The sequence below is a fragment of the Pongo abelii genome, chromosome 3, assembly GCF_028885655.2.
Source record: "Pongo abelii isolate AG06213 chromosome 3, NHGRI_mPonAbe1-v2.0_pri, whole genome shotgun sequence".
Classification (NCBI taxonomy): domain Eukaryota; kingdom Metazoa; phylum Chordata; class Mammalia; order Primates; family Hominidae; genus Pongo; species Pongo abelii.
In genome coordinates, this window is record NC_071988.2 from 27,026,635 (window position 1) to 27,170,813 (window position 144,179).

Here is a 144,179-nt window from a genome sequence, read left to right on the forward strand (position 1 = left end):
TTTCCTTACAGCTATTTTCTTCTTCTAACCCTCACCAGAATTACCCTTAATTCTCCATTGATAGCAATACAGGCTTTTTCCAGAATTCACTTCAAAAGTACTCCAGCCTTTACCATTTACCCAGCTCCAAAGCCACTTTCACATTTTCAGGTGTTATAATAACATCCCGCTCTCTGGTACCAGTTTCCTATCTGATTCTTTTTTCTTTTCTTTTTTTTTTTTTTTTTTGCTACTGATAACATAGTACTCATGACTAAGTAATTTGTAATGAACAGAAATTTATTTCGTTCATAGTTCTGGAGAATTCCAAGTCTGAGATTAAGAGATCATATCTGCTGAAGGCCTTCTTGCAGCCTCATAATATGGCAGAAGGCATCACATGCGTGGGAGAGAGAGAGGCAGGCACTGACTCATCATTTATAAGAACCTCTTGAGATAACAAATGGATTCCCACAATAATGGCATTAATTCATTCACGGGGGCAGAACTTTTATGATCAAATCACTTCTTAAATATCCCACCTCCTAATACTGCTGCAATGGGAATTAATTTTCTAACACATGAATTTTGGGGGACTCATGCAAACCATAGCACTATGAATAGGCTTCCTGGATTTTTATTTGTAAATTTAATCAATAAAAGTACTTACAGTAAACCAAATGTTATCCTAGATACTTGGCCTACCAAATGAACAAGAAATAGTTCTTTCTGTCAAATAATTTACCATGTTGTATACAGACAATATAGACAATCTAGGAATAAGTATGTGTTGAACTAAAATGCACTATAATAAATCAAATTGATGAAGCATATGAACCAAAAATTATTTACACCTCTTAAAGCAATTGAAGGGTTAAAAGTCATAATGCGTGATCTGATTCTCAAAGGGTAAGTAAAATTCCATTGGGCATAACAATGACAGCTGAGGGACAAGTGCATGTAGATGCGTATGTAATTGATGGGACTTAGCATTTCAGAAAAAAATTAATATGATAAAGTATAAGGTACTTGGAAAAATATTGAAAAGATAAATTCAGGACACACTATGAAGGGTCTTGCATGGCTTCATAAAGGAGCTTGATATTTATTCTGAAAGTAATGAAGACTACATGGGTAAGTTTAGGATTGAAGAGAGAGTAATAGTAATAACTATATCTCTATATCTGGAAAACCACCTACATCTGGAAATGTTATCCATTGACATGTTCTAGAAAGGAGATAAAGACAGAGTTTAACCGCAGCAGAATTGTTGTATTGGATAAGGCAAGAAATAATGAGACTTAGAACGAAGTTTAAAAGGCCTGTTACAGACCAGATGAGGGCTAGAATAGGCAAAGCTAAGAAAGTTATGTCTTCTTTATTTCTCAATCATGTTATATTCAGTCTGGCCCAGGTTAGCAGAGTGGCTCTGATCTATGAAGTCTTTTAGGGACCTGGGTGTCTTACGTATTGTTGTTCCACTATTCTTTACAGTGTAGTAATCATTGTTTGCATATTTGAAGCTGATTACATAAACAAAAGAAAAGTAGAATTTAAAGATTTGGAAAATTATCACCCTGGCCATATTGTAAAGAATGAGAAAATGTTTTCAGAAAAGAACATCAAGGCTATGGCCGAGTGTTTGGTGAGATTAGTACGGATAGAAGGAAGACGGATGTTATTCATCAAGAAAATAAAAGAATGACACTGGAGGCATTTGGGATCTCTCTGGGGCTGCCCCACCCATCACCATCCAGAATGCCAAGGGTTTGCTAGCAACACAATTTCAAGGCACTGCTCCTGTACTTTGGTACGAGACTTTTTGGTTGCCACAATTGTGGCTCAGATGAGCCCATGTGCTACTCAGGCCACTGCTCTGGAAGGCACAGGTGGTAAACCATGGCAGCATCAGGTATTGCCATCTCTAAGGTGAACAAACTGTAGGGAAATGAGTAACTTCATGCTGATTTAAAAGGATGTATTGGACAGTTGGGAGGTCCAGGCAGAGACTTACCCACTGGGGCACAGCCACCACTGAGACCACCCATTATGGCAATGCCTAGTGGAGCTGTGGGAGCAGAACCATCACAGCAAGTCCAGACCAGAAGGTCCACCAGTGTGCAACTCCAGCTTGAAGAGTCACAGGCATGACTGCCATGCCTGAGAATTGCTGTGTGGGCTACACTCAACAAAGCAATGAGAGTGAGTCTGTCCAGAGCCATGGGGGCCTAATCCTCACCCCAGTGTTTCCAGAAGGTGGTACATTGAGTCAAAGAGAATTGTTCTTAAGCTTTAAGATTTATTGTTGTTTGCCTTGTTGGGTTTTGGAATTACGTGAGATCTTTTACTTTTTTTTTTTTTTTTTTTACTTCTTTCCTATTTCTCCCTCTTGAAATGGAAATGTCTATATTATACCTATTCTGCCATTGTGTTTTAGAAACACATAACTTGTTTGATTTCACAGACTCACAGCCAGAGAGAAAGCTGTCTCAAGATGAATCACACCTCGAGTTTTTCATCTCTGAATTCGATGATATTTAGACAAGTCTTTGGACTTTAAACTTAAAAGTTGATGCTGGAATGGGTTAAGAATTTGGAAGCTATTGGGATGGAATAATTGTATTTTGCATGTGAGAAGAATATGAATTTGGGGAACCTGGGGGCAGAATGCTGTGCTATTAAGCATTCCGCTTATGATGATATTAAGAGATGGGGCTTTTAGAGGGTGATTAGGTCATGGGAGAATCGGCCCCCATGAATAGGATTAGTATGACTTGCAAAAGCAGCTTGAGGGAGGCCAGCTTGTCATTCACCATGTGACAACGTATAGAAATGCCACCTATGAGAAACAGGCCCTCACTAAGAACCAAATCTGTTGGTACCTTGATTTTGACGTTTAGCCTCCAGAACTGTGAAAAATAAGTTTCTATTAGGTATAAGTTACCCATCTAAGGTATTTTGGTAAAGTAGACCTGATAGACTTAGACAGCTTTTATATTTCAAACCAGCTAATTTCTATGTTTTTGTAGATAGTCCCCAAACTATTTCTACCTTTATACTCCTACAATGTCTTAAAACTTTTTTATGACTCATTTTGGAATTTGTGTAAAATGATGCATATATTGACTTCTGGTTTGTTAGCTTTTTGTTAGCATTTAATCTAGGAAAGAGTTCATCTGGTGTCTTTTCTATTTTTTTACTGCATAAGCTAATATTTATATTAGCTTATAAAGATTATTATTGTCTTATAACTGTGTACATATATACCTTTCAGGCTCTAACACATTCTAGTTCTTCCATCTGTGTCAGTGTCCTCATTCAGCTTGTAAAAGGGGAGTTCAGATCCTTAAGCAAGCACTTATGCTTGAAATTAAAAAAAAAAAACACTTTTTTTTCTTTTTTTTTTTTTGAGACAGAGTCTCACTCTGCCACCCAGACTGGAGTGTAGTGGTGTGATCTCGGCTTACTGCAACTTCCGCCTCCTGGGTTCAAGTGATTCTCCTGCCTCAGCCTCCCCAGTAGCTGGAATTACAGGCACACACCACCATGCCCGGCTAATTTTTTGTATTTTTAGTAGAGAGGGGTTTCACCATGTTGGCCAGGTTTGTGTTGAACTCCTGACCTCATGATCTGCCCACCTCAGCCTCCCAAAGTGCTGGGATTACAGGCTTGAGCCACTGTGCCAGGCCAAAAACCCCCCAATTTTTAATTACAATTAACTGTTTCAAATCTTCCCTGGATTTCTTTTAAATAGTCTTTGTTTCTTTTCTTTTGAGGCTGGTTATTAGGAAAGAGTTTTATTTGGATAACCGAATTAATGAGAGAGTTGGAATATATTTTTATTAGAAATGTATACAAAAGCTGGAATAAATAAGAAATGGGTGTAAAGTCTAGATTAGCAAAATGCTGATTACTGATAAATACATGCACAAGAAAAGAAATTCCTCTTAGGGCCAACATTCTTGCACTGGTAAAGACAAAACAAATTTAGAAGCCTAATAAACTATAGATAACACATTATAAAGTTGCATTTTCCACACAACAAACACTTAAAAATAATTGCACACACAAACACACCCATTAAATCACATGGCAGATGATTTGATAAGATTAATACCCCAGTGATTGCATTATCCATTTAGGTAACATAAATTATTGTTTATCATTTTTCTAGAACCAGTTAGATTACAATCTCTTTCAGATTAGTAATCTTTTGGGCTTAAATTGTATAACTTTAAAGAAGACCATATTTAGGGTGCTTTCCTAAATATGAATGCTGTGGTTAATATAAGACACAAGTTATGGTGGAAAAAAAAGTTTTAAAGGTACGCATTTTACCTCCACTTCTTGCCTTTTAGGATGGTTATGATTAAAAAAAAAAAGAAGAAGGAATATAACAAGTGTTGGTGAATTACTGGCGGAATGTAAAATGGTACAGCTGCTGGGGGAAAGCTTGGTGTTCTTCAAAATGTTAGAGAATTACCACATAATTTAGCAATTTTCTGCACATACCCCAAATAAAAATATATATACACGTACACAGAACTGAAAGCAGGGAGTAAAACAGATCCTTTGTATACTACTGTTCATATAAACTTTATTCAAATAGACAAATGATGAAAATAACAAAGTGTCCACCACAGATGACTGGATAGACAAAATGTGGTATATACATACAATTATATGTTATTCAGCCTTAAGATAGAATGACATTCTGATACAGGCTACAACATGGATGAACCTTGACATCATCAGACAAAGTGAAATAGATTAGTTGCAAAAGAGCTAATATGTATATTTCTACTTATATGAGGTACCTGAAATTGACAAATTCATAGAAACATAAAATATAATAGCAGTTACCAGGGGCTAGAGGAAAGGGAATACGGAGTTATTATTTAATGGATACAGGGTTTCTATTTGGGTTGATAAAAAGTTCTAAAAATGGATATTGGCGATGGTTGTACAACATCGTGAATGTAAATAATGGAGCTGAATTATACACTTAAAGCTGTTTAAAATGGAATTGTCCATATAACAATAAAATGATAAAAGTTCATATTTCTTTTTCAAAAGAATATTTCTATAGTATGCAAATACAATTAAGAATGTAGTGATTATCTGTCATTATACAGCAGTTTAAAAATCTGAAGGGTACCTACTATATAAAATGTTACTTAAGGGCTGGGCGCAGTGGCTCACGCCTGTAATCCCAGCACTTTGGGAGGCTGAGGCAGGTGGATCACAAAGTCAGGAGTTCGAGACCATCCTGGCCAATATGGTGAAACCCCGTCTCTACTAAAAATACAAAATAAATTAGCTGGGCGTAGTGGTATGTGCCTCTAGTCCCAGCTACTCAGGAGGCTGAGGCAGGAGAATCACTTGAACCTGGGAGGCCTGAGTGACAGAGTGAGATTCCCTCTCCAAAAAAAAAAAAAGAAGTTGCTTAAAATTCTATTTAGTCACAAAAATCCATTGTAAACCTTTTATTTATACATACTTGCATAAAAATTGGTATTCTAAACGCATATCCATTTCCTTACAACCCATCCAAAAATATATTTAAAAATTTTCCTATTTTTCATGAAAGCTTTATTAATTTATTTGAGATGAAAACATTAAGATATTTTAATATCTTATTATACTTATTTTGAAGTTTACTTCCTGGATTGTAGTATTTCTTTCTTAGTATTATTTATCTTAGTTTAATGGAATGTCAAGAGATTTTTAACACCATGAAATAACTTTCTGTGGAGTCCTGTTGATACATTGTTATAATTTGCCTCACCCTGTCTATTCTGGGTCACATCATCAACTGGTCATTGAGAGCAGAAGAATACATCATCATCATTATTTTATTGCCTGGATAGATCAGTTTATTACTGTCCCAGATAAACCATTTTCTGCTTTTTTTTTCTTTTTATTATTATTATTATTATTATTATTATTATACTTTAGGCTCTATGGTACATGTGCGCAACGTGCAGGTAAGTTACATATGTATACATGTGCCATGCTGGTGAGCTGCACCCACCAACTCATCATCTAGCATTAGGTATATCTCCCAATGCTATCCCTCCCCCCTCCCCCCACCCCACAACAGTCCCCGAAGTGTGATGTTCCCCTTCCTGTGTCCATGTGTTCTCATTGTTCAATTCTGCTTTTTAAGCGTTGTCCACATAAAGGATTATAACCATGGAGAGGGGCAAAGAACATGATAAGAGTCCCATAATTAAAGGGCTTCTGACGGGGAGCCCTGGGGTATTCTGTTACCAGGATCAATTAGAATAACAAGTGATGCACAAAACTAGATCAGAAAAAAAAAAAATGGCCAAGAATGTAATAAGACAGAGAAACTTACCTATGAGAGTACCCAACTAGAAGGTCTGTAGCAGGAAGGACAGAGCTGTCGGAAATGGTCATCAATTGTCAGTATGAATTAGATAGCAATGGTAGTGATGTGAGGCTGGATGAAGCAACAGCTTAAGTCTCTTCAAGACCAGGCAGTGATAGATCCTTGAATGACCTATTAACTATGGTGGTGGCAAAGCCAAATTTATAACTACAGAAAGCAATATGGTTATACATAGCAAGAGTTATACATTTAGACCTAGGAATTCTATCTTAAGGGATTTATTCTGGGAAAGTAATTTGAGACAAGGAAACCAAATTTTCTTTTTAAATTATGTTAATGTCAGCACCATTAATTACAGTGAAACAAAATGAGAAATAGAAAAACATTTTGGTGGATTTTGGAACCTCAAAAAAATTGGGATATTATTTAGGACATAAATTCATAAAAGCAAAAGTTCAAAATTATTATTGTGGAAACCATATAGACATGTACAAAATGGTTAGCATAATATTAAGTGAATACAAGTATATTAAATGTTATTTTTGAGGCATTTTCTGCCACTTAACATGAGATGTTCTTACAAGGAACTAAAAACTTTAAAGCTGTGTTATAATATTGGCATATCTTTACAAATGTCTTTCATCTCACCTTGTAAATATGTGTGTGGATATAAGTATTTATTTTATGTGTATATATAAGTGTAAATAGTTTAACATATAAAATAATGTATAAAACATAAAATAGTCTTAATCATTTTATACATATGATAATCAAACCTATTTTCTTATAAAGTTTACACTCACAATTACAATGGATAACTTTTTCTAATTATAACAATGTATGATTTAGAATTAAGATTCCTTGTTACCGTATCTACAAGAAACTTCCAACCTAATTACAATTGCAACAAAAAAAAAAGATTCCTTGAAAATACATGGATAGTTTTCAGCAGTCATTGCTGACATAAAACAAATGGAACAGAGCACGTCATGTTATGGCCTTGGAGAAAACAACATAGGTTCACTTGCTTGACCCAGGAGCCTAGATTCCCTTGTTCTAGCCAGGCTCATCTGATATGTTCTAGGCAATTTTCTTACCTAGTATGTATAAGAGTATCTGAGGAACAAAGCCATCTATGGTTTTCAGTGATCTGTCTTCCAAATAGGTTGTGAAATAAAAGAAAGTTTGCACCTAAATTGCTTGAATCACCTGAAAATGTCATTTTTAATTGGATAGGAATTATGCAGTCAGGTGTGACAAGAAGGAAGGGGTTATCATGAGCTAATAAATGGACAGAAATGCAGCCTCATGCTTCTAATCCCTCCAGAGTGTTATCTCATGATTACCAAACACCCTACTTAGATATGCCTTATTAGTTTCTCTTTTGGATATCTTTATTCTTAGAAAACCATACTGTAGTGTGCTAGAATGTGATGATGTTAGCACTTTAAAATACGAGCAGCTGCTTCAGCTGAACTAGTCGTTCACAAAAATTAATCTGCCCTTTACATTAATCTGTGGACCAATCAAAATGTTTTCTTAATCCTAGGAGTTTAATAATGTAGTCTAAATCAGTCTGGTCCAGGTGCCTTGTGCTGCTTAAAGGAAAAGTAACAAGCAAATTTAATCTGAAGATTATTAAGTATTTTTGGCTGGTACTGGCTGGTATCACCTAGCAACTATAGAACATACTGAATAAATCTAACAAATAGCAACTCATCCTTCCTGTTACTGCAGATCAAATAATTTGGAGAAAGTAAGTATGCATACTAATAGCAGTAAAGAAGATAATGATAAGACACAAGAATTTTAGGAAAACAAAACCTTTGCAATAACAACTTGTGGCGACTGCTATTACTAGGATGATAGCTGGCTGAATAACGTTTATAAAAGCAGAAGTTCAAAAGACGGCTTGGAGGTTATACTCTATGATACAGATGCACGGTTTCAAAAACTGAAGAAATACTGTCTAGGCCAGAAGTAAATGAACTCGGTTAAGTAATCTACTGTCCAGGCATTGTAATTGGTCAGGTTTGCAGAGAGGGACAAAGCAAACAGCTTAAAATTTTGTCACGTAATTGGGTAAGTTATGGGCACATCATTTACATATCTTATCTTCATAACATTTTGCTAGATAGCAGTTTGTGCAAGTTCAAATTTCTAAGACTAATGAGAACGTTCCCTTTTGTAAGGTGAATGAGGAAAATGAGCGGGGTCTGGAAGGAAATCAATTACATTGGATACTCAGAACCAATTCTCCAGCATTATTCTGAATAGTAAAAGTTTAAAAGGAAGTTTATCTTTGAAAATAAAAATTGAGTCCCCTCTGCTTCCAGCCATGAAAGATTAACTGGTAACAAACCTGCCTCCCAATTGTAAACTTTTTAAAACTGGGGAAAAAAATGTTAAGAAATAATGTCGAGGTGTTGAACAGTAGATGGTAAAGAATTGTGATCTTTGGGAGAAGGACAATACAAAAAGTGAGCCCTATGATCAAACCCACAAGATGCCCAAGTTTCTATTTTGGAGAACTTTTCTGACAAAGAACAAGGAAGTGACACATTGGTCTCAACACGTTGAGAGAGTAGAGTTCAGAATTCTGCACGGAAGTGGCCAGAATTTGTGGGAGGAGATAACTGAAAAGAAGGGGCTGCAGGGAGGATACATCACAGAAGTTTGTGTGGACATTCAGCAAGGGTTCTTGGATAAGGGTCAAGGGGCATATGCACAGAGTAAAGTGTTAAGGGCTTAACAGAGATCACCTGTTGCAGAAAATGTGCAAAACTGGGAGACACTGAAGTGGTTATGATACAACCAGAAAGGAGAAATCTAGCAACCCCAGGTATTCAGCTGAGACCTTCAAAGAGCCATAATCTAGAGGTAAAGAAAATAACCAAGGGTAAGGACACACTCTAGTACTCAGTTCAAACTCTAAGTGGATATGAACTGACAGAGAACAAAACCAAGCCTGGTTACATCAGAAGATACCACCTCTAATTTAACTGCGCGCCGGAACAAAGTTGAATACCTCTTAAAACAAGAGGTCATAACTAATCCATGATGAACAGCATGCAATAGAAAACTAGTAGACATGGTCAAAATATTACCCATCACTAAAAGAGAAAACATTTAATAAAAGTGACATTACGATATCTGAGATTTTATAATTACCAGTGCCATGCTGGATCCCTATTAACCTCAAAGGGATAGCACCAATTTCAAGAGGCCAAAGAATAGATCCAGAGCTGGTAAATGAAACATAGGGTTTATTCAAGGGAACTTACTTACAAGCCTGTCTGGTAGCGGTAGGCTGGACAGGAGAATTGCCACTGCTTGCAAAAAGCCTGCAGTTTACATAGCGCCCTCACTTAACATACTACCTACTAGCAACCTCCACGTGACAATCCTCCTTTCTTAAGTTATTGCTGTCAATCACATCTGCCATATAGGGTATGCTTAGGTTATTGCTGTCAGGAGTATCCTCCACATAGGGTCATTCTCAGGGTATGCTTAAGTTTTTGCTGTCAGGTGGTTCTACCATACGACAATCTTTTTAGATTTTTAAAATCTAAAAAGGATTTTAAAGCAGATGTTATAAACTTGTTCAAGGACATAAAGAAAAATATGATAGAAATAAATAACACATGGAAAATTTCAAGTAAATAAATTCTACCTTTTGATGGGAAAATAGGAATTAATTTGCAAACACCTTAATCCAACATAGTCTACGTATAGTATGTCATTTTCTTTCTGTCTGCTTTTATTATTCTTTCCTTAACTTTGATTTTCAATAGTTTGACAATGATGTGCTTTGGTGTAGTTTCCTTTGTATTTATCCTGCCATGCTTATTCTTAACCCCAAGTTTGTAATCTGATTTTGTTCTTATTTCCACCCTGTTTTTTTAAAATCTCTCTATGAACACTTTTAGGATATTCTTTTTTAACTGCCTATTCTAAAATTTTATGATAGTATGTCCTTTAGCTATCATCCTGAGCATTTGTTGGAACCTTTTAATCTATAAATGCACAGTTCTGTGTTCTGAAAAAAAAAACATTGAATTGTTTATTCCTCCTCCATCTTTCATACGCTCATTCTGTAATTCCTGTTTTTCAGTTTCTATAACATCTGGGCACAGTCTGTACTTTTAAATAATTTTTGTTTTCTATTAATATGTTTGGTGTTTCTAATCTACTTTCTGAGAAAAGTCTTCAATTTTAACTTCAACCCTCAGTATTCTGATTTTTCAATTGATGTTAATACATATTAATTTCAAGGCACAGTTTTGTTCTCTTAATTTTTCTTTTAGAGATAACTCTTTGTTTTATGGATACAAACTATTGAAAAGCATGATTGACTATGCTTTAAAATGACTGTACCATAAGTTGCAGATCCCCACTTTTCTTCAAGATATTCTTTGGGGCTGGTTTTACTGGCTAGATAAAATTCTTCCAATGTCCTCCCTGGAAGACAAACTAGGCTGCCAGCCTGCTAAAATCAATAGGGAAATGGAAGAGGTAGGGGCTCTTACCATTTTCTGCTTTCAGAAAATTATCACTGATTCTAACTATTCCTGTTGTTTTCTAGTCCAGATTCCTGATGGTCCAAGATCTTCTCAGAATTGTAACTTCCAGGTTTCTTTCAGGGCAGCAAGAAAACAGTTTCATGGCTGCATTTGATGTTGTATTAGTTCAGGCTGCTGTAACAAAGTGGTATAGACTAGGTGACTTATAAACAACAGAAATTTATTTTTCACAGTTTTGGAGGCTGGAAATCTGAGATTAGAGTGCCATGTGGTTTGTTCTGCTGAGAGCCCTCTTCTGGGTAGCAGACTGCTGACATCTTATATCTTTACCTGGTAGAAAGGGCAAGCAAACTCCTTGAGACCTCATTTATAAGCTCACTAATTCCACCCATAAGTACTCTAAACTTATGACCTAATAACCTCTCAGAGACTCCACCACCTAATACCGTCTCATTGAAGGTTAGGATTTCAAGATATGAATTTTGGCAAGATACAAGCAATCAGTCGGTAACAGGTGACATAGTGCAACTTCAGGTCTAATTGCCTCTTGCCTGAATTGACAAACAGTGCTCCTAAATGCTTCAAGTGCATACCACATTTTAGAATTCCTGAACCTTTGTGCCGTTCTCAGGTCTACAGTGGGCTAGTCTGAGCTTCTTCCACTCTAAGCTTAAGTTCAGTTTTGCAAGTCTATGGATTTATATCAGCAGATGGCAAACCATGACATGACTGTTACCTATCTCTTTTGGTAAATAAAGTTATTAGAACATAGATGTGCTCTTTCATTGTTGTGTTGCCTATGGCTGCTTTCACACTACAATGACAAAACTGAGTAGTTATGACAGAGACTGTGTGGGCCACAGGCCAAATTATCTGAATCTTTACAGAAAGTATTTGCCAACCCCTGGTCTAGAGTGCTATTTACTTATGCATCCATATCATAGCCTCCAAAACTTCATTCCTAATGGTTCTTCTTACCTGCTATTTTTGATCTTGTGGATTCATTTTGTTAACCCTTTAATATTGTTTGTGCAGATTTCAGATTGGAGCAGAGTTAAGCGTGAGGGTCCAGTTCACCAATTGTAACTGAAGGCTCCAACCACTCTTCTTTGTCATCAACACCTAAATCACTTTATCAGGACAATTTGTTTTAGTGAACAGCAAAAGCAGGTCTGTCTCAATGCCAAACCACAAAGGATTTCCACATCCTTTTATCATTTTTGTTTCTATTAATGGGTATTAGATATTGATTAATATCTATTGATATCTCCTGGGCATTAAAGTTTTCCATGCTACTATAGATTTCACCATTTATAAAGGAAAGCAACATGAAACATTATAAGATGCTGATGCTAATTTTATATGCTCTCATCTAGCAATCATTTATGGAACATCATATATGCAGTTGCCATTGTGTTCAGTCTTATAACACTAAGAATAGCAGTATCAATAATAATTGTTATTATATAAAAGATACGTTCACTGCCCTTACAAAATGTAGCGTGGTAAGGAATATTGAAATTTTAAAAATATTTCAAATCACTGTGACACGATCTATTATAGAAGTAAGAACAGCTCAAATGTAGAGGATACTTGTCTGTGATCATCATACAAAGCTTCATATTGAATGATAAAATTTTGACACTCAGAGAAGAAAGAATATTCTTGCCAAGAGGCAAATATAAAACATAAGCATATTTTCTAGGACAAATATAAAATATAACAAATATAAAGAATAAGGTAAGTTTCAAAGTATTGGAACATACATTTCCACCATTATCTGTGCAATGTTTGGTAAGTTATTTAACCTCTTTAAGCTTTCGTTTTCAGAATTTAGTTTTTAGCTTTAAGAATTATGTGAAATAATGCACTTGATAGATTTAACAGAATTCCTGGCACATAACAAATGTTTAGCAAAGGTTAGTTGTTTAAGTTGTTGTTACAAATTATCCTGGGGCAGTAATATTTTAGCAATAATTAATATATAACAATATTTCAAGCACAATGGCACTGTTGGTGAGAGATGTTTTGGAAAGGAGTTTCTAATCATCCTGCAAATCACAGAATATAGAAAACGAATTACGTTTTTTTCAAACAAATCCAGCTGTGACTAATAAAGGATGACTCATAATTGGATTTTCTTGGATTTGAATTAGGATCACTGAATTCATGCTCATCCAAATTATTTCTACAATTTTTCTTAAAGATCAATAATCCAACATGCATACACACACACATGCATGCACACATACACGCGTGCACACACACACACACACACATACTAGATATATCTTGGCTAGCAACTTGGGTAGCATTACTTGAAGGGAATATATCAACATATTTTCCCCAACTGCTATGATAACTTATGTTTTCTTTCACTTCACTTGTATTTTTTATGAGAGAAAAAATTTTACAATATCACTTAGAATTGATTGTTAAAAAAGCAACATTGCAACATTTATTGATGTACAAGTAGGTGAAAATAAAAAATAATATGTGACATAATTTAGTATACCGTTACTTCAAATATTTTGTCTCCTATCTTATTATTCATTAATAGTGACTGCAGATCTGGCATACTTCTAGAATTTTGATTAGTATGATGTTTAGAGCTACGGTGTGCCTAGTTAAAAACAGTAAGTGAATGGTTCTTTTTTGATCGCTTTAATGCTTTAATAATCTACTGGAAGCATGCAGAATTTTGTTGTTGTTGTTGTTGTTTTTTCAGGACCGATGGAAACAATCACAGGCCCTTGAGATTGGAGCGTCTTTAATCTTGCACATTAGGTGCCCATGTTTTATATAGGCTCAATTATCCTTTGCAGTATAACCCTTGACCTAAATAGTCATTTACAGAAATGTTTTAAAGGATCCTCTCTGCAAGGTATTGGAATTATACATACTGATAATTTCCTTTGCAGAATTATTGTGACAAACACTTTTCTAAGCTTCCACTAATCTCTCTGAACATAGCACAGCATTTTACTCATATTTAAGATGAAATCTTGAACACATTCCATTTTATATAGGAGAAGTTTTAAGCCAATAGAAGGGCTCCAAACTGAGTAGATATTTAAAGATACTTAGTGTCAGTCATTGGAATGTAAACCACTGTAAGGAAAAGTTCTTTTGGCTGCGGTGAATGTCATATTGGAAGCAGACTCTGGGGCAAAGAATGCAGGACCTGTAGTGGCACCAGGCTTTCAGGATAGAAAGGGTCCAGGAATGCATAGGATTGGGCTGGGGAGACAAATAATTTCAATGTCTAGTCCCCCAAGAATAACTTAGAATCCTTGAGCAGGGGACTCATGAACTTGACAAGCTCATGCTCTGCAGACGCACGGGGAGGAGGTCATGTCCATTCGGCATTTGTGACACAGCTTTAGGGAAGTGCTCATAGTGATCAAAACAATGTAATGTCATAAAATTACTTGTTCAAAAAATTCACTTTATTTATCTTTGGAGGCCCTATTTCTGCTTAGTGTTGGAAAAATTGATCTTGCTAATTCAAGGTAGCTTATTCTAACCCAGGAATTTTTTTTCCACTCAAATGTGTAATTTATGTTTAGTCCTACCCAATTTAAATTTCCACCATCGAGCTTTCTCCACCTTTCTGATCTCTGAACAGCTCTATTGCAACAAAAACTTTCCCAGCTACTGTCAATCTAGTAGGATAGTGTTTGTGTGCGTGTGCATGTGTGGGTTTGTGTATGTGTGTGCACACATGTGTGCCTTAAAGGTATTCTTGACCTTGATCTCAGCTGATCATCAATCTTGTGATAACATTGAATAGAGCTGATTTTGAAATAACTGACTCTTTCACTTTGTCCTGTTCTTTTTGATGGCTCTCAGGTAATTGGCTTCCATCTGTATCATGGTGTCAGGAAACCCATGAAATTGCAGCTAACCAGTCCCTTACTCAAAGGCAGATGCCACTCACATCTCTGTACTGTGATGTTGTTATTCTACCAGTGAGTGTTGGCTTGGAAAGGTAGGCTGTGCTGCGTGGCCTTTGTTATGCCTGGAACTGCCTGTACCAGATCCCCTCCCTCTTTGCTGTCAGATTAACGTTGGCCACAGGAAAAACATAGGCACAGTTTGAAAGATAGAAGTGAATCAGCAACCATTTCTTCTGAAGCTGTTTTTGCAGCTAGATGCAGTAAAAGAGAGATAGGCCAAAAGACCGCTGCACAAGGTCCCCTTTTCTTGTTCTGAAAGTACATGGTTTCTCAGATTTACTAGTCTCCTTCCCTATCCTCCAACCCCCACCTCTCCTACACGTTTCAACCAGTCCTATAATAACTCAATATCCTATAGCACGGATAGTGACTCTACTCCATAACAAAGTCCTGACTGAGATAGGTTTTTGTTCACTGTTTTTCCTAAATGCCACCACTATGCCTGAGTTCAAGGAAAACATGAAGATTTTTCTACACTGTTGTTTGATTCCACACTCCCACATCTAGAAGCAGCAATCATAGGCAGATTGGCCAAATCCTGGATTTCTGGATGGATTGGATGTCGGTGATGGTCTGGACTTTTTCCCATCTCAACCTCAATGTCAGAAGGATGCCCTGCTAACCCTAGCATACTCATGGTTTTTGTGGGGGAGATTCAGGGAGCAGAAGCACTTCCAGTTCACTATCTCTACATTTCATATCATCTATAAAGGTTAATAATATTCATGCTATTCTTCTGGTACATAAACAATTCCCATTACCTTTGTATCACACCTGTTGTGATATCTTTTGAATTCTGAGACAAGATTTAGCATCTTTCTTCTGGCTGTCTTTCTGAAGATCACTGGGAAAATAAAATAAAATTAACCCCTGATGTGATGTCTTAATGCATTTCATATTTAGTCTGCACAAATTATGCCTTCACCTGTTCTAACTCAGGTGGTGAGTGTTGCTTAGTATAGGCTCTGGCTGTGATTTTAGTCACTCAAAGGCTGCGATAGTTTTCTCAGTGTAGGGGAAGCAGATTCTAAGAAGGTAGTGATAAATTGGCAAGGTGCCAGAGTACCAGATTAGTAGGTTGGGATCCAGGTTCAGATTTTACTCTGATATAACGGGGTCAACATCATTTCTGTGTAATAGGTTGAGATGAGAATATAGGGATTCCGAGTCTCTGAGACTGCAGGGATGCCAAGATGTCATCCATAATAAGCTTGACATAATGTGTGAGAAGAGCAACTTCTCAGTGTTCCACCGGATGCAGTTACAGCTTTTTATATATGTGCTCCCTCCCACCTCTTAGGTGGGAGACATACGTATATCCCTTCTGCATCAGGACAGACTGATGAAGGAAATGACATGAGTCTTGGACTGCAGGGTTGCTTTTCAAAGAGTAAAGCAAAGAAGCTGAGAAATGAGGCAGGGGCAGTACCTGCTCACTGGCCTGCTTTCACTTTGGTATTGTCAGTTATTCAACAGTAATGAATACTAAATGTTGGAAAGTATCATTTTTTTGTTCCACATTTTGTATACTCCTAAAATATCTCTCTTGTTTGTATTTCACTATCTTAACCCTTTGAAATAATTTAGGAATTGAGTATCTCCTCTTTATCTTTTACATTTAAATATCTTCATACTTTTTAAAACAATTTTTTACATGTTTTGAAATGTTAATCATCAGAATTCCTCATACTGTGCTCCAGAAATAGTTCAGACCTACCTGGCATCCCATCTATACCTGAGTCCTAAACTAAAAACTGAGGTAAACACCCTTCCCCAGCCACACCGAATCGTAAGAAAAGAATATTCTACATAGATAACTTCCCTTCTTTGTCCAAGAAACTTTATTTGCATGGCCAGTCCAGGAGAGGTGTTTTGTGGATACCTTGGCACTTTCTAGGGAAGATACTCATGATCTCTGTGTTGCTTATTCTGTACCCACTTGGACTGTCATCAACTTAAAATAATATAGAAAAAAATTGGCTACTGAATCCCTTTATTTGGGTCATTCCAAATTCAGCCACATCAATCCAGACAGGATGATTGCATCATAAGCAAACCTACCTGTTCAACAATCTATGATGTGAGTTTTGGATCTCTAGTAAAAATACATTTACAGATGCTCCTTGACTTATGATAGGGTTATGTCTGGGTAAACCCATCGTAACCTGAAAATATCATAAGTTGAACATGCATTTAATATACCTGACATACAGATCATCATAGCTTAGCTAAGCCTACCTTACACATGCTCAGAACACGTCCATTAGCTTATATTTGAGCAAAAGTATCTAACATAAAGCCTATTTTATAACAAAGTGTTGAATATCTCATATAATTTATTGAATACTGTACTGAATGTCTATAACTTTTGCACCATTATAAAGACAAAAATCATATGTCAAAACATTTAAGTTAGGAACCGTCTATATAAAGATGTCATAAGGAATAAAAATGGTTAACAGTAATTGTCAGACACTTTACATATGTTATCTCGGTATTCTAAGTGATTTTACAGAGGTGAATTACACACATATGAGTAAATTTACTGCCCATAAGTTTCACTAAAAGGCTAATGGCTATGTGAAGGTGTTTCACGATGTATCCAGGATTAGAAGCCTAAGCTATATGACTCCAGGTTTTGGCTCCTAACTCTGAACTTCACCGCATTTCTACATTGCTCGTTTCTGTTAGCTCCCACCTGGACAACCCATTATTGGTTTGTTAAGGCAAATACTTTTCATAAAACACTCAATAAAGAATCATAATGGTCCCTAGACCCCTGCTTTCTATGAGGACTTAGGTTTGCAACATCCATATACTGACTTTCTAGGGGTGGGAAGCCTTGTAACACATCTAGTTTGCTGCCTCACCCCAGTAAGAATGCAGCAAATGGGACTTTTTGAAGAAAGAGATAAGATCTTTGAAAATATAAAACGGTGGTTGCAAACAATTGATTTTTTGAAGCTCTGCATTTTGTGTTTCTACTAAATTTTTCGCTTAGGATAAAGAGAAGTGAATACTCTATGATGTGAGAAAATCACTGCCTAGTAGACCTGAGAAAAGGCATGGGAAATATCACTTGTAATTCGCTTCCATCCTGTGATATCAGTCTCCATCAAAACCAGCTCATGCCCTTGTGCTATAAAACCTTCTATGACACTATCAGACCAAAGTGGCTATTTTAATTTTCAATGTAATAGGGGGATTACTTACCCCACACGATCAGATACATAATAAAAGCTGCGAGAATCAGTGAAGCTTTGCAGCAATATGTACTGTTTTGGTGATATTTGTTTGTTGTATACTATCGACTTCAACAAAAATGTACAATTTCTAAAATGAGAAAAATATGGAGCAAATCCTTTAAAATGAAAGTAAGTCTAGTAGTGAGAAGGTGTTTGATGAAGTGAATTTCTATTTCATTCTAGGCTTCTCTAAGAGATTCAATCTGCTCATACAAATAAGGATATTGATACAAATGTTAACAATATCTGAAAGTTTATTTTTCATATTTAAGTGTCAATGTGCTAAATGTTTTACATATATTATATTTATTCTAACAACCTAATTAGGCCAATATTATACTTCTCATTTTATACATAAGGAAATCGTGGTTCAGAGTGGTTTACTAAATGCTCAATGTCGTAATGCTATTATAGGTCTGGTACCATTTAAAATCGCATCTATCTGATCCCAAAGATTATACTTTTAAATACTGTTTCTGTACTCTAAACTGAAAACAAGTAAAAGCTGCACTCTTAGTATTGGTTCTTGTTTTCCCTGAATTTATTTGAACTAACTCTTTCTACCCTATTTCCATTCCTTGTCTTAGCTGTTTTCCAACATCCCCATATTAATTTTATGTGTCAACTTGGCTAGGCCATGGGGTGCCCATATATTTCATCAAACATTATTCTAGGTTTTTCCATGAGGTTGTTTTTGGATGAAAATAACATTTAAGTTGTAGACAGAATAAAGCTGATTTCTCTTGCTAATGTAGATGGACCTCACTTAACCATTTGAAGGCCTGAATAAATAAAAGGTCTGCTTCAGTAGGAGGGAAGTTCTCCTGCTCGATTTCCTTTGAACTGAGACTTCAGTTTTATTGTTGTTTTTTCCCTGCCTTAAGACTCAAACTGCAACATTGGCTTCTCCTGGTCTTGAGCCCCCTGGCCTTCAAACTAGAACACCAACATTGAATTTCTTGGCTCTCAGGCCTTCAGACTCAGACTGACACCTAATCATCTGCTCTCCTGGGTCTCCAGCTTGCCAACTCACCCTGCCTCAATAATCATGTGAACCAATTCCTTATAGTATCATATGTCACAAAAGAAGTTTCGGTCCACAATGAACTGCATGTGTATCAGTGGTTCCGTAAGATTATATCATATTTTGACTCTATCTTTTCTATGTTTAGATATGTTTAGTATACAAATGCTTACTATTGTGTTACAGTTGCCTAAAGTATTCAGTACAGTCACATGCTGTACAGGTTTGTGGCATAGGAGCAATAGGCTGTACTATATTAGCCTAGGTGGATAGAAGGCTATACCATCTAAGTTTGGGGAAGTACACTCTAGGATGTTTGCACAATGACAAAATCATCTAACAACACATTTCTCAGAATGTATCCCTGTGGTTAAGTGACACATGACTATAATAAATCTTTCTCTCTCTTGTCCCTCTCTTCCTTTCTCTTTTTCTCTCTCTCTCTCAATAGGTAGATAGATAGTATTGGCTATTTTTCTCTGGGGAAATCTGACTGATACACCATGTGACCCAGAATCTCAATTCATAGAAATATTGTTGATGCTTGTATCCTATTTGGACACATTGCTCTGGCTCTGTGTTGGCACTTCTATTCAAAGGAATCTTGTAAACACTTTAAGAAGTTGAAATAAATAGGGAGGGGATAAAATTAGGCTGTGTTTCAAAAGGCAGAGTGTCATGTTCAGAAACTCAGAGGCAGTCATAGAACTCAAGAACACAGTAACAGGATAAAACCTTTGCCAAAATAGGTTGTTGGGAATATAAGACCTCATGCCCAAAATAGGAACAGTTTTACACTGTTGGTGGGAGTGTAAATTTGTTCAACCATTGTGGAAGACAGTGTGGTGATTCCTCAAGGATCTAAAACCAGAAATACCATTTGGCCCAGCAATCCCATTACTGGGTATATACCCAAAGAATTATAAATCGTTCTACTATAAAGACACATGCACATGTATGTTTATTGCAGCACTATTCACAATAGCAAAGACTTGGGACAAACCCAAATGCCCATCAATGATAGACTGGATAAAGAAAATGTGGCACATATACATAAAACGGAATATTATGCAGCCATACAAAAGAATGAACTCATGTCCTTTGCAGCAAACTAACATGGGAACAGAAAACCAAACACCAAATGCTCTCATTCATAAGTGGTAGTTGAACAATGACAACACATGGACACAGGTAGGGGAACATCACACACCGGGGCCTGTGGGGGGTTGGGGGCAAGGGGAGGGAGAGCATTAGGACAAATAGGTAATGCATGTGGGGCTTAAAACCTAGATGATGGGTTGATGGATGCAGCAAAGCACCATGGGACATGTATACCTAAGTAACAAGCCTGCACATTCTGCACATGTATCCCAGAACTTAAAGTAGAATAAAAAAATGGAAAAATCTAAAGATTGTTCATCTTCTATTTTTTTATCATTTTGTTGTTTCTATTTTACCATGCAGCAGATGTTCTTAACATCAAGGAGCTTGGAAGTCATAGTACAATGTTTTGGGAAATATCTCTATGACCTATTCATTATATTTATATCCAGATCTTTAATTCTCTATGTCTATTTCATTGCCTACTTCTTGAGTTTTAATCTGCTTAAGTTCTTTGAATCAATGCATTGCATGAATTCCTCGGTCTTCTAGTACACGATCTCTGGTTTCGTATAATGCATCCCTTCCAAATTTCTCTATGTTCACCTTCATCCTAGACTTCTAGATCTGCAGTGAGAATATTAAGTCTTTTTGTTTAGAACCAGGATTAAGATCATGCCTTCTCCAAGATTTTTAACCTAATTTTACCCTCAGAGTCGTGGCATTACCCTTAGGAAAGAAAAACAAAAGCTTAAATATATATCCTATTTGACCTATCAGTTTTAATCTTTGCATATGCCAATAGAAGAAGAGATATATTAATAGATACTAGTGAACTTAAAAAAATACTATGGAAAAGGCTTTTTATTCACAGGCTTGGAAAACCCAGACCAGTCATATACATTAATCCTATCCTGTGGTTCCACTAAATGAAGGTATGGTATACTCAGGAATCCAAAAGTATCTCAACTCATTTATGAGTTGGATTCTCAACAGAATTATGAACAGATTATGAATAAATCTGTTGGATTCTCAACAGAATCCAACTCATAAATCTCCCATGAGTGATTTAATTCAGAAGAATGACACCAAGGTATCTTTATGAAGATTTCTTACATACTTCTTTTTATTGCTCTAATCGCTCTCTTTAATTCAACATTTGCATATTTGCAATACAGATGGCAATGCTGATACATCTAAAAGAGTACTACTTTATTCAGCTAAAGTCTTTATCTTTAGTGTTGATTCAGCAAAAAATACCCCCATTTCCCCAAATGTTTCATCCAGAAGTCTAGGGTTGATTTTCTCTATTTTTCCCACTGAACTCTAATTCCTCCAAAAGTAATGGGCTACTTTTTATTTCAAAAATCGATCTGAAGTTTATTTACTCTTTCTCCAGGAAATCTACTCCATTATAATTTTATTATGTTACATCTGGTCTAGTGCAGTAGCCGTCTAATTATTCTTTCTACTTTTGTATTCTTATAATTTATTCTTCAAGGACAAACTAGAATATATTAACATTTAAGTAAAATTAAGCTACTCCTTGGCTTACAACATTCCACTGGATTTGTATTAGAGTCTTATTGCTACTGTAATGATGTACCACAAAATCATTGATTTAAAACAAAACAAATTCATTATCTAACAGTTCTGGAGATCTGAATTCCAAAATAAATCTCACTGGGCTAGAATTTAGGTGTCAGCTAAGCTGCATTGCTTCTGGAGACTCTAGGGAGAATATGTTCTTGCTTTTTCCAGCTTTTAGAGGCTGCTTGGACCGTTTCCATCTTCAAAGCCAACAGTGGAACAGCAAGTCTTTCGCCGTCTACATCATCTGACACTCACTCTTCTGCCTTCTGCTTCCGTTATTGAGGAACCCTATGATTATGCTGAGCTTATTCCTATTTTAAGGTTAGCTGGTTGGCAACCTTAATTCCACTTGATCATGTAAAATAACACATTCACAGGTTGCAGATTAGGATGTAAACATTTTTGGGCTGTTATACTGCCTCCCACAGGCTTTTCAAAAAAATAAAAAATCCAAAAGACTTTTCAAGTTCCAAATTTCCCTACTGCTTGGCCCCTACCCAACTCTCGATCTCCATCACAGACAGCCCTCTCCCTTTGCTCACTGGGCTCTGGTCACACTAACCTTTAGTGACATTCTGATCCAAACAAGTGTCATCTGGCAGAGGAACTTTGCCCTTGCTGTTCCTTTGTGTGAAAGGTTCTGTCACCAGACACTCACAGGCCTGGCTTATTCTTGTCATTTAGTCCATTTCCCCAAGAGAGGCTTGGGAGGCTTTTCTGCCCACTCCAGATAAAACAGTTCCAACTACTACACTCTTAAGTTACTATGGTTTATTCCCTTCATAGAACTTATCACCAGCCGAATTGCCTTATTTGTTTTCTTGTTTAATGTCTTTTCAACCCACTAGAAAGACACATGTGAATATGCATCTCATCTGCTGTTTTAACAACTTTTACCTCCAGAGTTTACAACAGTGCCTTGCTTGTAAATTTTCAAGGCATGTTTGATGAATGGATGATTGAATAATTTTATGAATAAATTTTAAATGAATCTCCAAAATAATCATGCACTATTTTTTTTCTATGAGGAGAAGGATTTACCAGTCTATTTTCCTTCTCCACAGAGCTAGCCATTATTTTAAAAGGAAGAAACCTTCAATTCTTTGCTCCCTCTGGGGTACCATGCATCAATCCTCTGAGGGTATTTTTAGCCCACAACAAAGTTGTCTTTATTCTGCAGTTCCTTAATCCCTTTTTCTTCTGATACTCTGGGAAACAAAAAAGTAGCTGCTCTCAGAGGAATGGGCTAGAGAATTACATTAATTCAGAAAGCAAGAGATTTACCATGTGGTTCTGTGATCTAAATGGAATGAGAAGGTCACACTGTACCTATTCTTAAATTGCATCATTTGCTTCTCCCATTGTTACTTGCATTTTATGCATACTCTTACTTGTGCCAGTTAGCTACAAATTTGGGATTGTAGTCAGTCCACTGCTGCTCCAGATAAATCTGAGGCAAAATCTACTGCATTAGCTCTAATAGAGTCCTTTGCAAGCTTGACCTAACCTGGTCAGGATCTGTTCTGATTGAATTGTAAAGCCTGTTATGTCTCTTGCTGTACATTTCTCTTTTTGCTAAAGTCTTCATGTTTAGTCGGATATACTCATTCCTTCCAAGATCCTGGCCATCTCAGCCCTACCATCTGCCTACCCTTTGAGGTGTTTGGGATTTAACAAAAAATGAACTACTTCTCTTGCCCATGTGAGTAAATGTTTTATGTGATTGAAGAATTTGATGTGGGCAAAGGCCATCTATTTTGTTGTTGTTGTTGTTCAGCAGTACATATTTTGTATATAGCAGGTACTTGTGCTCAATTAATGTTAACTTAATTAATTTATTTATGTCTTTAACACTTAGGGTCTTGCCAGACTTTAGAAGGGATAAAAATAATTCATGTTTATATGTTTAAAAGGAGAAAACCCACTTGAATTGGTTACTAACCAGATATTTTACTCCAAACTGTACATAAGGTACCGACTTTTAATTTTGTTCATATTGTTAAAAATAAATATCCTACTTGCTGCCATGTTTGTCATAAGGCAAACATCCTACAGGAATTTCCATTTACTTCTTTACTTGTAAGAAGAGTATGAATATGAAAGCTATATTTTATTGTTTCAGGTAGAACCCTGGCAAGACATACTACAAGCTTGCCTACAGTACTCATTTTTGCATTAATCTCAATTTTACTGGGACAGATTCCATTGTATTGGAAACTCTCTAAGGAATTTGAAGTCTGGGTCAATTCTCTGTTATATACTTGAGTGCAGTATATGATATTATATAGTCCTACTGTCCAAGGAGCTCAAAGCACTGGATAAATATCATCCTGTTGATCGTATTCACTTTCCTGAACAGTACCTGGCAAGCAGTGGTATCACCATTTAGCAGTGAGATGAAGCTATGGGAACTAAAACACAGAGGGATTTGAAAGACCAGTAAGAAGGACAAAAATACCTCAGTCACAGAGTTTAGGTAAAAGCTTTCCTGAGTCCTTGAAATATACCTTTTCTCTCAATTATGTTATTTCTTTAGCTCTAATTCTTAAAGACTCAGTTCTTTTGAAACTTATTTATTTTGATTTTTTAAAAATATAAACATTTATTTTAAGTAATGTTTTTGATTACAAGCCTGGAAAATATATCATTATTCCTCTTGACATACAACTTCTCTGTGAAATTCATCTAGTTTTGCCCTTTCTTCTTATGATTCATTAAGAATCAGAGTAATGTCTCTTAAAATAACTTCAGAAATCATTGCATCAACTCCTGATGCTACTGAAAAGAAAGGTAAAGTCCAAGGTAAGTATGAGATTTGCCCACAGTCACATTGTTTGATAAAAGCAAGGAAAATGCTGGATTCAAGGCTTTCTGCCTTGAATGATTGTATCACTATAAAATACTCCAGAAACAGCAGGAAGGAATTATATGTAAAGGCCATCATCAACTGTAGGGCAGGGGGAAGATATTTCTGACTACCTCTTTTTTTTTTTTTTCAGTGTGGGTTTTGTTGTTGCTATTATGTTCTTTTTCCACCTTTGTATTCTTATTATCTAGCATAAGTCTTGAATGAATGAATGATACATTATTCTTATGACAAAAGATGCTAATGTAGATATATTAACATCATTAATGGCTTCAGACATCTTAAAATAGACACTGTATGACTGCGGTTTAGGTTATTCAAAACTACTTTAATTATTGCAAAGTGTTTCATTGAAATATGCTATCTCTTAACTTCTTGGTATTATCTCAATCAATCATGGGTCATTCCATGGAATTAATAGGGGAATACTTAAGACTTTAACAGAGCAAATAATGCTTTAACTACCTTATCCAAATGTCTTAATACAGATAAAAGCAGATTATGAAATGCATCTGTAGCATCTTTGAAGATTTTTAAATAATAGGCATAGAATAATGAGTGTTTTTTTTTTGTTTTCACCAATATTATGTTTAATCAATTCCTTACTACCCGAGGGACAGATGATTCAAACAACTTTTTCTGTATATTGCCATTGAAACTGAGAGTACAGATCATTGATATTCTTGTGAATGACACAAATATTGCCAAATTTCTGACCATAGACAGAACCTAATGTTAAAACAATGACATGAACATGCCTATTTCAATAATTCTTACAGCAACATTCACAATTTCCTTATCTCTTTTTATTTTTTAAAATATTTAATTACTTGAAGGATAAGAGAGGGTCTCTTCCAAAAATTTCAATACCTGTGAGCTTAACATTATAGAAAATAGTAATGTGAGTATATGTATTGATGGTACTAAATCTAGTTAGGTAACAAATATATTTGTGGTAGTAGATCTAGTGAATTAATAAGTCTAATACATTTCACCTTTACCTTCATTTGTATTGTGTCACTTTAAGCTGTTACATCTAGGCTCAACTTCTGGAACAGGTTTGTTTATATTTCTGCTTATGTTCTCTCACTTTATCACACAATTCTCTATATAGTGGTTAAATAATTTCTCTCCAATACAAATATAAACATGTCATTTTCATGCTTAACATTTTTAGTAGCATTCCTGTTGTTAAATGATTTTTAACATGGATATGGGATAAAATGACTGCCCATCACCACATAGGGTTAAAATTAATGCCAAATATTTTATCATGGTGTGAAATTACACTTTCATCTGTCCTCTGCCTCACACTCAGTCTCTAGTCTCACCACTCTACTTTATATGTTTTTCTCCAGAAATAAAAACATCTTTACAGTTCTCTAAAAACAAAAATCACATTGTCTATGACTCCCTACTAGAAAATTCTCTCTGCTTGGAATGTTCTTTCCAGTAATGTCTAGTGGGATGAATTATCCATTTTCCCCTCAAGCACTGTGACTCAGTGAAGGCTTTATCTACCTCTGAGGCTTCAATACTTTCATCAGATATGCACTTTAAAAATTTTTTCCTGTTTATTTAGTAAGAATTCAGAAAAGGCTGATTATGTACTTTAATCGCTGTGCTTGCACACCATGCTGAAGTTGTTTGTATACATAACATTCTCCTTCATTAGCATGTGAGATTCTGGAACAGAATCCGTCTCATATCAACTTCTGACATTCTGGGACATAGCTCAGTGCTTGGCAACTAAAAGGATCCTCAGATATAGATACTAAGTAAACCAAATTAATACATGTCGAATATGTGAAATTAGTACATATGACAAGAATTTCATGGACATGGTAATTTTAATTTCAAGACATTTCTAGATGTGGTGATTGTTAGGTTTTGAAGGGAAGGCGAGGGTTAAAGAAAGACACAAAGAAAAAGACAGAGAGAGAGAGAGAAACAGCAATTGCAGGCGTTTATGTCCAGCATAAACCTACAGAGGTGGGGGACCAGCTTAAAGCCAGTGCCTACTGCTGCTTACAGGCTGGTGTGCTTAATAGGTATGAGCAGGAGGGGTCTGGGCAGTATGTCTTGCTGCCCGGCAGGATATTGATAAGATGTCCCTATGATCAGGCAGTTTGGCCCTTTTTTCGGTGGGATGTGATAGGATGTTCTTTGAATCTTTGCCCAACAGGATATGATAGGGACGTTCCTTTGGTTGGACCATTGCCCAGCAGAGTATGATGAGAAAGTCAGCTGGTTGGGCAGGATATTTCTTGATGGCCCAAAACCCCGTGGAATGTTTCACTTTGACCAAGGTCTGCGAAATGCTCGGGGGCTTACAAAATGGTAAAGTTTGGACTAACAGTAATAAGGGTTTACTGTCATTTTATTATTAAATCAAAATAAATGCAAAGTTCACAACTCACTAGGAAATGCCTTCATAGTGGATTGTTGCTGCTGAGTGATCCCTAACCAGTGACGGATTACGCAAATCTCAAATGAGGCTTTGCCCTGGGTTTTAGAGGAATTAGATACTTTTTACACTATGCTATAAATGCCTACCTTCATTTTATGTCTCCAGAGGGCATTTGTGTAAAACATGCTGGTTAGTTGCCCTTACCAAAAAGTGAGTATGTATGTGTATATATATATACATATATATATATATATTTGAGCCTGGATTGTATTCAAACGTGATAAATGAAAAAAGCAACTTTCTCTTATTACTATTTTTGTCAGTATCAATAAATTTTCTAACTACTGTCATACATTCTAATTTAAAAGCACGTGTTCCTCCCAAAGAGGAGAACTGAGAATGAAAGGCAAGCTTTAAATGTAGACAGGTTTACTCTTAGAATTACTGCTGAGTATATAGAAAAATGAAATGCCTTTAAAAAGTTCAGCAAACGTCTGATAAGAAATAAAGAGGTCAGAAAATAGTTTCTCCTGATAAGCTTACATTTTATACATATTTCATAGGGAAATAAATTCCCTGGATATTTTTAAAAAATAACCAACATGCATTACTTAAAATTAGTTTCCCATAATTGATGACTTTTCAAAATGTAACTGATGGACTTCCCTATTACTGAATAAAATTAGCAAAATCCCTAAAATAAAAACTGCAAAAACAAATAAAAATGATGATCTCTTCCTATCCCCATCTCTGTCTCTCTCTCTTCATATATACAGATGGGTGTCAGTGTGTGTGTGTGTGTGTGTGTGTGAGAGAGAGAGAGAGAGAGAGAGAGAGAGAGAAGAGATAATATTTTTGAAGATGAGCTTGCATGGAAGACAGCTTGCAAAATTCAGATTCTTCTAATATTGTCTTTGCTGTGAAAGAAGATGGAAAGCACATGAGTATCTTACATTCTTGCAAGGAAGATACAAATTTGGCACTTCATGTCTCTTTCTGTTTTCAGAGATTTATCTGGAAAGGAATGGAAGATGTGTGCATAAGAGATGATGGATTGAGTTATTGTATGTAAAAGGTCACATTTAGGTTCCTCTAGGCTCAAGTACAGGTTTCTGTTACATATGTATGTTCCGTTTTCCTATATCTTCGAAACACACTTATTGAGTCATTTATATGGACCAGACACCGTTGAAACAAATATAAGTAAAAATCAGCCTCATCCAAAACAGCCTCTTAGTTTATTGGAGGAGAGAATGAGTACCTTATACATTTGAAGTGTTATGGTGAAAATTTGAACAAGTTCACTTGGAACACAGAAAAAAGGTACCTAATGATGCTCTCAGATGCTGTAATCAAGAGAAGAGGATCAAAAAACTGATGTTGGGTGCTTGATTTAGGCTACTGAAGCAATGGAACACCATTGTAGAAAAAGTCAATGTAGTATGCAAAGAGATGGAATAGAGTAAGAGTGGCATATTCAGAAAAATACTCTTTTATTTGAAGTGACAGAAGACTCTTATATCTTTAGGATGATGGTAGAAGGCAGAACTAGAATTAAAGACAATTAGGTAAAGATAGTTCCTTGGATAGACAGCATGGCAGGAACTGTGAAGAATAATGACTGAAACAGTCATGAGACAGAGGCCTGGCCATGCAAGACTGTGTGCCATGATAAATTACTTCAGATTATCCTGTAGGTGAACACAACCATGAACGAATAACTAGCAAAGGAACACCATAATCAGGTTTATATTTTGGCATATTAACCATACTGAGATTGGACTAACATACTGAGATTGGACTCATAACCATACTGCATACTGAGACGGGACTAACAGAGAATATCAGAGTCATGAAACCAATTTGGAAGCTACTGCACTGGTTGCAGCAGGAGATTATCAAGATTTGGATTAAAGAAGTGAGGGTGACAATAAATAAAAAGGGGTTAATTTGACATGCATGTAGAAATTCATTGTACATAGAACTCAATGCATGTATGCAGGGAGTAGGTGAAGAGAAAGGAGTTGTATCTACTTTTTTTTGTTTTTATTTTAGTAACTGGGTAGAAGATGTGGTAGAAAGTGTAGTAGAGATAGTAAGTTTAAGATAATTATCAATGCTCCCAGTGCTGCCATTTCTGAGTCTATAGAACTGTTATTTAGGTTAGAGTGCTGTCAATTAGTACATATTTGTAAGTATTAAGCATATTTATTAACACTACAGAGGTACTTACATTGTTCCAGAGGAGGGTTTAGAACAGTTAATTAATTTTTTATTATTGTTGCAAATAACAGCTTTGAGAATCAAATAAATCTATGACTCTTACATCCAAAATTTTGCATTCAATATCAGGAGAGTCACATACTTCTGAGAATATTTGTTGGCCCTAGGTTAAGAATCTCTTGAGTTTCACGAAGAGGAGAAACATTAATGAAGCTCTTAGGGAAATACTCAGTAAGCCATTAAAAACATTGATTTTAGTGTTGGCTGTAAATGTTTTCTGTGATAAGTTCATCTCTGTTGGATATTTCTTTTAAGGAATAAATCAATCATTAACTTCATGAATTAATGAATTAGTATATATATCCTAATCTCTCAATGTATAAAATATAACTTTTTAAAGAGAAAACCATGAAAAATTATTCTCTAAGTCAGGAGATTGTTTTTATTTTGTCACAAATTATAAGATCTTCAAGAAAATTTAGAGTGTTACTTGCCTGAAGCCTAAACTATGTTTTTAAAAAGCCCATATAAATAGTACTACTATCTGATGCTTAATTAAGCCCTTTGGCATGACCACCGCCAAGCTCCATGCCAATATAAAACAATTTATTCCCAAGCTAAAAATAGCTCTGACTAAATTGAAATTGACAGACAATGAACCAGTGGTTAGGCAAGTTTAGTGAATACCATGCCCCAATTTTGTTAATGAAGGTATACATCATGCACCAGTTTGTACATTATTTGTTAAGCCAGGAATGATGCCAATTTATATAGCCTGTGCCAAGATCTATAATTTAGTCACTAAAGAGCCGACACATGCTGGAGACATCATAATGTGGGGAATCCTGAGCCTTGGAATAGAACTGGTCCAAGAAGAATTCCCACCAGTTTCTGAGTTTTCTCATCCCCTTCACCCCCCTTAATTAGACCATTAAAGTCTAATTATCTTAATTAAAATAACGTTTCCAAAATACCACATATTGAACACACACTAGGCGAGGGACAAGATAGGAACTGGGAGTAGAAATCACTAGGTGAAATTCTTCCTACTATTTGGTTTATTTCAAACTGAGAGTTGTCTCTTTCCACAGTTACATTTTTCTCTTTTTTTTTTGATAAAATATCTCTTCCAATAAAAATGCAAAGATCAATAAGTAAGAGAAGACATGATTAACAGTTAAAAAAAAAGCACTTTTAATTTTACATAGTAAAAGTCCAGAGGAATGTAGTTTCTTTTTTTTATTATTTATTTATTTTATTATTATTATACTTTAAGTTTTAGGGTACATGTGCACAATGTGCAGGTTGGTTACATACGTATACATGTGCCATGTTGGTGCGCTGCACCCATTAACTCGTCATTTAGCATTAGGTATATCTCCTAAAGCTATCCCTCCCCCCTCCCCCCGCCCCACAACAGTCCCCAGAGTGTGATGTTCCCCTTCCTGTGTCCATGTGTTCTCATTGTTCAATTCCCACCTATGAGTGAGAATATGCGGTGTTTGGTTTTTTGTTCTTGCGATAGTTTACTGAGAATGATGATTTCCAATTTCATCCATGTCCCTACAAAGGACATGAACTCATCATTTTTTATGGCTGCATAGTATTCCATGGTGTATATGTGCCACATTTTCTTAATCCAGTCTATCATTGTTCAACATTTGGATTGGTTCCAAGTCTTTGCTATTGTGAATAGTACTGCAATAAACATACATGTGCATGTGTCTTTATAGCAGCATGATTTATAGTCCTTTGGGTATAGACCCAGTAATGGGATGGCTGGGTCAAATGGAATTTCTAGTTCTAGATCCCTGAGGAATCGCCACACTGACTTCCACAAGGGTTGAACTAGTTTACAGTCCCACCAACAGTGTCAAAGTGTTTCTCCACATCCTCTCCAGCACCTGTTGTTTCCTGACTTTTTAATGATTGCCATTCTAACTGGTGTGAGATGGTATCTCATTGTGGTTTTGATTTGCATTTCTCTGATGGCCAGTGATGGTGAGCATTTTTTCTTGTGTCTTTTGGCTGCATAAATGTCTTCTTTTGAGAAGTGTCTGTTCATGTCCTTCGCCCACTTTTTGATGGGGTTGTTTTTTTCTTGTAAATTTGTTGGAGTTCATTGTAGATTCTGGATATTAGCCCTTTGTCAGATGAGTAGGTTGCGAAAATTTTCTCCCATTTTGTAGGTTGCCTGTTCACTCTGATGGTAGTTTCTTTTGCTGTGCAGAAGCTCTTTAGTTTAATTAGATCCCATTTGTCAATTTTGGCTTTTGTTGCCATTGCTTTTGGTGTTTTATACACGAAGTCCTTGCCCATGCCTGTGTCCTGAATGCTAATGCCTAGGTTTTCTTCTAGGGTTTTTATGGTTTTAGGTCTAACGTTTAAGTCTTTAATCCATCTTGAATTGATTTTTGTATAAGGTGTAAGGAAGGTAGTTTCAAAGGTAGTTCAAGAGCTCAAAGACATCATCAAGCTGGGGGTTCTCACATTACTGCTGTACCATATTCATTATGTTGATTTCCCTTTCTTAGATTACTTGTCCCCTGATCAAAGGATGGCTATACCAGATCCAGGAGTGGTCATGACTTTCAAAAGTAGGAGGCACTAACACCTGTTGCAAATCAAATATTCTTGACATGAATAAAATATAACATTTTAAACTAATTTTATTTAAGCTTAAAAGTACATACTTTTCATAGCATTTATTGCTCTGTTATATTTTAATCCAATTCATGCATTCAATTATATGATACAGTATGAGCTGAAGCAATAATTTGTAGATCTACATCATTATTTTTAATTAGGGAGCATTCATCTAGCAGAAAGAGAATATTCACATGTATAGGCAAGCAACCCACAGCATATGCAAATTCAAGCTAAAAAATACTGAGACGTGTAGCTACATAATACATACTTATTCTGAAAATAATGTAATACATACTTAAGCTTGATTCCCTTGCTTTTACTCCTAGGGACTTTAGTGGGGATATTTACACTTAACCTACCAATTGCGTTCAAGGACCCTTTGGGTATTTTGTGTTATTCTCAGAAATAACATTATGCTACTTTGTCATCACTACAAATGTTCATTTATTATTTGTGATAAAAATCAGTAAAATTTGAATAAGAATTTCACTCATACTACTTAATCATCCTATTCCTAGTAAGATTTAGTAAGTCCATCTAATGTTGGTTGCTGTAAACATTAATCATAAACCTCATATCATATTATTACACAAGGGAGAATAAAGCTTGCCAGTCACATTTACATAGACAAGAAGAACTGATACAAATTTTTAATTGCTGAGAAAAAAATGATTTGATATAGAAGCTTAATCCAGAAAGCAGGAGTGATCATTATTTTAAGCTGTATAATCAAATAGCTTTGAACTGTTCTAGTTGGGTGAATTTGGGAAAGTTACTTAAGTTTTCTATGTCCCAACTTTCCTGTCAGATAATGGGGAATATATCCTAATAATATTTTTGTAATTATTACAGTAGTTAATAGTCATGAGATGCTGAGAACAGAAGCTGGAACTGGGCAGGCCCATGGCAACTCTTAGGCATTACTCACTGGCTCTTTAGCCATATCATTTTGCTACTAGAGGTAAGAAGACCTTGGTCTTGCATACATTTTTTTTGATCCCAGGTCCAATATGTGTAAAATGTGAGTAATAATTCCTGCACTTTCCACTCCAGTGAGTTATGTTGAAAAGCAAATACAATAATGGATCCGGGAGTCAAGTGTCATCAAAAGAGTAGCTTTATAGCAAGACAGAGCTGGTGTCAAATCCTTGTTATGGGATTATTTCTTCAAGGAGCGTCTTGAATGAGATTGTTAACATACGAATCTAATCTTACAATTTTGCCTATAGAACCTTTTAATTTCCTTTCCATTATCCTTGGAATGAAATCAATAATTCTCTAATTGATAGGTAAGGCCCATATAATGTGACCCCTTTCAATATTTTATTACATGTCATGCCATTTCCTATCACCTGCTAGACTCCAGCCCCATCCACTGCCTTTCTTTGATTTCCTTCTCCTTGCCAGAAATGTCTCCACATTGAGGTTTTTACACTAGTTTCCTCACTTGAATTGTAATTTTTCTTCCATATAGTTCAGCTTTTTGACTTTTATTTACATTCAAGGTCTCTTCTTAATTGTCACTTTCTCAGTTATTCCTTCTTTAATCTCCTAAACTGAATTAGTTACTGTTTTGATTTCTCATAGTACAATTTATTTTGCTTCATAACATATCACAGTATGTAATTCCATATTGTTTGAATGAATATTTGCTTGTCGCTCTCTTCTGCTCACTCACCATGCTTATTTAGACAGCAGCTCTATCCCCAGGTTCCAACACAATAGACTCCTAATAAATAGTATAGTACTGAAAGAATTTGCATTATCCCTTGAACCTTATTGTCCTCATTGGAAAAGATGAATATTAGTAATACTTACCTTGAAAACAATGTGTTTTTATATTGAAGATAATGTGTGTGCAATACATTTCCTTTAAGCTATCAAAAAAATAAATATCATTAAGAAGCAATTGTATAAGATACAATGCATTTTAAAATAATGTGGTTCTTTGTTGTTGTTGCTGTTGTTCTTTTGAAATGGGTGAGATCAACAAAGGAAACAGAAACATGACTATTCCCCCATGGTACAGATTTAAAATAGATTTTATTGCGGTGGGGGTGAATTTACAAGCAGTGACGTCATAGCACGCATATGATCCCCTAAGTTATTATTGACACAAAGAGGGGTGCTCAGGCCACACTGGATACAACATGGAGAGAGTTTCAGTTGTGAATAAAATTCTACATATTCATGGGAGGTCAGGGATAATCTAGGCAACCGGGCATTGTGGGAATTCTTTGGTGAAGGAAGTGGCCTTGTTAGAATGAGGAACCTTCAGAGCCCAGTGGCTGGTATCAGTCTCTTTTTCTTTTGAGTTAATTCAGCTGAGCTAGTTTTTGCAAAGTGAGATGGTTAATATTAGGTGTCAACTGGGTTGGACTGAAGGATGCCTAGATGGCTGGTAAAGTATTGTTTCTGAGAGTGTCCGTGAGGGTGTTGCCAGAGGAGACTGATATTTGAGTCAGTGGACAAGGAGAGGAAGACCCACCCTCAATGGGTGTGGGCACTATCCAATCAGCATAAGAAAGTGGGATAACCTTGCTTGCTGAGTCTTCTGGCTGGCTCCTTCCTCCCATGCTGCGTGCTTCCCTCCACTCCTCTTGCCCTTGTACATTAGACTCCAGGTTCGTAGGCTTTTGAACTCTGGGACTTGCACCAGTGGCTTCCTGGGAACTCTTGGGCCTTTGGCCACAGACTGATGGCTAGACTGTTGGCTTCCCTGGTTTGAGGCTATCAGACTCAAACTGAGCCACTACCATCTTCTCTCTTCCCCAGCTTGCAGTCTGCCTATTGTGAGACTTCACCTTGTGATCCTGTGAGCCAATTCTGCCTAATAAAGATATCTGCATCTAGCCTACTTGTTCTGTCCCTCTGGAAAACCCTGACGAATACCCGAAGGTACCAAAAGTGTGGAGAAAATGAACTATCAGTGGCCTTCAGATTTGACTCTCATCATTGAGAACATAATTCCGAATTCTCTGTGGCTAAGATTCTGGATTATTATTCGTGGTGCTGAACATATCTTCAGTGCTTCCCCTTTGTCTCTACTACCTGGTCATCCAGAGATCTTTCTGCAAATCACTTTGTTTTATTTCTTTTTTCCATTGCTAATATCAAATGCCATATTTAGCCTGAGAAAGATGATGCTCAATAAATGTTTACTCAGTAAAACAATTATGACTCATTCAGGGAGGAAGTAAATTCTAATGATTGCGTTCTGGAGTGAGTGGGACAGCTCAGAGTTCTGATGCCAGCCATGTGTTTTCTGGCTGTTTGACCGTGGACAATTAAGTTTCATTTTCTTCATTGAAAAGCATCATAATGGTGCCCAATTCTTAGAATGGAAGGGGAAATCAATAGAAAAATAGATTTTTTTAAATGCCTAATCATATTCCTGACATATAAGTAAAAATAAATTAAAGCCCTCACTGTTAGAATTTACTCTTCTATTAACAATTCTTAGGTATTAGTCTAGTTGAAAGATGTGTGTATGGTTTGAGATATGAGAGAGATGGTGTGTGGCAAAGATAAAGGGGTTCTGGGAATGTTGATGAGGAAGGGGAGCACATTGGAAAGGAAAGAACAGAGAGAGCCCAGACACTGAGACTACAAGGACAGAATTTTTGGAATTGACTCAGTAATTAGTACTGTGGATTCTGAAAATATGTCACCAAATGGATGTGCTTTGTATTTAATAAGCCAGAAATGTCTCTTCTCTGCTATTAATGCCAAGCTACTCTGGTGGAAAGATTGTGAAATTGGATGATTTTTAATAACTTTACACACAAATCCTGATTACATTTCTCAGATCATTTTACCAATTCCTTCCTCTCCTTGATGTGTGCTAAGAAAATGTTTATTGCTTATGTTAAACTTATAAAAAAAGGAACAGCCCCAAGTGATAAGTAAAGCAGTTTAGTCACACAGGTCTGTAGTTTTCCAGTCTCATAATTATTTTACCTGTGTCAGTATTCCTTGTTTTTGTATTATGGTGGTTAAAAACATAGTTTCTGGAGTTAGTCACTTTTTGGGCTGTTAGGCAAAGCCTGACCTCTCTAAACATGTGTTCGCTCCATAGTAAAATATGAATGATAAAAGCACGATCACATTGGTTTGTAGTGAGGCTCAAACTAGATAATGTCTGTGAAGAGACTGGCACTCAGCACATAAATAATTTTGGCTTTATGATTATCACTAGAGTAACAACCTGTGAAATTCTTTCATATTTATCATTTGATTGATTGTTAAGAAAATACTTTGAGGTAAATGTAACTCATATTACTTATAGAAATATGAATTATATATTTATAGAGAAAGAAACTGAGGCTTATGAAAATTTATCTTACTCTTACCCTTGTTTGCAGGAGATGGCAGAACTGAGAATTGGCCAGGCATAAATATCAAGAATCTATGCTTTTTCTACTTTAATATTAAGTGTGTGCGTATGTGTGCACATGCGCATGTGTGTTTTACATGCTTTATATACCTGAAACATTGAGTTAGTCATTGGCAAGTCTGTTAGTGGAAAGTATGAAGTATAACATGTTAATGATTTGGTTCAGTTCCATCAACCTTTATTGAGCATCTAGTGTAAGTAATGGAAGAAATATCTGAATAATAAAATCTTTGACCAAAAAATTCATATTCTATGTTGGGAGACAATCATTTATAACCTAGACTGATAAGCACAATATGAGTACATCAGACAAATTGGCAAATGGAAAAAAGATGTTGACTCTGCCAGGGATGGGGTAAGATGAAATGAATGATTTCTGAGAACAGTTATGGAGAAGGTGACCTGAGGCAATGCTTTAAAGACGGGCAGAGTTTCTTACATGGGAGGTCATCCAAGAAAATGAGAAATATTGCTAAGAAATGGAAGTGAAAGGAACATTATTTTGAAAACATTAAGAAACTCAGTATTACCAGAATTGATACGTAGACATTTGGCAGGATGGTAAGTAGGAGTTAGATAAGTATGAGACCAAAATATACAAAGATTTTTTTTTTTACTGAAATGCAAGTAAGATCCACTAAGAAATTCTGGATATTCCCAGTGCAGAAGGGATACATTTTCTCCTCTCTGTCTCAGAAATTATCAAATTAGAAATCCTGATTATAATCTCAAGGCACTAGGTCGCTGATGTTGGGTAATTCCAAGAGCAGAAGGTCAGAGATCATGCCTTATGATCAGAAAGTCTGTCTCTGATTTACTACACAAGGATAATCCACCTTGTTTTACTTCTTCAGGATCATTTAGGGAACTAATGGTGCAATGTCAAGCATATAGATGTGGTTGATAGAAAAATACGCAACTGGTTAGTGAGCTCTCACAGAGAGAGTTAAATGGAATGTTTATGATTTCATTTGTAGCTAGCAGAATCTTGGGAGTTTGTGAAATCCCTTTCAGAGCCTCAATTTAATAAAAGTCATCTAATTAAAAACCTACTAAACAATACTTTTTAAAGCTATTTCTTGAGCTTAATTGAATGTATGCCTTTACTTTTCAAAGTTTTCCCAGTTGACTTAAAATGCAGAGAAAACAGCTTTTATTGTGACAAAATCTAATAAGAAGTCAGGTATGTTTCAGTTTATTGAGAAAATTAAACATATAGGCAACTTGAAAATACAAGCTTATAACCATACTGAAACTAATCATCAATAAATATTTCATAACAGCCTTTCAAATTAAGCAATGTTGAGACTCAGAGACTCAGTCTCTTGGGATTTTGAATTTGATAGAGTCATTTTTGGACCATAAAAATTTCAGTTCTATACCTACAAGGACTTCACATATACATCTGCTCTTACATACTGCTTACTGAATATATCTGACTTCTTCAGTAGATAATTCTGAGACAAAGCATCCCTTGTCTGACAAACAGTGCTGCAACTCTATTCATTAATACTTTTTTATGTTTACAAAGGGATTACTGGCATGACAATAAGGCTCATTATTTTCAGAAGCTTGTGACTATGCGGGAGAATTTATATGTACTTCTGTGTGATGAAGAATTGGACGCAGTCTCCTTGGAAGCTGTGCACCAACAAAAGATGAAGAATAGACAAGCCCTCTCTTCATCAGGTAACAAATCTGGCATCTGATCACAATTGATGGCTTATCATCTACAAGGAACCATGCCAATACTGTGTTAAAAGTTTTAACAAAATTAACTTAAAATCACTCTCAATATGTATTTTTTCATAATACTGAGCATATACAGTTTATTCACAGCCATACAAGATGAAATTGTTGCATGGAGACAGGACTATGCTCTAAGACCATTTTTGCTCCATGGCAAGTTTCTGGAAAATGGTTGAGACTACAATCACATTGTATATTTGATTGATTTGGAAATCTTCCCTGGAAATAACAATCATTTATTGAAAAATAATAATGCCCATACAGGAACTTATTTTGTGAGTCTTACCTCTCAGGCTTTTTGGCTCATCATCAAACCATTCTTCTACCAGACTATACAATTAGGCATGTGCTGTATTGATGGACAGTCTATACAGTACATGAACACAGTAGATGTAAACACTGTGCTTGAAGGCTCAGCTACTATGTCATATGACATGAATAAAAGCATTTAATGGGCATTGAGAATGTTTTTTCCTGTCTTCAGTTTTCAGCATATCTCCCGAGTCTTCTTTCAGCTTCTCTACCTGGATTCCTGCTTCAGTTTTTGGGCTCTGAGAATTTCTCACTCTGTCTCGTTTTTTGTTTGTTTGTTTGTTTCCTCTTCATTCTAGCCATGCATTTAAAAAAATGACATAAACATATTTTATGCAGAATCCTTATGTATTTTGTAGTTTATTTTGTTGCTGTGGGGTTTTTACAGGGTATACAATTTCCATGTTTTCATGAATTAAATCGTCACCTACTTTTAGCATATGAATAAAACTTTGGGGCTCAAAATGCAATTATAGCATTTTTTAATCATAACATAGATTTGAACATATGCATTTAAATATTATAAGCTCATATGTAAACTACCAAGATAGTTTAAAAAGTAAGCACAGTATAAGACTGAAATCAATATCATCAATATCATAATATAATTTATATTGCTTTTACCTAACATACCTAACTGATAATTATTAGAAGAAATTTGCCTTTTAAATTCTCAAGACTGTGAGAGAGAAAAAAATCATTTTAATGAAACATACAAAGCACGTTCATTATAAGACACAAGTGAAAAGCAACGTATTTTTGGGAAGATTTAAAATGAGACAGAAAACAGAGATAGAAAAAGAAACGTGTGCTTAGGCCTCATGCATGAGGTTTTTCCTTAAGATTTAAGTTTTACTTGAGATATTAGAAATATTTTCTCAAAAATTACTATACCATCAATCAATGTAATGCATCTGATTAACAGTTTGATTTTTAAAAATCATATGATCATTTCAATAAATTTTTAAATAAACTTCAATAATAGTACATGATGAAAATATTAGTAAATTGGGATTAGGAAGAAAATTTTATTTGGAAAAGTACATATTTTTAAAGACTATAACCAAAACCACGCTTGATTTTGGAATATTGAAAAGTTTTTCTTTAAATTCACTACTAAGAAAAATTTGTTCCATATGCCTATTTCTATTTTTCTTTGAACTGGAAACCCTGAACATCTCATTAAGGCAACATAAGTAAATAAATTTGTAGAGATTAATAAAAAACAATAAATGTTATTATAATTTTAGATGATACTATTGTGTATAGAAAATTTAAAAACAATCAATAGATACTACTAATTTTATAAGAGTTTTATAAGAGTGCTGAAAACAAAATAATTACAGAAAAATAAGTTGGACCAACCAAAAATCTTGGTCAAAATTTTAAAGAAATAATTTATATATCATAAAAGGCAAAAAATATATATGAAAATATATGATAAGTGGAAACAGTTAATAATTGTCCAGCTTGAAATGCATTGCAGAATTGAATTAATCTATTGATATACAACATATGGATAGAAAAATTCAATATTGTAAAAACATCAAGTCCCTTTAAATTGATTTATAGTTTTAATTTAATCCCAATCAATACCACACGTATTTTAGGGGAAAGCTAATACTAAAATTTATGTGAAATTAATTGAGAGAGGTCAATCATTGCCAAGATACTCTGTTAGGGAAAGACTATCGATAGAAGACTTGTTCAAAGAAATATCGTTATTTATTATAAAACTATATAAATTCTGACAAAATAGCACCAATAGGTGCAGGAACAGACAATAGAGAACCTGAAAATTAACCGCATCTATACAGACGCTTAACGTATAAAATGAATCACTGAAATCAGAAATCAGAATCTTTTCAATAATTGTTGGTACAATGATTAGGCATCCAGAAAGGGAAACAAAAGAAATTTGATTCCCACTCAAATTCATTCCAAGGGGACTAAACACCTAATAAAGTTTTAGAAGATAGAGTGTGAGAGTATCTTTGTGACCTCAAGCTGAGTGAAGTTTTCTGAAAACCCAAATATGCTACCAATGAAGGATAAGATTAATAAACTCAAATACATTAAAATTGAGAATATCAGCTTACAAAAGATTTCATATATATTTTTTTTAAAGGCAGCCATCTTGGAGAACATGTTTCTAATATCAATCAATAGGAAATATCCAGAACATCCAAACAAAAACATTGGACAAACTATTTAAATATTTACTTCACAAAGGGATGTATCCAAATGGCCAATTCATGTGTGTAAAGATGTCAAACTCATTGCTAGTTGCAGAAATGCACCTTATATGACAATTGTTTACCTCTTTAAACATCCAAAATATTAGCAAGAATAAAATACTGTGTTTGTAAATACTATGTGCTGGCAAATAGAAGATAAGGAAACTCTCTTCTCTCCCATCTATCACTGATGAGGAAAAAAATTAATTCAAGCACTTTGAGAAATAGATAAGCATTATCCAGTGAAATTGAACACATGAATACTGTATTAATCATAAGTTAGGGTCCTGGATATAAGCTAGAGAGAAAGCTGTGTTCATGTACGAAAATGGTACATGGTAACAGTCTTAATAAAAGTAATAAAAAGGAAACAAAAATATTTTGATAGCAAAACAGAGAAATAAATTATCATATATTAATACAATTGAATACTACCTATCATTGAAAATGAATGAAATGTATTTATCAATACATATTGATGTTAATCTCTAAAACATTTAAAGAACAATGGTGATCACCAAAGAATAGACAGTCAGATTCCAATATACCTCACTAAAGATTTTATTTATATGAGCATATATTTTTAGGTGCAAATAAAGACAACAAAGTAAATTATAAATATAAAATTACAGATCATTAACTTAGGCAGAAGGAAAGACTTTAAGACTACTGAGATATACAAGATGTTGCAAGTATTTATAACATAATTTTTCTTGAGCTGAATGTGGATATTCAGGGATTTGCTCTGTTTTTTAATAAAATATCTTACTGATATGTTATACAGTACATATTTGTTTTATGATAGAAAAATTCAAAAGTGTATTTAAAAAGAATATTTTAAAAAATTAGGTTTGTGTGAATGTTATAGCTATTTTTAAAGCTAATAAAATTAGCATAATCATTTACATATCAACATGAATAGAATTTAGTTATTTTAAAAGGCTGAACACTGTTGTTTTGACATTGCAGTTTTCCTTTCTTATTCTTTACTGCCTATTTGCCATAAAACACTGTTTGGAGTAAACTCATCCCCTTATTTTTTTTCCACTCTCCCATAACATTCTGATCTATTTTCCTTATGTACTTTTAAGCTTTCCAAAGGAATTTTCCATTGTATTTTTAAAATCATAGTAGAATGGCCTTTAGAAGAATTATACTTGCCTTTCCCTTTGCGAATGACCATATCATGTTTTTCTCATTTCATCAGGAAAAGTGTTATTTTTGGCAATCAAATTTTGACATTGTATCCTTAAAAAAAAAACCCCACTAAACATGCCATCTTTTGATTATGTGTACAATATTCAGAATGCTGTTGCTGTAATCTAATAAATTAGAATTGGTACTTTTAAATTGAATTATGTCAAGGATGTCTTTTCAAATACTTTTGTTTCTTAAAAACATCTGTCTGCCTATTTACCTTCTTAACCATCCATGTTGAAAAAGAGAATATTTAATCCCTCTGAGGTGAACCCTGGGGACCCTGAACTGGTTTTCAAGTTTATAGTCAGAGGCTACATTCATGTGCTTTTATCTTTCTGACTGTTTTCTTTGCCCTCTACAAAGTGCTTAGAGCATGGTTTTCTACATTTTCTGTTTTTTTTTTTTTAGACGGAGTCTAGCTCTGTCACCCAGACTGGAGTGCAGAGGCGCAATCTCGGCTCACTGCAAGCTCCGCCTCCCGGGTTCAAGCGATTCTCCTGCCTCAGCCTCCGGAGTAGCTGGAATTACAGGCGTGCGCCACCACACCTGGCTAATTTTTGTGTTTTTACTAGAGACGGGGTTTCACTGTGTTGGCCAGGCTGATCTCGAACTCCTGACCTCGTGATCTGCCTGCCTGGGCCTCCCAAAGTGCTGGGATTACAGGTGTGAGCGACGCACCTGGCCTCTGTCTTCTTAATCTATTATTGAGGTGCTGTTAGACAACAGGAGCAAGAATTGTTTTGCTAAAAACCCTTTAAAAAAATAATGCTAATTTATTGATGGCTTAAACTGGTGAAGAGAGTTACTAATGCCAACATATTTGGAACACTTGTCAAAGACGAACATTTTGAAAAGTTATTTTGTTTCCATATATTAAAGACCCATAAGATTCTCAAATGCAGTTCTTGAGAACCAATTGCCAGCTGAAGAAAAACATTAATTGAAGTCAAGGGAAGATGGATACGAGTTTGCACTTCCTCATTCTTAAATAATTAAGAAGCTTGTTCTAGAATGTGGTTGTTATGTAGATGGAAGGGCCTAACTCAAATCTTTTAATGTTAAGAGAAAATAATCCATATCAGATGACCTCAAGCTGGAGACTGGAGAATGCTGGAGGTCTCTGAGACACTTTCAACTGTTCTGAAAGGTCAAAACCATTTTTATAATAATATTTTCAAATTTGCATTCTTCAATCCCATTCTTTCACAAGGGTGAAGTAGAACTTTTCAGATGCTAAATAGCATGTAATATCACAATAGATTGAATGCACAAACAGCTTATGAGAATCCAGCTGTCGTTTATTGTCAGACATTAAAGACAGTTACAAAAAGAGAAAATGATGCCACTCGTAATTTTTTATTTTGGAAAATATGCTTGTTTTCACAAAAATAGAATCAGTGTGTTAACTAATAGGCGATTTGTTTGCTCATATTAAATGGAATAAAAAACATTTCATATTTTCATTTTTAATTTCACATAATGTAAATAAAAATATAAATCCCACTTAAAACCAAAGCATTTTGGGGTGCTCAGGAAGTTTTTAGAGCATAAATGGATATTTATACCCAAAAGTTTGAGAACTTCTAATCTTAAATTATTTTGTGAGCTTTTTTTTAAGATTATATTGAATTATAAGATGATTTACTCTCACAATATAGTTTATAATTTTTCCGGTTGTACAAACCATCTTATTTCTTAGTTTGCCTGAAACACAATGAGTTAGAGTAATGGCGATAGATTTCTAAGCAATTTGAACAAAATAGAATGATTACATTTTATCCAAAGTATTCCCTTATTAATTTATAGTATTTGATAAAATTTTATTCTATTTTTAAGAAAAGACTAGAATTAGGAAACTGATTTTAATATTTTAATTCTTTACAGTAATAAGTATAAATTATTTACAGGGAAAATTAATTTTTAATATGGTTTTGAAATTTGTTTTTTAAATTGGAAGCAAGATTTATATCGACAATAATAAAATCAAACTTTTTTCTTTAAATTTTACAGGGATTTGTTTTAAATTTGTGTTTGTGCAAAGAAAAATATCTCTTTCCAAATATACAGTTCTAGATCTCAATTAATTTTATATATGTATATACTGCATAACCAACACCAAGATCAAGATGTAAAATATTTTCAAGAATATCCCATTTGACCAGTTTTAAGCAAACTGTTTTCCAAGAGATTTCACTCATTTGTATTCCCACCTGCAATCTAGTTGTTCTATGTCCTTTGCAACCTTTGACATTGTCAAGCTTTTAAATTGCAGCCATCCGAATGTGTATGTGTCACGGTATCTTGTAGTTATTTTAACTTTCATTTCAGACGTGATTACTGCTCTTCAGCCTCTTTCTGTATCATTATGGACCATCTGAATATCTATTTTGTGAAATGCTCCTTCAAACGTTTTACTCATTCATCAACTATATTCTCTATATTATGTGTAGACGTTACTTGTAGTCTATGTGCTTTATAAATCTTCTTTCCTGATCTCTGACTTCTATAAACATAACGTTTTATTGTAATCAGAACAAAATAATGAATATGTACTTTGCTGCATAGTGATTTTTGTATCCTTCAGAAAATCTTTGACAACTGTAACATCAAAATGCATTTTAGTATGTTTTTTGCTGTAACATCATTTTATATGTTACAGTAGTTCTATGATGAATCTCAAATAAATTATTTTGTATTTTGTGAGGAAGAATATGAGACTCATTTATTTTTCCACATGGATATGCACTTGATCTGCCGTCATTTATTTCAAAGAGCATTCTTTCCAGAATGGCCCCTTTTAGTTAAATCAGGTGGCTACAATGCATGGTTTTGCATCTGAACTGTTTATTCTGATCAATGATGCTCTGATTTTTTTCAGAATTCTCAGAAATTATGTCTTTGAATTGCAGTTTTAGAACATTTACATTTAATGTATATATTAAATGTCAATTGTGTTTAAATCTACCATTCTCATATTGGATTTCTCTCTGTTCTTTTTTATCTGTTTATTTCTCCTTTTATATTTTCATTGTTCTTTTGGATTAATTGCATTTTTTTTAGCATTTCATCTTATCTACACTATACTTTTATTAGACATACTTCTTTTTTAATTTATTGCTCTCGAATTTACAGTATTCATCTTTATCAGTCTATTTTCAATAATGTTATATCACTTCACATATAATGTAAGAATCATACAATATTCTCCCTCTGTTTTTAGCCATTATTGTCATGTATTTTGGCTCTAAATAATAATATTTAAAATAAAATTATACATTAGATAAAAGGCTTTATATATTTTACTTAACATATTTTCCACCTATGGCGCTCTTCATTCTTTTGTTAAAACCTAAATTTCTGTCAACCTGTAGACCTTTTTTTCACATTCTTAAAGGGCAGGTACGGTGCCATCAAATTCTCTTAGCTTTCATCTTTCTGAACATGTCTTTATTTTGCCTTGATTTTTGAAGCATATTTTCTTTGGGTATAAAAATATGAAATATCTCAGTTTCCAACAGGACCACTTACTCTATTTCATTTTTTTATCCTGTTTAGCACATGTCTAGTAATACTTAGTCCTTGGTTGTCTATCCATATCTAAGTGTGAGACAATAAAAAATGAAGCAAAACCAGGAAAAACAAATATTTATATATGTATATTTTATAAATAATTTACACTTAAAATATATATTTGTTACATATGTCATTCTAACTCTAAGGCTGCCACTTTTAACTCAGGATGGTCTGATGAGAAGTCAGCTGCCAAGCAGGAAAATCACCTAATGGAAAATAAAAATATCTTTCCCTTGGAGACGTCTCCATTTCTTCACTTGATCTTAGCTAAAAGGCTGAGAATTGATTCAATTTCTTAAATTAAACACAAACTAATAGATTCTTTGCCTGGAAGGCAGAAAACAGGATTCCAGACATTTCACAAATGTACATAGAATTATTATAAATATATTATTTGTTTTTAGTACCAAATGGTAATTGCATCTTTCAGCATACTCAGCACGTCTGAGTTTTCAAATATTTTGGGTATTGTGGAAGTAGTTGGCTTTCTTCTGGAGATATTTGAATAATTTTCCAGACTATTAGTCCCAAATTCAATGAATAAGCATCTACGCCAGTAACATATTTTAGTGGTACACACACACTCTCTCTCTCTATATGTACATACATATATATACACCCACATACATATGTATATATAAAATACATGTATATTATATGTAATATATTTATTTTTATATCAGTTAATACTTCTCTGTTCATAATATATTATTATTTATAAATTATTCATAGATGGCAGGAAACAATTTATATATGTCTCTTACTTATAGATTATAGTAGAAATATTTTACATTATATTATTAGTATATTAGTATAGGTATCATTGGGATGCTTAAATAATTTATACATGTATATTATTTATGTTATAGTAGAAATATTTTGTAGTATATTATTAGCATAATTCCACATAAAACAAAAGCTTTTAATGATGTCAGTTTCTGATTATGATGATCTAACTCCCTGTAGCCTGTTTAAATCATCATTTTAAAAATCCTTATAATGTGGTTTAGTTTTCAACATAAAAGTAGGAAAAAAATACATGCTGCCTTATTTAATTTATTTACATTAGTAATGTAGCTTCATTTCTGGACATTTAAAGATAAATGTCTATTTTGTGATGGTAATTATACTGAAAATTACTTAACTGAATCCATAGATCTAGCTGTCCAAGTATTGTTAAGTTGCAAAGCCCAGGCTCCTGACACTGTGGTATGCTCACTCAGGTTTGAAGATGCAGCTCTGGAATGCAATTCCCTTATTCTAACCTCCTCATTTACCACCCACCCATATGGTCCCTGTTGTCAAAAAGTATAGACAGTGCCAGGTGCTGTGGCTCAGGCCTGTAATCCCAGCACTTTGGGAGGCCGAGGCAGGTGGTTCACGAGGTCAGGAGTTAGAGACCAGACTGGCCAACATGGTGAAACCCCGTCTCTACTAAAAACCCAAAAATTAGTTGGGGCTGGTGGTGGGCACCTGTAATCCCAGCTACTTGGGAGGCTGAGTCAGGAGAATCCTTTGAACCCGGGAGAAAGAGGTTGAAGTGAGCCAAGATCATGCCATTGTACTCCAGCCTGGGAGACAGGGTGAGACTCTGTCTCAAAAAAAAAAGAAAAAAAAAGTATGGACAGGTCTCATTTTCTAATGGCTCCCTTCTAGTTCAATAGGTTGTAATGCTTTATTATTAATAAGTTATTATCATTTAAAATGGTTCCCTGTAAAGAAAAAAGAGGAGCGTTAACTTGCTCTGTTGAGCTAAGGACTTGAGTAGTATAATGTATAATCTTTCTAATTTGCTAGACAGAAGTAATTATATTGTATCACGTTTTAATTTGCATTGTGGTTACAAATAAAGTGAACATTTAATACCTTACTAAAGTGATTTTTTGATGACAATATTTAGAAGATTATTGATTACTGAAATTTAGCTTTAAAAATTATGTTTGATTGGCTGGGCGCGGTGGCTCACGCCTATAATCCCAGCAATTTGGAAGGCCGAGGCAGCAGATCACAAGGTCAGGAGATCGAGACCATCCTGGCTAACACGGTGAAACCCCATCTCTACTAAAAATACAAAAAAAAATCAGCGGGGTGTCGTGGCGGGCGCCTGTAGTCCCAGCTACTTGGGAGGCTCAGGCAGGAGAATGGCGTGAACCTGAGCGGTGGAGCTTGGAGTGAGGTAAGATCCTGCCACTGCACTCCAGCCTGGGAGACAGAGCGAGACTCCAACTCAAAAAAAAAAAAAAAAAAAAAATTGTCTTTGATTGTGGCAGGCATACTCTATATTTCATGTAATGTATGCATCCCTCAAAATTATTTCAGATAACTTTTTATAGACCACTATTTGTATTGTTGATGAAAATATATATTTTCCTTATTCTACATTTTTAGTTTTTAAAAACTATCATGTATTATTTAATTTGACATATAGTTTACTTGGACTAATGCCATCAGCTAACAAAATCAATAAACAATGGAACTCATTGGGCATAAATCAACTTAATTAAGTTATACATCTGTTATTAAATATTGAAAGGCATTTTATTCTCTTGTTGAGTATAGATATGGCCCTAATTAACCATTATAAAACTTATACATACCTATAGAAAAAGAACATTCAAAATATAAATAAAAAATAGCCCCTGTGATTTTTTTCTGTTTTCCAGGGTTCATATTTTAAATTCTATTACTTTAGTGAAAAAATGCTAGCCAAACATCTTTATAGTATTTGTAAAAATGTAAATATCAGAGAATAAACAAAGCTCATTTCTCTGGTCAACTTTTACTACTTGGACTTTTTTTTCAGGATCATAATTCATTGTTAAACTTCATGTAAACTGATTAGCATATTTTATTTAATTATGTATTATCCATGCTTCTCTTTGCTAATTGAGTGGTTTTCGAATTATGTTTGTAAAATAATGTAAAATGTTGCCATGAGAATAATAGTAACTATGAAACTCACTTCCTTGTAAAAGTAAATTTAAATAATGAATTCATATAACTACTGGTAGAATATGCTACAAAAGAGAACTTGTGTATTTATTTACATTTGTGAAAACAAAGTGTACTCATAGAAGCTGCTAACAGAGCACCCTTGGAGATTGCATGTTCACTCTAGAGTCTGTTAGATTTGCCCTGCATGAAAGTCTAAGATCTTTTCAAAAAATTGTTATTGTAATAAGCCTCTTAAAATGAGATTTACTCTATTAACCGATTTTTAAATGTACAATACAGTGTCATTATCCATAGGCTAAACGTTGCATAGCAAATCTCTAGAACGTACTTATGATGCATAACTAAAATTTTATAATACCAACAGAAAACAAACAAAAAATTACCAATCAAGGAATAATGTTGTTATTACACATTAAAATGAAAGTTTTCTATGTGACATTGAACAAATCAGTTCAAATATTTGAGATTCAATTTGCTTATTAGCCAAATAAGAAGACTTAGTGTGATTATCTTTAAGTACCATTCCACTCTCACTCTCCTTGATTCCAATTGATAAGAACAAGAATTAGGATGGGTTGAGCCTTTGACTTTGGAAAATAGCATTGCTCTCATGCTTTGGAATGCATTTACAAACTTTAAGAGTCCTCACTACAGTTACTGCTAACAACGAATAGGCTACTTCTGACTTCAGCATAGATTCCTGAAGGTTGTAGAGTGGTCAAGAGAGGCAAGTATGTTGTTGAGGAATATAATATAATTCTTCCCTCCCTCTACTTATTGACAAATACTCACCAAATGCATGCCCATGTCATATAAACTTGCACACTCTAGAGTCCTTTAGAGAGATGTTAGTAGAAACAGTCAAATTGCAGCTTAAATATGTCAATAAATGTATATTTTAGAAAGCTTAGGAAGAAATTCAACTAGAAGTTAAACATAAGGTCTTTTGTTGGTGCTCTCTTCTAAGCCATCCTATGTTCTTATTTTCAATCATATGGTTCTTAAGCAAATTATGTCCTAGATTATACCCAATTGTATGTGGATAAAACATATCATCTTACTTTTATTACTAGAATAGACAGAAAATCATTTTATTTAAAGTGATACAATTTTTTTTTTCTGGTCATAGCATTAAAAAGTAAATAATAAAATGATATAAATTTTGATGATCTGGCCCAAGATCAATGAACACTAAACTAAAATATTAAAACCATTTTTTAAAGGAAAATAACTCAGTGTGTAAATAGAAAAGGATTAAGTAAGCATAGAAAGAAATATAAACTGTGTTCTGTTACACAATTACATTAATTACAGAAATAATATAGAAGCCTGAAAATGTCATTTTTTTAATGTCCAGTGAAATAAATCAATTGAAAAATTGTAGGTGCTATGATTTTTATTGGATACACGTATGGGAATTTTGACAAGATATAGAGAATAGAAAAATGATAGCAGTTGATTCTTGAAGGATAGTGGGTAAAGTATTTCTAGATTAAAATTCTAAAATTATTTTATTGTTCTGCTAAGAAGTTATGCACCAAGGTATGAAAAAAAGTATTTTCATGAACAAAATTAGGATAGTATAAAACGTCTCCTAAGACTATACAGCCAGGAAAATTTCAGAGACATGTTTCAAACTTAGTTCTGTGTTTCGCACATGTACACTGTCAGTTACACCAAAATGTCCATCCTTATATTCATTTCCTCTATATTAATGATGAGAGAGTTAGAGTGACATATCGGTTCATCCTACATTGTGATCATTAACATTGGTTTTATATTTGAACATGTGAAGTTTATATTGGTTATAAATAATTAACATTGTAATTATTAAAGTTAATTCACTTCCATCTTATTCTATGAGCATCATAAAATTAATATAAAGGCTACAACTATAGAGATGACAAGTTAACCACATAGGAAAAGAAACTAAATTTGGAAAATACATAAATTAGGGAAATATAAAACCAGAATTTAAAATTCTTTGGTCAGGTAGAAAATTGAAAAAATTTATAACTCTGAAATGTAGTGGGATTAAATATAACATTGCATACTTATTTAAAGGAGGTAATAGTCCTTAAATAAAAGTGTAGTCATCTAGGTTTTCATGTAAAAAATACTACAAATTATTATAATCAAATATAAGGCTGGATATTAAAACATATGGTTAATTGAAACAGTACTAGTAAAACTAAATTTCCAATATAATGCTTTCTCACTGTGATTTGCAACACAACTCATTATTGGGGTCCATGTCAGAAGAACTACTCTTCTCTATAAATTATAATATACCATCTAAGAATTCAGGTCTTTTTAGTTAATAATCATTTAATTGCCTTAGTGAACCACTGTTACTGAAGAAAGCAAATAATTCTCCTTAACTTTGATGAAGACTAAACAAAAAACCATAAATTGAATTCTGCGTTTAGAGGTTACTATATTCAGATAATACATAGAATAATATGCTCAACTCACTTTGGTATAAATTCGTAAGCTGCATTTTCGAGACAAAGATAAAACAAACACAATTAGAAATTGATAAGCCGTGTTACACAAAAATAATGAAGAAAATGGGCTCCTTATTTTGGAAAATATATGAGCCAAATTTAAGTGTGCAATGTTGTAAAGTAGAAGAGAATATGAATTTACTCTTTGCCTGTTTGCAGGGGAAGAGTAAGACTAGACGAAATTTACCTCTATTTTTAAAAAAATATAATAAAATTAAAATTGAAGTAGAAAGCCTCTGAAAGTATTAACCTCTTACCACTGGATTGTTCATCTGGGGCTTCCTGACCATCTATCGGGGAACGTGATTCTTGTTCCAACAGACTATCTCATGTTTTCTACCTGATGTCTCCAAAACTCTGAATCATTGTCAAACAGTTATGCAATTTCATGCATATATCAGGTAGAACAGACATAGAAGTGCTTCAGGTTTGAAAATAAAGCAAGGACGTTGATTTGGCTTGTTTGAAAGTTGTTTTAGTTTGTGCAGATAAGCAGTGTACAGACTCTAAAAGAAGATAATAATCATTGTCAGGAAATGTGTCTCCAGACTTTAGGCTTGCATGCATCAGAAGCAATGCTGAAGCTGAGAAATTTGGGGCATATAGTTAATTGTTCATCATACTTGCAGAGATCTGATTTGGGGACATCTTGCTTTTTGTATCAATGGTCAAGTTATAGCTAAAAACAAAACAAAAGTAAATTAAGCTAAATAAAGTAACACTAGCTTAACAGTTAATCATTATAAGGTAATAATTATGTCATGTTTCTAAGTTTTGAAAGTTTTGCTTTGCTAGAACTAAAATCTCAGCTACAATCAAATCCCTAGAAATTTGGCTATTAAAATCAATTTACCATCTTGCCAATGAATGTGTTTGAATACATGCATTTTACTGAAGAGAGAATTTTAAGGAAATCTATGGTCAAAAATTATAAACCAGAGCAGATACTCACACACAAGCACTCAAACAAAACCCTTGGTCAGTTGAATAAATAGATCAACAATTGGTTAAAGGCTACATGCTTATTATATTCTCCTTACGTAAAAGACTGTTAAAGATCTTCACATAAGTCATTTTAGAAAGAATCATGAGTTTGAGTTCTCTTATCTTTTAAATAAAACATTAATGCTAATCTTATCAGTAGTTGTGAAGATTAAATAGTTTACACAAATTCTCATGGTCAGCAAGTGTTAAAATTAGGACTTCATTATACATGATCTCATAGATAACTCCTCACACCTGGGGGAATCTTTTAAGAAATAAACATTGCTGCAGGAACTGACGTGCATAGATAGGATACTTTAAAGATGGGCACACTACCAGGACGATTACAAATAGAGATCACTCTGAAATAGTCTCCAAAAAGAGATAGCATTTTGCCAGTATAGTTTCAGAGATATATGCCATAGAGTAGAATACCTAAGTTCTATGCTAAATATTTTTAGTTGTAGTTAGTGAATCAGCTTTGCATGATAGGTTTACTTTAGCTAAAAAATAATGGCGAACAGGTAGAACATAGTACATAATCAATCTCCTGGGCAGGACAGGCAGTAGAATTATTAAGCTGGAGATAACATCAGAAAAAAAAGGTTCCATTTGCAGTGCTAATATGCTCTTGCATTAATAAACAATGATTTCAGGGAAATGGTGAGCAACTGAATGTCCAAGGTTAAATGGCTGGGAAATACAGCAGTGGGCAGAATGAAACATGAGAGAGGCCTTGAGCAATCTTCACAACTCTGTGGTGTTTGGCATCAGGGGATCCATTAAAGGAGGAACAGAGTCTCTATATATTCCCACCAAATGTCCAAATACTGAAATCAGATCTCTTGCCTTGGAGCAGGAAGGAATGCTTGCTAGAATTTTTGGCAGAGTTTTGTAGCATGGACGAAGACAACACAATGGATAGGGAGATGAGTTGTTTAACATACAATAGGATTTCCTGATACCATCCTAAAGGCAATAGGCCCTTGGAACTTATTAGCCAATTAGGAGTTTTCTGGATGCCAAGTTTTAATGCCATGGCTGGCCCTCCATGGTGCTTTATGCAAAATCCCACTGATTTGGTTTGGGGAACTAAGAACTTAATTGCACTAAGACTATTGATAGAGAGATCTGTTAAACTGGCTGTGGCAAAACAAAACAAAAGGCAAGAAATGCAGAAGACTGAAGGTTGGTGTCCAATTCCAATATGCTATGCCTCTAGAATCCTAAATGTCTAGAAGTTGTCTTTCAAAAATGTTCATACATCTATGTATGTCTACATAGATGTATACATTAAATGACCACATCGCCTACGAGTAGTTGAACTAAATTTTCTTCCAGGAGTCTTAAAGCTATATAGAAAAAAGTAACAATCAATTTTATTTTCAATCTTTTGAATAGTATTTCAAAACTGCTAATTATTCTTGTTTTTTACTATAAATGTATGGTAGCTTAGGTATAGTTTGGACTATTCTGGGAGCTTAACTCCCCATAGCTGCTGTTTATATGACAAATGTCATTCAGAATTTCTAACAAGCAATTTAAAACTGAAGGCATTGCTTTTTTTTTTTTTTTTTTTTGGTGGGTTCTCTATAAGCAGTATTACACATTTTAGTATTACATTCAAAGTTGTTGCTAAGGTATTGCCACTAGCATTCTTTCTGTCTTTGTCAGAAGATATCGGAATAAATCTTAAGGCAAAATGAGAATGGAGCAAAGTAGCAACTGGACATGTTAGCAGAAAGCAATGTCATAAAAATAGAATGGTGTAATTCATGTTTCATGAAAGCTGACTCTTCTACAGGGATTGTCTCACTCCTAGCTTATATACTGTACTATTTTACTAGAACCAGACATGATGGCATTATGTCAACATGTAATTAAGAAGGTGATTAAAATCAGTTTGGATTAGGCCAGAATTGTGACTTGAGAATTAATGGGTAAGTATCTTTTAAGAATGGTGATACATTGCAGAAGAAGGTTAATTGTTGGAAGAAAAAGTAAAAACGAACTCGCCCTACTTTCATATTTGTCAATTTTCTACTTGCTCACATTTTCCTCCTAAGATAGCTGAGTCAAGAGAAAAATGAGTCATTTTTTTTCCTGCTAAAATGCAAGATATTACATCAGGAAATGTTAAAATGAGTTTAAATCAACAAGGTTTTAAAAATCAAATTGACTCATTTTTAAAGTGAGTTAAAATGAAAACGAGTTATCATCAGAGGTAGGCTGAATTGGGTCACGTTAATAAAATGGAAAGAGCATGAACAATCTGATGAAGCTTGGCAGTTTCATCATCACAAACATTCCCTGCTGAGATAATGAACTTGACAATAACTCTTCTTATTCTTAAGATATGATAGCACAAAGCTATTGTACAAAATCTCAGAATGTGGGCAATTCATGCTGACTACAGAATCATTTTCCATAGAGACTAAGAGAGCCTGTGATTGATACATTTTCATAGTGACTCCTTCATGTTCATATAGGAATGCTAAGAATAAAACTGGCCTGGTTCTACTTATAATATTTAGGTGATGCTGTTAGTGATCTCAAGTAATAGTAGGCAATTTGCTGAAGTTGGTTATTTGAATTAATTTACCTAAGTGTTGAAAATAACAGTGAAAATATCAACAGGAAAAGTTTGATTCAAAATGAGTAGTTCAACGAGACTTCTGTTCATCCTACTTTTAAGCAGAGCTTAAAGTTTATCCAAATATTTCTCACGTCTAAATTATTTTGCATCACAGTCCTTATCACCACCACCTTCCATCATCAGCCCAAGAGAACTTCTCATAAGCAGATAAACATGTTAGATGCAATCCTGTGTGTTAGTTTCTATCCCAAGATATTTTTCATCTTTTTTTATGTAAGAAAATGTCCTAAGTCTATCTAGAAAATCTATATTGAATATAGAAGTCATGATAATCTCGAAGAAAGTTAAGCCTATGTAATCTACTAAAAGAAGTATTAGTTGCCATTGGTTAAATACTCTGCTTGTCAGAGAGTTAACTTTCAAATCTTGTTAAACCCAAATATTTAGAAGCCTTTAGGGACTTTGGGGTAGTGGGGAAACCATAGGACCCCAGAGGATCTGTCCGCCGGTAGCAGAGTTGGAGAGTCATAACTAATGATCTCAGGTATATGTTAATCGTCCTCAGAAATCTGCAGTGACAAGGATTGATTGAAAAGAATGAGCAACCTATACAGTAAGATATTCTTAATCGCTCTAGCACACGACTATGGTTGAGAAATAGCTGTATTAACCATCCTGTTCAACCAGGATACAGAACAAAACTAAAATTGACAAGTTCTCCAGCAATGACCCTTGGGGATTGTGCTTTCATACAATGTTGCTTTCATATTTGAAGTTCTCTGCAATAGTTTGAGAGACTGCTACATGCTCCCAGAAGGATACACAGTAATATCTGTGAGTTGTGTTTCCCACTTAGAAAAAAAACAAGCAGGAGCTAGACGTCTTTTGAGAAGTGCTTTACCAAATCCTTAAATAGATACTTTTTTAAAAAGTCTGTATCTTTAATTCTATACCTGGTGTTTCCCATTACTTCCAGCATTGCTTCTACTGTTTCGTAATGTTCCTAGTAGACAGGGCTACCTCAGAAGGCAACCAATTGAGAAGGAAAATGAGTGTTTAAAGTCAATCTTTTGCTTGATTTCCCAAACCATACCACCTAACACAGTGTTATGTTCCTTGTGTCTCCACATATGTTAAGGTATTATTATATAGAGTCACAAAAATCCTTACCTCTCACGAGTGGTGAATCAGGAGTGTCAAATGTATTTGTTTTGCATAATTCTCTAAACAGTTCCCGCAAAGGACTATCAAGTGTTCTCCATGCTATCAAAAATTGAGTCCTTAGCATTTTGGGGTCAATCATATTAACCATCCAACTCCAGAAACCCAAAAACCAATGAAATAACTTCATCCTTTATATTATGTTCCTCTAGAACTACTTCTGGTACCAAAATCTGTATTAGTCAGGGTTCTCTAGAGGACAGAACTAATAGGATAGATGTGTATAAAAAGGGGAGTTTAGTAAGCAGTATTAACTCACACGATCACAAGGTCCCACAATAGGTTGTCTGCAAGCTGAGTAACAAGGAAGCCAGTTCAAGTCTCAAAGCTGAAGAATGGGGAGTCCAGTGTTCGAGGGCAGGAAATATTCAGCATGGGAGAAAGATGTAGGCTAAGAGGCTACGGGTTGATTTGCCTCTCCAAGCCCACTGATTCAAATGTTAATCTTTTTTGGCAACACCCTCACAGACACACCCACGATCAACACTTTGCATCCTTCAATCCAATCAAGTTGACAATTAGTATTAACCATCACACTAACACAATGTACATGCTATGTAAAGAGTAGCTATGATGAATCTGTATTATTTTTATTGTTGTATTGTTGTGTATTATTTTATTTTTTGAATATTTTCTATTCATGATTGGTTGAAGTCATGGATGCAGTATCCACAGATGCAGAGGGTGGACTGTGCCCCTCAACTGCCTTAACCCTACTCTTTCCAATGAGTTAAAATGTTTTCAGAATTTTGTTTAGGTACACATTAATTGTGAGAAGAAAAATTCAATATATTGATATTATTTATATATTTGTGTTTTGCTTGATATAATTAGATCTTTCTTTTTTTAAATTTTATTATTATTATTATACTTTAGGTTTTATGGTACATGTGCGCAATGTGCAGGTTAGTTACATATGTATACATGTGCCATGCTGGTGCGCTGCACCCACTAACTCATCATCTAGCATTAGGTATATCTCCCAATGCTATCCCTCCCCCCTCCCCCCACCCCACAACAGTCCCCAAAGTGTGATGTTCCCCTTCCTGTGTCCATGTGTTCTCATTGTTCAGTTCCCAACTATGAGTGAGAATATGCGGTGTTTGGTTTTTTGTTCTTGCGATAGTTTACTGAGAATGATGATTTCCAATTTCATCCATGTCCCTACAAAGGGCATGAACTCATCATTTTTTATGGCTGCATAGTATTCCATGGTGTATGTGTGCCACATTCTCTTAATCCAGTCTATAATTGTTGGACATTTGGGTTGGTTCCAAGTCTCTGCTATTGTGAATAATGCCGCAATAAACATACATGTGCATGTGTCTTTATAGCAGCATGATTTATAGTCCTTTGGGTATAGACCCAGTAATGGGATGGCTGGGTCAAATGGAATTTCTAGTTCTAGATCCCTGAGGAATTGCCACACTGACTTCCACAATGGTTGAACTAGTTTACAGTCCCACCAACAGTGCAAAAGTGTTCCTATTTCTCCACATCCTCTCCAGCATCTGTTGTTTCCTGACTTTTTAATGATTGCCATTCTAACTGATGTGAGATGGTATCCCATTGTGGTTTTGATTTGCATTTCTCTGATGGCCAGTGATGGTGAGCATTTTTTCATGTGTTTTTTGGCTGCATAAATGTCTTCTTTTGAGAAGTGTCTGTTCATGTCCTTCACCCACTTTTCGATGGGGTTGTTTGTTTTTTTCTTGTAAATTTGAGTTCATTGTAGATTCTGGATATTAGCCCTTTGTGAGATGAGTAGGTTGTAAAAATGTTCTCCCATTTTGTAGGTTTCCTGCTCACTCTGATGGTAGTTTCTTTTGCTGTGCAGAAGCTCTTGAGTTTAATTAGATCCCATTTGTCAATTTTGGCTTTTGTTGCCATTGCTTTTGGTGTTTTAGACATGAAGTCCTCGCCCATGCCTATGTCCTGAATGGTAATGCCTAGGTTTTCTTCTAGGGTTTTTATGGTTTTAGGTCTAACATTTAAGTCTTTAATCCATCTTGAATTGATTTTTGTATAAGGCGTAAGGAAGGGATCCAGTTTCAGCTTTCTACATGCGGCTAGCCAGTTTTCCCAGCACCATTTATTAAATAGGGAATCCTTTCCCCATTGCTTGTTTTTCTCAGCTTTGTCAAAGATCAGATAGTTGTAGATATATGGTGTTATTTCTGAGGGCTCTGTTCTGTTCCATTGATCTATGTCTCTGTTTTGGTACCAGTACCATGCTGTTTTGGTTACTGTAGCCTTGTAGTATAGTTTGAAGTCAGGTAGTGTGATGCCTCCAGCTTTGTTCTTTTGGCTTAGGATTGACTTGGCGATGCGGGCTCTTTTTTGGTTCCATATGAACTTTAAAGTAGTTTTTTCCAATTTTGTGAAGAAAGTCATTGGTAGCTTGATGGGGATGGCATTGAATCTGTAAATTACCTTGGGCAGTATGGCCATTTTCATGATATTGATTCTTCCTACCCATGAGCATGGAATGTTCTTCCATTAGTTTGTATCCTCTTTTATTTCCTTGAGCAGTAGTTTGTAATTCTCCTTAAAGAGGTCCTTCGCATCCCTTGTAAGTTGGATTCCTATGTATTTTATTCTCTTTGAAGCAATTGTGAATGGGAGTTCACTCATGATTTGGCTTTCTGTTTGTCTGTTATTGGTGTATAAGAATGCTTGTGATTTTTGTACATTGATTTTGTATCCTGAGACTTTGCTGAAGGAAGCACTAAACATGGAAAGGCACAACTGGTACCAGCCACTGCAAAATCATGCCAAAATGTAAAGACCATCGAGACTAGGAAGAGACTGCATCAACTAATGAGCAAAATAACCAGCTAACATCATAATGACAGGATCAAATTCACACATAACAATATTAACTTTAAATGTAAATGGACTAAATGCTTCAATTAAAAGACACAGACTGGCAAATTGGATAAAGAGTCAAGACCCATCACTGTGCTGCATTCAGGAAACCAATCTCACGTGCAGAGACCCACATAGGCTCAAAATAAAGGGATGGAGGAAGATCTACCAAACAAATGGAAAACAAAAAAAGACAGGGGTTGCAATCCTAGTCTCTGATAAAACAGACTTTAAACCAACAAAGATCAAAAGAGACAAAGAAGGCCATTACATAATGGTAAAGGGATCAATTCAACAATAAGAGGTAACTATCCTAAATATATATGCACCCAATACAGGAGCACTCAGATTCATAAAGCAAGTCCTGAGTGACCTACAAAGAGACTTAGACTCCCACACATTAATAATGGGAGACTTTAACACCCCACTGTCAACATTAGACAGATCAACGAGACAGAAAGTCAACAAGGATACCCAGGAATTGAACTCAGCTCTGCACCAAGCGGACCTAATAGACATCTACAGAACTCTCCACCCCAAATCAACAGAATATACATTTTTTTCAGCACCACACCACACCTATTCCAAAACTGACCACATACTTGAAAGTAAAGCTGTCCTCAGCAAATGTAAAAGAAGAGAAATCATAACTATCTCTCAGATCACAGTGCAATCAAGCTAGAACTCAGGATTAAGAATCTCACTCAAAAGTGCTCAACTACATGGAAACTGAACAACCTGCTCCTGAATGACTACTGGGTACATAATGAAATGAAGGCAGAAATAAAGATGTTCTTTGAAACCAACGAGAACAAAGACACAACATACCAGAATCTCTGGGATGCATTCAAAGCAGTGTGTAGAGGGAAATTTATAGCACTAAATGCCCATAAGAGAAAGCAGGAAAGATCCAAAATTGACACCCTAACATCACAATTAAAAGAACTAGAAAAGCAAGAACAAACACATTCAAAAGCTAGCAGAAGGCAAGAAATAACTAAAATCAGAGCAGAATTGAAGGAAATAGAGACACAAAAAACGCTTCAAAAAATTAATGAATCCAGGAGCTGGTTTTTTGAAAGGATCAACAAAATTGATAGACCGCTAGAAAGATTAATAAAGAAAAAAAGAGAGAAGAATCAAATAGATGCAATAAAAAATGATAAAGGGGATATCACCACCGATCCCACAGAAATACAAACTACCATCAGAGAATACTACAAACACCTCTATGCAAATAAACTAGAAAATCTAGAAGAAATGGATAAATTCCATAACATATACACCCTCCCAAGACTAAACCAGGAAGAAGTTGAATCTCTGAGTTGACCAATAACAGGAGCTGAAATTGTGGCAATAATCAATAGCTTACCAACCAAAAAGAGTCCAGGACCAGATGGATTCACAGCCGAATTCTACCAGAGGTACAGGGAGGAACTGGTACCATTCCTTCTGAAACTATTCCAATCAATAGAAAAAGAGGGAATCCTCCCTAACTCATTTTATGAGACCAGCATCATCCTGATACCAAAGCCAGGCAGAGACACAACCAAAAAGGAGAATTTTAGACCAATATCCTTGATGAACATTGATGCAAAAATCCTCAATAAAATACTGGCAAACAGAATCCAGCAGCACATCAAAAAGCTTATCCACCATGATCAAGTGGGCTTCATCCCTGGAATGCAAGACTGGTTCAATATACACAAATCAATAAATGTAATCCAGCATATAAACAGAACCAAAGACAAAAACCACATGATTATCTCAATAGATGCAGAAAAGGCCTTTGACAAAATTCAACAACCCTTCATGCTAAAAGATCTTTCTTAATTGAGCAGAATTTTCCTAGGATGGATGGGAAAGGAACTTTCAATTTGGATTTCAGCCCAAATACAAACACTGCTTTAAATAGACAACAAATATTAGTGTTAAATAGAAGCGCACTGAGAACAGCAATAAAATCTTATAGGAAACCTAACTTTGAATTATTCTCCCAGACACAAACTCTTCAAATACATAATTAAAAGTGTGATAGTATTTGTGGATTAACTAGTGACTATTGCAGGCAAATGTATTACTTTAGTGTGGTCATTAAAGTGATGGCATAGATATTACATATCCTAAATTATTTTAAGTGTAATTGCATATTATAATTACAGATACTTAAAAAAACACTGATAAGCAAATCAGTCTGCTAAAGACAGACCTTCTTTAAAAATGTAGCTACCCAAACTCATTTTACTTCTTTCTTCTCTGTCAAACGAATATCTTTAAATGAGCAAGAATAGAACACATATTATTAATAAAGAATTAAAATCCATAATTATTTAGAATATAGGACAACTCTAGTTGCTTAACATCAGTTTAAATATCTTGGTCTCACACAGATTAATGGAACAGAATAGAGAGCCCAGGAATAAAGCTGCACGCCTACAACCATTTGATTTTTAACAAACTTTATGTAGATAAGCAAAGAATAATAAACTCGATATTAAATAAATGTTGCTGGGATAACAGGCCATCCATATGCAGAGGAAAGAAAATGGACTCTTACCTATCACGGTACACAAAAATTAACTCAAGATATTTTACAGACTTAAATATAAGACCTCAAAATATACAAATCCTAGAAGAAAACCTATAAAATACTATTCTGAATATCAATGTTGGAAAAGAATTTATGGCTAAATCCTCCAAAGCAATTGCAACAAAACAAAAATTAATAAGCGAGACCTAATTAAATGAAAGGGCTTCTGCACAGCAAGAGAAACAGGAAAGTAAACAGACAACCTACAGAATGGGAGGAAATATTCACAAAGTATGCATCTGACAAAGGTCTAATATCCAGAATGTACAAGGAACTTCAACCAACCAACAAGCATGTTTTTAATTATATAAAGAATTTCAAAAGGGAACTTGCTGATAAGGGGGGGGTAGAAAAGATGGGGATAAAAGGGAAGAAAAAATATGCCTTTGAAGATAAAGAGCTGCAGTCAGATTACAGAGGGTAGCCTTTTAAAATACCAGAGACAGAGAAAGGAATCCGAGAGGCCCCAAGGAATCAAGTACAAGAACCTTCAGGTAAATAAAGGCAGCAGGTAACAGGCACTTAGTACTGAGGTATCTGGCAGACATATTGAAAAGAAGAGAGCACAGCTCAGACAGAAAAGTGGGAACAAGGATTGGAGTAAAGAAGAAATTTCAGATATTCTGTTACAAGGATAATGGGGTAACAACATACTTAAGAGAGTAGCACGGTGTCCATTTGAGTGTCGGTATAAAGGAATACCTGAGACTGGGTTATTTATAAAGAGAAAAGTTTTAATTGAGTCACTATTCTGCAGGTTGTAGAGAAAGAATGTTACCAGCATCTGCTTCTGGTGAGGGCATCAGCAAGCTTTACAATCATGGCAAAACGCAGAGGGGGAGCCAGTGTATTATATGGTGAGAACAAGAGCAAGAGAGAGATGGAGGAAGGGACCACACTCTTTTAAACAACCAGAACTTGCGTGAATTACCAGAATCATCCCTGGTGCTAGGTCATTGACGAGGGATCTGCAATCATGATCCAATCACCTCCCACCAGGCCTCACCTCCAACACCGGGAATTACGTTTCAACACGATATTTGGAGGGGACAAACATCCAAACTATTTCACAGAGAAACCACTGTTTTCTGTAAGAATACTGCCTAAAGTGCCTAAAGTTAAGTTTGTGTGTTTGTTTGGTTGTTTGGTTGGTTGGTTGGTTTTTGAGTTAATATTTGGATATGACAGTTTTTTACCTATGAAGAAATATTTTTTTTTTTTTTGAGACGGAATCTCGCCCTCTCGCCCAGGCTGGAGTGCAGTGGCACGATCTCAGCTCACTGCAAGCTCTGCCTCCCGGGTTCATGCCATTCTCCTGCCTCAGCCTCCCGAGTAGCTGGGACTACAGGCGCCCGCCACCACACTTGGCTAACTTTTTGTTTTTTTAGTAGAGACGGGATTTCACCATGTTAGCCAGGATGGTCTTGATCTCCTGACCTCGTGATCCACCCACCTCTGCCTCCCAAAATGCTGGGATTACAGGCTTGAGCCACCATGCCCGGCCTGAAAAAAGATATTAAAGGAGGTAGTGGGAAGTCGGGACTCTGAGATGAACTCATTTTGCTTCTCCTCTTAAGGATAGCATCTTTCAAAATCAATCTGCTCCATCAACCCAAGGCACAGGCTTTATTCCATAGTCTTCGTGGATTTAGAACTTGGTCCAATGTCCAGGGATGGGTTAAGAATATCAAGTGGAGAAAACGGCCCTGTAGACTGAGAGATGTGTTCTGGAGAAAGAGGTGCACAAATGAGAGCTGATATGTTTGAAAGATTTTAGGAGGAAAAGCAGGAGGATAGAAATTAATGCTGGAGGTGGTCCTTGAAAGGGGGTTACAGGGTGGAGAGGAAGCTCATGGAACTGGAACTACAAACAGGCACTAAGATGGTTAAGTGAGAATGAGATAAAGAGGATCCAGATAAGAGAGGAGAGAAATGAATGGGAGGTAAATAATTGGTGCCATGGGAAATATGAGGACTCAGGTATTATTCCAGGAGAAATAATTTAATGTAAGAAACTGGTTGAATGAGTATTAGAAAAATTAAAATGCAAAAAGTGAACCTAGAGTTGTTACACTCCTAAGGTTGTTATCAGAAAGTAGCTAACGTCCCTAGGAATGAAGAATCAAGTGGACATTTTAGAGTTATTAGAAAGAGAAGTTTGAAAAAGGACCCTGTGGAGTTGGGCACCAAATCTTTGAGAAGGTGTTGCTGCCAAACAGATGCTGGTATTTTAGAAACAAGAAAAAGGATCGTTGTAACGCTAAAACTGAACCTCTGAGGAGAAAGTGAAAATGGCTGATGCTGGCATCTCTGGGGAGACACAAAGAGGCCAGTTCTGAGGTGTTGAATGAAACTTTTGGTTTCAGTGGAACCCAATTGCTACTGACAACATGAAAGCCCATTGTTAGGATGACCCAAGAACTCAGGAAAACAGAAACAATTATTTCACATCCTCCCGAATTCCAATAGTCTGTAGCTCATTCTATGGGCGAAACTTAACAGGACGCTATCTGGCAAAGGTGAAGGGTAAGTTTTAGAGTCCTGGCCCTAGTTGCACACAAGTGCACACACATACACACACACACACACACACACTGGATTGAAGAATGAGACTAAATTTGGAACTGAGGGACAAAACCTTAATAGCATGTGGAAATGTCAACCTTGAGACATTACACAATTGCTTTCTTGAAATTTCTGTTCTCAGTCCTTTCCTCTTCAGAATTTCTTAAGTGACTTAAATAACAACACAATTAATATTATGACTATATGTAAATCAAATATGGCAGTTTTTCTTGTCATGGTAATTGACAATAAGGGTTTATAGACATCGTCAATGGAAGTAAAATAGCCTAAAGTTTTATTAATTAGAGATGTAAAGAGCAAATATAAAATCCAAAGTTGGTCTAAAGTTGGAAAGAAAATTCAGGACTGGGCCGAGCGCGGTGGCTCACGCCTGTAATTTCAGCACTTTGGTAGGCTGAGGCCAGTGGATCATGAAGTCAGGAGATCGAGACCATCCTAGCTAACATGGTGAAACCTCGTCTCTACTAAAAATACAAAAATTAGCTGGGTGTGGTGGCACGTGCCTTTAGTCCCAGCTACTCTGGGAGGTTGAGGTAGGAGAATCGCTTGAACCTGGGAGGCAGAGGTTGCAGTGAGCCAAGACCGCACCACTGCACTCCAGCCTGGGTGACAGGGCAAGACTGTCTCAAAAAAAAAAAAAAAAAAAAAGAAAAAAGAAAAGAAAATTCAGAGCTGTAAATTGTATAAAAGCCAATATAGTAAAGAGACTGTCAGAAAACCTTACATAATCCTACCTTTTACTAAGGGGTTCCTTAGCGATATGATTATGGCCGCTAATATGTATGAAGTATATTTTATGTGCCAAGCACTACGTCAAGTGCTTTATAGGCATTATTTCTTTAAAAACACACTCACAAACTCTCTGAGGTAAATTCAGTTAGCATTTCTATTCGATCTATGAGGGAATGGAAGCTTAGAATGGATAATTTATTTTTTTAATTTCCAACTTCTATTTTAAGTTCAGGAGTACATGTGCAGGATGTACAGGTTTGTTACACAGGAAAACGTGCGCTGTGATGGTTTGCTGCTCAGATCATCCTATCACCTAGGCATTAAGTCCAGCATCCATTAGCTGTTCTTCCTGATGCTCTCCCTCCTCCCAACCTCCACCCTCCGACAGGCCCCAGTGTGTGTTGTTCCCCACCATGTGTCCATGTGTTCTAAGATGGAGCTGGAAGCCATTATCCTTAGAATGGATAAATCTTTACAATGGATTTGCCTAAGCTTCACAATAAGTGCTGGGAAGATTCAAATCCAGTTTTATGCCAAACCCTTAATCAGTGTGCTGTTACTCGTGATACACAGAATAATGACCCTCCAATTATGTCCTTGTCCTAATTCTCAGAACCTGTGAATTTGTTACCCCACATTTCAATAGGAACTTTGCAGATGTGATCAAGGATCTTAAGGTGTAATGATTACCCTGGATTATGCAAGTGAATCTAATGTAATCACAGGGGTCCCAATAAGTGAAACAAGAAGGCAAGAAAGTTGGGGATGAAGATGTCAAGACTGAAGCAGAGTTCAGAGTAATTTGGTGTAAGAAAGAGTCACCTGCCTATTGCTGGCTTTGAAGATGGAAGACGACTAGAAGCTAAGAAATGTAGACAGCCTCTGAAAGGTAGAGAAGGCGAGGAGGCAGATTCTTATCTACAGTCTCCAAGGAAGTACAGTCGTTCTGATGCCTTGATTTTAGCCCAGTGATATCCATTTTAGAATTCTGATTTCCACAATTTTAAGGTAATATATTTGTGTTTTCAAAGTCTTCAAGTTTTCCATAATTTGTTATAGCTGCAATGGGAAACTAAACAGAAACTTTTTACCATGGAACAGATGACCATTCCATTCTTCTTTTCCAACAGATGAAAACTGGCATTCACCTATCTGCATGTCTCTTTAAAAAAAAAAAAAAAAAAAAAGACAAATTGAGAGGACCCAGAGAAGACAGAAAATAAGTTGTTGTTGGTTCGCTTAGGGAGCTTGGTTCTTCTCTCTCACACTGCACATATGTTGGCAAATCCTGTCCTCTGATTCTCAAATCTGGAATCAATGTCTCACTACTTCTTCTTAATCCATCTGATACCACCATAAGTTTTCCACTGGATCGTCATGGTAGCTTCCCAAATATTCACCTTGAATCCTACCACATACCTTCCCCCTTTAGCTTCACTTCAATTCAGTAGCCAAAGTTATCTTGTTGAAATTAAAATAATCAACTGTCTTTCCATTTATACAAGTACATTTTTATGTCTTTTATGACTGGTAGTTTATATGTAGCCTATTTTTTTGTAGATTTATTTCTTAAATAATCATTCTACTAAAATTAGGTTTGAAAGATAACTTTTTAGATATTTATGGTCCATGCACATCTTTTGATTCATTTCCTCATTGATAATATTATGTACCAAGTTCGTCATTTACCTACTTTCATAACATTGCTTTCTTTTTTTACTCAAAATATATAAAACTATGATGCAGAAATCTTTATTTTTTAAATAATAATGAATGGAATTTATCTTTATTTAATACTTTTTTATTAAAGCAGTAAAATGTCCAGGCTTTGGTATAATTTACAAAACTTCCAATGTCTAATTGTGCTTCCTTTTCCTGTTACTAAAACTTCATAGCCTGTTCTAAAAAGAAAACTACATTAAACCCTAAGCTGTTCCTTCTGTTTTTTTACTCATATATCTTAATGATATAATCATGTTACTATTTCTTTAGGTTTTATGTGTACCTATTATTTACAGAATTCCCACTATTAAAGGTGAGAATTTTTCTCTTTTAAGTGCCTCATTCAGGTAGGCATGTCTTAGTACAGGTGTGAAAACACACACACACACACACACACACACACACACACAGAGAAATACATAAATTTCTCCTGCTTTCATCTCTCAGTAATGGTGAAATACTCTGTATTTTCCTAATTATTGACTTAATATGATTTATCATTCATATTACCATCTTGAAATATACTATATTTCATCCTCTTTTTTGAATCTTGCTTGCTTTGTTTTCTATTGAGTAAATAATTACCTTGTGTTTATCCTGTCAATTTTTTACATGCTTTTACCAATTGAACCCCTATTAAATTCAGAACCACAAATCACTCCTTAGCATATCAAGCATATCAAGTATCTTATCCTTTTCATATTAATTTTCTAGGAGATCTCCCAACAACAACAACAACAAAATGTTCCCATGCTGTAATTTGGACTGGTTGGTTTTTCTGGCCTACAAATCAGAGCTATCTGGAGATTTTCCCTCATCAACTTCCAGGAACTTTATAAAATTTTATAACATGCAGAGCAATTCCTAAATATGCTATAGCTTTTATAAAATATGAATTTGAAATATTTGTATGTATATGTTAACAATATTCAATAAGGAAACAAAAAAAGAAACCTGATAATATTGTTTGTCTCCAGGAATGGAAGGAAGATTGAGGCAACTTTTCAATGGAATTTTTTTGTACATTTAAATTTTGAACCATGTTATGATATTCCCTGTTCAAAAAATTTAAATAGTAGGCTTTGTAAACTTAATGAAATTAATATTTTTATGTATTATGAGCTATTTTCAAATCTGAGGCCTAGTATGACAACCATGTAATAATTTAATTATATATACATTTGCCAGCCAGCACACATATAAACATCAAGCATTTGAATCCTTGTCCTGAATTCTTTCAACAGCTCTCTATTTTAATAATATGTAACAAAGAAAGGTGACAACAGTAAGTTTCAGAAATGAAAGGTGATGCCAACTACAGCTGATGCCACAGAAATCAAAAGGATTATAAGAGACTACTATGAAAAACTATACACCAAAAATATTGGATGACCTCAAAGAAACAGATAAATTCCTAGAAACATAAAACTTACTAAATCAGGAAGAAATAGAAAATTTGCACAGACCCGTGAAGGGATTAAAGAGATTTAATTTGTATCAAAAATCTCCCAACAAAGAAAATCCCAGAACCAGATGTCTTCGCTGAAGAATTCCACCAACTTTAAAAAAAAAGAATTAACACCAATCCTTCTCAAACTCTTTCAAAATATTAAAAAAGAAACACTTCGGAACACATTTATGAGGCCAGCATTGCCCTGATTACCCTAATATAAAAGCCAAGCAAAGATACTACTAGAAAAGGAAATTACTGGCCAATGTCCCTGTTTAATACCGACACAAAAATTCTCAACGAAATACTAGCAAACTGAATAGGATCATATATCACCATCAAGTGCGATTTCTCTGTGGGTTGCAAAAATGATTCAACATATGCAAATCAATAAATATGCCACGTTATAACAGAACAAAGGATAAAAAATCAAATCATCATATCAATATATGAGACAAAAGCATTCGACAACATACAAGTACTTTTATGATAAAAACACTCAGTGAACTAGAGATAAAAGGAAATGATCTCAACACAATAAAGCCCATATATAGAAAGCCCACAGCTAACAGACTACTAAACAGTAAAAGACGGAAAGCTTTTCCTCTCAGAGAAGAAACAGACATATGTCCAGTCTTAAAACTTCTATGGTACTAGAAATATTAGTTATAACAGTTAGATTAGAAAAAGAAATGGAAGACCTTCAAATCAAAAAGGAAGAAATAAAATAGTCTATTCCCAGATGACATGGTCTCATATGTATACAACCTTAAGGATTCCACAGAAAAGGTTGGAAGTGATAAAATGAATTTTAAAAGTTGCAGAATATAAAATCAACATACAAAATAAGTAGCATTTCTATATACTAACAATGCATAATCAAAAAAAGGAAATTAAGAAAACAATTCCCGATGGCCAAATAGGAACAGCTGCAGTCTACAGCTCCCAGCATGAGCAATGCAGAAGATGGGAGATTTCTGCATTTCCAACTGAGCAAACGGCACACCAGGAGATTATCCTACCCCTAGCTCTGAGGGTCCTATGCCCATGGAGTCTCACTCATTGCTAGCACAGCAGTCTGAGATCAAACTGCAAAGTGGCAGCAAGGCTGGGGGAGGGGCGCCCGCCATTGCCAAGGCTTGAGTAGGTAAACAAAGCGGCCCTGAAGCTGGAACTGTGTGGAGCCCATCTCAGCTCAAGGAGGCCTGCCTGCCACTATAGACTCCACCTAAAGATGAGGAAAAAACAGAGCAGAAAAACTGGAAACTCTAAAAATCAGAGCGCCTCTCCTCCTCCAAAGGAACGCAGCTCCTCACCAGCAACGGAACAAAGTTGGACCGAGAATAACTTTGATGAGTTGAGAGAAGAAGGCTTCAGATGATCAAACTACTCCGAGCTAAAGGAGGAAGTTCGAACCCAACACAAAGAAGTTAAAAACCTTGAAAAACATTTAGATGAATGGCTAACTAGAATAACCAATGCAGAGAAGTCCTTAAAGGACCTGATGGAGCTAAAAACCATGGCAGGAGAACTACATGATGAATGCACAAGCCTCAGTAGCCGATTCAATCAACTAGAAGAAAGGGTATCAGCAATGGAAGATCAAATGAATGAAATGAAGCAAGAAGAGAAGTTTAGAGAAAAAAGAATAAAAAGAAATGAACAAAGCATCCAAGAAATATGGGACTATGTGAAAAGACCAAATCTACATCTTATTGGTGTACCTGAAAGTGAGGGGGAGAATGGAACCAAGTTGGAAAACACTCTGCAGGATATTATCCAGAGAATTTCCCCAACCTAGCAAGGCAGGCCAATATTCAAATTCAGGAAATACAGAGAACGCCACAAAGATACTCCTCGAGAAGAGCAGCTCCAAGATGCGTAATTGTCAGATTCACCAAAGTTGAAATGAAGGAAAAAATGTTAAGGGCAGCCAGAGAGAAAGGTCGGGTTACCCACAAAGGGAAGCCAATCAGACTAACAGCAGATCTCTCAGCAGAAACTCTACAAGCCAGAAGAGAGTGAAGGCCAATATTCAACATTCTTAAAGAAAAGAATTTTCAACCCAGAATTTCATATCCAGCCAAACTAAGCTTCATAAGTGAAGGAGAAATAAAATCCTTTACAGAGAAGCAAATGCTGAGAGATTTTGTCACCACCAGGCCTGCCCTACAAGAGCTCCTGAAGGAAGCACTAAACATGGAAAGGAACAACTGGTACTAGCCACTGCAAAAACATGCCAAATTTTAAAGACCATCGAGGCTAGAAAGAAACTGCATCAACTGACAAGCAAAATAACCAGCTAACATCATAATGACAGGATCAAATTCACACATGACAATGTTAATGTTAAATGTAAATGGGCTGAATGCTCCAATTAAAAGACACAGACTGGCAAATTGGATAAAGACTCAAGACCCATCACTGTGCTGCATTCAGGAAACCCATCTCATGTGCAGAGACACACATAGGCTCAAAATAAAAGGATGGAGGAAGATCTACCAAACAAATGGAAAACAAAAAAAGGCAGGGGTTGCAATCCTAGTCTCTGATAAAACAGACTTTAAACCAACAAAGATCAAAAGAGACAAAGAAGGCCATTACATAATGGTAAAGGGATCGATTCAACAAGAAGAGCTAACTATCCTAAATATATATGCACCCAATACAGGAGCAGCCAGATTCATAAAGCAAATCCTTAGAGACCTACAAAGTGACTTAGACTCCCACACAATAATAATGGGAGACTTTAACACCCCACTGTCAACATTAGACAGATCAACGAGACAGAAAATCAACAAGGATACTCAGGAATTGAACTCAGCTCTGCACCAAGCAGACCTAATAGACATCTATAGAACACTCCACCCAAAATCAACAGAATATACATTCTTTTCAGCACCACACCACACCTATTCCAAAATTGACCACATACTTGGAAGCAAAGCATTCCTCAGCAAATGTAAAAGAACAGAAATTATAACAAACTGTCTCTCAGACCACAGTGCAATCAAACTACAACTCAGGATTAAGAAACTGACTCAAAACCACTCAACTACATGGAAACTGAACAACCTGCTTCTGAATGACTACTGGGTACATAACAAAATGAAGACAGAAATAAAGATGTTCTTTGAAACCAACGAGAACAAAGACACAACATACCAGAATCTCTGGGACACATTCAAAGCAGTGTGTTGAGGGAAATTTATAGCACTAAATGCCCACAAGAGAAAGCAGGAAACATCTAAAATTGACACCTTAATATCAAAATTAAAAGAACTAGAGAATCAAGAGCAAAGACATTCAAAAGCTAGCAGAAGGTAAGAAATAACTAAGATCAGAGCAGAACTGAAGGAAACAGAGACACAAAAACCCTTCAAAAAATCAATGAATCCAGGAGCTGGTTTTTTGAAAAGCTTAACAAAATTGATAGACCACTAGCAGGACTAATAAAGAAGAAAAGAGAGAAGAATCAAATAGATGCAATAAAAAATGATAAAGGGGATATCACCACCAATCCCACAGAAATACAAACTACCATCAGAGAATACTATAAACACCTCTATGCAAATAAACTAGAAAATCTAGAAGAAATGGATAAATTCCTGGACACATACACACTCCTAAGACTAAACCAGGAAGAAGTTGAATCTCTGAATAGACCAATAACAGGCTCTGAAATTGAGGCAATAATTAATAGCTTACCAACCAAAAAAAGTCCAGGACCAGATGGATTCACAGCTGAATTCTACCAGAGGTACAAGGAGGAGCTAGTACCACTCCTTCTGAAACTATTCCAATCAATAGAAAAAGAGGGAATCCTCCCTAACTCATTTTATGAGGCCAGCATCATCCTGATACCAAAGCCTGGCAGAGACACAACAATAAAAGAGAATTTCAGACCAATATCCCTGATGAATATTGATGCAAAAATCCTCAATAAAATACTGGCAAACAGAATCCAGCAGCATATCAAAAAGCTTATCCACCCATGATCAAGTGGGCTTCATCCCTGGGATGCAAGGCTGGTTCAACATACGCAAATCAATAAATGTAATCCAGCATATAAACAGAACCAAAGACAAAAACCACAGGATTATCTCAATAGATGCAGAACAGGCCTTCAACAAAATTCAACAACCCTTCATGCTAAAAACTCTTAATAAACTAGATATTGATGGGATGCATCTCAAAATAATAAGAGCTATCTATGGCAAACCCACAGCCAATATCATACTGAATGCGCAAAAACTGGAAGCTTTCCTTTTGAAAACTGGCACAAGACAGGGATGCCCTCTCTCACCACTCCTATTCAACATAGTGTTGGAAGTTCTGGCCAGGGCAATCAGGCAGGAGAAGGAAATCAAGGGTATTCAATTAGGAAAAGAGGAAGTCAAATTGTCCCTGTTTGCAGATAACATGATTGTATATCTAGAAAACCCCATCGTCTCAGCCCAAAATCTCCTTAAGCTGATACTCAATTTCAGCAAAGTCTCGGGATACAAAATCAGTGTGCAAAAATCACAAGCATTCTTATACATCAATAACAGACAAACAGAGAGCCAAATCATGAGTGAACTCCCATTCACAATTGCTTCAAAGAGAATAAAATACCTAGGAATCCAATTTACAAGGGATGCGAAGGACCTCTTCAAGGAGAACTGCAAACCACTGCTCAAGGAAATAAAAGAGGATACAAACAAATGGAAGAACATTCCATGCTCATGGGTAGGAAGAATCAATATCGTGAAAATGGCCATCCTGCCCAAGGTAATTTATAGATTCAATGCCATCCCCATCAAGCTACCAATGACTTTCTTCACAAAATTGGAAAAAACTACTTTAAAGTTCATATGGAACCAAAAAAGGGCCCGCATTGCCAAGTCAATCCTAAGCCAAAATGTATAAGAATGCTTGTGATTTTTGCACACTGATTTTGTATCCCAAGACTTTGCTGAAATTGAGTATCAGCTTAAGGAGATTTTGGGCTGAGATGATGGGGTTTTCTAGATATACAATCATGTTATCTGCAAACAGGGACAATTTGACTTCCTCTTTTCCTAAGCTGGAGGCATCACACTACCTGACTACAAACTATACTACAAGGCTACAGTAACCAAAACAGCATGGTACTGGTACCAAAACAGAGATATAGACCAATGGAACAGAACAGAGCCCTCAGAAATAATGCCACATATCTACAACTATCTGATCTTTGACAAAGCTGAGAAAAACAAGCAATGGGGAAAGGATTCCCTATTTAATAAATGGTGCTGGAAAAATGGCTAGCTATACATAGAAAGCTGAAACTGGATCCCTTCCTTACACCTTATACAAAAATCAATTCAAGATGGATTAAAGACTTAAACGTTAGACCTAAAACCATAAAAACCCTAGAAGAAAACCTAGGCAATACCTTTCAGGACATAGGCATGTGCAAGGACTTCATGTCTAAAACACCAAAAGCAATGGCAACAGAAGCCAAAATTGACAAATGGGATCTAATTAAACTAAAGAGCTTCTGCACAGCAAAAGAAACTACCATCAGAGTGAACAGGAAACCTAAAGAATGGGAGAAAATTTTTGCCATCTACTCATCTGACAAAGGGCAAATATCCAGAATCTACAAAAACTTAAACAAATTTACAAGAAAAATAAAACAACCCCATCAAAAAGTGGGTGAAGGATATGAACAGACACTTCTCAAAAGAAGACATTCATTCAGCCAAAAGACACATGAAAAAATGCTCATCATCACTGGCCATCAGAGAAATGCAAATCAAAACCACAATGAGATACCATCTCACACCAGTTAGAATGGCGTTCATTAAAAAGTCAGGAAACAACAGGTGCTGGAGAGGATGTGGAGAAATAGGAACACTTTTACACCGTTGGTGGGACTGTAAACTAGTTCAACCATTGTGGAAGTCAGTGTGGCGATTCCTCAGGGATCTAGAACTAGAAATACCATTTGACCCAGCCATCCCATTACTGGGTATGTACCCAAAGGACTATAAATCATGCTGCTGTGAAGACATATGTACACGTATGTTTATTGCGGCACTATTCACAACAGCAAAGACTTGGAACCAACCCAAATGTCCATCAATGATAGAGTGGATTAAGAAAATGTGGCACATATACACCATGGAATACTATGCAGCCATCAAAAATGATGAGTTCATGTCCTTTGTAGGGACATGGATGAAGCTGGAAACCATCATTCTCAGCAAACTATCGCAAGGACAAAAAACCAAACACCGTATGTTCTCACTCATAGGTGGGAATTGAACAATGAGAACACTTGGACAAAGGAAGGGGAACATCACACACTGGGGCCTGTTGTGGGGTGGGGAGAGGGGAGAGGGATAGCATTAGGAGATATACCTAATGTTAAATGATGAGTTAATGGGTGCAGCACACCAACATGGCACATGTATACATATATAACAAACCTGCATGTTGTGCACATGTACCCTAAAATTTAAAAGTATAAAAAAAAAAAAGAAAAGAAAACAACACCAATTAAAATAAAAAAGCTTAAAATGCTTAGGAATAAGCTTATCCAAGGAGGCAAAGAATGTACACTAAAAACTATAAAACATTTCTGAAGGAAATTATAGACACAAATATATGCAAAGACATCTTATGTTCACAGATTGAATATTTCATATTTTAAAATGTCTACCCTAACCAAAGCAATCTGCATATTCAATGCAAATCCTGTTTAAATCCCAATTTTGCAGAATAAAAAAACCCAAATCTAAAATTGAAATGGAACCACAAAAGACTCCACATTGCCAAAACAATGTTGAAGAAGAAGAAAAATGCTGAATGTCTCACAGTTTCTGACTTCAAAATATATTATAAAGCTAAAGTAATCAAGATAGTATGGTAGATCAATGGAACAGAATAGATATCCAAGAATTAATTATACGCATAGGTGGACTACACGGTAGAGAAAGGATCGGCTCTTCAACAAATGTTATTGGGAAAAATGATTATTCACATGCAAAATAATGAAATCAAACCATTATCTTACACCACACACAGAAATTAACTTAAAATGGATTAATGACTTAAACGGAGACTGGAAACTATAAAACTCCTCGAAGAAAATACAGAGAAAAATGCTCAACATCAGTAATCATCAGGGAAATGCAAATTAAACCACAATGTGATTTCATCTCACACCTGTTAGAATGGCTATTATAAAAAAGACAAAATACAACAAATGTTGGCAAGGATATGAGAAAAGGAAACCCTGTACATCATTTGTAGAAATGTAAATTAGTATAGCCACTATGGAAAACAGTGTGAAGTTTGCTCAGAAAACTAAAAATAGATCTACCACAAGACCCAGCAATTGTACTTCTGGTTATATATCCAAAAGAAAGAAAATCAATATGTTAAAAAATATTTTCACTCCCATGTTTATTGAAGCATTATTAAAAACAGCGAACATATGAAATCAGCCTAAGTGCCCATCCATGAATAAATCCATGCAGAAAATGTGGTATATATACACAATAGAATACTATTATGCCTTAAAAATGAAGGTAATCCAGTCATTCTGTGACAGCATGAATTAACCTGTAGAGCATTATGATAAGTAAAATAGGTCAGATACATAGACAAATACTGCATGATCTCACTTATATGCAGAATTTTTAACAGTTGAACTTACCAGAGCAGAGAAAAGAATGGTGGTAACCAGGGCCTGATGGGGAGCTGACGGGAAAAGGGAGATGTTGGTTAAAGGGTACAAAGTTTCAGTTGGACAGGCAGGATAAGTTCTGGAGACCTATCGTACAGCATGGTGGCTATAGTTAATAATAAAGGATTGCATGTTTTTAAATTGCTAAGAGAGCAGAGTTTAAATGTTTTCACCACAACAAAAACCACGTGAGGCATGAATATGTTAATTAGCTTGATTTGCTCATTTCACAATGTGTATATATATCAAATATCATCTACGCAATAAATATACAATTTTTGTCAATTAAAAATAAATTTAAAAAATAAAGATGTATTTTAAAATGCAGATGTATTTTAAAATGTGCAATAAATATAAAATTTTTGTCAAATCAAAAATAAATTTAAAAAATAAAGATGTTTTTAAAAGTGTAGTATATGTATATGTGTGCATATATGTGAATATGTGTGTATATATGTGTGTATATATGGCATTTTAACCATATGTGTGTATATATGTATGGAGCATGTATACATATATGTACATAGCATATATGCACAGTACATATCTTTACACAACACACACATACAATAAAATATTCAGCCTTAGAAAATAAGTAAATCGTGTCAATAATACATGGAAAAATCTTGAGGACAAATACTTATTTCACTATGCTAAGTAAAATAAGCCAGTCACAGAAGGACATATACTGCATGATTCTACTTGTATGAAGTGACTGAAGTAGTCAAATTTATAGACACAGAAAGTAGACTTGCCAGGGGCTGAATGGAAGGAGAAATGGAATAGTTGATATTCAATGGGTATAGAGTTTCAGTTACACAAGATAAAAAGTTCTAGAGATCTAGAACATTGTATAACAATGTACATTTAGTTAATGGCACTTTATTGTACACTTAAAATGTGTTAAGAAGTTATATGTTGTTACATGTATTTTACCAAAATTAAAAAGAAAACAATTAACTAAAAACTTCTGTTCTCTAAAAGACAGTTATAAGAATAAAATAGAAAGCCACAGATTAAGATACTTGTAAATCATATGTCTGATAAAAGATATGTATTCAGAAAACATAAAGAAGTCTGAAAACAATATAAAAACAAACAGCCTATTCCATAAAAAGGACAAAGAGTATGAAGAGTTTTTTTCAAAGAAGATATAAAGATGGTAAATAGCACATGAAAATACGTCAATGTCCTTAGTCATTAAGGAAATGCAAATTGAAATCCTAAGTAGACATCAATATACATCCATTAGAATGACTAACATAAAAAAAAACCTGACAATAACAGGTAATAGTAAGGGTACAGAATACCTGGAGTTCTCATTCATTGTGTGCAGGCTTGCAAATTGCTCAACTTAAAAAAACAATTGGGTAGTTTCTTATAAACATACATTTACTATTATTACCCAGCAATCTCACTCCTATGCATTTACCCAAAAGAAATAAAATATATTGTCACACAAAAACCCATACAGAAATGTTTATAACAACTTTCTTCATAATTGCTCCACAATGGAAATAATCTAGATGCCCTTCAATTGGTAAATGGATGAACACATTGTAGTATAACCATGCAATGAAATACTACTCAACAGTGAAACGTAATTAACTGCTCATACAAAAGCAAATGTAAATGAGTCTCAGTTGCATTATGCTGAATGACAGAAGCCAGAATCAAAAGGCAGAATGTCTTTATTGCCAATTAAATGACATTCTGCAAAAAAGCAAAATTATAATGATTACCAGTTTGCAAGAGTTTGAAGGTGAGGGGCAGGACTGACTCCAAAAAAACAGCATGAGAAAATTTTGGAAGGTGATCAAACTGTTCTATATCTTGCTTGTTGTAGGGGTTATAAGACTGTGCATTTGTCAAATTTCATAGAACTGTACACCCAAAAAGATAAATATTAGTAAACATAAATTTAAAATAATTTTTTAAAATTAAAAATCATAGCATATGAAGAAATGCAGCCTCTGTACATCAGTTTTGTCTTCTTTTTTATTTCAACTGCTCAAACACTGCATCCCTCCATACAAGCATAATCTGTATAGTCACACATGACTGTATTTGTTACTTCAGTTTTTCAATTCCAGTGACCTTTTAATGTTTTTTTTTTTTCTTTCCATGGGTCACCTCCTTTTCTTTTACAGAGTAGTATATTTTTTACGAATTATTTTATGTTATTTCATCCAAAGCTTCCCTCCACCTTCCAGGCCAATCAACATGCCTTTCCTGTGGACTGCCATACATCCTATATGCATTTTCTTTGTGCTGTTCATTTTAATAAATTACCATTGCTTACTTTTGGGAATACTCATCATACTAAAGCAATTTATTACCAATGCCTTACCTAATGTCTGAAAGAGAAAAGGCATTTGAAAGAAATATTTCAAATGAACAAAAATGAATAGAGTGTCATTATTAGAAGAAATTAGATATATACCAAATTGCCATTTTTGTCTTTAAAAATTTCATAATACAGGCATATAATATGTTAATATTTCCTAACTCCTAATTCTAGGGCCTACCTATCTGAAACACATTTATTTTCTTTTTTTTTTCTCTAAGGCAGAGATCAGGAAAGTGTATTATCTGCTCTAAGATAAATAGATTATTTTTGTGGCTTCGGAAATGTCTAATTCAGAGATACACTTCTAAATCCAATCTAAAGTTTAACTCAATGAAATATTTTTGAGATTTTGGAGTTCTACCACACAATAAGGCTAGCACACAAATAACTACTTCTGCAACTTTAAATTACTTTATATATTTATTGAAAAACTTGGCAGGGTTCATAGATAAATTTTCAATCTTCATTTTGTATATATCTGACAATACCCCCAGACTACAGAATTTCAGCGGAAGGTATTAGGCCCCCACATATCTTGGTTGGAAGTGACGTTTCTTAATCACTTCTGCTTTTTAAAACACCCGTACTAGGTAACTGAAGTTATAATCCAAGGACAACATTAAAAAGAAGATACAATGTTCTTCACTTCCCAATGTGCTTGCAAATTAATCAACATATTCAACTTGAACTTGATGGCCAAGAATCATGGCTTAGCCATGTATAATTAGTTTATAATAACAGAAGTGATAATCTGTTTAATATCTTAACATTTCGATATATGAGTTTTTAAAAATTGGTTTAAGTATTATCTTCTAACACAGATGTTTGTGTGTGTGTGTGTGTGTGTGTGTGTGTGCATGCACATTGGATGGAATGAGAGATGTATGCGGGGGTATGTCATAAGACATTGGACTATTTAACTTCAGTGAACATTCAAAAAAATCATGATTTTATTCTAAGAAAATACTTGTTGAAAATAAGAGTCAATTATGCTAAACATAGTAGGGAGATAGCTAAAACTTAATCTTTATAGTTTAATTTTGCTAAACATTGAGCATTCTTTAGTTTTAATTCCGAAAAGATATTTACTTTTTCTTGTGTCCAGTTGTACCATCCTAATGCTAAAATCTGAATAGAGAACACATTTACCAGTCTTATGTTTTAACACTTTCATATATTTTCTCTATTAAAAACAAATATGCAAACAAGGCCTTGCCCTGCCCTGCCTTCCCTTCCCTTCCCTTCCCTTCCCTGTCTTGTCTTGTCTTGTCTTGTCTTGTCTTTCCTTTCCTTTCTTTCCCTTTCCTCCCTTTCCCCTTCTCCTTCCCCTTCCCCTTCCCCTTCCCCTTCCCCTTCCCTTCTCTTTTCTTTTCTTTTTTATTTTCCTTTCCTTTCTTTTCTTTTCTTTTTCAGTATCTGGCTCTGTCACCCAGGCAGGAGTGCAATGGCAGGACCATGGCTCACTGTAGCCTCAACCTCCTGGGTGCCATTTATTCTCCTGCCTCAGCCTCATGAGTAGCTGGGACTACAGGTGTGCACCACCACACCTGACTAATTTTCATACTTTTTGTAGAGATACGGTCTCACTGTGTTGCCCAGGCTGGTCTGGAACACCTGGGCTTGAGCAATCCTCCTGCTTTAGCCTCCCAAAGTGCTGGGATTACAGGCATGAACAATCTACTGTTCTCAGTCACTGATGGACAGTGAGAAGAGCAAGTATTAGCATAAACATGAAAGCAGATCCAAATGGACAGGAGCTGATAGAAGCTGTCAGTCCACTATGTTCTTCTAGTAGTTCTCTTGATGGAAATTACAGCAGCACACCCACATGGCCATCACAGTTCACCTCTTGTTATACTTAGTTCTACTTCTCCATCTATACTTGGCAGCAGCTACATCATGGTTCTCTAAGATGGAATTTAGCAAAGCAAAGTTAGTGAGTTCAATTGTAGCCATCATCCTTGCAGTTGCTCTTGGGAACACACCTGTTACTCATACACTTTGTCTCTTAATGGACACTCTACATTCTCTGTATATCTAAATCCTCACCTTCAGCTATCGTGTCCTCAGGTTTTGGTGTCTTATGTGGTAGTGTAAATGAAACCTATACTCCAGGTGGTAAGGCCCTTTGGCAATCATTCTTCTAAGGTCAAGTTGCTTTATATGTCCAGAATGTATGCAAAAAGGCTCAAGTAAATCAGCTAGTGTCCACAAGTATTTCTTCATGTCTTCACTGTGTAAAACAGCCCAAAGTCCTCTGGCTGAGTAGGGTCAATTACCCCAGTCAGGATGGTGACTTCTTGTCTGATGGCTGCAGAATAAAATGCTCTGACAAAAAGCAGCAGTTTATAGTTAAATGGAACTATTACGATGTCCACATCAAGAATGTACCTATTTGGGGGATAAATAGCTTCAGTTCTGAAGATCCCAAACATGGAGGGACAAAAAGCACAAAATTCCTAGGGGTTATTGGGTATCAGTGAAAGAAGGGCCACTCCTGTTTGTAATCTTACATTCCTGGACCTATCTATTCTTTTTATTATGGACATAATGCCATAGAGAGATCTCTGATTTGATGCATGTACTGCATCCTGAAGGGTGGAATTTCTTCTTTACAGAATGTTATCTCAATGCTGCTACTTCAGCTGTAACTTTTGTAGGTAATTCCAAAAGTGTATGAGACTAGGTGTGTTGGCATGATACAGCATGTGACATAGCTGGTGGAACCCATGGTTATGGGACCACTGCTGTGCCTCCTTCACTATGAAAATTCTTCATGGTTACTAGCCATGTCTTGTCATATGGGAGTTTATACCAATGTATCAGGTATAGCGTAAACCTCCAGATAATTGACTGGCTGAGGTTGTTTGGGTAGAAAATGTAAGTTCATATATTAAATATCCCTACAGCTATGAGAATGAACTGTTGGCCTTTCTAAGACGGAAGTGATGTGATGTAATCTACTTTCCACCAAAGGGCTGGTTGGTCTCCTTAAACTATAATTCAGTATCAGGAATTCAGAATTATGCAGCATTCTCAGTATTATGGGGAATTGCACTACTTGTTCATGAAGTTTGCCTGTCCTCTCTGGTCCATTCAACTTCAACGCCTCTGGTGGTATTATGAATGGAATTACGTAATCCCCCAAAAATACATATATTGGAGTCAGCTCCTCAATAGCTGTGAATATGATCTTATTTGAAAGTGGGGCATTTGTGGATGTAGTCAAGTTAAGATGAAATCTTCAGGGTGGAATCTAATCAAATATGACTGGTGCCCTTATAAGAAGGGGGAAACACCATGTGAAGATAGAGACACAGTGAGAATGTATGTGATGACAGGGACAGAAATTGGAATGACGTAGCAGAAAGCCAAGTAAAACCATCAATTGATGGCTACCACAAGAAGCTAGGATGCAGAAAGAAAGAATTCTCCTCTATGGTTTTAAGAGAGAGCGTGGCCTTGCTGTCACGTTGATTTTCAATTTCTAACACTGGAATCTAGGAGGAAATACACTTCTATTGTTTTCAGGCACCTAGTTTGTGGTATTTTGTTATGGCACACTAGAAAACTAATATAGGTGGCTTTATAGAATATCAATTTGGCTCAGCTGAACTATGTTTCTTCCAATAGCCTTGCCTGTATATTTCCAGTTAGGATGAACAACAAGAAATATTGTACAAGCTTTGTAGGTGAAAGCAAAGCAACCGCCATTATAATTCCATGGTCAGGAAAAATTTTTTTTTTAGCACATATACTTTGTCATCTATCTGCTAGCTTACTTCATTGGTTACCTAGGCATAAGCAGGTTTGCAACAACAGTTGGCTTTCTATATCCATGAGTTCTACATCCATGGATTCAACCAACCACAGATGAAAAGTATTCTGTGAAAAAAAAACAAAACAGAATGGTTATGTTTGCACTAAACATGTACAAACTTTTTTTCTTATCACTATTCCGTAAACAAGACAGTGTAATGAATATTTACATAACATTTATATTGTACTAGGTATTATAGATAATCTAGAGATTATTCCAACTATATGGAAGGATGTACATAGGTTATATGCAAATACTGCATTATTTGTATAAGGGACTTGAGCATCTTTGGATTCTGGTATCTGTGAGATATCCTGGAATGAATTCCCTTTAGGTGTGAAGGGATGATGGTACTGTACCTTTTCGTGCAGCTTTGTGATGGTTAATATTAGGTATCAACTTGACTGGATTGAAGGATGCTGATATGGTTTGGCTGTGTCGCCACCTAAATCTCATCTCGAGTGGTATTCCTCATAATTCCCACATGTCATGAGAAAGACCTGGTGGGAGGTAATTAAATCATGGGGGGCAGTTAACCTCATGCTGTTCTTCACAAGCATTATAGTCCATTTGGGCTGCCATAGCACAGTAATGTAGACTGAGTGGCTTTATTAACGATAGGTTACTCACAGTTCTAGAGCTGGGATATCCAAGATCAGAGTGCCAGCATGTTGTTTATAGAGATTAGGTGACCTATGCATTTTTGGCTCAAATGATTCTTACAGTAAGACTAGTGGATATCCAGGCCCACTCTATGACTATTGCTTAGTCAGTTATACAAAATATGAATAAACTTTTTCAGCTATTGGCACTGCTATAGGTTCCTTGAGTCATATAGTAGAGCTATTATGGTAGAAAAGGCCACAAAGAAGCCACTATAACTATAGCTACACGCAAATGTGGCAAGCCAAAGGCAACTCTAAATTCCTTGGGAAACTGCAAAGATTAGTGCCATAAACATAGCCTGAAAGATAAAGGGTGGTGACTCCTACTAATCTCCATTCACTTCACTTATTTGGTCTGTGCAGAAGATACATAGATCTTGGGGAATGAAAATAGATTATTGTACATTTTATCAATGATGACTAATTGCAGCTGCTTTTCTAAATGTACTGTAATTGCGGGAGCAAATCTATGCATTCCTTCGTACCTGGTGTGTCCTTATTAAGCTGGACACTGCATTTTTCTCCATACCTATTAATAAAAATCATCAAAAGCAGTTTTATTTCTGTTAAAAGGACTAGCATTTGGCTCCCTTGCTCTACTTTAGCATTATGTCAACTCTCCAGCCTATGTCACGTCCTAGGCCGTAGAGACCTTGATTGATTTTCTAGTTTACTAGCCCAAGAACAAAAGAAGGCTTGTCAATAGATTCAGGCTGCCATGCAAGCTGCTCTACCATTTGGGCCATGTGAGTTAACAGACCTGATGTTGCTTGAGATGTAAGTTGCAAATAGGCTGCTTTATGGAGGCTTTGACGGGGAGTTATAGATGGATCACAGGGGAAAGGTTTAGAATTTGGGAGCTAAGCAATACTATCTTCTACTCTATGCCTAACCACTCTTCTTTTGAAAAATAGCCTTTGTCTTGTTATCAGGCCTCAGTAGAGACCAAATGCTTTATCATAGGTTATCAAGTCAATATGTGACCTGAACTGCCCATCAGAAACTGGGTATTGTCTGACTCCTCAACCTGTAAAGTTGGGCATTCACAGCAGTGCTCCATAAATTGAAAGTAGCATATATGAGATCAGCTTTAAGCATGTCCTGAAGGCACAAGTGAATGAGGAAGTAACACAAATCCACACTTCATATACTCCTGCTGCACTGGCTTCTCTTTCTCAATCCACACATATATGTTGATCAGTTGGTTGAGGAAGAAAAACTCAAGCTTGGTTTCCAGATGGTTCTGCACAATATGTAGGCACCATGCAAAGATGGACAGTTTGAGTACGATTGCACCAATCCAGGATGACCCTGAAAAGCAATGCTGATGGTAAATTCTCCTAACGAATAGAAATTCAAGTAGCACAGCTGGTTATTCATTCTGGCGGGAAGGAGGGGTGACCACAGCTATGGATCCTCACAAGTTTATGGGGTGTGGCCTTGCAATTTCAAGCATCTAACAAAGAAATCAGAAACTACAGAGGTTTGTTTCTAGTTATTATAATTTAATAAAATCGCTACTCCTATGTTATTTCTCCATGTTTACTATTTAGTGAACTTCTGTATGTTTTGGAAGTTTATAAGTTAGTGTTTTCAAGAATTGAAAGGATGAGTAGAAAATCTCAATTTATAGCCAGATTTGCATTAGAGTTGAGGAACCCTGAGAAATATTTCAGGTTTTGGTAGCTAATGAACAGCAACATAATAATAATAAGGAGAAGAAAAAGCAGACACAGGTGGAGAAGGAAAAGAGTAGGAGGAGAACGACATTACCAGATTGTTGAATCTCAGTCCGCTAGGGTATAAATGTGAAAAGATTATAGTTGTCTTGTTGCTCTCAAGTGTACTCTGTTAAATCTTTCATCCTTATGAAGTTACAGGAACTCTTCATACTTGAGACAGATTCCATCACCTTTCCCCTTTTTTGGCTTTTAAATTTTAGTTCAGTCAATTTTTAGACTTGAATCACCTGTCAGATCCAAAGTTCTCCTCCTCCTTCATCCCGAGGAGGTCTAATATCTCAGAGTAAATGGTCTTCTCTCTCGCATTTCTCCATTTCTTTTTCATATTTCTTATTCTCTCAGTTTCTATATTTTTAGAGCACTTTATACCAGTATATTTCATGCTAGCCACAAAGGGAAGCTGGGAAAAAAAGAGAAAGAAGAAGAGATTTGCCTCTAAACATTCTGCTATCTTCACCTATAGGATGACTAGTTACAACTTGCTTTTCTCTATGCATTAGCTGTCTGTCCATCTGTCTATCTATCTATCTATCTATCTATCTATCTATCTTCCATCTATCCATGCATCCATCCACCCATCCATCCATCCATCCATCCATCCATCCATCCATCCATCCATCCATCATCTAATCTATCTGTATGTTCATGGAAAACTAAGATTATAAATGAGGTGATTGAAATTTTTACAGCACTTATGCAGTCTTAACATATCTTTCTAAGACCCTTTTTGGGATATTAATACAGTTGAACTTGTAGCACTCTATGAATACTTAGTGTTCTAGGACTATTTCAAAAGCATGGTGATGATTAAGCCCCTTGTATGTTGCATTATATGGATAAAAAGAAATAGCTATCAATATGGTTGCAGTAGACATTAAAGATAATTTAGACAAGAGAAATAAAGTGATTCAACCAAATTAACCATGAACTGAGACTAGAATTCTCTCTTGTTTCCTATATCAATTTGTAAAATATGAATTAATCTGTGGTAGAAAGTATTAGTTTTTTTTTGGTTTTTTTTTTGGTTTTTTTTGATACGGAGTCTTGCTCTGTCACCCAGGCTGGAGTGTAGTGGCACGATCTCTGCTCACTGCAAGCTCCGCCTCCTGGGTTCACACCATTCTGCTGCCTCAGTCTCCCGAGTAGCTGGGACTACAGGCACCCACCACCACGCCCAGCTAATTTTTTTTGTATTTTTAGTATACATAGGGTTTCACTGTGTTAGCCAGGATGGTCTCGATCTCCTGACCTCATGATCTACACACCTCGGCCTCCCATAGTGCTGAGATTACAGGTGTGAGCCACCGTGCCCAACCTAGATTTTTTATTCACACTTATAAACTACATGGGTATAGACCTTGGCTATTTCATGTGTTGTATGTAAGAAGTGCAATAAAAATAAATAAATGTTTCCTAGCATTTGTACCATATGCATCCTAAAGACAAAATATCATTAAGTCAGAAAAAGAGAGTTTAACTGAAGATATTATCAGAAAATCTCTAGAGTTGACAGATGAGACCAAAACAAAGCCTAGATAAGAAATCTCAGCAAATGGAGTCAGGGCCTCAAACACCATTCTCTCTCTTTCTGTGTCTCTCAACTTCCTTGGCTATCTGTCTTTTTCTCTTCAATCATGACTTTATTCTAGCCATGGTTAAAATGACTACTTCAGCAAGACTTCTTTACAAGAGAGTGATCAGAGCCCCACAACCAGAATGAGAAGGGATTATAGAATTATTAAGGCAAACTTCAGTGCCTGCACAATAAAATGAGAAGAAAGGACACAAATAGATTTACATTGGGCATATTCCTATCCATCAGCTATTTACAATGGCTGTGATGGTGGGGTGAGGCAGTCAGAAAGTGGGTTGCTTTCAGGCCTCTTCACTTTTCTAGAGTAATGATGAATCATTTCTGAAAGTGGCTGAGGTTGAAAACTTATGGCCTCTGGACAGAATGATCATTGTGAGCTAAATAGGTACTCCCGACCTCGCCCATTCGAGTTTACTATATCTAATTAAAACAATGTACTGGATAAAAGAATGCTCAAGGTAATCAATAAGGATAGGCTTCCAACACCATGGACCACTGCTAGTGTCTTAGTTGCAAGAAAGGGGCAATTTCACTGAGAAGTTTTCTTCATTTGATTCTGAAAAGGTCATTGGTGTTTACATTCCAAATAAATTCACAAAGTAATATGAAAATGCTTAGAGATTTTGAGTTGTATGAATGGTTTTAAATATTATTGCAGAGCACAACAACACAGCTGACAGAGAAGCCTCAGCCCCCCCCCCTGCTTGGCACAGCTACATTTATTACATGCCACATTAGGAATAAAAGAGAAAGTTTGATATTAAATTATCAAAAATAAGGGATCATCTCTTTTTCTCACATTGCTGCACATTTTTAGCTCACGAGTCTCGGTAAATAGGTGGTCAACTCTTCTGAGATAAGTACGGTATTATCTTGGCAAATAAAATATATCATTAAAAATGAACAAAATTTAATTTTACATTCAAGGTTTTAAGATAAATAGATTAATAGCATTAAATTTATGTATGTTTTAAAATTAATCAGTAATTTTTATGCCATATTACATGTGTGGCTTCTGAAGAAATATTTTACCCTCATTTAATTTTTCAGCTTGCCCTGATACCTCTGGTTGAAGTCACCATCATCTCTCACCCATATTATTGCAATAACCTCCTAACTGGGCTCTTCGCCTGCACTCTTGCCACCCTTTAATCTATCCTTAATAGAGTAGCTAAAATGAACTGGTAAAATCATACATCAGATTATGTCAGTTGCATGCTCAAAACGCTCCAGTGATGACCCATTTCACTCAGTGTAAATGACAAAAACTGTACAATGGATTAGAAAATCCTATACAATCTGAATTCCATGATCTGTCTGAGCTCACCTCATATCACTGTCCCAATCACAGACTGTACTGCACCCACGCTAGCTTCCATGGTGCTCCAGGAACACTCCAGAGCGACTCCTGCTTCAGAATCTTTGCTCTATGTTTAAAGTTTCTAAGATTTGTTTGTCTTGCTCTCCCTCACCTCCCATTTCTTCAGGTCTTTACTCAAACATCAACTTCTCTGTGAGGCACTCCATATCAACCATTTTTAAATGTGAAGCCGTCTGCAACAGGTCCAGTGTTTCCAATCCCCTTTTCTTGCTTGATTATTTTCACATCACTTAACTTTTTCTAACATGGATGGATAAATAAATCAATAAGGTGATGGCAAATTTTATGTGTCAAACTGACTGTCTCATGGGATGTCCAGATATTTGATTAAACATTATTTTAGGTATATCTGTGAGGGTGTTTTTAGGTTTAATTAACATTTACATAGGTAGACCTAGTAAAGGAGACTAGCTTCCCAAATGTGGGTGGGCCTCATCTAATTAGTTGAAGGTCTGCATAGAAAAAAATGGCTGACTCATACCCAAATAAGAGATAATTTATTTTGCACAACAGCCTTCGAATGGGGATATTGACTTTTTCCTGCCTTTAGACCTGAACTGAAATATCAGCTGTTTCTGAGTTTTGAGCCTGTGAGCTTTAGCACTAGAACGATACCGTCAGCTTTCCTGGGTCTGCAGATAGCCAATTCACCCTGAAGTTCTTGGGATTTGTTGGCATTCATAATCACAAGAGCCAATTCCTTATCATAAATTTATATCTACATATTTATATATATGTACATACGTATAAATCTACTTTATATATACACATATGTACACATAAATCTCTTTATATAGGTACATACACACATATACATATATACATCCCATTGCTTATGTGTCTCTGGAAAACTAACATAGATAACTAGATAGACAGACATATATGATTGATAGACATGAATATATGAATGTACATGTATATATACATACAGTGTATTTATTAATTTTTTATCTCACCCTTCCACTAAAATGTAAGTTCCATTGATGCATGAATTTTTGTTTTCCTTGTTCATTGTTGTATTCCCATTGCATTGTATAAATGTACATAAATGAATGTTCATGAATATAATCTAAATATTAGCACCTTCAAGGCTAAAAGCACTAAAATAAAATTTTAAACAAACTGCAATCATTCATCATTTTCACCCAATTCTAGCAAAACCAGCTGTGTGGAAAATTAAAAAAAAAACAAAACTGAGGATACATATTCGGTAGGGGAAAATGTTTATATGGTCACTTCAATAATTTTGGTCATTTTTGCCACTAATCTCCATCACAAAATGGCATATGTAGTTAATTACCTAAATCTGGGTTTCTGATGCAGCTGAAAAGAAGTAAAGTAAAATGCCATAAGCAATTCTAATGGATCACACAGTCATAGTAAAGGAGGGGAAACCAAATATAGTTGTTTATGTAATAATATAATTATGTAATAGTCAATATTTCAGACTTAAATTAATCATTTCAGAGCAGCATTGACATCATTCACTAAAGCTGCAAACCATTATATCATTATTAAAGATTTCTATTTTGACTCAACAATTAGATTATGTATTATTTAGAGGGAAAGACCTGTTTGTACAACTTTGCACATAGTAGGGCCTCAACAAGTTTACATTAAAATTGTAATGAGCTTGATAATAAATGCAAATCCTGTGCCAACAAGTCAAACCTACCCCCTGCTTAAAATTCTAGTTTTTTTTTCTGCCAAAGAAAGTAAAAATTACTCAGATTCATAGCCAATGCCCTTTTCAGCTCGTCTTCAATTACATTCCATATCTCTTATAATTCCCCTTTATTTTCCTAATGCAACAACAAAATTAAATGCTTCTTGCTTCCTGAGGATAATTTCTTTGTGCCATCTCAGTATCTTTGTCCATACTATCCTGTTCACACACACACAAAAAATGAAAAATAAAAAATCCCTTTCTATTACTTCTGGAATAATCTCTGATAATATATGACTATAGCAAAAACTATATTCTCTATGTTTCCTAATCTTCTCAATAAAACTGTCCTCCCTCCTTCTTTAATAATCCAAAAAATTATAATATTTTTAAAGCTGATTACAATGCAGCTGTAAGAAACAGTCACTTAGGACTTCAACTTCTTAAGAATCTATATTTTGAAACTTCAGTATCAAATTGGGTGCCCAGTTGAACTAAGGAGATGATAGATTTATCTCAAGACTTGAAGAATATTTCCAAAGTAATTTTTAAACAATTGTTTTTCTATAGCTCAGATGGACATTTTTAACATATATCAGGTGATTCAGAAAGTAAATAAATGTTTACAAATGCATTACAAATTAATGTTTAATACCAAACAAAATATAAGCAGGACTATGTTAATGCTTCTAATGTATCTCCTTTTCTTATTATTTTCCTTTCTAATGAGGTTCTTTTTTTCCTTAATATTATAACATATACCACTGTATCAGTTCATTCTCATGCTACTCTGATGAAATACCCAAGACTAGGTAATTTATAAAGGAAAGAGGTTTAAATGACCCATGGTTCCACATGGCTGGGGAGGCCTCAGGAAACTTACAATCATGGTGGAAGGCAAAGGAGAAACAGGCACCTTCTTCACAGGGTGGCGGGATGGAGTGAGTGCAAGCAGGGGAAATGCCAGATGCTTATAAAACCATCAGATCTCCTGAGACTCACTCACTATCATGAGAACAACATGGGGGAAAAGACCCCCATGATCCAAATAACTCCAGCTGGTCGTGCCCTTGACACCTGGTGATTATGGGGATTAAAATTCAAGATAGGATTTTGGGCAGGCTCACAGCCAATCCATATCAACCACAGTGCAATAAATGTTTATGCTTTGGGCTGTCTTACTAGATGATAAGCTGGTTGAAGCCAAGCACTGTATTTTTTTCCTTGCTGTATACCAAACATCTGGCATAGTTCACAGCATATAGCAATTTTTTGGGTTGAAATCCATGACATTAAAAATATTGACATGGTTCTCAGGTAAGAAATAAAAACAAAATACTGATGTGAAATCAGATGTGTCATTGAGTCCTAGTTACCTCACTCCATATTTGTGTTATTTTTCCCAAATGCTAATTTTATTAGGTATTTCATTAGTTTTTTTATTAGTAGTGTTAGTTATCTTGCTGAGACACCAATTTTCAGCTTATTCGTATGCAAAACGAGAGAAACAAAAGCAAATAATGTAGAAGATTATTGTAAGAATTCAAATGCTCATCACAGTGTTTAGACACAGCAGGTACTCAAGGATACCTTAGTTGTGAGTGAGTGCATGCGTTGGAAATTGTAGAATCTGAACAGACAATCTAGATTCAAGTGCCAGCCATCACACTAGCTGGTGACATTGGACAATTTTCTTAACCTTTGTGAGTCATCTATAAACATTGAATATGAATTATTACAATGATTCATATTTTAGAGAGTTATTCTGATAATCATGTTAGATAGAGATGCACTTAAAATTGTTATTGGCTCTCGTAAGTAAACACTGTATAAATATTTACCAGTATTATTGACCTAAAAATTGTGATTTCGGGCTTTGATTTTTTATGTCATTTCCAATACATGTCAATAGATTTTCTTTATTTTTCTATGTACTTTTTAATCTATGCCAAAATGTTGAAATGTAAGCATACATCCTCCACAGCCTTAGTACTGTCTCTTACATTCTGGACTATTGCTTGCCACAGTCTCCCAAATGGCCTCCCAATCTCTTATGTTCTTTCTTTCTAACCCATCCTCTACCTTTGTCCTTAGATAATCTCTCTGATTGTGCCAATCCCATCCTTAAAGTGCCTCAACAACCCTCTTTCATAGATTTCTTGGCACAGGACACACAAACCTATGATCTGGTCCTCCCTTTCCCTAATCCCATTATCTGCTCCCTCCATTCCCTACCTATAATTCTTACTACGTTGAATTTTGCATATGTTATTTCTTCTACTTGAAATTCCTTTTGCCTGCTTAGTTCCTACTTAGCCTTCAAGACTCAACACAAATGGCATTTACCTGCCACTCCCTCCCCAGCATTTTCCTACCACTCCACCCCAGTTAAGCAACCTGCTCCCTTCTGTGATTTAACACTTAGAATAGACCACCAACTTTTATATTCATGTTTGTTTTGTCTGCCTCTCCTAATCTGGGAGCTACCCAACAGCAAGTGGAAAGCCTTAATTTTCTTTGCATCTGCAATACCTTCCTAAATGCCAATTGTGAATAGCCTTTCACTGGAAGAAAGATGGGATAGTGCTTAAAATTATGAAACACATATTAAATAAAAACAAATGACTATCTTTTTCTAAAATGCTGTATCATCCATCATAAATCCATTGTGAATGGCATAGATACAGTCAGGCCTCTGAGCCCAAGCTAAGCCATCATATCCTCTGTGACCTGCATGTATACATCCAGGTGGCCTGTTCCTGACTTAGCTGATGACATTCCACCACAAAAGAAGTGAAAATGGCCTGTTCCTGCCTTAACTGATGACATTACCTTGTGAAATTCCTTCTCCTGGCTCATCCTGGCTCAAAAACTCCCCCACTGAGCACCTTGTGACCCCCCACCCCTGCCAGCCAGAGAACAACCCCCTTTGACTGTAATTTTCCTTTACCTACCGAAATCCTATAAAACAGCCCCACCTGTATCTCCCTTCACTGACTCCTTTTTTGGACTCAGCCTGCCTGCACTCAGGTGAAATAAACAGCCTTGTTGCTCACACAAAGCCTGTTTTGTGGTCTCTTCACACGGACTCAAGTGAAATTTGGTGCTGTGACTTGGATCGGGGGACCTCCCTTGGGAGATCAATACCCTGTCCTCCTGCTCTTTGCTCCATGAGAAAGATCCACCTGTGATCTCTGGTCCTCAGACCAACCAGCCCAAGGAACATCTAACCAATTTTAAATCGGGTAAGCGGCCACTTTTTACTCTCTTCTCCAACCTCTCTCACTATCCCTCCACCTCTTTCTCCTTTCAACCTCGGCCCCACACGTCAATCTCTCCCTTCTCTTAATTTCAGTTCCTTTCCTTTTCTGGTAGGGACAAAGGAGAAGCGTTTTATCCATGGACTCAAAACTCCAGCGCTGGTCACGGACTCGGGAAGATAGTCTTCCCTTGGTGTTTAATCATGTGGGGACGCCTGCCTGATTATTCACCCACATTTCATTTGTGTCTGTTCACCACAGGGATGCCTGCCTTGGTCATTCATCCACATTCCGTTGGTGGCAAGTCAATTGTGCGGATGCCTGCTTTGGCTGCTCACCCACATTGCAGCCCAGGGCTGCACACCTACCCCTTCTCTCCCTGTCTCTACTCTCTCTTTTCTCTCCACTTTTCTTGGGGGCAAGCACCCCCCACCCCTTCTTTCCATGTCCCCACCCCTTCTCTACTTACCTGGGGGGCTAGCACCCCCCACCCCTCCTCTCCATGTCTCTACCATTCTCTTTAAACTTGCCTCCTTCACTATAGGCAGACTTTCACCCTCCATTCCTCCTTCTTCTCCCTTAGTCTGTGTTCTCAAGAACTTAAAACCTCTTCAACTCATACTTGACCTAAAACCTAAATGCCTTATTTTCTTCTGCAATGCCACTTGACCCCAATACAAACTGGACAGTGGTTCCAAATAGCCAGAAAATGGCACTTTCAATTTTTCCATCCTACAAGGTCTAAATAATTCTAGTCATAAAATGGGCAAACGGTCTGAGGTGCCTGATGTCCAGGCATTCTTTTATACATCAGTCCCTCCCTAGCCTCTGTTCCCAATGCAACTGGTCCCAAATCTTCCTTCTTTCCCTCCTGCCTGTGCCCCCAAGCATCACTGAGTTTTTCCTCTTTCCAATCTTCCTTTTCTGCCATCTCCCCTCCTCCCCAGGCTTCTCATCGTCAGGCCGAGCTAGGTCTCAATTCTTCCTCAGCCTCCATTCCCCAACCCTATAATCCTTTTATCACTTCCCCTACTCACACTGGGTCTTACCGTTTTGTTCCGAGACTAGCCCTCCCCCACCTGCCTCGCAATTGCCTCTTAAAAAGGTGGCTGGAGCTAAAGGCGTAGTCAAGGTTAATGCTCCTTTTTCTTTATCTCAGATCAGTTAGTGTTTAGGCTCTTCTTCATCAAATACAAAAACCCAGCCCAGTTCATGGCCCATTTGGCGGCAACCCTTAGATCCTTTACAGCCATAGACCCTGAAGGGTCAGAAGGCCGTCGCATTCTAAATATGCATTTTATCACCCAGTCAGCTCCTGACATTAGAAATAAAGCTCCAAAAATTAAATTCTGGCCCTCAAACCCCACAACAGGACTTAATTAACCTCACCTTCAAGGTGTACAATAATAGAATAGAGGCAGCCAAGTAGCAATGTATTTCTGAGTTGCAATTCCTTGCCTCCACTGTGAGACAAACCCCAGCCACATCTCCAGCACACAAGAACTTCTGAACCCCTGAACTGCAGCAGCCAGACATTCCTCCAGGACTGCCAACACCAGGATCTTGCTTCAAGTGCTGGAAATCTGGCCACTGGGGCAAGGAATGCCCACAGCCCAGGATTCCTCCTAAGCCGTGTCCCATCTGTGTGGGACCTCACTGAAAATTGCACTGTTCAACTCACCTGGCAGCCACTTCCAGAGCCCCTGGAACTCTGGCCCAAGGCTCTCTGACTGACTCCTTCCCAGATCTTCTCAGCTTAGCTGCTGAAGACTGACACTGCCTGATCACCTCAGAAGCCTCCTGGGCCATCACAGATGCCAAGCTTTGGGAAATTCTTACAGTGGAGGGTAAGTCCGTCCCCTTCTTAATCAACACGGAGGCTACCCACTCCACATTACCTTCTTTTCAAGGGCCTGTTTCCCTTGCCTCCATAACCATTGTGGGTATTGACAGCCAGGCTTCTAAACCTCTTAAAACTCCCCAACTCTGGTGCCAACTTGGACAACATTCTTTTATGCACTCCTTTTTAGTTATCCCCACATGCCCACATGCCCAGCTCCCTTATTAGGTTGAGACATTTTAACTAAATTATCTGCTTCCCTGACTATTCCTGGGCTACAACCACACCTCACTGCTACCTTTTCCTGAAGTTCAAAGCCTCCTTCACATCCTCCCCTTGTATCTCCCCACCTTATCTCACAAGTATGGGATACCTCTAGTCCCTCCTTGGTGACCAAACATGCATCTCTTACTATCTCATTAAAACCTAATCACCCTTACCCTGCTCAATGCCAATATCCCATCCCACAGCATGCTTTAAAAGGATCAAAGCCTGTTATCACTCGCCTGTTACAGCATGGCCTTTTAAAGCCCATAAACTCTCCTTATAATTACCCCATTTTACCTCTCCAAAAACTGGACAAGTCTTACAGGTTAGTTCAGGATCTGTGCCTTATCAACCAAATTGTTTTGCCTATCCACCCCATGGTGCCAAACCCACATACTCTCCTATCCTCAACACCTCCCTTCACAACCCATTACTCTGTTCTGGATCTCAAACATGCTTTCTTTACTATTCCTTTGCAACCTTCATCCCAGCCTCTCTTTGCTTTCACTTGGACTGACCCTGACACCCATCAGGCTCAGCAAATTACCTGGGCTGTACTGCTGCAAGTCTTCACAGACAGCCCCCATTACTTCAGTCAAGCCCAAATTTCTTCCTCATCTGTTACCTATCTTGAAATAATTCTCGTGAAAACACATGTGCTCTCCCTACTGATCATATCCGGCTAATCTCCCAAACCCCAATCCCTTCTACAAAACAACAACTCCTTTCCTTCCTAGGCATGGTTAGTGCAGTCAGAATTCTTACATGAGAGCCAGGACCACACCCTGTAACCTTTGTGTCCAAACAACTTGACCTTACTGTTTTAGCCTAGCCCTAATGTCTGCGTGCAGTGGCTGCCGCTGCTTTAATACTTTTAGAGGCCCTCAAAATCACAAACTATGCTCAACTCACTCTCTACAGTTCTCATAACTTCCAAAATCTATTTTCTTCCTCCCACCTGATGCATATACTTTCTGCTCCCCGGCTCCTTCAGCTGTACTCACTCTTTGTTGAGTCTCCCACAATTACCATTGTTCCTGGCCTGGACTTCAATCCGGCCTTCCACATTATTCTGGATACCACACCTGACCCCCATGACTGTATCTCTCTGATCCACCTGACATTCACTCCATTTCCCCATATGTCCTTCTTTCCTGTTCCTCACCCTGCACACACTTGGTTTATTGATGGCAGTTCCACCAGGCCTAATCGCCACTCACCAGCAAAGGCAGGCTATGCTATAGTATCTTCCACATCTATCATTGAGGCTACTGCTCTGCCCCCTCCACTACCTCTCAACAAGTCAAACTCATTGCCTGTACTGACTCTAAATATGCCTTCCATATCTTGCACCACCATGCTGTTATATGGGCAGAAAGAAATTTCCTCACTATGCAAGGGTCCTCCATCATTAATGCCTTTTTTAATAAAAACTCTTCTCAAAGCCACTTTACTTCCAAAGGAAGCTGGAGTCATTCATTGCAAGGGCCGTCAAAAGGCCTCAGATCCCATCACTCAGGACAATGCTTATGCTGATAAGGTAGCTAAAAAGCAGCTAGCGTTCCAACTTCTGTCCCTCATGGCAGTTTTTCTCCTTCTCATCTGGCCACTCTCACCTGCTTCCCCACTAAAACTTCCACCTATCAGTCTCCTCCCACACAAGGCAAATGGTTCTTAGACCAAGAAAAACATCTCCTTCCAGCCTCACAGGCCCATTCTATTTTATCATCATTTCATAACCTCTTCCACGTAGGTTACAAGCTGCTAGCCTGTCTCTCAGAACCTCTCATTTCCTTTCCATCGTGGACATCTGTCCTCAAGGAAATCACTTCCTAGTGTTCCATCTGCTATTCTACTACTCCTCAGGGATTGTTCAGGCCCCTTCCCTTCCCTACACATCAAGTTTGGGGATTTGCCCCCTCCCAGGACTAGCAAATTGACTTTACTCACATGCCTTGAGTCAGGAAACTAAAATACCTCTTGGTCTAGGTAAAGACTTTCACTGGATGGGTAGAGGCCTTTCCCACAGGGTCTGAGAAGGCCACCATGGTCATTTCTTCCTTTCTCTCAGACATAATTCCTTGGTTTGGCCTTCCTACCTCTATACAGTCTGATAATGGACAGGCCTTTATTAGTCAAATCACCCAAGCAGTTTCTGAGGCTCTTGGTATTCAATGAACTAATGGTCTTTAAAAAACACACCTCACCAAGCTCAGCCTCCAACTTAAAAAGGACTGGAAAATATTTTTCCCACTTTCCCTTCTCAGAATTCGGGCCTGTCCTTGGAATGCTACAGGTTACAGCCCATTTGAGCTCCTGTATGGACACTCCTTTTTATTAGGCCCCAGTCTCATTTCAGACACCAGCCCAGCTTGAACTGCACCCCAGAAAGTTGGATAGAGCCTAAAAACTCACCAACCAAGCAAGTAATTGTGCTGAACCCTCTTGGGCACTCTCTAATTGGATGTCCTGGGTCCTCCCAATTGTTAGTCCTTTAATACCTGTTTTTCTCCTTCTCTTATTCCATTTAGTTTTTCAATTCATACAAAACCATATCCAGGCCATCACCAATAATTCTATACAACAAAAGTTACTTCTAACAACCCCACAATATCACCCTTTACCACAAAATCTTCCTTCGGCTTAATCTCTCTCACTCTAGGTTCCCACACTGCCCCTAATCCCACTCGAAGCAGCCCTAAGAAACATCTCCCATTATCTCTCCACACCACCCCCAAAATTTTTGCTGCCCCAACACTTTACCACTATTTCATTTTATTTTTTTCTTATTAATATAAGAAGACAGGAATGTCAGGCCTCTGAGCCCAAGCTAAGCCATCATATCCCCTGTGACCTGCAGGTGTACGTCCAGATGGCCTGTTCCTGCCTTAACTGATGACATTCCACCACAAAAGAAGTGAAAATGGCCTGTTCCTGCCTTAACTGATGACATTACCTTGTGAAATTCCTTCTCCTGGCACATCCTGGCTCAAAAGCTCCCCTACTGAGCACATTGTGACCCCCACCCCTGCCAGCCAGAGAAAAACCCCCTTTGACTGTAATTTTCCTTTACCTACCCAAATCTTATAAAATGGCCTCACCCCTATCTCCCTTCGCTGACTCTCTTTTCTGACTCAGCCCGCCTACACTCAGGTGAAATAAACAGCCTTGTTGCTCACACAAATCCTGTTTGGTGGTCTCTTCACATGGACTTGAGTGAATGATACTTCATTTTAACTTTTTTTCCCATAGTTTCTGAGGGATGGGCTTTACTTCAGTGGTACATAGATTTTACAATTTGATGCAAATATATACAGACTCCCTGGTGTAAAGAAATTATCTGTCAGTGATATTTTAATATGAAATGAAATATTCACATAACATTAAAGAAATAAAACCATGAATCAAATTCTATTAATAAGGCTCATGGGAATCTGAGAGTATTTCTGTTTTATGCCAAAAGGCAACTGGTCAATTCACTGAATCTGTTGAAAGTTCAGATAAACTGTTTCTTCCTTGATAGTATAAATATCCTGTGATACAGAGAAAAAAAAAATGACCAGCCTTGATTTAGAGAATCTGACCAGAATCCATGTCTTCAAGCAAATAATTGCTTAATGTAATCCAGTACCCTGTCATAGAAGGAGGTAATATGCTGTAGAATACAATTGCTTTTTTAAAGGTGCTCGACACTTTCCCCAAATCATAAATTACAGCTGTCATCTTACTTACAAAAGAGCTTTCTAGAAGCAATGAATCTTGATGATAATTACCTGCCTATCCCATTTAATTAATCATGCAAAATACAACTGGCTTTGAAGGAAAATGGACCTATGTTGAAATCAGTCTCCTGTAGGAACTGGTTGTATAACCTTGGATAAACTGGTTTTTCCAGGCCTCAATGACCATGTGCTTATGAGTAAAATGGGCATAAAAATAACACCCTCAACCAATTGTGGGAAATATGAAGTGAGTTTTATACTATCGAGAACTTGTTTAGTTGCACTGATAGAAAATCTCAGTATATAGGGTAAAAGAGTGTTGGCTAACGCATGAGTTATTGAAATGGCAATGACCAAATTGAGCTAAGCACCAATCCCTGAACAATATGCCATGGTGGCTAGCAAAATGGGTCTGTTTATTTTCTATGCCTGAGTTACATATCTTCTATATCACCAGGGTTTATCCAGAGAGGCATAACTTCATAACTACTAGGATATAATTCATCAGAGTTTAGGGATTTGACTTTGCACAATTCTTACAGTGAATGAAGCAATCTTTATAAAGCTGTTGTCTTTCTATCAGATGCTGGGGCTTGAAATCCACAGGGCAAGTAGTGAGGAGGTAAGATGAATGTACAGAGAAGGCAGAAACACACATGAACTGGGAGCCCAGGAGGAGGGACTGAAACTCTTGTCAGTCCTTCTTGCCTCTGGTGTTTGGGATATGGGTATGCTGTAGAAGCCAGGGGTCTTTCTCACTGAGATAAACACTGAGACACACACACACACACACACACACACACACACACACACACACACACACGAGTGCCAGTGTTAGAAAAACTGAAGGAGAATTCAGCAAAAAGCTGAGCAGTTTTAAGTCCAATGCTATTCACTAGGTGAATCAGCAAATAAGCAATAATGTGTACTAGTTACAAAATGGCTGCTGCTTCATTTTTGCCTTCCGAATCTCTCAAGAATCATGCATGTAGCCACCACAACTGGAAATATTCAGGAAAGATAATTCTGGGAAATGTAGTTTACCCTAGTCAAGCTGACACATTGCAAAGCCTCCATACTGCCTTAGAGCTAGGATGCAAATCAGCTCCATCTTTGGAGGATAGAGAATGAGACTCAGAGAGAATAGGTAATGTGGATATGAATGTGAGAAAGCAAGGACATCTCCACTGATCTTTTAAAATTGTTCAAGTTTGGGCCTATAACATGGTAAGCACTCAATATTTGTTTTAAAAAAATAACAAAAAAGGCCAGAATGAAACCATTGATTTAGAAACTTTTAGACAATCTAAAATGTATTTGAAAAAGAATATCATCTACAAACTTATGGGCTTCTTTGCTGTAAGAAATGCTGGTCATTGCCATGCAGATATTACTGTATCATTACTGTAAACTTTTCAGCGATCCTACTCTAATCCATGTTTTTTTTTTCTGGTTCATCATGTGATTTTCTTCATATGATACAAAGCTTAGCCTCTTGGGATGAAATATAAGACATGAAATAAAGGATCACACTGAGGTTATTCTTCTCAAATCTCCTGGATACTATGGATAAGCAAAGACAATAAGCAATTTTCATAAAATGCTCTGTCCTCTGAATTCCTTCAAGAAAACTCGCATTTCATTTAATGGAAACCTTCTTCATAACCATCCTCCTCCAATGAAAGCAGTCATTTGAGACATTAGTGCATGTGTAGGTTCATTATGAAACCCAAACACTTCCATTAGATAAAAGACCTAAAATGATCATGAAAAATGTTCTTTTTCTTCCAAATTGCTCTAAATCAAACACTCAGTAGTACAATATGTTTTAGGTTAATTAGTCTAATCCAGTTTTAATTAAACTGATGTTTCCATGCCAACAAATGGTTTTTAAATTGTTGAAATCTTGATGTTTTGGAATATGACTAAAATTAATTACCTAAGAGCATTTGACTCAATTTTTGGAACCGTGTAATGCACTTTTAGCATCAATATAGCAATGATTTTAATAATGGCAACAAATTATGATTAAAAACTTTGACAAAATGTTCTAGATGGTTTCCATTAATTTCCACATTTTTTAAATGTATTTTTTATGATGCACATATACTACTCAGATTAAATATAATTTAACAACAACAACAACAGAAAAAAATTAGTTACAGAGACACCAACACAGGCACACACATGTCAACTCACTATTAGCCCTAAATAAGCCCCATTTCCAGATGTTCAAAGTCTATTTCCTGGTAATATTTGTCTGTGTCTGTACATTCAACTGGAATATTAAGATCAATAACAAAATATGTGGTTTTGGCCTAATTTTAAAATTTCAATTCTCCCACTGAGCTGCTTAAAACCAAAGAAAAATTCTCAATATGAGATAAGGAAAATCATGACTCACCAATGCTAGGAATAGTGATATACCAGCTGAATAAAAATTGTATTTACATTTAAGAATTTAATTTTTATATTTGCATTGCTTTTTCTTGGAATCGCCTAATTTTTGCCAGGACCAAGTTGGTAAATAAAAATTATCTTACTTATTTCAACAGAGATCATTTAATACAGGGAACTTGTTACATAGGTATTAGAGACCTGAATACATAAAGGGAACCTTGAGTAACTCAGAGATAATAATTGCAGGAACTAGCTCTCATCTCTAGGGCTGGAGAAGAAAAGAATGAAATTAGGATTAAGTGAACATTAGAAGCTCAGATGAGGGTCCCCACATAGCTGGGGCTCAAAACTCAGAGAAAACAGTGTCACCTGGCTGCTGTTAGTACCTCCGAGAGGATGATACGTACTTGGTTCTGGAAGATGCTAGAGGCTGAAACCAAATGACAATGCTTTAGCAAATGGCTGCCGCTGGGCTGAAAGGTTGCTTCTCATAGGGAACCTCACCAGAATCAGAGCACAAAACAAGAGAACATCCCTTCTTGCCTTTGCCTTCTTTTCAGTCTCCTCTCTGCCTTCTATTGCCTAAATCTAATTATTTACAGCTAGTTAAAACTAATCTAATGTAAATCTGATGTAAATCTAATGATTTACCACTAGTTAAAATGAAACAAACAAACAAAAATATGGTTTGTATAGTGTCAGCCATAGCATCAGAGTGATGGCATATGTAATTAAAGGATGAATTTGAAGCAGTAAAATGACAGGGAAATGACCAGCATATTTAAATCATAATTTCATTTTCTTAGCTGGTCTGTTAGCTTATCTCTTGCATTAAATGCTTCTGTATTCTTCCTAGACGTTTCCAGTTTGCTTACAATTGTGATATCCTTCTAATTTTCCACTTTACATTGAAGTCCTTGGTCTTTCTCATCAAATCAGTGTTTCATAGGCCACCCTTATATTCATCAGGTGTTTCTATACATAAAGGTATTCCAGTATTTTCTATCTTGGAACTGCTGCCTATCTCAAATTCTAAAATACAACTGAACTCCCCCAGTTTAAATGATGAGACAGGGAAAGCAGATTTACAGAGGAAAACATCATGACATTTATACTTATCAGAAATCAGGAATGAGGAGCAAAAAAATAATATTGAACACAAACTATGGGTGAGGCATGATTGCTAGGTTACCTCTGATTTGACGAGCTATGTGACAAAACATTTAAATTAAAATTTAATTAACATTTAATTTAAAATTTAAATATCTTCAATTTTAACATGAAGGAAATAGTACACATACTGCTTAAGGAGAATTATGAAAGTTAAGTAAAATCGAAGTGTAGAACTATGTTGTAAACACAAGGAACCCAATAGAAGTGATAGGTGCACAAAAGCTTCTGTAGAATTGGTAGTCAATCTGAAACAATTAACACAGAGTTACTCGCCTGGAAAAAAAAAACCCAGCTGATTGTCAAATCAATGCCTGGAATTTAGCATATCTGCTATTGTGACTTTCAGTTTGACTTTTATATTTAAGGTCACACTTTCTTTGTGGTAACTTTGATGTGTGGCCTACTTCAATTTACAAAGCCACATAGCTTCACATTTTAGCGCAGTTTCAGTCCAGATGATGATGACCTACCCTTAGAGGTGTTGTCCAGGAAATCTTGAAGTGAATTTCGCACATACTGTAAGAATCTACTTAACTTAGATTTCTCCAAGCATACCATGAGAATTAGGTGAGAGTTCACCTGGCCATTTTTACCTGATAGAGAAATAAACATTCAAATAATATCTGATTTGTTAATATTGATTGTGATTTTTAGAGGAGAAAAAAACCTAGTAGATATTGATGGGAGGAGAATAAGGGATTAATAGAAGGGAAGAAATAAAATAGCGTAGCTTAATAATAGAATCTTTCCTTGGCGTTTTTTATAAACCATTGTAGATGGCAACTTCCAGAATAAGAAGTCCTGAGACATTTTTCATGAAGCCTAATGATATTTAATAGTTATTTGGGAAGAAAGATAAACTTCAACAAGGTACAAGTTGCACACTTGTCCCTAAGTTCTGTGTCAGAGCAATAATGTTAACTTCTGTAGTTATAATAATTAAATGGTCAGGATAAAGAAGAAATCCAGAGAACTTGATTTTAGGGGGAAAAAAACAAAAAAAAAAACACTTTCTCTCCACATTGCAATTTTTAAGTGCTAAAATGGAGATAGCCACATGAAGGCACTTGGCATGGGTCACTAGTAAAGCATGCTCACAAGAAAAGATAAGATTAATGTGCTTACTTAAGAGAAGCCTCTCATCTGCAGTGGGCCTGAATATTAATGAACCTTCAGCTTTGCTTTCTTCGTGGGAATATGTTTGCTTGAACAGTTAATTCCACCAGAAATGTAACTTGCATCCTGATTGGTGAGACACTAAAGCGCTAAGTCAGGGCCATTGCTCTCAATGGAAGCCTTGTCTAAAAAGAAACCACAAAATAGGACAGTGAATATTTGAGTGGGGCTTATGTATAACCACTTCAGGAATAAGCTGACACATGCCCACAATAAAATTCAGAGTCAAAAATAGAGTCAGATCAGCATTATGCTAAGTCAAATCACTGCAGTGAAATGAGAATAAATAACAATGTGTTTGGAACAAGATGACTTTAGGGAATCATGGTTTTAGTGAATTGCTCCAGATCACAAAGGCATTTTCATATCATAAATTATGAAATTTAAATCAAAATATAAGAGCATATAGAAGTAGAAAAATAATATCTCATATATGAAACACTATGAATTTCCTTATTTTGATTATACAAAAACAAGATTATATTTGAATTTAATTGGTGACCTACATATTACCATATCAAAAAAGCCAACTGACTGCTATATCTATTTACTGAGGGAAAAATAAATTAAAATATACTTAATATATTTCCTGTATAAGCCTTTTATAATTGAGAAAAAAAGTATTTTTTTCTCTAGACCTTTATAAAACAAACAAACAAAAAACAACCACAAATACTTATGTGGTAAGAGGTATAGAGAGTTTCTTGGACAATTAAAGTATAAGAGTAAAAATTACCTTAGAAACTGCATGGATCAACTCTGGTTTGAACCAGTCCTTGCAAAAATATACTCCAAAGAATGTTAGGACTAAAAGGTGCTTTAAATGCGCACATACACACTGAAGATGTTTAGGATTTATATTTTATCTCCCCTTCATAGAGACTTAAAAATGAAAATTAACATTTAGTCCCCGTAAATTCCTAGATTAAAGAAATGTTTAATTTTTTAAATTAATTCAGCATTCCAATTTTGCAATGAAAATATTTTTCTCTTAACATGTATTAATATCTGTATTTTTAGTACTAAATGTCATACCTGTTAAGAAAAACCAGTTTAACTATTTAGGAGATGGAGTTCTCTAGACACTCCTGGAAAACCTCGCAAGTAGTGGTCTTACATGATCATCTGGAAGCCCATCTCATGAATTCATTTATTTATTTATTTTAACTTTTATTTTAAGTTGAGGGGTACATGTGCAGATTTGTTACATAGGTAAACTTGTGTTATGGGAGTTTGTTCATCTCTTGATTTTATAGCCACTCTCCTCATTTTAAATTTACTTCATTTAGTTTTCCACAGGTTGAGAAATAATGTACTTTTCTCCCAATTTTATATTCCTCTATATACTTCCTACCCCTTCATAGTCAGATACATGGTAATAAAAATGCTCATAGAAATCATCTTAAAAATTTATGATCAGGCCGGGTGTGGTGGCTGACGCATTTAATCCTAGCACTTTGGGAGGCTGAGGTGGGTGGATAACTTGAGGTCAGGAGTTAGACACCAGCCTGGCCAATATAGTGAAACCCTGTCTCTACTACTACTACTACTACTAATAATAAAAAATAGCCATGTATGGTAGTGTGTGCCTGTAATCCCAGCTACTCAGGAGGCTGAGGTAGGAGAATCGCTTGAACCCAGGAGGAGGAGGTTGCAGTGAGCCAAGATTGCGACACTGTACTCCAGCCTAGGCAGCAGAGTGAGACTCCATCTCAAATAATAATAATAACAATAACTTATGAGCACTTTTAATTGAAAGTTGTATTGAGATAATCTAATAAGAAATGACACAGAATAATCCTACATGTATTTTACCTATATACATTTTGTAAAACTATGATGTAATTCCACAACTAGGGTATTTTTATCCACAAAATCCTTCAATGTATTCATATTTCCTTATTTTTTGTACTCATATGTATGCATTTAGTTCTATACAACTTTATTAAATGTGTAGGTTCAAGCATTTGCTACTATGGTCATGATATTGAAGAGTTCCATTGCCATGAGACCCTTCCTTTTGTCCTTTCATAATCACATCCACCTCTATCCAGCCCTTCCAAATTGTGTGTATGAAATATTTGACCATTTTTATTGTGAGTAGTTGCAAGATATGCACCTACTTCAGAATTTTTATCATTCATCATTTGAAGAATATCTAGACTGATGCCAGATTTGGGCCATTATAAATGCAACTTCTTTGAATAGTGTACAAATATATGTGTTAAAAATATTTTGATTTCTCTAGCATAAATGCTAATGATAATCACTCTTTTCCTTTTCTTTTTCCTTTCCCCTCCCCTTCCTTTCCCTCCCCTCCCCTTGCCTTGCCTTCTCCTCCCCTCCCCTCTCCTCTTCTTTCTTTTCCTTTCTTTTTCTTTTCCCCACCACTCCCCTCCCCTTCCCTTCCCTTTTTTTCCCTTTCTTCCTCCCTTCCCTCGTTTCTTTCTTTTTTATTAATAAACTGCTGACAGATTTTGTTTTTTCTCAGAATGACTATAACGTTTTCCATTCCCATCAGCATTGCATGAAGGACTTAGTTTGTGCAGATCCCTGCCATAATGTGTTACTGCCACACTTTTGTTGTTGTTGTTATTCTGTTGGTAGGTAGGGATATCTCATTGTGTCTCTAATTTGCACTTTCCTAATGGCTAATGATTTCCAACATCTCTTCATGTGCTTATTTTTGACATCTGTATATTGTCTTTAGTAAAATGTGTGGTCATGTTCTTTGCCCCCTCATTTGTTATTTTGTTTAATTGATATATTTACTCTTGAGTTTTAAAAGTTCTTTGTATATTCTAGATATATCCTGTGATAAATAAGTATTTTCCAAATATTTTCTCCCTGTGTGTAGTTGTATTTTCATCCTCTTGGTATGGGCTTTTACATAGCAAATTTTATTTTTGATGAGATCCAATTTATGAATTTTTTATGGACTGTGTCTTTGGTGTCAACTCTCACAACCGTTTGACTAATGCTAGGTTCTAAAGATTGTCTCCTATGATTTTTCCAACACTTTATACCTATACATTTTAAATTCAATATTATTATCAATTTTGAGTTGATTTTCATATAAAGTTTGATGTGTAAGTAAAGGTTGATGTCAAGGTTTTTTGTTTATGGATGTCCAATTACCTTGGCATCACATGATGAAAAATCTCTTCTTCCTTATTTGAATTACTTTTGCACTTATGTCAAAAATCAATTGGGCATATTCCTGTGGGTCTATTTCTAGGATCTGTATTGTGTCTCACCGACCAATGTACTTATTTCTCTGGTAATACTATAATGGTTTGATTACTGTAGGTCTCTAGTAAGCTCTAAGATAAGATAAAATAATTCCTCTCATTTTATTCTTCTTTGTAAAGGTAGTTTTAAATACTTTAAGGCCTGTGCTTTTGCATGTAAATTTTAGAATAAGCTTGTGGAGGTCTACAAAATAATCTACCTGAGATATTAAACTATAGATCATTTTTAAGAATATTGATGTCTTTTTTGTTTTCATTCATAAATACACCATGTCTGTCCATTTACTTAGGTTTTCTTTGATTTTATTCACCAGCATTTTCTAATTTTTAGCACAAAAATCCTATACATGTTTTGGCAAATACATTACCTATGTATTTCATTTTCCTTAGAGTAGTATTTTATGGTTTTGTGTTTTAGTTTCATTTTCCAAGTGCCCCTCGTCAGTAAGTAGAAATGTAATCAATTTTAGTGTGCTGACCTTATATTCTGCAAATTTTCTGAGCTCATTTATTATTTTAAAAATTTATTTTGTGTATTTTGTTTTACATGCTTTTGGATTTTTACATAGACATTGATAATGTCATCTGCAAAGAGACAGTTTACTCCTTTCTAATCAGTATGCTGTTTTCTCGACTTGCCTTATTGCAGAAGTTAGAAGTTTCAGTATTATGTGAACCAGAGTGGTAAGAGCAGACACACTGGCCTTGTTCTTGATCTTAGGGGAAAATGTTAATTTTTTTAACCACTAGGTAAAGTGTTACTTGGCACATATTTGTAGGTAGCCTTTATCAATTTGAGGAAATTTCCCTATAATCATAACTTACTGAGAATAGTTATCATAATAGGTATTGAATTTTGTTAAATGTGTTTACTGAATTAATTGATGTTTGTTTTTTAGCTTGTTGACACTGATGTGAAATAGATTGATTTTCAAATACTGAAGCATTCTTGTATTTCTAGCATGGTTATGTTATCCATGTAACAAAATTGCACTTGTATCTCTTATAGTTACACAAAAATTAAATTTCTATTTATATATTGCTGAATTATATTTACTAATATTTTGTTAACAAAGTTTGTGTCTCAATTCTTGATAAATATTTTTCTGTAGTTTTATTTTATTTTTTGTACTCCTTTGATTTGGGTATCAGTGTAATCCTAGCTTCATATACTGAATTGAGAAATATTTCTTCCCTACTATTCCACTCTTCATTAATTGTTAGATTGAGTTTGCCAATGAAGCTCACTTGGTTAGAGATTTGTTTTTTGTAAAATTATAAATACAATGATTGTAAGAGTTATAGGAATATATAATGATTCACAGTAGCCCCTTATCATTCTTTTAGTGACTGCAGTATCCGTAGTGAATCCCCTGTATAATTTCAAATTTTGGTAATTTGCCTCTTTATGTCTCATCTATTTCTCAATGTTTAGTCAGTGTTGCTCAAATGTTATCAATTTTATTGATTTTTTGAAGAAATAACTTTTTGTTTTATTGTTTTTCTCTATTACTTTTCCAGTTTTAATTACATTGATCTGCCCTATCCTTGTTTATTCCTTTAATCTGTTTAATTTGGTTTCATTTTACTCTTCTTTTTCTACTTTGGATGTTAAGTTAGATTATTGATTTGACTTTTTTTCTAATTTCTAGTTGATTATTTGTTCTGTAATTTTTTTCCTCGGGACAGATTTGGCTGCATTTCATATGCCTTTATAAGTTGTGTTTTCAATTTCATTTTATTTCTCTGTATTTTTTATTTCCTTTGAGACTTTCTTACCTACAGAATATTTAGTGTGTTTAATTTCCACAAGTTTAGAAATTTTCCTGTTTTCTTCAAGTTACTGACTTTTATTTTGATCCTATTATGACCAGGGAACATGCTGTATATGTATAATTTCAATTCTTTTAAATTTGTTGAATTTTGTTTTAGGTTTCAGATACAACTTATTTTAGGAAATGGTCTACATGTATGTGAAAAAAAGGTATATTATGCTGTTTCAGGTGGATGAATCTACATATGTCCGTTGGATTCAACTTGTTGATTGTGTAGTTCAGTTCTTCCATATCTTGCTGATTTTCTTTTTTTTCCCCTTTGGTTGCTAAGAGAGGGGTGTTGAAGTCCCCAGCTATAACTTGGTTTGTCTACTTTTCTTTCATCATTTTGATGAGTTTAATTGTCGTATTTTGAGGCTCTGTTATTAGTTGTTTAAATATGTAGGATCATTAGGTCTTCCTGGTGTACCTATTTTATCTTTATGTAATGTCTCCCTTTGTTGCTAGTCATTTCTTTACTGTGTACTCGACTTCATCAGATATTAAATATAACCACTCCTACTATTTCTGGATTCATGTTTTCATGGTATGTTTTTCCCATCCTTGCTTTCAACCTGCTTATATTATTAAATTTGAAATGTATTTCTTTTTAGCAACACATAATTGTACCCTCCCCTTTTTTGTTATTAACTTTCATAATCTCTGACTTTTAATTGGAATATTTAGATCATTTACATTTAAGGTAACTGATATGTTAGTACTCGAGTGTGCCATTTGATCATTTTTGCTTTCTATTTCAGTCCTCTGTTCATATTTCACTGTTTCTTATTTCTTGCCTTCTTGCAGTTTAACTTGAATACTTTAAAGATCTCATCTTGATTTATTTATAATGTTTTTGAGTGCATGTCTTTGAAATTTTTATATTTGTTGCTCTGGGTATTATAGTATATGTTTGTGACTTGTAATGGTCTACTGGTATCAGCATTTTATTACTTTGAGTGAAGTGTGGAAACATCGCTTTTATTTGGGTAACTTTGCCTTCCCACCTTTTAAATTCCATTTTCTTGAGTATGAGATGGTGTTATTTTTTTTTAATCATCAGGTATGTGTTACAAAACTCATGAAGAGAAAGATAGACCTATGTATTCACAGGTCTGCTCTTTTCCTTACTCTTCTCACCCGATTCTCCAAACATTTTATACATATTAAGTATTATGATTTAGGGACATTCCTGTGCAGAAATAAATAATTGGCATACATTATCTCATTATCCTTCTATCAGTACTTCTCTGAAGTAATACATATGAAGCACATAAAACGGTGTCTAACACATAGAGATTAGTAAATGTCTGTCTCCAGGTTTAGCTTCTGTTTACTATTTGACCTTCTTTACCACGTTTGATTTTATACATTTTATATCACCAACATTAAGCCATGTTCTAATATACAATTATGTCATACTTTTCAATGTGATGTTTATATAAATTGTTTTTATATTCTACAAATATTTTCCCATCTGACAATTTGTTGCTCATCTTTCAAGATGATTTCATGTGTGACACTATTTGTCTTAATATAGGTAGTACCTCTCAGAGCAATCCACATCAGGCGATAGAGTGAAGCAGATGTAACAGAAGTTTAATCATTTCATTTTACTGTGAGACAGCTCTGATGGGCAATACTAGAACTTCCCATTGGGTTGATTAATGATTTGTTGATGCTGCAAAGAATTTTGATTTCTTGATGTTACGAATTTTGATTTCTTGATGTTACAAATTTTGTTTTCTTTTCCTACCTTTTATAGATGTTGATCTCTAATAAACATCTTGCACCCCTAACAACTTCTGTTTCCAGAGGGGCCAAACTGTGACAAAGAATGTCATAAATGCAGCTAAGTGATTTGCATTTTACACAGGGAAACCAGGTGTGCAAACAACTAGAACATCAGAAAATTCAGCAATCCAGAATTCCAGTTTTTCAGAAAAGGGCAATAGCAGGGCCAAGTAAGCATGATGAGTACATGAGGGCTCAGGAATCAAACCAGGTTCTAAAGCCTAAACATAATCTCTACAATCTCCCAGGTAGTAAGATTCCAATATGTTTCACCTATCCTCTGATGATAGTAAAGTTTGTAGGATAAGAATAGACAAAAAATTTTTAAAAAATCAAATCTACCTAAAAACGAGCATTTAGATGGAAAGTATAGTTAACTATGAACTGTCTGGCAAAAAAAAATAAATTACAAATACAAATATAAATAAGCAATTGATGATGCTTAACTCGACTGATGAGTCTGCCTATGGTGAGTATGCCTGTCTTTGGATGAGGACAATTGAGGTCAGACAGGAATGGGCACTAAAGAATAATAAATATTTTTTTCAGTCTATTTGAAAATGACATTTTATAAAATGTTAGTTTTTTTTTTTTTTTTTTTTTTTTTTTCCTTAAGCAACATAAATTTATTTTCTCACCGTACTGGAGGCTGAAAGTCCAATGTCAAGGTCTGGAAATTATGGTTTCTTCTGAGGCCTCTCTCTTTGACTTGCAAATGGGTGCCTTCTCATGGCCTGACATCGTCCTTCTCTCTGTGCATACATACCCTGGTATCTCTTTGTGTGTCTGAATTTTCCCTTTTTTAAGTACACAAATCAGATTGAGTTAGGGACCCACCCTATCAACCTGATTTTAATTTAATCACCTCTTTAAAAGTCCTATCTACAAATACAGTCACATTCTGGAATACTGAGGGTTCGGGCTTCAACATATGAAATTAGGTGAGATGCAATTCAACTCATAACACAATCTATTTAGAGATCACTTTTCTTCCATCCCTCTTGGTTACTGGAAATTAGACTTTAGCTAGAATACACAACACACAACACAAGAAGTAATACAAAATACGTCTTTTCATGTTTTAGTAATATATCAGGATTTTCTGATCAATAACCGCATTATTTTAATGAATGTAGAAACAACAAATACAATATAACCTTAATGTTAGTGATGAGAACTATTCCAGATTAGACCACTCAATTGATATATGATGTGTTATAATATAAAATGTGTTATGAATACCTTTATTTATCTAACTTTGTAATTTACCAATGCCAATTTACACAATGAAAGCCATTTGTAGAAGAAAATGCCATTCTAAGTCAAAGGTTTAGGAATTATAACATTCGATGCTAGCAAACAGATTTTATTCAATACTAGCAAAATAGCTGCTGATCAATACTTTTTTTAACTTTTAAGTTCAGGGGTACATGTGCAGGTTTATTACATAAGTAAACTTTTGTTATGAGGGTTTGTTGTACAGATTATTTCGTCATTGAGGTATTAGACCTAGTACTCATGAGTTATTTTTCCTAATCCTCTCCCTTGTCCTATTCTCCAAAATGTCCTAGTGTGTATGGTTCCCCTCTATGTGTTCATGTGTTCTCATCATTTAGCTCCCATTTATAAGTGAGAACATATGGTATTTGGTTTTCTGTCCCTGCATTAGTTTACGAAGGATAATGGCCTCCAGCTCCATCCATGTCCCTGCAAATGACATAATCTTGTTCTTTTTTATGGCTACATAGTATTCCATCATGTATATGTACCACATTTTCTTTATCCAGCCTATCATTAGCGGACATTTATGTTGATTCTATGTCTTTGCTATTGTGAATAGTGCTGCAATGAACATACATGTGCATGTGTCTTTATAATACAACAATTTATATTCCTTCAGGTATGTACCCAGTAATGGGATTGCTGGGTTGAATGGTACTTCTGTCTTTAGGTCTTTGAGGAATCATCACACTTTCAAATGGCTGAACTAATTTACACTCCTACCAATAGTGTATAATTGTTCCTTTATCTCCACAACCTCTCCAGCATTTGTTATTTTTTGACTTTTTAATAGCCATTCTGACTTCTGAAGAGATATTATCTCATGATGGTTTTGATTTGCATTTCCCTAATAATCAATGATGTTGAGCTTTTCCTCATATGATTGTTGGCTGTATTTAGGTCTTCTCTTAAGAAATGTCTGTGTGTATTTATTGCACACTTTTTAATGGGGATGCTTTTGTTGCGATTGCTTTTGGCATCTTCGTCATGAAATCTTTTTCCATGCCTATGTCCTGAATGGCTCATGGATAGGAAGAATCCATATTGTTATAACGGCCATACTGCCCAAAGAAAATTATAGATTCAATGCTATTATTTTTAAACTACCACTGACATTCTTCACAGAACTAGAAAAAACTGTTTTAAAATTAATATGGGACCAAAAAAGAGCTCAAATAGCCAAGGCAATACTAAGCAAAAAGAACAAAACTGGAGGCATCATGCTAATCAACTTCAAACTGTACTACGTGGCTACAGTAACCATGTAGATCACTATCTGATTTTCAACAAACCTGACAAAAACAAGCAATAGGAAAAGGATTCCATATTCACTAAATGGGGCTGAGATAACTGGCTAGCAATATGCAGAAGATTGAAATGACCCTTCCCTTCATCACATACAAAAATTAACTCAGGATGGATTAAAGGCTTAAATGTACAACCCAAAAGTATAAAATGTTAATCAGCACATTGATTGCATATATGGGAAGAAATAAGATGCAATTTTAATCACCATGTTGTTAAGGTAGCATTTTGGATAAAGAGGAAGAAAAATGCACTAATGTTTAAAATAAGTGCAAAATGAAATAGACTTTAGCATTTGTTTGGAATAGATGTAAGGGAAGAAGAAGCATCATATATTGGAGTTATAAAACAAAAATAGGAAAGTTAATGATGAGAGATGTCATGAAATAGAGAAGTGGATGAAATCACTTGCTGTAAGTGTTTAAAGCATATATGTTATTTTTTTTTATTTCAATAGGTTTCCGGGAAGCAGGTGGTGTTTACTTACATGAACAAGTACTCTAGTGGTGATTTCTGAGATTATGGTGCCCCCATCACCCAAGCAGTGTACACTGTACCCAATGTGTAGTCTTTTACCCCTCACCACCCCCTACCCTTTCCCCTTAGTTCCCAGATTCCAACATATCATTTTTATGCCTTTGCATCCTCATAACTTAGCTCATACTTATGAGTGAGAACATATGATGTTCGGTTTTCCATTCCTAAGTTACTTCACTTAGAACAATAGTCTCCAATTCCATCTTGGTTGCTTTGAATGCCATTATTACATTCCTTTTTATGACTGAGCAGTATTCCATGGTGTGTGTGTGTGTGTGCATATATATATATATATATATATATATATATCTTTATCCATTTGTTGATTGATGGGCATTTGGGCTGGTTCCACATTTTTGCAATTGCAAATTGTACTGCTATAAACATGCATGGCAAGTATCTTTTTGTATAATGACTTATTTCCCTCTGGGTAGATACCTAGGAGTAAGATTGCTAGATCAAAAGGTAGATCTTTTTTTAATTCTTATAGGAATCTCCACACCCTGTTTTCCATAGTGATCATACTAGTTTACATTTTCAGCAACAGTGTAAAAGTGTTCCCTTTTCACCACATCAACACATCTATTTTTTTTTAACTTTTTGATTATGGCAATTATTGCAGGGGTGGGGTGGTATCACATTGTGGTTTTGATTTGCATTTCCCTGATAATTAGTGATTTTGAACATATTTCCACGTTCTTGTTGGCCATTTGTATATCTTCTTTTGAGAATTGTCTATTCATGTACTTAGGCCATTTTTTGATAGGATTGATTGCTTTTTCTTGCTGATTTGAGTTTGTTGTAGATTCTGGATATTAGTCCTTTGTCAAATGTATAGATTGCAAAGATTTTCTCCCACTCTGTGGGTTGTCTGTTAACTCTGCTGACTATTTCTTTTACTGTGCAAAAGCTTTTTAGTTTAATTAGCGCCCATCTATTTATCTTTGTTTTTGTTGCATTTGCTTTGGGTTCTTGGTCATGAAGTCTTTGCCTAAGCCAATGTCTAGAAGGGTTTTTCCAATGTTATCTTCTAGAATCTTCATGGTTTCAGGTCTTAGATTTAAGTCTTTGATCCACCTTGAGTTGATTTTTGTATAAGGTGAGAGACAAAGATCCAGTTTCATTCGCCTACGTGTGGCTAGCCAATTATCCCGTCACTATTTTTTGAATAGGGTGTCCTTCCCCCACTTTGTGTTTTGGTTTGCCTTATCGAAGATCAGCTAGCTGTAAGTATGTGGCTTTATTTTGGGGTACTCTATTCCATTTCATTGGTTTATGTGCCAATTTTTATGCCAGTATTGTGCTGTTTGGGTGACTATGGATTTATAGTATAGTTTGAAGTTGAGGAATGTGATGTCTCCAAATTTGTTCCTTTTGCTTAGTCTTGCTATGGCTATCTGGGCTATTTTTTTGGTTCCATATGAATTTTGGTTTTTTTTTCCTAGTTCTGTGAAGAATGATGGTGGTATTTCAATTGGAACTGCACTGAATTTGTGGATTCCTTTGGCAGTATGATCATTTTCACAATATTGATTTTGCCCATCCATGAGCATGGGATGTGTTTCCATTTGTTTGTGTTGTCTGTGATTTCTTTCAGCATTGTTTTGTAGTTTTCCTTGTAGAGGTCTTTTACGTCCTTAGTTAGGTATATTCCTAAGGTTTTTTTTTTTGTTTTGTTTTGTTTTGTTTTTTCTGCAGTTATTGTGAAAGGGGTTGATTTCTTGGTTTGATTCTCAGCTTGGTCGCTGTTGATGTACAGCAAAGCTACTGATTTATGTACATAAGTTTTGTATCCTGCAACTTTGCTGAATTTGTTTATCAGTTCTAGTACCTTTTTTAATGAGTCTTTAGGGTTTTCTATGTTTATAATTATATAATCAGCAAACAGCGACAGGTTGACTTCCTCTTTAATGATTTGAATGCTCTTTCTTTCTTTCTCTTATATGATTTCTCTGGCTAGGACTTCTAGTACTACATTGAAGAGAAGTGGTGAAAGAAGGCATCCTTGACCTGTTCCAGTTCTCACGGGGAATGCTTTCAATTTTTCCCCATTCAGTATATTGTTGGCAGTGGGTTTGTCATAGATGACTTTTATTACCTTAAGGTATGTTTCTTCTATGCTGATTTTGCTGAGGGTTTTAATCATAAAGGGATGCTGGATTTTGTCAGATGCTTTTTCTGTATTTATTGAGATGATCATGTGCTTTTTATTTTTAATTCTGTTTATATGGTATATCACATTTATTTACTTTTGTATGTTAACATCCCTTCATCCCTAGTATGAAACCCACTTGATCATGGTGGACGATCGTTGATATGCTATTGGATTTGTTTCACTAGCATTTTGTTGAGGATTTTTACATCTGTCTTCATTAGGAATATTTGTTTGTAGCTTTCTTTTTTTGTTATGTCCTTCCCTGCTTTTGGTACTAGGGTGATACTGGCTTCATAGAATGATTTAAGAAGGATTCCCTCTTTTGCTATCTTTTGGAATAGTATCAATAGGATTGGTGACAATTCTTCTTTGAATGCTGGATAGAATTCCGCTGTGACTCTTTCTAGTCCTGGACATTATTTCATTGGCAATTTTTTTATTACCATTTCAATCTCACGGTTTGTTACTGATCTGTTCAGAGATTCTATATCTTCCTGGCTTAATCTAGGAGGGTTTTATATTTCCAGGAATTTATCCATCTCTCTAGGCTTTCTGGTTTATACATGTAAAGTTGTTTATAGTAGCCTTGAGTAATCTTTTGTATTTCTGTGGTTTTAGTTGTAATATCACCCATTTCATTTGTAAATGAGCTTATTTGGATCTTCTCTTCTTTTTCCGTTTGTTAATCTTGCTATTGTTCTATCAATTTTATTTATCTTTTCAAAGAACCAGCTTTTTGCTTCAATTATCTTTTTTATTTCAATTCCATTTAGTTGTGTTTAGGTCTCTGTTATTTCTTTTCTTCTACGGAGTTTGGATTTGGACTGTTCTTGTTTCTGCAGTTCCATGAGGTGTGACCTTAGATTGTCTGTCTGTGGTATTTCAGACTTTTTGATGTAGGCATTTTATGCTATGAACTTTCCTCTTAGCTCCATTGTTGCTGAATCCCAGAGGTTTTGATAGTTTGTGTCACTATTGTCATTCAGTTCAAATAATTTTCAAATTTTCATCTTGATTTCATTGTTGACCCATTGATCGTTCAAGAGCAGGTTATTTAATTTCCATGTATTTGCATGGTTTTCAGGATTCCTTTTGGAGCTGATTTCCAATTTTATTCCACTGTGGTCTGAGAGAATACTTGACATAATTTCGATTTTCTTGAATTCACTGAGACTTGTTTTGCAGCCTCTCAGAAAGTCCATCTTGGAGTATGTCCTATGTGCTAATGAATAGAATGTATACTCTGCAGTTGTTGGGTAGAATGTTCTGTAAATATCTGCTAAGTCTATTTGTTGAGGGGCATAGTTTAAGTCCATTGTTTCTTTGTTGACTTTCTGTCTTGATGGCCTGTCTAGTGCAGTCACTGGAGTATTAAAGTCTCCAACTATTATTGTGTTGCCATCTATCTCATTTCTTAGGTCCAGTAATAATTGTTTTATAAATTTTGGAATTCCAGTATTAGGTGCATATATATTTAGAATTGTGGAATTTTTCTGTTAGTCATTTTATCATGATGTAATATTCCTCTTTGTCTTTTTTAACTGTTGCTGCTTTAGAGTTTGTTATGTCTGATAGATGAATAGTTACTCCTGCTCACTTTTGGTGTCTATTTGCATGGAATACTTTTTTTCCACCAGTTTACCTTAGGTATATGTGAGTCCTTACGTGTTAGGTGAGTCTCCTGAAGACAGCAGAAACTTGGTTGGTGAATTCTTATCCATTTTGCCATTCTTTATCTTTTAAGTGAAACATTTAGGCCATTTACATTCAATGTTAGTATTGAGATGTGAGGTATTATTCTATTCATCATGCTATTTGTTGCCTAAATACCTCATATTTTTTAAAAAAATTAATTGTGTTATTGCTATATAGGTCCATTGAGATTTATGCTTTAAGGAGGTTCTATTTTGGTGTATCTTTAGGATTTGTTTCAAGAATTAGAACTCTTTTTAGTAGCTCTCACAGTGCTGGCTTGGTAGTGGCAGATTCTCTTAGCATTTGTTTGTCTGGAAAAGACTGTATCTTTCCCTCATTTATGAAGCTTAGTTCTGCTGGATACAAAATTATTGGCTGATGATTGTTTTGTTTAAGTAGGCTCAAAATAGGACCCCAATCTTTTCTGGTTTGGAGGGTTTCTGCTGAGACATCTGCTGTTAATCTGATAGGTTTTCCTTTATAGGTTACCTAATGCTTTTGTCTCACAGCTCTTAAGATTCTTTCCTTCGTCTTGACTTTAGGTAACCTGATGATTATGTGCCTAGGCAATGATCTTTTTGTGATGAATTTCTCAGGTGTTCTTTGAGCTTCTTGTATTTGAATGCCTAGATCTCTAACAAGGCTGGGGAAGTTTTCCTCACTTATTCCCTCAAATACGTTTTCCAAACTCTTAGATTAATCTTCTTCAGGAACTCCAATTTTTCTTCGGTTTGGTCATTTAACATAATCTCAAACTTCTTGGAGGCTTTGCTCACATTGTTTTTATTTTTTGTCTTTTCTGGATTGGGTTAATGTGAAAGCTTTGTCTTTGAGTTCTGAAACTTTTTCCTCTGTTTGTTTGATTCTATTGCTGAGACTTGCAGTGCATTTTGCAATTCTCTTAGTGTGTCCTTGATTTCCAGAGTTGTGATTGTTTTTTGTTTATGCTATCTATTTCACTGAAGAATTCCTCTTTCAAGTCAGTTTTTGATTTCTTTAAGTTGGACTTCACCTTTCTCATGTGCCTCCTTGATTAGCTTAAGTATTGACCTTCTGACTTCTTTTTCTGAAAATTCAGGGATTCCTTCTTTGTTTGGATTCATTGCTGGTGGGCTGGTATAATAACCTTGTTTTGTCCCATTACCAGAATTGTTTTTCTGGTTCTTTCTTATTTGGGTAGACTACGTCAGAGGGAAGATATGGGATTCAAGGGCTCCTGTTCAGATTCTTTTGTCCCATGTGGTGCTCCCTTGATGTGATATTCTCCCCATTCCTCTAGGAATGGGGCTCCCTGGAAGCCAAACTGTAGTGATTGCTTTTATCTTTCTGGGTCTAGCCACCCAGTGGAGCTACCAGGCTCCAAGCTGGTACTGGGGAGTGTCTGCAAGGAGTCCTATGATATGATCCGTCTTCAGGTCTTGCAGCTGTGGATACCAGCACCAGCTCCCATGGTGGTAGCAGAGGAGTGAAGTGGACTCCGTGAGGGTCCTTGATTGTGTTTTTGTTTAATGTGCTGGTTTTGTGTTGGTTAGCCTCAGCCAGGAGGTGGTGCTTTTAAGAGCTCATCAGCTATGGTCCTACTGGGAAGATGCAAATTTGCCCTAGGGAAACCTGGTTAAGTATTCAGGTTTCTCAGGCGGTGGACAGGGCCATAGAACCCTCAAGAGATTACGACCTTTGTCTTCAGCTACCAGAGTGGGTAGAGAAAGACCACCAAATGAGTGCTGGGATGGGCATGCCTGAGCTCAGCCTCTTTTTGAGTGGGGCTTTCTGCAGCTCCTATGGGAGATGGGGGTGTGGTTCCCAGTCCAGTGGAGTTATATTCCCAGGGGCAGTATGGTTGTCTCAGCTGAGTCACACAGGTCACCAGAGAAGTGGGAGAAAGCCACAGTCACAGGCCTTACCCTGCTCCCACGCAGCCCACCGTCCTAAAGGGTGGTCTCACTCCCACCATGCCCCTCGTTTCAACAGCACTGAATCTATTTCCAGTCAGCCAGTGACCAGGCCTGAGTACTTGCCCCAGACTATAAGCCTCCCCATTGAGAAAGCAAGCCAACTCACAGTTTTTTGGTGTCTCAGGGAGCCTTGTCCCTTCAAAGGGTCTGTGGATTCTCTTGGTTTTCCTTGTGTGTTCCTGAGGTAGTTCTTGTAGCAAAAGTTCATGATGTGAGTCTCTACATGCTGCTCTGTCCATCTGAGCAGGAGCTGCAAGCTAGTCCTGCCTCCTATCTGCCATCTTCTCACTCACTCCATACATATTATTTTTAACTCATCTCTGAAGGATGTAGCCCAGAGTCCTGAATGTATTAAGTACTCAACAAATAAATATATGTGTTATAATAACATTGATACATCCAAGCTGAGATATCTAGTTGAAGGTTTAATATATGGTTGTTATTAATGTAATATATTAGCAGTTTGAGCTAGAAGTAGACAGAAGTAGTTGCTCATGTCATTACAGAGATAACTGCTTCTTTCACTTTTTCTCCTCTTGCCTTTCCTCCTTTTCTTTTCCTTGTGTTTTCCCACTCCTTTTCTTCCTTCTTCTTCTTTTATTTTAGAGATAGAACTAAAATAATGAAGACCAGAACTAGACAAGTTATCAAGACGTACTCATTCCTTTGTTGATAAAAAGAATCTGTGCATGAGACAGTGATACATCAGAGAGAGAAAAACATTAAGCACTGAGAGGGGACAAACTGATGGATTCCACGGCAAAGTTTCCTGACACAATTCACCTCCAGAAATGTTAATGTTACTTAGTAGAAAAAAATTAAAATCTCCATGTTTAAAAATAAAGATTCAACTTAAATGACCCTATTAACCATGAAGAAATTGTCTTTAAAATGGAAATGTATTAACGTCTGTGAGGTCTAGAGAATACCTGGGGCCTATATAATATAAGTCAGAATTTCTTAACATTATAAACCAAGATTAGTTATTAAAAGTATGTTTTATCTTTTTACCCTGACAAATATGTCAATAGAAGTCTTGAAACTGGGCACAAGTGTAGACAGATGGCCACTCAGAAATGGTGATGCAAGGACAGCTGGTTTGCACCTCCTGGCTTAAGATTCCACCTACCTTCTCTTCTTACTCCCAATTTCTGCAGTTACACACTTCGACCCACATTCCAAGTTTCTGTCACAACCTCAGAGAAACAACCATCCCCTGGCCACTCTTGCTATCCATGAGGCTACCACGTTCATGGTGTGCCCTTAGGCGAAGGGAGCTTGAGATAATGCCCACTGAATTACTGGAAGGAGGCTTAAGGCTATTTAGACCAGACATGCAAGATCCTGGGCATTTAGAACAAGCAAGGTTTAGGGGTGGGGTGCATAAAGGTTCTGAGTGAACAAGGACCCTTGGTTCCATGGCCTGCTAACTGTGTGGTAAGTAGGAGCATGGCTAAAATAGGGCCAGAGTGGGGTTCTTTTGTCTGAGTCTATGGGCAGCCTATGTGCCAATATACAAGTAAGATCTATACCACAGTTTGACTCTGTTATCCTATATACAGAATTTAGTTAGTGAATAAAATCTTTCTTCTTCTACATTCAAAAGCTTTGAATACAACTAGAACATAGAATATAATGTTTTTAAGAAGTAAATGTGTGCCCAGTTCCTTTGGCAAAATTTTGGGCCAGCTCAGCCCCTGTTCCCAGTGGGAATTATACAGATCTATTGAGAAAGTTCTCTAAACCATCTGGAGTGTTACAATGGCATTTACTTTCCTCTAATTTGCTCTCAGTGTGCCACTCAACTTTTTCTGTTCTCGAAGGACATCCCTGAGTTTTAAATTGGCTGTTTTCTTTATTTGTTATCAAAGACTAACATTAAGACAACACAGAAAATAATGTTGCATTTCAAAGCAACAGCTGTGCTGGTTTCAACAGTTCTTTATTAAAAGTCTCTAAGTTGTGTACCACATTGACTTTTTAACTTTCAGAGAACAACACCAATTTTTATCCACTTCACCAGATTTTTAATGAGCAGTTTCTCCCCTGATGTCTGTGTCAGAGGGTGGAGAGGTATGGTTTTTCGTTTCCAGCTGTTTCAATTTAGGAGATAATCATTATTTTGTGTACTCTAACATCACTAATCTGATTAGGGAAAATTCTGACACAAGAAGTGGCTGAGTTGACACTGATTTTTAAACGACATTGATAATTACTCTAGATTGATAAACCTCATCTGTTTCAACAACAGATGCTTTCCACTAGAAGTCCCACACCATAATTTATCTTCATTTTTCCTGCTGTATTTTTTACCCATCATCCTGTACATTCTGGAGCGTGTAGGAATAAACAATCTCCTACAGAACAAAGGGAAGAACAGCAGATTCAAATCTGAATCAAGTCATCAAAGGCCCTTAGACTGCACAGTGATGCAAAGCTGCACAAATCATCAGTCTAAATCTATCAACACTTTCATGCTGTTTCCTCAATAGGAATAATTGGATGATTTATATTTCCTGCTGACTTTTCAACATGATTGTCAGTGCACAAAACAAATCGGTTTTAATAAGAACTTTTACATGAGCATACAGAAATGGAATGATGAGAGACGTAAATGAAGGTTTTAATAAGTGTATTGATAGAGCTGTACCAAAAAATATTCAAATAATTAGGATGATTAAGCAATAACGAACATCCTACTTATTACCTTAACCTATTTCTAAATGTCTAATGAACTTATTAATAAATAGCATACTGTCTTTAGAATAATGAGTCCCTTCTTTTTTCACCAGTGCTGAAATGTTACACTGATGATAGTGAAAACTAATCATACATGAAAAGGTTAAAATGCAGACCCCACACATTCATCTAAAATGCAGGTTTTATTATAAAATAAGTCCTTAATAGATTACACTTTACTAAAATATGTGGTTTTCATTATTTTTTAAAATTTTGTTCTGGAACATATTTTGAAAAGAATAGCAAATTGTAATAGCTACAAAACTAATTGTTGTTTCATTTTGGGGAGCGGATTGATGGAATTATGTAATGTTTGAATTGAATAACTTTGATTTTTTTTTATGAAGGTTGCAAATGCTGACATAAATATACTGACAAATAGAATTTATAATATTATGTTTTAACTACACAACATTGTCATGGAGCGGAGAGATTGGGGTCACCTGCATAGAGCCTTATCTATGACTAGGAGAGAGTGGTTGCAGTGAAGTCATATAAATGAAAAAAAATAAGTGAGGGTTGTGAAGTGGTTGGGTCAAATTGAGGAACCCTTTGAAAGCCAGATAAAACTTAATATTATGCTTCATTCTGTGCATAATATTGTTAGTAAATAGTGAGAAAAAATGTCAAAAATGTCTGCTCAGTACTTTTAGAGTAAGATTGACAAGATAAAATGAAATCACTGAGGCTTTATTTGGTAAGGTTTATTTTCTGTATCTTTTAATATAAAACGGTTTAGTTAATAGAGTTGACCCTTGAACAATGTGTGGTTTAGGCCTGCTGAACTTCTGTGAAGTTGAAAATCTGCATATAACTTTTGAGTTCCAAAAAACATAACCACTAACAGCCTACTGTTGACCAGAAGCCTTACTGATAACATAAACAATCAATTAACTCATATTTTGTATGTTACATGTGTTATATGCTGTATTCTGACAGTACATTAAGCTAGAGAGAAGAAAGTGTTACTAAGAAAATCATAAGAAAGAAAGAATATATTTACTATTTATTAAGTGGAAATGGATCATTATAAATGTCTTCATCCTCACTGTCTCCATATGAATAGGCTGAGGAGGGGTTGGTCTTGCTGGCTTAGGGTGGGCAGAGGCAGAAGAAAATTCACATAAAAGTGGACCAGCGGCCAGGCGCGGTGGCTCATGCCTGTAATCCCAGCACTTTGGGAGGCCGAGGTGGGCCAATCACAAGGTCAGGAGATCGAGACCACCCTGGCAAAACATGGTGAAACCCTTTCTCTACTAAAAAGTATTAAAAAATTAGCTGGGCGTGGTGGCAGGCACCTGTAGTTCCAGCTAATTGGGACTCATTCTCCTGCCTCAGCAGGAGAATGGTGTGAACCCGGGAGGCGGAGCTTGCGGTGAGTGGAGATAGTGCCACCTCACTCCAGCCTGGGCGACAGACAAAAAAAAAAAAAAAAAAGTGGACCAGTACAGTTCAAATCCTGGTTGTTCAAAGGTCAACTGTACGTTGTTTCGTTTTAATTATTTAAAACCTCATGTTATTAGCAGATAAAAAGGATGGTAATGGGGTACAGAAGTTTGAGGATTTTTCTATTATTACTGGAATATAGAATTTTTTATATTACTATATTATTAGGTAATTTTTCTGTATTACTATATTTTATATTATCTATATTATAGACACCACATGTAATAATATATATCATTAAATTATTTGTAAAATTACTTTTTAAATATTCTTATTTAATAAGATGCAAATTATTGCATTAATATATTAGTTTCTTATTGTGACATTTTAAATTTAAATGGAAAAATACAGTTTGTCAGATACTACGAGCAGGGGCTCACCAATGAAATTTTAAGATCACGTCTCAATTTAAATTGGACAGTAAAAGAAAAAAACGATCTCCTCCTTACTATAAAAAGTTTTAACTTCTGAAAATAAAGTTCTGAACTTACTAATAGTTTGAACCCAGCCCTAGCACAGAGAGTGTGGTGAGGTATAGCTTTTGCTGCCTCCTCTCTTCCTTTGTGCATCTCTGAAACTTCAGTAGAGGCAAGAGACTGTGATCATAGCCAGGATGTGCAATCCGGAGTGGACGGTATTAAAAGGATTTTTAGGAACAGAAGAGAAGTTGGCTTAACTGCCTGCAGGATCCTCAAACAAGCCAACATTTTTAAACCAAACTTTCATTGAACTTATTATTTGCACAGCCCTCACCAATAAATGTACCAGGTAGAAAGAAAAGGAGGTTATTAAAATGAACAAGGGTCAAATGATCAAAAAACAAATGAATACTAATGTGTAAGCTAATATTTCATATTTCATATATATCTATATATCTCCCCATATAGGTATACATATATACATGATATATATGTGTGCATGTGAGTAAGAATATATATAAATATAATACTGTACATACATGCTATATATATGTATATGGCATTAAATATTACATCTTTATATCTGTTTTATATATACTACATATATATTTATATGTACTTATATAGGACATATAAAAAATATAAAGTTTTGGAAAAGATACAAAGCAAACTAATAAGATGGTTACTTTGGAGAAGATGGGGGATGGCGATGGTATTTATAATTGTCAACAAATGAGACCTTAGATATTGTATTTTAAACATTTTTCCAAAACATGTACTCATGTTCTATTTTTGTAACTTAGTAATTTTAACAATGATTTGTGCCATATGAGCAACATGAGTTTCAATCAGCAGTTGAGTTTCCAACAAGCTCATACACAATGGCTTTCTTGCTTTGATGTGATAGTAGAGCCAAGAAAAACTAAAAGCAGATACTGTGCTCTACTATTTTCACCATTGCCCTGTGATTGCCCAAACATATTTTTTCTTTGGCAAAGATCTTCCAGTCTCACGTGACCTCTGTCTGCTGTGCCTTAGTAGCAACTCATTGGATTACCACAGCTTCCTTATAGCTTTTGCCGGCTGACAGCAGGAAATGCTAATATCACTTTAGCCAGTTTACCAAAAATTGTATTCATTCATTTGCATTCCATTTATTTTGCTGAGCTCAGGTCAGAATCTATAGGAATGTAAGAGACAGAATATTAAAATGTAAATAAAACACTAATCCATTATGGCAAAGCTGTTTCAACCTTTAAGAAAAAAAGACATCCTTTTTGTTCTTAATATGAATAATTAAGAAATGTGTCTAATTTTATTTTTTGTTACATATTTGTTCTGCTTTTCATTTGTTAAATCTACTTAATGTATCTATGGGGTAAAATGTACTAACTAGCAATATTTTTATCAAATGCTTATAATATACTGCATACCATGAGGGAATTTAGAACTAAATTATTAGGCGCCTGACCTTAAGGAGTATATTAGCAAATTAGAGAAGTAAGATACATGCCTGGACAAATTTGAATATGACATAGGAGGGACTGTGAGAGCTCACAGAGAGAAAGATACTGTCTTGAGTAATGAAGAAACTCTTGCTTTAATTGGGATTAAATGATATCATGAAGCAAAACTCTGCAGTAAGGGTGCTTATAACTTAATTAGAAACATGATACATATATGTATACAGTATGCATTTATACACAGACATGAATATTAAAGTCATTCCTATACATGCACACAATATACATATGCATATAACAATATGTATATAATATACATTTATATACAGGGAATGACTTCAATATTCTATGGCATGAGACACAAACTTATTTCCATCTTTTGTGCGTGATGTTTAGGGTCACATCATTATTACCCTACTTTTACCTGCTCCATCTAGTGTAAGTATTTTGGTCACAATTCTTACAAAATAAACATTCTTTAAAAATAAAGAAGAGGAAAAACTAGTATGTTTGTGAAAGATTTTCCAAACCAACCAAATAAATACACCCACAAGTAACAACAAAAACAAAATTAATAGAAGTAAAAATTAAAAGAAGAGGCCTAAAAGAGTAATGTTTTTTAAGCCAAATTTTAGATTAAAAAAAATAAATCAGAAGAGAGTCCATTTTCATGGGGGCTAAGATAGTAGACGGAAACAAGACCTTCATGTATACTCTATGACATTTAAAAAACAGTGATTAATTGTTTTCAGAAAAGCCTCAGCTGGGTCAAAATTTTCTCTTCAAATTAGAAAATGTTAGTGAAATTTGGAAAGGCTTAAGGTGTAATATGATCAGCTTATATACCACTAGACAGAAATAGGATTTGAAAGAAAATTTGGAGCTCAAATAAATATACAAAGACCTCCAAATTTGTCTTCATAAATATAAATATATGTCATATAAACGTACCGAGAAGCTATGACATACTAAGACTGAGAAATAAGAAGAGTGTGGCCAGACAGTGAAGAGTATTAAAAGCTGGGAAGATTGTGGGAGGAATTTGGAATTCTGTAATAGTTTAAAAGTTTGTAGGTTAGATTGACATAACAAAAAACTATATGAGTAACGGTATTGAATTGTATTGGGAAGGTTTTTAATGTTAACTCATATTCTTGCTCTCTCATTCTCATTTGGACAACCATATGCATATTTTCATATTAACAGACAAGTGTGATGAATATCAAATTAGAAAATAACCTCTGTTTATGGACCTTAGGTTTCCTGGAAGTGCATTCACCTTGCACAGTAGTCAGACAATCACAGTGTGCATGGCTAGGAAGGAGAGGAACTCCTAATGCAATCCTGGATCATGAGGCAGCTGCTGAAATTGAGCAAGATCATAAACTGATCCTAGATACACCCTATTTCCTCTCAAGACTGCTTGGTGAAATGCAACTAGTATTATCACCATTTTGAATTTTCATGACTTGAAAGCCTTTAATGTTAATAAAGTTCAAGGAAAACTTCTGATTTTTAAAATATTAAAGACTCGGGCTTAAATTTATAGCATCTGCATGATGAAGCTTTTGGGAGTTCTCCAAACCTCCCCTCTTTGAAAGCAGAAATGTAGTTTAGATAGTGACGCTCTTTGTTGGGAAGCCCTAGTAAATATCCTTCAGGGAATGAAATGATGAGGGCTTGAATGGAGAGAAAGGGCTGAGAAAATATTCTAATGTACAAAAATGTAAGATATTTTCTTGTGTAATAATTCCCATTTTTAAACAATTGAACACCATTAATAATGGCTTTTTGAGAGGCTATTTATACCAGATGCTGTATAGCTCATTTATATGTATGATCTTCTATTTTTATAACATGGACTATTAATTTTGTTCAACCCTGGGCAACCACAAGGTGCTGTACATTTATTTACAGATATGAGAAATCAGAATTTTTTGTATTTTAGAGAACTAAACCAAAAGAGTCCATAAATTGTAAGAATACCATCAGCAATAGAAAAACAATAATTTATTCTCATCCACCAATATCAATGCAACACATTATTTCATATGAAATTTCCTAAAATTTCAATAGTGCCAGGTATTTTTAATCATATATTCAGTATGACTTATTTAAATGATGTACTTAATTTTCATTTTTATTTTCAGAATTTGCAGTTTGTGAAGGTAAGGACTCCTTCTATCTTGCCTAGAGGTAACATTATATCCATAGGGACTAACACATTTATTTTCACATAATAAATACTCAGCAATTCCTGAGTAAAACGATGCTGAAAAAATGGCCAGTAATTGTACAACCAGATAGCTGCAGAATGAAAGAGATACAGAATTCCAGAACTCCAACAAAGATGACTCAGGAATAATCTAATTGTTGAAAGAGTAGATAGCATGCTAATTTGATCAGCAGTTATATTCATCATGGTAGGAGAAAGAGTGCAAACAGAAGGCAACAGTCAGAGTCAGGCTCCAACCTGAGCTGGGGTCCTAGGGGAGCTGGTAGATGGGTGGCGGGTAACTGAAAGTACACTCAAGGGACCATAGGCAGTTGTGATATGGTTTTACTTTCTTTCTCTTCATCAGCCTTTGTTTCAGCTGCCCGCTCTGGCTGCAGCCCCGCTCTGCACCAGCTCCACCTCTCCTGCTGCCCCCATGCCTGCAGCTGCTCTCCCTAGCATGCTTGTAGCTTTCTGACTCCCCGCTGCTTGTCTGACTGCAAGGCAGCTGGTGGCTGTCTTACAGAGTCAGCATGAAGTTATATTACTCACAGACAACAGTGGCTCAAAGCCAGGTGATGGGCCCACCCATAACATGGTTACAGAACTGTGATTATATAATGCACAGGACTGTGCACCTGTGCTCCAATCACACTATGTCATGCTGCATTGGAATGTTTACCTGGGCCTACTCTTGACTGAAGCACATCCATTTTCTTTACGCTCCACTCCCTAGGCTGAGGGAGTCGTTCTAGTGGGGAGATGTGCCCACAGGGCAGAACCTTAGACCCATAAGCTACAGTACTAATACAGGGAGCAACAACTCACTACTAACTAGTCCTATTCATTATAGATGCTATGGGTCAGCCAGGGGCCTCTGTGCTGAACAAAGGTACCACACCTTTTCAACTCCCCAATGTTTCCTTTGGGTTCTGTATCTGTGTTTGTTACTGGGGAGCCTATAATAGGCCACACAACATACATGTCCCCCGGAGGAGGGTTCTTTCCCTGGCTGTTCCCTTACAAACGGTCAATCACAGAGGCCATATATTAAATACCCAAGGAGTGACATGTAAATTATACTGTAGGCCTTTCCCGCAGGAGGCTATGATGGCCAACCGCCTGCAGTGGGGCCTTGGAGGGTCCATGGCCAAAGCTAGGTTTTTTGTTTCCCTGCCTTTGTTGGTGTTGAGGCAGGCAACAACAGGTTACCATTTATATTAGTCAGGGTTCTCTAGAGGGACAGAACTCATGGAATAAAGGTGAGTTTATTAAGTATTAACTCACATGATTACAAGGTCCCACAATATGCTGGAGAGCCAGTCTGAGCTCCAAAACTCAAGAACTTGGGAGTCCAATGTTCGAGGGCAGGAAGCACCCATCATGGGAGAAAGATGTAGGCTGGGAGGCTAGACTAGTCTCTCTTTTCACATTTTTCTGCCTGCTTATATTCTAGCCATGCTGGCAGCTGATTAGACTGTGCCTACGCAGGTTAAGGGTGGGTCTGCCTTTCCCAGCCCACTGACTCAAATGTTAATCTCCTTTGGCAACACCCTCACAGAAACACACAGGATCAACACTTTGCATCCTTCAATCCAATCCAATTGACACTCAGTATTAACCATCACACTGTTCATCACCATTACTGGTCGGAGGAGGTCATCCTTCCTCCCATAGGTCTTGCCCATGGCCTGGCATCACATGGGCTGATGACCAACTAGCTAATTCTGTAACTTCTAGGTAGTTAACCACAAGGTTAAGCCTTGATACACTGCCCAGCTGTCGGTGCAGATTTACCATAGGTGTCTCCTCCTTGGTGATCACCATTCATATCACTCTGAGTTCAGCCCATTGACTATGTTGCCCACACCCAATATTAAACTGCATGATGTCAGTACTAGCCTGGACCACGTTAGTCCAGCACCCCGGCTGGACCCATCTGTATACCATGCCCCATTGGGGCTGGCTTGGGGGTGCCATTCTTTAAACAGTGATGAGGGTCTAAGGGTGCCTCAGCTGACCCATGGCCTTATCTTGCATTAGGATTACAGATCCCAAGATTTCTTGTAATTCTGCTGCTAAGGGGCTTGTACTCAGGGTACTACACTGTTCAAAGTAGGCACCACCCTTTGCTAAAGTGGATGTTTGTACCATACCAGTCCAGGGGGTTGTTACCCATAAATGTACCCACCCCACTAATGGGTAAGTCACCTGCATGTTGACTGTAGCCCATCCTGTCATGCTCTCACGAGTCGGATGGGTGGCATATGCAGCTGCTAAGTGCTTCTTTATTGATGCATACTGGAGCTTGGGGCTAAAAGACTACTAGTGTTCTAAAGCTCTCCGTGTGCTGCCATAGGCCCCAGCCAAACCCATCTGTGGTCACGTGCACATCAAGTTCAAATGGGCACCCTTGGTCAATCATTTGTAGGGCCTGTGCTTGCTGAATAGTCTACTTGGCTGCCAGAAAGGCTGTCTTAGCCTTATCATCCCAATCCCAGATAGTCTCCCTTTTTGTCAACAGATACAAGGGTTTTATTATTTGAGCCAAAAGGGGCACACATGCCTGCCAATACCCCAGGAGGCCCACAAAGGTTTGCAACTGCCTCACCGTGGTGGTCCGGGGATATGCCTGAATTTTGTCTGTGATGGCCTCTGGTATGGCTTTTCATCTTACATGACAAGATAACTCTCAAGAATTCAGCAGTCAATCCAGGCCCTCATTCCTTGGATTCATTGATAGCCTAACCTCATGCTGCCAAATGTTGTCACAAGAGGGCTACTGATGCTTTTAAATCTGCAAGAGATTCAGAAGTTAACATAGTATCATCAATATAATGGAATAGGTGGATTCCCTTTGGACATTTCCAGGGAGCTCAATCTATGATAGCGAGACCATGACATATGGTGGGGCTATGCACACAGCCCTGTGGCAACACTGTGAAAGTCCATTGTGGCCTCTTCCATGAGAAGGCAAACTGTTTCTGGCTCTCTGGAGCAATGTCAATGGAAAATAATGCATTAGCCAAGTCCACTGTATAGTGGTACTGTCCCAATTCCGTTGTCAAGCAGTCTATGAAATCCATGATAGGTGTGGCAGAGCTGCCAAGCCATGTAAAATATCCATACCCAGAATGTACTCTGGTATGGGACAGACATATGCAGTGTATAACTATGGAGCCAAGCGGCTGATGCCGAGGTGCAGAGATACAGGCTTCACTTTCACTGACCAGCCTCCATAGCCATCTATGTATGCAGCTGTGCCCAGAAATTTATCCAGGTTCCCATAGACGAGTCTACAATTACCTCAGCAAGTTCCCTAATTAAACACAAAAGGCTCTATTCTTCTGCTCATTTGCAAGTAATCCATGAGCTGGAGCATTCAGGTGGGACTGGGTCTAGCAGCTAACCCTACCCCCTTATGGACATTTTTCAGAATTGCTGCTCCGGGGATAATTGCCTCCGCAGTTGGGCAGAACAGGAAATACTGTCAGCTCCTTAGTTCCAGAGGCCAAGCAACCAGGGAGGTAGGGGCTCCCCAGGAGGCTGCTGACATTGTTTACCTAATTCCCACAACTCAGTTGGGATATAGGCACTATATGAAGTGTGCTCTGCCATGGTAAGGATCCCTGGGCCTCCCCCTGGCGCTGTTCATGCCCTATTTTCTGGTGGAACACTGGACAAGCCTGAAAAGGAGGTTCTTCCTCCTCTGTATCAGACTGAGTGGATGTCCCTTACCTGTGCTGCATCCCACAGGGACTGAGTGTGCACGTCCCGTAGTGTAGTCAGAAATGCCCATCCGACTCTGCCAGGAAAGGCCCACTTCTGCTCAGTGTTCTGTGCTTCCAGGTACTTCAGCACCTTTTCCATACTTACGAGGGACCTGTCCACTGCCGCCCATGTTTCCACTGGAGGCCATACGAGCAGCATGGCCACATAGCTGGCCCGGGATCATTGGGCCGAGGGCTCACTCACCTCAGAATCCTACCGACTATGCCAAGTATCGGGTTCCAGCCCAAGCTGGGATCTGAGGAGAGCTGGTGGACAGGTGGTGGGTAGCTGAAAGAGCATCTGAGGGACCATAGGCAGTTGAGATATGGTTTTATTTTCTCTCTCTTCATCAGCCTTTGTCTCACCTGCCCGCTCTAGCTACAGCCCCTCTCAGTGACAGCTCCACGGCTCCTGCCACCCCCATGTCTGCAACTGTGCTCCCTGGCACTTGCCGCTTTCTGTCTTCCCACCCTTGTCTGCCTGCAAGGCAGCTGGCAACTCTCTTGCAGAGTCAGCAGTGCAGTTATATTACTCACAGAAAATAGTGGCTCAAAGCCAGGTGATGAGCCCACCCATAATGTGGTTACATAACTGTGATTATATAATGCATGGGATTGTGTACCTGCACTCCAATCCTGCTGTGTCATACTGCTCCAGAAGTTTACCTCAGCCTACTCTTGACTGAAGCACATCCATTTTCCTTATAGTCCATCCAGGTAAAATAGGAAAGGGCAACTCCAGATGTTGAAGGCAACAGTGCTATGCTGACTGACTGTACTGTTGGGCTGCATGACTTTCCACCTGCCCATGAACCAGGTCTATTTGTCTTCATGGCTGCATCAGGCTACTAGAGCCTAGAGCTCTGACATTTGAAACATAAGAGTAACACCTCTGATCAGGATTAAGTCTATCAGTAAGCTTTTTGATAATCTGAATTCCAACATAATTTTCTTGCAAAGAGAAAATATGCCAAACAGGCTGATGCAAATGTCCAGTTGATTTGACATTTTATTAATATTTCCTTCTTTAACTTCATAAATTGGAATGTCTAGTTTTTCAGTCTTATTAGTTTTGTGAAGATGCCATATTGCTGAAAGATAATGAAACCAGGTTCCTAAAATTCACGGCTGAGTGTACAAGCCCAGTTTGGTGAGAATTAGGCAAATACAATATCACTTAGCAGGCTTCTTGCCCCGACCTGTGACATGAGGCCACATAGCACAATGATCAATGTAGCATTAATAAGAAGCTGTAAAAACTGTTCCTTTAGAGGCAGTTATTTGCTGATTGTGACAAAAATGTAGCTTTGCATTGTAATGGGTTTAAAAGCCATTTCTAGTTTTAATAGCATGCAATGCATCAAGATGCAAAAATCATCACATCACGTAGATATGTCTCTATGAAGCCAAAACTACAAATAAGAAAGTGAGTAAATTTCATGAAAGAGTCAATGGAATTGAAATGTTTGGCATTTGTTTGTCTTTTTGAAGAAGCTCAAATTTGCAAGTGGAGAAAATGTTTTTAAAAATTTAAAATATTTTACACAATCATTGTTTAGTGCCACAGACCCCAAAATGTATCAGAGTTCAAGCCAAATAAAATTAAAAGTTACTTTTGACCATTACACTGTGTAAATCCCATGGTTTTTTTTTAATCAGAAAGATGATGTATTCAGTTATAAAAATGTCAGCCTTCTATGGATAGTTTCTGCTAATACCTTGAACACAATTTTTTTTCTGTTGGTTTTCTCTCTGTGTCCATTTGATTTTGCCCTTTTGGCAATTACAAATTTCTTGAAAGAGGCTGTATAAGAATGATGCCAGCCACTGACCTTATCATCAGATAGATGACTCTCACTTCTGTTCTTCCACAAATTGGGCAAGGTGAGTTATTATTTCCTTTGCAAGAGAGACTTAACCTTGTATATTACACAGGCTGCTTTCATCAGGAGAAGCCTCAGCCCTAGTTGATCTGTGGAATGCTGATGATTCATTTCATCTTTCATGGGGAACACCTCTTGCAATCACAGCTCAGATGTTTCTTGCTATTTTCTTGAAATTGCTGACTGTTAAGCATTCTGGTAGGGCTTATTGACATATCACCTGTGTATTTTGGGAAGTGAAAAGCAGCAAGTGAAAGGCAAATGCAATGAAGGCATATTTTAGATGGTGACACCTGGTTCCTAAATCATCTGATTTATAGGCCAATAGCTAATGAGTGATAAAGTGGGTGATCAGGTGGGACTGTTCTGTGTTTAGAAGACTGAAATGATGAGATTGTTTCACAATGGGTCTGGCTAAATGGATATTTGGTAAGACAAAATTTACAATCATATCATTAACACTTGGGACTTTTGGCTGGGACTGGATTAGCCCAGGCTGCTGAGAAAGTGCCAAGCTAGGAGCTGGCCATTCTCTATCCTCCACAGCAGGCTCCCTTTTAATAACTGTATGTTTATGGTGTAGGCTAGTGTTTATTATTTGAATTCCTGTTAAACATCAGTCATGTCCAGGTTGAATGTTTATGTTACAAAAAGGCCGAGCCAAATCATCTCAGTTTCATTATCTGTAAATTAGGAAAATTAATCAATAAAATAGGTAGGTGATACCACATGTAGTTATCGGGACAGAGAAGAGTGTGTAGTTTGCAGTAATTTCTGAGTAAAGTTTAACTATGACCACAAAAATGATAATGATGATGAAAAAGATACAGATGATAAAATGACATATGTAACAAAATCTTGAAATTCTTATATCTCTGCTGGTTTTTAATACTCAAAAACACTACCAGACTTTTTACATTAACATGTAATTCTCAAATCTTCACTACTCAAGATAATATGAAAATTTCAAAGAGTCTCAACTAGATATAATACTACATTGGGTTTCATGGGGATAGGCAGAGGGGGCAAAAATAACATAGCTTACCTGGCCACCTGGGTATTTAATGTAATATTAAGCTTAGAAACTTTTCTCTAAGCAGAAAATTAGGAGAGATATAGACCCTGTTGAGTAATTAAACACAGGTACTACTTCAAAGAAGAATTTATCCATGTAACAATTATCTATTGGGAACAAGATTCTTGCATTAATGAAACTTACATTCTGGTGGGAGGACAATGAGAAGCTACTAAATCTATAGATACATGATATTACTTACGGAGATAAGAGATACTGAGAAAAACAATGTTAAGAAAATAGGTGCTGCTGGTCTAGGAGGCAGGTAGTTGTTACCTTATGTTGGGTCTTAATGAATCACTGAGAAGAAAACATGAGCAGTTCATTGAAGGAAGAAGGAAATGAGCCACATAGCATTTTCTGAAAAGATCATTTCAGTTAGAGACCATAGCAAGTACCAATGCTCTGAGGCACTTCAGAGGTGGAGATAGTTTAGGGTGTTTCAGAAATGAGGAACGAGTGTGAGCGAAAATAAATGAACAAGGCTGGGAGCAATAGGAGATAATGGCAGATGGGTGGGTGGATAGAGACTAATTTATGTAGGATAATTCGTGAATTAAATGAGAAACTGCTGATGGATTTTGTGCAAAGGAATGAATTTATCTAACTTGCAGTTTTAAAGAAGTGCTTTGGTGCTGTGTTAGGAATAGACTATGGGGAAGAACGTAAGTACACTGGCAGGGAACGCCTTTAGAAGTCCGCCACACAAGCCTAACCAAATATTGGTGCTTTCTTAAACCACAGTAGCAGTGAAAGTATTGGAAATGGCTAGATTCTTTTTTAAAAAAACACCTTATTGAGGTATTGAGGTATGATCAGCATACAAATAGCTGTACAATTTACACAACTTGATGAGTTTGGAGATAAGTGTATACTGGTAAAACTATCATCATAGGCTATACCATAAACATATCCATCACCTCCAAAAGTTTTTTTTCACCCTCTTAATATATTGTTGTTATTGTGATAAGATCACATAAGATCTATTCTTTCAGCAGAATTTTAAGTATACAATATATTTTTAACTATAGGCACTATGTTGTATGGTAGACTCCTAGGATTTATTCACCTTGTATCACTGGAAGAGGCTTAATTCTAAATGTATTTGGAAGTCTGAGCTAAAAATGGTTATGAATTGAATACATGATAGAAGGAAGAGATAAGTCTCAGGGGCTTTGGGAGGAGAAATTTAGAAGGATGTAACTGCCTTTGGGGAAAATGCAGGACAAACAATTTTGGCAACAGTGGAGGTAAGAATAGGGAATCAGCAAAAGACACTGAGATGAAACACTAACCAAGAGAGAATGAGACTCCCAATACCAAATGTGGAAAATATTTCAAGCAGAAAAGTACCAAGTGTACCAACTGATGCTGTTACATCAAGAAAAGTGAAGAATGACGTGTGACCATTTGGTTTAGCATAAAAGTCTCTGGTCACCTTAAATGAATTAGTGTTGATAAAAGCCTCATCAGAGTGGGGGACAATGCAAGAATTGCTTTTCTTTCCTTGAGTACCTTTCCACAGACACTTCGGTGTGAAAAATTTGTCACATCAAGGCCACTAAGCTCAAAGAGAGGTCTTTGCTGTTACAGGCTCATGCTGATTCTTTTTCTTGAACCATGTGGATCCCATTAGAGTACAAAAGCTCTCCCAGAGTCTTAGTGACTGGCAAGCATGATTACTTTTTTTTTCTGTTCTTCTGGTGAACTAGGCTTAGCTAGCCCTTTGAATAATAGGAATATAATGGATTTCATTGAATTAAACTTAATAAAGCAGTTTTTGCGTGAGTACTCATTATATCTGCTGGCACTCAGTAACCTGTCTATCATTGTTTAAGCCATGCACACACAGGTTGGAAGCTGGAAATGTGATAATAAATTTTATATCAACTGACCTAGTATTCAATATACATGAGACATCATCATCATCATCTCCTTTAGGAACTTGTTCTGTAATCTAACAAAATTAGTTTACATGACAACGTCTCGTCAAGCCATTTTTAAGGGTGAATTACGTTATTTTAGTTATGTTATTTTACCGTTGGCCTCTCTACACCTCTATTTGAAAGTCAGAAAATCAGATGGCCTTTGCAAACTTAGCAGAACCTAAAGTAACTCCCGGTTTTCTCTGTTAAACCTGCTTCTCCTGGAGTTTCCCTGTTTTCTGCTAGTGACAACTCCCTTCTTATAGGTACTAACGCCAAAATATTTACAGTCACTTTGAAATCCTTTCTTTCTCTTACACCCCATTTCCAATTCATCCACAAATTCTGTTTTTCTGACCTTGATATTATAACCAAATCCAATGACTTCCAACCACTTCCACTGCTAATGTCCTGGTCTAAGCCACCATTAATTTTCATCTAGATGACTGAAGTAGCTTCTTCATTCCTTTTGCCTTTCTATACTTGTTCCCTACCTACATGCTATAGTCCAGAGAGCGGCCAAAGGAGTCTTTTGAATGTATATAATGATGTCCCTCCTCTGATCTGAGTACTAAAATAGTTCTCAAGTTATTTCAGTGTCCTACACTTACATTATTGGTCCTCCCATCCTCATTTGTATAACTTAACTTCTACTACTTTCTCTCTCACTCACTGGATTTTGTCCAGCTGCCCTCCTTGTTCTTCCTTGGGTTTATGCAGAATTATTCTGTCTTAAGACTTTTCATTGACTGTACCATCCATCTGCAAACATTTCTCCCCAAGATCTTCAAAATTCCCTACCTTCAAGTCCTTATGCATATTACCTTCCCTAGCATGCTTATCCTAAGCACCCATTTAAACTATATGTGCAGATATAAAATTCACCACGGAGAGTCCTAATGCCTCCTAGTCTAGTCTGGTTTTTTTTTTTTGCTATTGTACATGACACTTGTATAGTAATGTTCTCTATAACTTATATATTTATTTATATTTTCTGTATAAAAATAATTTCTATATCCCCTTGCTAGAATATAAGCTCTATGAGAGGAAAATGTTATTAAGTGAAGATTCAAAAGCACCTGGATCTGTACGGCCCATAGTAGGAGCTTAGTAAATATTTGTTAAATACACTGATGAAAAAATCAACCATTTAACCTCAAAACAATCATATACATATAGCTATATATATATACAGCTATTGCCATCTTACAGGTAAAAAATCTAGTGATAAAGAGCTTTAAAATGCCTGAATTAATATAGCTAGCAAGAGATTGGATTTTAATGTAAAAAGAAGAATTTTAGTGCTAGTTTGAGAATCAACAGTCGACTAAGTATTCAAGTTAATACTCTTAAGAACTATACTTTCTCCCTCCAACTGTATGTTAATATTGTGGAATAGTATTTATTTTGAGATTAACAAATATAACTTTATATGTGCAGACATAAAGAGACAGCCCTGTCATGTATTAAGTTTAAGAAAAAATCAAAACCAAATTGAAGAACAAGTTCTATAGTATATCATATTTTAAAATGTATGTGTATGTATATATGTTTATACTCATATATGTTGTCCACCCCTGTATTTATTATATACATGTACAAAACCTTATCATGAAAAGTAGGATATAATACTGAAAAAGGAAAGTTTTAGGGTAATCTGTTATTCTTGAATGTTTTGCAACCAGCATTTGTTACATTATAATTTAAATAATTTAAAAATTGATAGATAACAACTATAACAACAGAATCCCCATAAATACTAAACATAAGTCTATATAAAAATCAATTTTTCTTGTCCCCACTGAGTTTCATGATATCTTTGTTCACTCCAAAACAGAGACCTATCCTTGAGGATGGTAATTGGATAAGTTCATCTGGTCCTCTAGGGAAGTAAAATGGTGCAGGAATCTTTATTACTCCTTATAAATATCATTACATTTTAATTTCAAAATGCTTTTTTCAACAAAATCCCAAAAGGCCTATGGAAGATGCTGATAGTGTTTCCTTCTTTTAAATGTGATTTAGTTTTCAAACTTAATCCCCTTGATCCTCCAACGATGGCCCTCTGAACATGACTAGTAATGTGGCATGATTTCAACAGCAAGAGCAGGGGTTTCCAATAGCGAGAGAGAGCTAGGGCAGAGCATATTTGAATTCTTTATGGGACATCATTCTTTGATGAACCCTTGAGGGTACACATTTCTTATTAAGAATAAATGTTCTAATATGTTAAATGAGTAAGGAAAATTAACATTGTCCTAATTTATTCATCCTCAAATTTAGGATTAAATGTGCTTTATATCAATTTATTCATCCTCAAATTTAGGATTAAATGTGCTTTATATAAATTATAAGTTATTATTCTTACACGTCTGAGTAGAGCTAGCTTTCTGTATACACAGTAACTGATTTGTTTCCTTCAGATCATTTGCAAAATTCAAATATATCTTTTTGAATCTTTAGAAGTGGCAAACAAAAACTCAACTCTTCTGGGATTTTTTTTGCTTAAATATTTTCCTGGTGATAATTCTTCTACACCTATTTATATTTAACATATACTGTATACATACCTGCATCATTCTCTCTCTATATAAATTTAATCACTTATATGTGCATAGCAATTTAATTGTATCACTTTTTTTCACAGTATGTCTTTTTTTTTTTTTTTTTTTTTGAGACGGAGTCTCACTTTGTCATTCAGGCTGGAGTGCAGTGGCGCGATCTCGGCTCGCTGCAACCTCTGCCTCCTGGGTTCAAGTGATTCTCCTGCCTCAGCCTCCCGAGTAGCTGGGTCTACCGGCACACGTCACCATGCCCAGCTAATTTTTGTATTTTTTATAGAGACAGGGTTTCACCATGTTGGCCAGGATGGTCTCGATCTCTCAACCTGGTGACCCACCTGCCTCGGTCTCCCAAAGTGCTGGGATTACAGGCGCAGTATGTCTTTTAAAAAATCATAAGCAGCAAAGTGAAAGCAGTGAGCTAACTGAAGAGGAGCAAATGTGTTATCCACAGTGCTTTCTGATATAGACAGAGGTATGGAAGAGTGAGCTTATGCTATAAGCATGTTTCCTAGACAATGGAAAAGAGAAGATAAATACACTCTGATTGGATCAAATGAAACAACATAAAAGTTGAACGGACACAGGAGTTTTCAGAGCCATCCTGTAATACCTGTTGTGATAATATCCTAAAAACTTTAAATTCCATTTTTAAATTTATATTTTCTCATTATCACTTCTTAAAACCAGGTAATTATTTTTTCATTTAGTGTCATCAACTCTTGCCTGAATTGGCCATCTAAGAGCCTTTCAGGGCCAAGGTCATTACAATATTTCTAAACAAGAAGTAATTTCCCATGAAGTCTCCAAGGTGTTAGATTTCAAACCAATACATATATTATGGTATTTGGAGCTCTTTGATTTTCATTTATGCATATCCCAGTCAGCATATGATCACAGCTGGAAAAATAAGTTTGAGTAATGGAATAAAGGAGATGCCAAAGCAATAGTTCTTAGAATGGAGGCCACTAATCTAATTGCCACGGACGAATGATTATAAGGTCCTGTAGCCCTGTTACTTGGAGCTACCTTTTAAACCACAAATATGAATATAACATTTTAAAAATATGACCAGACTGAAGAGTGTTAAATTTACAATTTCCGGAAGGAATATTCTGGGACTTCCAGCAGCTCAAAGTGATCCCTCAAAACTTTAGCTTGTTAAGTTCAACATGCAGGATGTGGTAGACGGAGATGTTTACTCCAGTTCCTCACCTATAGAAAGAATATTATCATAGTCATCATCCTCTGTGTCATCATCCTCATCATCATTGTCATCATCATCATCATCACTATTTTCATTATCGTTCCTGTCTAATACTGTGTGATTTATTGAGACATTTGATGTGAAGGCTTTTAGCATATACCCTGGCAGGTAGCAATCATATACAAATATTCTAAGTAAATTCTAAATATATTTAGTAAAGTAAAAAAATATATTTTTGAGATCTTGGCTCTTCCAGTTGTTACTTAAAACAAAATAGTAAGAAAGTTGTATAATCTTGGTAAGTCTCAGGTTTGCCCTTGTAAAATGAGGATTATAGTGTCTATTTCTAGGTTTGCAACAGCATAGGTATCAAATTTAAATAGCCTGTATAACACTTAACAAATAACTTGACATATAGTGCAAGCTAAAAGATTGAATTCAACTTTAGCAATCCAAGAATATTCTCATAAAGCAGGTGGTCAAGGCTATGTACATTGAGCTTTTAAGAAGCAATCATTCTCTGTGACTAAAAGTTGATGGATATATGTTTTTGTTCTCCCTATTCTCCCCTTTGTTTATGTCTGACAGAATCCTGCCCTATAAAACCATTATAGACAAGTAAATTTATCAAATTTGTATGAGAAACATCCCCTTAAACAATACATCTTAGGCAAATGTTTTAAAATCCAGTGAAGGAAGAGTCTAAGGTAATTTATATTTGTTACATTTCTATATATCTTTAGATCTTTAATACACAACTCCCATCCTTTTTTGGGTCATCCACATGTTACATTTGTGTTAAAAGAAACAATTCTCACTGAAAAGAAATAAAGTGGAAAAAGTAAGAATTTTGGAGCCAGGATGACTCTGTTTCTAATACCTGCGTTTCTAATACCTGCATTGATTGCTACTTATAGGTGTGAGGCTTGGGCAAGTTATTTGACTTCTTAGTTTCCTCATCTATCATAGATAGATAATGGTGCCAGTACTGTAAGGTTCTTACAAGGATTAAATATCATATATGTAGAATGCCTAATAGATACTCATTAAACTGAAGCTTTCATAACCCTCTACTAGAATTTTATGCCAAATGTACCCCAGTCTGCATTTGTTACTCATTCTTTTCCATCGATAAAATTCTTTAGGAAAAATTTTTTAAGACAATTCCTTCAGAGACGTTTTCAAGATGAGTTTGTCATGTGATTTTCACCTTCACTCAGTTCCCTTTTTCATTCTCCCTCTAGAATGGGAGACTATGATAAATGAATGACTGGGTCTATGGCCTTGACATTAGACACCACACTTGAAAGGAGTATTTCAAAGTTTCTGCCTTCTAAACTAAATGGAAACAATATAAGCTACTTTCCTTCTACAACCATCATATCTAGGCCTCGGTATTTAGAAGTTTCTGCATTTCAGAAACAATGGTGATTTTTTTTTTTTTTTTTTTTTTTTAGTTGTTTTATTTTTATTTTTTTGAGACAGGGTCTCATTCTATCACCCAGGCTGGTGTGCAGTGGCACGAACATGGCTCACTGCAGCCTCAACCCCCTGGGCTTATCAGAAAGATCTGAGCTCCTCCTCTCCAGGCCTTCCCTTGCTCTGGTCTACCTTGTCTTTAGGCTGTTCTTTCTCTGTATCCACCCCACCCCTATCCAGAAAAGACCTTCTCTTCCTTCAGATCTAGGTTCACCTCAGAAAAAATGCTTCTTCCTTGTCTTGATTTAGAAAATTTACCTTCATATTATCTGAAGTCTCTCCTGCAGGATAATCATCACAGGGGTAATTATTCTGTTGACTTTCTTTCTGGTGAAATGTCCATGAGAGCTGGGATGAGTACTTATGTTGTTCAGTGTATCATGCAAGCATAGACACAGTACCAGATACACCTCAATCATTTAATGAATATTTTTTGAATAAACAAAGACAGCAATGGAGAAAGGATGAGCTAGAAATGCCAGTGAGGTACCTATATCTTAGGTGTTATATAATTCTTTTTGTTACTTTGTTTTCCTTTAATTGTGATATAGTTGCACTGGTAATTATTTTCCTGTTCTCATAAAACAAAACAAAATAACTAAAAAGCCATTTAAAATACATCCTAGTAAAATTACAACTGAAATGTAATTGAGTAAAAATAAAATTTACTTATGTAAGTCGTAGAGTTTTAGTTTTTATCCTCAAGGTCAATTTCTTAATCTCTCTGGAAATTTATTAATTTCATTAAAAGATATAAAGAAAATGACACCTGCAAAGACCAATTTAACTACTTTTAACTCTTGTTCTCTTTTTAGTTCAGCCATATGCTGTGTGATTTGGGACATGTTATTTAATCTGTCTGTGTTATGGAAATATGTATAATCTATCCAAATGAATAGAAAGAAAACTGTGTGATTTGGGGCATGTTATTTAATCTCTCTGTGATGAAATCCTTGCCTAAAAGTTAGAGAAAAATTAGAACTAAGCTCACAGAGATTTTAAGAAGCTAAAATGAGTCAATATATGTAAATCACTTAGAATATTATTATTGTTAGTTTTTTGAAAAAACTTGAACAGTATTTGGTGCTATGCCTTCTTCAATTTTTAGAGATGCCACTTGAATCATCAAAGGACAACTATCTTGTCATTTTACCTCTCTATTTAGTAGAAACACCTATTAAATGAGTTAGCATTCACTTTTTAATAACTAATTTGCTCAAGGTGGTTTCAACACTGCTTGTATCTAATTTTTTGAACCATAGGTAAACTTAAAACTCAACAGAAGTTTAGCTCTGTATTATAGATAAAATTGAAATGGTAATAAATATCAAATACTCTTATTGAGTTGATTGGTTAGTTCAATAAATATTACCTCCTTCTTTACAGTGGGAATAAATTAGGCACGTAATGAGCTTTCATGAACAGTTCAGTTTTCCAAACAGCAACCCTATAGATGGAAAACTTCTTCCCATGGTATCCAAAAATCACACTGGAGTGTGGAACATTTGGAAACAACAGCTGTACCACTCGGCAGGATATACCCAAAATGCTAATTCAGGGGAGTCTAATGAAGGTTTATAACACAAGATTTATTCTTAGATATGAAGGTTGAACTTAAGGACCTAAATAGAAGCAGTGTGATGTTGGCAATTGCTGGATACCTTCACCCCTTTTACTACTTGTTCACCTAAAGGAGCAATGCAGCATAGAAATATGAAATCTGGCACCTGGAGTGAGCAGCAGAGGTGGAAGTTTCCTCTACGTGGAGGAAAGCAATCCCTGTCCAAACTGCACCCTGGCAAAAAAGAGAGGAAAGAAAAAATTCTTGCTTTCTCTGCAGCTCATCAATTTTCTACTGCTGCCTCCAAGCTCAAACTGGGGATGGAGGAGTTAGGACGTGGGGGGTAATGAAACCCATAATTCAGTCTCCCGTGGCCCAGAGCAAGGTAGTGAAGAAAGCGTAAGTGAAGCATCTGAGGGAAAATGGAGATTAGTTAGCCCAGTGGCCTTAGGGAAAATTTGGTAATTTTAAGGTACCATCATCTTAGTCTAAATGAGTTTGGTTATTTTGTTTTGCTTACAATTAGATTTGTATAATCAGTCAAAATGAATAGAAAGAAAATGTATATATCTGTCATCTATCTAAGCTAATTAATTTGTATGACACACCGTTTTTGAGTAAAAATAACACAGGAATAATGTTATCTCCTGGTAAGCTGAAACTACTTGCTAATGAAACTCAATTTTTTTCTGGTCAGGTTAAGATTTTAGACATACTTGCCATATTACCCAAGGAGAACACTATTTTAGAATATTGTTTTTCCCTTGTGCTGATAAATGTTTACTTCACTGTGCTTTTGGTATTAATATAGTAGTATTTGTTACAAACATTTATGTTGTGATTGTGTACAGTATTACCCTTAATTTTTCAGGGTACATTTTGTATTTTATATGCAAACCTTTTCATAATTGATTGGTGCTCAGGACTATCAATGTTTAACTCCAGAACATTCTAAGACATAGATAGTAAGTACCTACGTATTTTCATGGTGATCTTGCCTAATTCTAATGTACTGTAAGATAATCAAGTTCATATAATTTGTCTTTGGGATTTCATAACAAAGCCATTTCAGATAATAAAACAGAATTCAAATAAATTGAATATTGGCTTGCAAAATAAGCTCAAGGTTTGTTATCACATCACATATATTATAGACATAATAAAATATTGACAGATAATAAATATCCATATTTTACAGATATATATATATATTCATCCTGGATTTTTTTCTTAAAGTAGATATCACAGCCTAAACTTTCATGGTTGTAGAGAATGGTAAAAACGTAGCACGTTATGTGTGCAGTTCTCAAACATTTTCGTTTCCTTTATATTTTTAAAAATTATTGAATGCTCTCAAAACGTTTTTTGCTTATGTAGGTTAAATATATTAATATTTTTGTGTTAGAAGTTAAAATGGAAAAACATTTAAATATATATTTTTAAATGATAATAAATGGGCATATTAGTGTTTTAAACATATTTCATGTTAAAATAATATTTCACAAAACAGAAACAATAAATTGATGATAACAGTGGTATTGTTTTACATTTTTGCAAATATCTTTATTATCTAATTTTGATAGTAACACACATGAATTTTGACATGCAGTTCTCCATTCTGTTGCAATATACTGTTTTGGTTGAAATGTATAAAGAAAATCTGGCCTCACTCAGATAATGCAATGGAAAAATGCAGAACCTTTTGGACCTACATAAAGGCTTTTAAGGACCTTCAAAGTGTCCTGGGACCACACTCTGAGCTTTAGGCCATTTCTGTCAATAGAAATAGTCAATAGAGAACAATGATACTGGTAATGGGCTGATTCCCTACTCCTATTCTGCTGGTTCAGAAAGAACAAAAATGTTATAAAACATTTATGATTATTGTATCGTTTAATAATCACACAGCTCTACAAGGTGGGTACAATGATGCCCAATTGATAGGTGATGAACTGGAGGCATACAGAGTAACATGTCTGAAACCACAATTACTAAGACAATAATCAGGGATTTGAGTCATGCCTATTTGATTCCAAAGCCCAAGCTCTTTTCACTATACCATTTTAAGGGAATTTTTTTTATATTATCAGCTTTTTCGGTTAGGACTACCTGAGAAGGGACAGTGTCACCTGTCAGTTGTGTTTTAACTTTAATATATGACTTTCCTTATATAATAATAGGAGTTGCGTTGCCTATATGCATTTTGTTTCATCATCATTATTGTTCGTTGTAATTTTTTAATATTGCTTCAAAAGAATACTTTACACT

General features: G+C 36.0%; 1 long non-coding RNA gene across 2 annotated transcripts; it reads left to right on the forward strand.

Moving 5' to 3' along the window:
- Window positions 1-26,392: 26,392 nt before the first annotated feature.
- LOC129058933 (uncharacterized) lies at window positions 26,393-118,922 on the forward strand. Of its 2 annotated transcripts, none has more exons than XR_008524387.2 (3): window positions 26,393-26,489; window positions 37,855-38,012; window positions 118,775-118,922. It is a non-coding gene; the product is annotated as an uncharacterized LOC129058933 (long non-coding RNA). The 2 variants fall into 2 exon arrangements; XR_008524388.2 differs by lacking the exon at window positions 118,775-118,922 and adding an exon at window positions 42,230-43,135.
- The last annotated feature ends 25,257 nt before the right edge of the window (window positions 118,923-144,179 follow it).